The sequence below is a fragment of the Chiloscyllium plagiosum genome, unplaced genomic scaffold (assembly GCF_037043375.1).
Source record: "Chiloscyllium plagiosum isolate Xiang-an unplaced genomic scaffold, Cpla_swu_hap1 HiC_scaffold_37, whole genome shotgun sequence".
In the NCBI taxonomy this organism is placed as follows: domain Eukaryota; kingdom Metazoa; phylum Chordata; class Chondrichthyes; order Orectolobiformes; family Hemiscylliidae; genus Chiloscyllium; species Chiloscyllium plagiosum.
In genome coordinates this window covers 21,242,873-21,373,989 of record NW_028270175.1, presented here as the reverse complement: position 1 = coordinate 21,373,989, position 131,117 = coordinate 21,242,873, and the positions used below count along the sequence as shown (strand labels likewise).

Below are 131,117 nucleotides of genomic sequence, written 5' to 3'. Positions count from 1 at the left end.
CAAGATTGCATGTGCTATTTTTTACTACCTGCATATTTCAAAATGCATGTTACTGTGGATACCTCTCTTTGTAATTAGAAGAATGTTTGTTCAGAATGTACTGAACAGTAATCCAGTTCTTTAAAATCAATAAACTAATGGGAAGAGTTGTTACAGGAAATAAGTGTGACAAAATAGGAAAAACAATGATATGTCTAAGCTTCAAATATAAGTAAATAAAACTGGTTCAGTGCCCACAATTAATTGATAAATATGAAGGCTTTGTACACAAATGGTGATGCAGTTAGAAAGAGTTCAGATACATGTGTAGAAGGATATCCCTGGAGTTTTCCACTCTACCATGATACTTAATAGAGCAAAAGAAATATGTCTGTAGTAATTTAAAATAAGAGATGTGGCAAGGACAATATGATCAAATATTGTAGCAGGAAGTGAGGTTTTGGAAAAGAAATACTCACTGTACATGATATGTAAACCACACTTTAGGACTAAAAGAGTGCACAGAAAAATTAATAAAAGTGCTTTTACTTAAGTGCCTGATAGGCGAAACTGGACCTAGGACAGGGATATCCCACTGGAAGCCACTCTTGGCCCATGCTTCTGACCTCCTGCCTCTGCTTCCCCCAGATCCCATACACATGCAAGAGAACACCACTCTTACAAATTATTTACTTCATCTTATATACATCCTGATCTTGGAAATCCATGGGCGTCCTCCTTGCAGCAGCTATGGTTTCCTTTACAGCCCTACTGAGTGCAAAAACTGCTGGAGTCTGATTTGCTGGGCAAAACTTCTACCCCTGGTGTCTGAATTCAAGAAGAAGGCCTGCAATGACCTTGTCAATGCCTGATTAGTACATGGCTTTCCTGCAAGTTAGCACAGGATGAGATTCAATCCCCCCCCCAAAATGACTCTGCCCTATTTCCTCAATTTTGAACTTTCCACACGAGGCAAACAACCTCTCGGCTCCTACTTTGTCAAGTTACCTCACAATTGCAGGTGCTTCAGTGAGACTACCTCTCATTCTAAATTCCAGAAACTACAGGGGTAAGTAGTAAGGTGGTCAATGGTGTGACAAGAGGTGTGCATAATTTCCACTCGCAGGAAGGGGACTGGCCACCTAGGCTATTTCATTCACTTCAAATAAGGATAATTATTCTCTCTGAAAGGACTTTTCAGGAACTGTAGCTGCTGCTATCATATCAACACTGGGTTAGAGACAAAAAAAACTGCAGATGCTGGAATCCAAAGTAGACAGGCAGGAGGCTAGAAGAACACAGCAAGCCAGGCAGCATCAGGAGGTGGAGAAGTCGATGTTTTGGGTATAACCCTTCTTCAGGACTGGGACAAAGAAAGGTTACTCCCAAAACATCGACTTCTCCATCTCCTGATGCTGCCTAGCTTGCTGTGTACTTCCAGCCTTCTGCCTATCTACCCTATCAACACTGGCCAATGCACCCTGGAGTTGCTGCCATCTCCTTTCCACATGGATCCCTGGAACTGCTGCTGCCCTATACAAAATTGGTATATGTCTAAGAGTAGTCAAAGAGCAGCTCCATGATTGAGATTGCCTCTCTGCAGGTTCTCCTTCAGGTTGATGGGACAAGGGAGGTACTGTTTCTCAGAATGACAGCAGGGCATCTTTGTCTCATTCTGAGCATTTTTGACCTTTAAACAGGTCTATGCTTAGCATCAGCTACACCTGGACTCTATTCACTCCACTGTGGCCAATGTTATCTTCAAGCTTCTCTGTACAGAACTCATCTTTGAACAAAACTCCACATAGGGGAAAAGATAGCTCATGGTTGCTCCAAAGTTATCACCTTGGTGATACCTCCCTTGCTGCCTGCCATATTTTAAACAGCTATAAATCTAAAGGCTTGTGATTCTTGTTCACTTATTTGTAAATGCTTATTTGTAAAGGTACACTTAATTCTGGTGAGGTTGCCTCTTAATGAATATGCATGGCATGCAAATATATTGAAAAATGCTTCAGGAAACTCAATTTCTTGCTGCCAACTAATTGCATAATTTTATATTACCTTCAGGAAGGTGACTTTTGGCCCCCTGCACAATTAAAGTCCCACCCACCTTGTTTTCTATTTCCAAGAGCTCTAAGGATTCAGGAGTATATGTTCATTCCACCCAATTTCTCCTCATAGAATGACCAGCTTATAGCAAAAAACAATCTAGTGAATCTTCACAATAATGCCTGCAAGCCAAGTATATCCTTATGGAAGTATAATGTAGCAGATGCTGGAAATCTGAAATAAATAGTGTTAGGTGCATTTGTCAGAGGGAAATGGGTCTGATGGGTTACTCTTTGGAGGGTTGGTGTGGACTTGTTGGGCCGAAGGGCCTGTTTCCACACTGTAGGGAATCTAATCTGAAAAAAACAGAAATTGCTGGATAAATTCAGCAGGTCTGCTAGCATCTATGGAAAGGGAAAAACAGAGTTGATGTCTCAAGCCCAATATGGCTAGTTGTCAGAACCTTTCAGAACCCAGTTTTGAAGAAGTCAAATTGGACTCAAAACTTTAACTCTATTTCACTGTCTACAGATGCTACCAGATCTGCTCAGTTTCTGCAGCATTCTCAGTTTTTACTCCAAGTATATCGTCTTTAAGCAAAAAGACGAGGCTGATCTGACTAAAGATCTGTCTAATAGCAATAAAGGGTGGCTTTAAAACAGAAGTATGGGAACACAATTCTCTGGCACATTCTTGAACTAATGCTTTATTTGATCACAGTCAACTTGCCAAGAAAAGAGCACACTTTCTTCACGCAATATACATCATTCCTCCCTTTGAAATTTAGTAATCTTCCATCTGTCTTGATGAGTGGAAGATAAAAGGTTTCAGCAGCCTATTTCTTATACAAGTATCTAGATCCCTTTGCAGGTTTGTTTTGCATCTTTTTCAGTTTACTTTCCATGGGGTTGCAACGTTGAATGGTTGTGGTACAGAAGGAAGCCATTTGGCCCATTGAGTGTGTACCCTCTGATGGAGAATTCATTCCTGCCCTTTCCATGTCGCCCAGTATCAAATCAAATTATCATCTAACACCCTCTTGAATCCTCGTTTGAACGTGCCTTCAAGTAGTGCATTCTAGACCAGAACCACTTGCTGGGTGAAAATTTTCGTCTCACATCACATTTATTTCTTTTGCAAATCATTTTAAATCTATGCACTCTTGCATTTGATATTTTTATGAGTGGAAAGGTTTCTCATAGTCTACTCTGTCCAAACTACTCATCAAAAAATTCTTCTTTTAGCTTTTTCCTCTCCAAGGAAAATGGTCCCAACTTCTCTGATGTATCTTCATAACTGAGATTTCCCATCTCTGGAACAATTATTATAAACACCTTCAGCACTCTCTCCAATGCACTCACATCCTTCCTAAAGTGTGGCATCCAGAAATGTACATAATATTCCAGCTGAGGTCGAACTAGTATCTTATATAGATTCAGCAAAAACTACACTATTCTTGAACTCTATGCCCTTATTAATAAAGTCTTGAATATTGTATGCTTTATTAACCACACTCTCCACCTGTCCTGTCACCATTAATGACTTATGCAAATACACACCCAGGGCTGTCTGCTCCTGCACATTTTAGAGTACCAATATTTTATTTTGCCTCTCCAAGTTATTTTTAAAAAAGGTACCATCTCACACTTCTCTGCAATGAAATTCATCTGCTTATCCATCCACTACAACAATTTGTCATTGTCCTTTTGAAGTTCTACACTGTCCTCATAGCTTTCAAATTTTGTGAACTCTGCAAACTTTGAAACTATGCCCTGCACTCTAAGATGTAGAATCCTAAAACTGAACTCTGGGGTACATAAGAATATAGGAACGGGAGTAGTCCATTCAGCCTCTCAAGCCTGTTCTGTCATTATCGGTGACCTAACTCCATATACGTATTAGACTACAAACGTGCTGCCAGTCTGGAGAATATCCATTAACAATTACTCTGTTTCCTACCATTCAGCCAATGGCTGTATCCATGTTGCTCCTCTTGCTTTTATCCCATGAGTTCTACCTTTTCTCACAGTCTGTTGTTTAGTGCTGTATTAAATATAGTATCTTATGGAAATGAATTTATATTATAATCACCATCAATCCTCTGTAACCTCTATAAATAAATCCAGCAAGTCAGTTAAACAGAACTTCCCCTTAACAAATCCATGTTGGTCCCCCCCCACCATTTCTCCATATGACTATGAATCCTATCATGAATTATTCTTTCTTGATAATTTCTGACGTCTGAAGTTAAACTGATCTGACTATTATTGTTGGGCTTATCTTCACAACTTTTTTTTTGAACAAGGACATAATGTTTGCAATTCTCCAGTCCTCTGGTATCATCAAGTCCAGGGAAGACTAAAAGATTATGCCCAGTGTCTCTGCAATTTTTTTCCTTCAAATATTCTTTGCTGCATTTCATCTGCTCCTGGTTGATATCTTGTCAACTCCAAGTACGAGTGGCTTATCCATTATCAATTTTGAACCTTATAACTGACTAATTTTCTTCTCTGTATATCTAGATTAGAGGTAGCTAGATATATGAGTTATTGCGAGTAAGAAGGACAAAGGTCTGAGAGGAAGAAGATACAACTAGAACAGAAAACAGAAAAATAATACAAGTTCGACATAACTTAAAGGATTAAGTCTTGAAGTCATTAGATTACAATCTAACTTACCACAGTAAATATACTGTTTGGATTCAAAGAAAAACTGGACCATTTCTTGACTCAGCAGGCAGGATGGGGTAGGTGCAAGTGAGTATTGAGGTAGGAAGAAAATGAAGTAAGGATCAGACCAGGCTGTGTGAAGGCACCTGGATGGCTGTGTGCCCTGGGCAGTCTGACAGGTCTTTTCTCATTCAATTGACTTGTACAAAGAGTACTCCCTCCCAATGGGATCAAACAGTAGGAAAAATGGCTCCAGTTCAAAATGTTACGACATTTTCAAATATTTATTAACTAACATGGAAATGATTAAAGAATTTATTATGTACTAATATTTCTTACATTACATTAAAGTGTTTTAGTAAAGGGTATTTTATATTGGTCATGTCACCTTCACGCCCACTTTTTCTCTTGGAGTGTGAGTACCTAAAAGAAAATCATTGTAGATATGTGCATATTCTGGGGTAGATTCCTAAATGAAATATGCTGTCAACGTTGGCCCCAAAGCCCAACCAATCATTGGGAAGACTGAAACCATCAACGTAAACCCACCACATGCCCAGTGCCCATCCCTAGTTAATCTAACAGTCTGCACCGACCATTTGCAATGTCCTAATAAACTGAAAGCTGATTTTCTTACCTAACTGCTTTTCCATCATGGAAATGCTTGCTACCTACTTTGTAACTGCTGTCAGCCTTTATTGTAGTATTTAGCCCCACATCCTCTATACCTCTGAGTTAAAATTCTCTGGTCGAACTTCATTCAGACAGTGTGTGAAGTCACTGCAAAAGCAGCACAGTCTGAGCTGGTCGTGTTTCCACAGACCGCATCCTTGATGAAGGACTTCAATTTCAGGCTAACTGCCTTATTGGCAATAAACCTATACTGAGTCCTGAGGAACAAGTTTGGAATAGGCAACAGGGAAGAAGTTGGTTGTGTCCTGGAGTAGAGTCAAATGGTTGTCCTCCTGAGACACGACTTGAATGTTATTTCCAATGTATAGTGAACCTAGCAGACTTTGATTTTGTGAACTGGATTGATATTGTTAACTCATGAGACATATATTTCTTTTGGGAACAGAATGAAGAAAGTTTAATCCATTCATTCTGTGCCAAGTTTAAAAACATGAGGTAAATAGTTTAAAGGTCACCTTACACTGGTCCACCAACTATTTTCCCCATGTATCAATCTAACATATCTAACATGTCTAATATAGTTTTCCCATTCTTTGAGCATGTCAATAGACTGCTATGTCTTGACCATTTTGAAATGCTTCAGAAGAGCTTGCATATTTCTTTGTTTATCAATCTATTTCACACGCAGTTGATGGTATTCTTGTATTTCGGTGCAGGGCAAGGGCCATTGGATTATTGGATCTCTGATGAAATAAGTTTACATTTTTTTCATATCTTGGATTAGAAAACAGACAGAATGATGAGTCACATGCAATTAGTATTAAGGCAGACAGTGTACTGTTGAAAGGTCATTTACAATCACTTATTTATTTCGGATGGAGAAGAGCTATGTTTATTGCTGCTGTTAAAAGTTTGTGATGCAGTGATTTATTTTGGCATAAATTCCACCAGATCACATTGTATCTGAGCACAAAGAAAGAAATACCTTCAAACTGAAAGATCCGTGGGTATACCTACATCACATGGACTACAGTGGATCTAGAAGGTGGTCCACCACCATTTTCTCAAAGGCATTTAGAAAGGGCAATGATGTGTTTGAACATGTTCCAGAAGTATGATACTTTCACTATTGGCTTTGAGTATAGGAGCAGAGAGCTCATGTTAGTTATGCTAAAACACTAGATACCTGGAATAGTGAATACAGCTCTGGTTGCTGTAGTGGAGGAACAGCCAAGATGGGGTGTTTGGGAAAAACCTACTTCTGAGGTCAATAGATCGGGGCATAGGTTGAATTAATTGTTATATGAATTAGAGTCATAGAGGTGTAATGCATAGAAACAGACCCTTCATTCAACTTGTCCATGTCAACCAGACAGCCTAAATTAATCTAGTCCTATTTGCCAGCATTTGTCCCATATTCCTCTAAACCCTTCCTTTTCATGTACCCATCCAGGTGCCTTTTAAATACAATTGTACCAGCCTCCATCACCTCCTCTGGCAGCTCATTCCATACACGTGCCACTTTCTATGTGAAAAAGTTGGGAATTAAGAATTAATTCTTTCACCCACAGGGCAGTAGATGTCTGGGACTCCGCGCCTGTAAGAGTGGTAGAGGCTGGAAACCTTGTCAAGTATATAAAAACCACTGAGCATGCACATCATTAATCTATAGAGCTATGGACTGGGGGCTGGAAGGAGAGATAGATTGGAGAACCTTACTTTGATTGGCATGGGCACAGTGAGCCAAATAACCTAATTTTGTCCTGTAAATCTTACTCTTTCCGTAAAAGTTTCATTGGCACTGAGCCCTGCAGGCTATAACAAGAGGAAAAAAGACCTAGCACCACATTCACCAGCTTGAGTCCACCAATTTTTTGCGATTGATGTAAAACCATGGTAAGAGATGAAGGGAAATATTGTTAAAAATATACTGATGCCCCTTCACAATACAGATTAATAATGAATAATGTTTGACAACTATCTAACCATTTATCCCAGTGTACGAAAAATGATAGAAACTATAGGTAGGAATAACTGTGGTGTAATTAACAGGGATGAGACTTGTCTCTTGCACAGATCATACTGATCTGCACACTGTTAACAGTTCTCATAGCCTAATGACCTTGTACATTTTATAATTATTCTGCAATTCAATAGTGATCTCACACATTGATGTCATACACAATTGTGAGATGTCACATATGTTCTGTATAACTCATACAGCTTTCAGAGGTCTCTATTATTCCTCATTAGTGCTAACACCTTGGCCAAACCTCAGAACACTTTGAACAAACACACCACACCTGATGACTAGAATCCTTGGCACATGAACTGCAGGAAGAGTAATTCCATGTTGGTAATAGCACTGACATGAAAATACAGAGGAATTAGTGCTTATGGATGATGAATTAGTTGATTTGTACCACCGAAGCACACATCATCCTATAAATGGGATGAAATAGTGTAAATTGTCATGCATCTTTTCTCATCCTTTCATTGTAATTATAAAAGCCTCTTTGAAAACACACCCACATGCATTTCATGGTACTGGTACCATGGGGAGACAAGAAGACTCACCTTTTTTGTGTTATTTGTGCTGCAGCAGCACAACACATCTGAAGAGCGGGGAGACCTGCTGAGTGCCCCTTTGAAGTGGAACATGCTTGTTCAGTAATCCAGCCTGAAGGCATGTCTCTGGCAGGAGGGAGGCAGCTGCTGAGATGCGGGCTGTTTGAGAGAGCTGTGTTGATCTGGAAGTTATTACACTAACGACCCTACAAAAAAGCTACACATGTGTCAAATTCACCTTCCAAAGTCTTTCAAAGAATTTACACAGCAGTCTGAGTGTGAGAACCCTTCGGCACTATCCTAATAGAATGTACCCTCTTAATATATTCAAACCACGTAAAACCTTTGCACCTCAACTTAATTCTGAAAACAAAGATTAACTTATATACTGGTCACATTAGTAACATATATTTTGAAAAACTCGCTTTTTTAAATTCATTCCCAGGATATGAGAATTATTAGCAAGGGGAACTTTTATTATTCCTTTGATTGGACTTAGGCTTTTTTGAAATGGTACAGCAGTTTAATATAATTTAGTAGCTTATCTGGTCACTTCAGAGCTAACATGGTGTCGGACTAAACTTAGATTTCCTTGTCTAAAGGACATTAATAAACCTGTAAGGCTTTTTACAACTGTTAACACAAAATCAAAATATTTTGGGATGAGATGTGCTTCCAAATAAATGCGAATTCCCTAATTTATATTCCTCAGAATGGAATTGACATATTTCTAGAAAATGTCAATTAGCTTTTCAGTGAAAAATCTAATCAAAATATTCCTATCTTGTTCACAATTCATTAATTTTCGGATGACATAGCATCATTTGATCAGGGGTTTTCTTTATTTATTAGACCTGGTACCTGATATAAGTGTTTCTGGAAGCAATGTTATTTTAAGGCAAATGTGGAACTAAGTCCACAAATACATGCAACGTGATCTGAGTGGTTCTGATGATAACACTGTACCTTCCAGGACTGAGTCTATTTCAGTTGTTTCCTGCCACTACCTTGACTCATGATTCATGACTTATATAAAGGGGATTGGTATTAGACCTTTTATAAAAACAAACTTTTAATAAAACAAAATTTTTATTATTCAAGGTCCAGTTATCTCCCTTTTGATCACAATATGCATACTCAAGACATACATCAGATCCCGTAGGGACCAAGACAACAGCTCCTCCCAGTAGTTACCTTTGTCCCATTTCTTTCATGCAACTGGTCTTATAATGGATGAGCAGAATCTCCATCTGTTATATAATGAAGTAGGAAAACAATTTAGTTATCCAGACTTCCAACAGGTGCGTTCAGGACAGCATTCAAGTAATTTAGGCTCAGTGTCAATTCAACTAAATGCTTGACTAACCCATTTCCACTGAGCACCATATTATATGTGAAGACATCGATTCTCAGTGGAGTTCAGAGCCCTTCCAGTCCAGAAGGTACTGATTTCTCATGTTCAGCTTCTCATCTCGCCTGAACATTCTGAGTCACGCAGGGGTTCACATCTTCCCTTCCCTTCCCACTGAGGATGCTTACTCTCACTGGGGCTCAGCACCTCCTCCAGTCCTGAAGTTGCTGAATTTCACTCACGCAATTCTCATTATTAGGAATACGAATTAACGAGGTTAGAATGGAGACTTTTTTAAGTGAGGAAAGGTTGCATCTGAGAGATAACCTTGTAATGTTCTAATATATGGCAAAGAAATGGTAACATTAGGAATTCCATTTTGATAAACTGTGGGAGTGAAATTTGGTTATGAAAATTCATAATGGTAAAAGGAAATACGAAGAATAATAAATCTTCAAAGGGAAAATGAGAATAATTTAAGAAACTATCGAATACTGACATCTGCAAAAATATGATGAATTTGGATGTGAATATAGGAGGTATGGTTTGTAAATTTGCAGATGACACCAAAATTGGTGGTGTGGACAATGAAGAATATTACCTCACAGTACAATGCGACCTTGATCAGATGAGCAAATGGACCAAGGAGTGGCAGATGGCATGTTCTTTAGATAAATATAAGGTGCTGCATTTTATTCAGGCAAATCAGGGCAGGACTAGTACACTTAAAGGTCAGGTCCTGGGCAGTGTTGCTGAACAAAGACACGCTGGAGTACAGGCCCATATTTCCTTGAAGGCAGAGTTGCAGGTAGACAGGGTGGTGAAAGTGTTTGGTATGCTTGCCTTTATTGGTCGGTGCATTGAAACCAGCAGTTGAGAGATTTTTTTGTGGCTGTACAGGACATTGGTTAGGCCATTTTTAAAATATTGCATTCAATTCTGGTCACCCTGCTATAGGAAAGATGTTGTGAAACTTTAAAGGATTCAGAAAAGATTTACAAGGATGTTGCTGGGGTTGGAGGGTTTGAGCTATAGCGAGAGTCAGATTAGTGTGGGGCTATTTTCCCTGGAGTTTCAAGGCTAAGGTTCATATATACTTGAAAATTGAGTCACACGTAGACAGGGTAGTGAAGAAGTCATTTAGTACGCTTGCCTTTATTGGTCCCTGCATTGATTGTAGGAGTTGAGATGTCATATTGCGACTATATAGGATATTGTTGAGGCTACTTTTAAAATACTGCATTCAATTCTGGTGTCCTTGCTATAGCAAAGATGTTGTCAAACGTGAAAGGGTTCAGAAAAGATCTACAAGGATGTTGCCAGGGTTGGAGGTTTGAGCAATAGAGTGAGGCTGAATAGGCTGGGGTTTATAGCCTGGACCATTGGAAGTTGAGAGATGACCTTATAGAAGTTTATAAAATCATGAGGAGCATGGAAATGGTGAATAGCCAAGGTCTTTTTCTCAGGATAGGGCAGTCCAAAACTGAGTACATAGGTTTAAGGTGAGAGGTGAAAGATTTAAAAGGCATCTATTGGGCAACCTTTTCACGCAGAGGTGGTGTGAAATCGAATGAGCTGCCAGAAGAGGTGGTGGAGGCTGGTACAATGACAACATTTAATAGACATCTGTATGGGTGATTAAATAGGAAGAGTTTAGAGGGATATGGACCAAATGCTGGCAAATGGGACCAGATTAATTTAGATATCTTGTCAGCATGAATGAGTTGGACTGAAGGGTTTGTTTCCGTACATCTCTATAACTCTATGATAAACCACTGTTATAACACCAGGTCGTACATGAACAAAAGTGTGTAAATGAACAGAATACAATTTTATGAATTCAATCAGTTTCCCATTACGCCTGGTAACATAAATAAATAATTAAAAAGGCTCAAAGGCAGAAGACAGAGGGTGGTGGTAGAGGGTTGTTTTTCAAGACTGGAGGCCTGGACCAGTGGAGTGCCACAAGGATGGGCCCTCTACTTTTTGTCATTTACATAAATGATTTGGATGCGAGCATAAGAGGTACAGTTAGTAAGTTTGCAGATGACACCAAAATTGGAGGTGTAGTGAACAGCGAAGAGGGTTATCTCAGATTACAACAGGATCTGGACCAGATGGGCCAATGGGCTGAGAAGTGGCAGATGGAGTTTAATTCAGATAAATGCGAGGTGCTGCATTTTGGGAAAGCAAATCTTAGCAGGACTTATACACTTAATGGTAAGGTTCGAGGGAGTGTTGCTGAACAAAGAGACCTTGGGGTGCAGGTTCATAGCTCCTTGAAAGTGGAGTCGCAGGTAGATAGGATAGTGAAGAAGGTGTTGCTTTCCTTTATTGGTCAGAGTATTGAGTACAGGAGTTGGGAGGTCATGTTGCGGCTGTACAGGACATTGGTTAGGCCACTGTTGGAATATTGCGTGCAATTCTGGTCTCCTTCCTATCGGAAAGATGTTGTGAAACTTGAAACGGTTCAGAAAAGATTTACAAGGATGTTGCCAGGATTGGAGGATCTGAGCTACAGGGAGAGGCCGAACAGGCTGGGGCTGTTTTCCCCGGAGCGTCGGAGGCTGAGGGGTGACCTTATAGAGGTTTACAAAATTATGAGAGGCATGGATAGGATAAGTAGACAAAGTCTTTTCCCTGGGGTCGGGGAGTCCAGAACTAAAGGGCATAGGTTTAGGGTGAAAGGGGAAGGATATAAAAGAGACCTAAGCGGCAACTTTTTAACGCAGAGAGTGGTACGTGTATGGAATGAGCTTCCAGAGGATGTGGTGGAGGCTGGTACAATTGCAATATTTAAGAGGCATTTAGATGGGTATATGAATATGAAGGGTTTGGAGGGATATGGGCCGGGCGCTGGCAGGTGGGACTAGATTGGGTTGGGATATCTGGTCGGCATGGACGGGTTGGACCGAAGGGTCTGTTTCCATGCTGTACATCTCTATGACTCTAAATACTGTGTTACTCCTTATGGCATGAAGTAACTGTGAGGTTGAGAAAAAGATGGTGAGAAAATAAACCTAAGATGTTAGCAGCAGACATATATCAGCCTTGTTTCAGTGCGTCATGGGTTCAAGTTTGAAGCCAGAGATTTAACATATAATCCAGGCATTAATTTCGGTGCAGCACTATTGGATATGCTATCTTTTTGATGAGATATTAAACAAAGACCACAGGCTGAAAATTCATATATGGAAGGGGGAAACAAGCATTGGGTTTGTTTGTTGTTCTGAAATCTGTCTCTGGTAACTGGTTAAAGTCATAATTTTCACGTTGGTGAGCCCTTGATTAATATGGAGATAGGTTTCCTGTTCAATTAGTGCCAATGAGGGCAGATACAGTGGTGGATCAGATGAGGTGTAAGACTGATTTAGACACTTTACAACATGTTATATTGCTGGCAGTTCTGAGGGTGTGGGAGAGATTTGCAGCTTTTGGCAAAGCCTTCCCTTCTATTATAAAGATGGATAGGAGTCACAGAACTTAAGACGTGGTGCCTAGGATAGAGCTGTTCCTTGGTTCATTGATTTGAACCTGAATCTAATATTGGAAGGAAAAGGAGGGAGATTCTATATCCAAAGATGGGAGGAAAAGGTCACCGTTTAAATTCAAGTGATTTTAATTCAGATTGCTGTTGCCATCAGCGGCAGAAAGAAACCAAGATGAACCTGGATCTAATGCTGTAAAATTGTCTCATATTTTCAGGCAAGTGAAACTTCCAACAATCTGGAATAGTCTCAGAGCTTGCACACTCCAACAGACACAACACCAAAAGAGCCTCAGGCACAATCTGTTCATGAAAATCTGGAGGTATGTGTGCCTAGGACATTTATAAACTCTTTAGAATGGCTCCCAGTCAAAGAACTGCTGGGAAACTGTCACCTCTGAGGACATGTTGTTCTTAATGCAAGAGGCATCTAAGTTTGCTCTTTTCTATCATTTTGGAAGAAATGTACACATAGTATGAGGAAAAGTGATGTGTTCTACCAAATTAACCCAATGGTCCAGTTAGCAATGAAAATAGCCAAGAGAGTGAAAGAGGCATCAGGGAGTTTCTGCTGAACCTTGTGATTAGAGGGACAAGTCATTGTCAAGAGACTGCAGTTTATTCTGCCATGTCCAGTAGAATGTCATACACCAGACAGCATTAGATAATCCCAGTGCTACAGGAGGGTCCACTCAGCCTAACCAGAGTTTGATGAAGTGCCAGCATAACATTTCTGATTTTGTACTCAAAACCTCTATTTATGAAGTCAAAGATCTCAAATGGTTTGTTCCCTCAGTACATCATAAAACTTTCAAAGATGCATGTCCCTCTGTCCCTGTAGACTCTTTAGAACTCTGCGAACTAATTTATATTGCTTCTCCCTGTTCTGTCTGCCAAAATGCATCAACTCATATTTCTGTATTAAATTCCTTCTGCCACTTTGCCGATTCTGCTAGCCTATGTATATTGTGCTGCAATTGAGTGGATATCATTCTCACTGCCACATTTCCAAGTTTGGTATTGATAGCAAATTTTGAAATTTTACCCTATATTCCAATATAAGTCATCAAAACGTAGTGGTTGCAGCACTGAATCTTCCAATCTGATAAATAATCATGTACCAAAAAGTGCAGTTATTTGAATGAAAATCTTTTTTTTAACAAATCTGACAATGACTTCCTATTTTGCGTGCATCAATGTTGCAAATTAACCTTTTATGAAACACTTTGTCAAGCATTTTTAAAAATCCATATGGAGAATATCAATAGCTTAATTTGAACAGTTAAGTACAATCCTTTTTTCATAAATCTTATTAGTTTTATGAAATTAATTCAAACTTTCTCAAGTGGCTGTTGATCATTTTTCGAAGAATGTGGTGCTGAAAAAGCACAGCCAGTCAGGCAACATTCACGGAACAGGAGAATCGATGTTTTGGGTATAAGGCCTTCATCAAGATCTTTGTTGCCTGATCATTGTTTCTAAAACAAGGGCAGCACGGTGGCTCAGTTGTTAGCACTGCTGCCTCACAGCGCCAGGGACCCAGGTTTGATTCCAGCCTTGGGTGACTGTCTGTGTGGAGTTTGCACATTCTCCCTGTGTCTGTGTGGGTTTCCTCCTGGTGCTCCGGTTTCCTCCCACAGTCACAAAGATGTGCAGGTCAAATGAATTCGCCATTCTAAATTGCCCATAGTTGTTGTGGTTCTGTTCGCCGAGCTGGAAATTTTTGTTGCAAATGTTTCGTCCCCCACTATTGCCCATAGTGTTAGGTGCATTAGCCAGAGGGAAAGGGGTCTGGGTGGGTTGCTCTTCGGAGGGTCGGTATGGTCTTGTTGGGCCGAAGGACCTGTTTCCACACTATAGGGAATCTAATCTAAAAACTGATCAACCGCTGGTGTTAAGCTTACTGGTCTACAGCATCTAAGAATGTAATAATAAGTTTCCATATTTGCAAATCTCCAACCTTCTGGCACCTCCCTATGTTGTGGGAAGATTAGAAGTTTGAGGAAAGCCCTTACATTATCTCCACTCCACTTTCCTTAGCAACCTGGATACAAAATATCCAGACCATGCAACTAATTCGTTCTAAAAATAGCCAACATTTTTAGAGCAACAATCCTAAAAAAAATGTCATTCCATCCATTCCCTCAGCTATAACCTATAAGCACAGAGCATTCTGGTGCATACACGCTGTCAGCATTATATCTGGATCCACCCAATTCAGATAATATAATAAAACAGGAGCATATCCCAATGTAATCTACACGTTTTACCGTAAAACTTCTATTGTTCAATTAACCCATCTCTATTCGAGCTTTCTTTGGATGATCTCCCACCGTCGGAGTGACTATGGATACCATATCTGTGAACAAAAATTGCTGGAGGAATCCAAGAGGTCTAGCAGCGACCAAGGAGAGAAAACAAAGTTAACGTTATCCAGTTAACCACGTGGCCCTGGCGTTCTGAAGAAGGGTCAGTGTTAACTTTGCTTTCTCTGCACAGATGTTGCCAGATCTGCTGAGTTTCTCCAGCATTTTGTTTTTGTTTCAGATCTTTAGCATCCGCAGTCCAGTCGTCTGTTTTAATTTGAAACATACATGTGAACCTTTTTACTGACACACTATTTAAGTTTAACGATTGCAATGTTAGGTTGTTAGACTTCGGGTTCGAATCACTACTGGTATCTTAATTCCCATTAAACAGCTTTACTTTTACGTTTCTGGCTCTGTGCAGACAAATCAGCTATCGCGCATGCATCGTTCATTCAAGGTACTCGACCTTTTTCCTTAGTTTTGGGGGCGAAGCCATCGGCCTGTTGGAGAAAGTGGAACACGTTTTGTTATTAGATTTTAAACGAAACCAAGCATCTGATTTCTGAGACAAAGCGGCTGCAGCCAATTCTCAAGGCCACGGTTAAAGGGTGGGCGCGAACGAAACTCAACACAAACCGTCACCGCGCGCGTGGCCAAAGAGCGGCAAAAAAGACGAGTTATGATTGGAAGAGCTATAAACACGTGCGTCCAGGCGGGAAGGGCTGGCGCCTCCGGTGGACCCGTTGGGAGAAGCACGAGTGGAGAATGACCATTCCAGGACAAGTTGCTCTGTTTGACTCCACGACTTTGGGAGGGTTCACTTGTATACCAAACTGACCACCATAGCTGCGCATTGGGCCATGAGGTTCGGGCTGCCTAGAAACTTGGATTCTTGTTTTTGGCTCTACTTAAAAGATAACACGAAGGGTCGAAGTGTGTAATGGAGGCTGTGGCAAATGTAGGGATAGCCGCTCTGTGCAGTCTACAGCGTCAGAAAAGTGAGTTATTAGCAGTGTGAGCTATCATTTGCTGTACCGCTGGGACCTTCTTATTTTTTCAGTTTCCAGTTGAGTTTATGGGTCTGAAATAAAATAAATTAATGAGGAGTGGAGCAGCGGTTCAGTCTGGGAGCAATTATCTGCTATTAAATGAACGCAAAATGATTGCATTACCTTTTTAAGTATAATAGGGACTATTGTTTGTTTTAATTTTGAAAACCTTTGAATGAAACAGTTAGAAGGGATTTGCTGTCATAAAACGGATCCTGAAAATTAGAAAAGACATAAGTGTGCGCTTTCTAAGTGTGATCCAGATACAGCAGGGTACATCTTGGTTTGGTACGATAGCACAACTGCTGGTAGCGAGTGTCAGGATTAAAGTGGTGCTGGAAAATCACAGTAGATCAAACAGCACCCGAGGACCAGGAGAATCGACGTTTCGGGCAAAAAGCTTTTGCTTGCCTGAAAAGTCGATTTTCCTGCACATCGGATGTCGCCTCACCTGCTGTGCTTTTCCAGCACCACTCTAATCTAGACTCTGATCTCCTGCATCTGCAGTCCTCACTTCCGCAGTAGCGAGTGTCAGCCCATTTTACATTTCTTGTGATCCTGGAACTCGAAACGAAAAAAAATTAGAATTGGCAGAAAGGTAAAACATGCTACTGATGTGATTTCTGTCTTGTGCCCACATAGTGTGAAAAATGATCGTACAGCATATTCTCAGGACTGCAGTGGAGGTGTCAAACTGCGTTCATGTGCTCAAATGTTTTGATCGGGTCTTGAACCAATATGACAAAGTATACAAGGATCAATGCTTGATTCAAGGCTGCGATGGGAAACCTGTGGCCATTTTCTGAACTGTAGGACATTTAAGTGGGTGGATCAACTTGAGCTTTCATGGAGCAGAACTACAGGTTGTCTGAACATGTCAGTAACTTTCTCAAATATTGCTAAAGAATGTTCTCCCCTCTGGCGGTGTATCCTCTGTAAGAGCGCTGTAGTGATTGTAATAAGATTAACCAAGAGGACCTCATAGAATTTGAGTTTCCTAATTGGACCAGGTTATTAGCTGCAATCAGGGAGCCCTGGCTGGCAGATATAAACAGAAGTGTCATAGGTTCTGTTTACTCAGAGAGCTGGCTTTGACGAAGCTGCACCAGTGTCAAGTACTATGAATGTGTAAGTAAAGGGTGTGACGACGCTGTAGCTTTAAGACGTTATTTTGTCCTGGTTTCTTTTATAGAGAGAGATTGAACAAGTGGTTCAGAGCTGATTAGTTAATACCACTTGAGTAAACAGCTTGGGAAGCGTTGGGTTTTTTTTATTAACAGCCTGGATGGATGTGGCATGCTTTCGCAGATTAGGATTTCTGGGTTTTGGTTTTTCAATAGCATCAGAAGCTACTGGGGTCTCAACAGAGTTGAAAGCTTGAGTGACTGTCTCCTGGCTGCTACTCTCTTTCAATTTTCTCTTGATGTTTTTCCATCCTGGATGGGAGAACGACACGTGAGAATCTATGTCTGAATTTTCTGAAGGGCTATATTTATGGGATATTACAATATTGGAACAGTAATAGTTATTCTGTTAAGTTTTCTATTAGAGTTGTTATTCCAAATTCCTTTTTCTTTGGTTGTATTTTAACTACTGTATTTTGCTTAACGTCAAATAATTTGACCAGTTGCATTGCATCTGGAACAGGCACTTCATATTTGCCTTTAAAAATAAGAAAAAGTTAGGGTATAGGCTACCTTTTTAAAATATTTTGAGGGGGTCTGGTCTGGTGCATAACATGAGTGACTTGGTGATGGGACACCAGCCTTTGTGGAGTTATTTCAGTTGTAACGAGAGAAAAAAATATGCTCCTGAAAAAAATTTGCACGCTATAGTTATCTTTGATTTGGAGTATGCATTTCTGGCATCATGCCTTTATTTGGGAAGTGTGACTCTTTTGATCCCGCCATTACACACTGGGCCTGCTATGTGGAAAGAATGTTTTTTTTTCTGGGTAAATGACAATTGGGGCAGATGAAAAGCAATGAATAATTCTGCTAACTGCTGTGGACCCGCAGCTTTTTCCGGTTATTAGGAGCCTAACGTTTCCTGAGACACCAGATACTAAAACCTTCCATGAATTGATGGTTTCAGATAAGGAATATTGTGACCCCAAGCCTCTGCTAATTCTGAGACGATATCAGTTTTATATGGCAGTTCAAAAACCAGTGGAATCCATGTTGGGATTTTTGATGAGGTTAATACCGGCAGAGGCATTTGACTTTGGTTTTACACTTAATTAGATGCTGAGAGACCAGTTGGTATGTAGGAATGATGTAACCATGTAAAAGCACACAAACTAGCTGAATCCCGACTGGACTTCAAGCAAGCAGTACAACTGGCTTTGTCATTGGAAAATGTGGCAAGTGGAGCATTTGAAGTGCCAGTTGAAGTGGACACCCTTGCCAGGTCGACTGAGTTGGAAGACACCATTTGAGTGAAGGCAATTGCAAAGCCTTACTCAGGACATATCCTGAACAGAGGGACTCTAAGTCAGCCCACAGCAAAATCCCCCCAAAAAACCAAGCCTTGGCTAAATGGTTAACATTTTCTTCACTATCTGTCAAGCCATTGTAGTTGCTGCTGGTGGATGCACTGTAGTTGCATGGACTGGAGAAGCAAAAGAGGGCCACTGGGCCTGAATTGAATAAGACTGGTATCCAGGAGAGTGCACACCTTGGAAAGTCCACCTATACCTAGCTTAGCAACATCCAAATCAGAACCAATCAAAATAAACACCTTGTTAAATGATCATCCAGTTCTGATGGAGGTCAATACCGGCACAGTTGTATCAGTGATTGCAGAGCTGAAAATGTGTTGCTGGAAAAGCGCAGCAGGTCAGGCAGCATCCAGGGAACAGGAGAATCGATGTTTCAGGCACAAGCCCTTCTTCAGGAATGAGGAAAGTGTGTCCAGCAGGCTAAGATAAAAGGTAGGGAGGAGGGACTTGGGGGAGGGGCGTCGGAAATGCGATAGGTGGAAAGAGGTCAAGGTGAGGGTGAAAGGTCAGACTGGGGTGGGGGCGGAGAGGTCAGGAAGAAGATTGCAGGTTAGGAAGGCGGTGCTGAGTTCGATGGATTTGACTGAGACAAGGTGGGGGGAGGGGAAATGAGGAAACTGGTGAAATCCGAGTTCATCCCTTGTGGTTGGAGGGTTCCTAGGCGGAAGATGAGGCGCTCTTCCTCCAACCATCGTGTTGTGGTCTGGCGATGGAGGAGTCCAAAGACCTGCATATCCTTGGTGGAGTGGGAGGGGGAGTTGAAGTGTTGAGCCACAGGGTGGTTGGGTTACCACCCTGTGGCTCAACACTTCAACTCCCCCTAACACCCTCACCTTGACCTCTTTCCACCTATCGCATTTCCGACGCCCCTCCCCCAAGTCCCTCCTCCCTACCTTTTATCTTAGCCTGCTGGACAAACTTTCCTCATTCCTGAAGAAGGGCTTATGCCCGAAATGTCGATTCTCCTGTTCCCTGGATGCTGCCTGACCTGCTGCGCTTTTCCAGCAACACATTTTCAGCTCTGATCTCCAGCATCTGCAGACCTCACTTTCTCCTCAGTGATTGCAGAACCAGTCTTTAACAAAATTCGATATGGACTCTAAGAGAGTGACAAAACTGGTCCACAGGTTCAAGTTCTAAATTGTGACAAGGGAAATTTTGATGGAATTTGACAGGAGCTTGGAGGTGTTGATCAGAGTAGTTTGTTTGCAGGCAAAGGAACCTCTGGCAAATGACATAGCTAGAGCTCAAGGTCTATATGCTCTTGTGAGGGTGAAGGGCAAGTTTGGCAAGAATAGGAAACCCTGGATGACGAGATATTGAAGCTTTCACCAGAAAAAAAAGGAGGCAAGGCTCGGGTACAGGCAGCCGGGATCATGGGAATCCCTGGAGGTATACAGGGAATACAGGAGTTTACTGAAGAAGGTGAAAAGGGAGGCACTAGGTAGCTTTGGCTGAGAAGATTAGGGTGAATCTAAAGAGGTACTTTAAGTATATTAAAGGTCAAAGAATAACTAGAGAGAGAATAGGGCCCCTCAAGGACGAAAGTGGATGTGTATGTGTAGAACCACAGGAGATGGGTGACATTCTCAATATTTTTCCTCTGAGTTTATCATGGAGGAAGACGTGAAGACTTGGGGAATTTAGTGACAATATCGTGAGGACAGACAATTCACACTAGCAGAGGTGTTTGATGTACTAGAATGCATGAAGGTGGATAAGTCTTCTGAACCTGACCAGACATATCCAAGAACACAGCAAGAGGCTCGAGAAGAAATTACTGTGGCCCTGGCTGACATTTTTGCACCATCATTAGCCACAGGTGAGGTCCTGGAAGACAGGAGGGTAGTGAATGTTGTCCCGTTATTCAAGATAGGCTGCAACGAAAAGCCTGAGAACTATAGACCAGTAAGCTTAACATCTGTGGTGACTAAGTTACTTGAGAAGATTCTGAGGGATAAGATACACATGCATTTGGAAAGACAGGATTTGATTAGAAGTAGTCAGCATGGCTTTGAGAGTGGGAGATAATGCCTCATAAATTTGTTAGAGTTCTTTGATGAAGTGACCAGGAAGGTTGATGAGGGCAAGATGGCAGACATAGTCTAAATAGATTTCAATAAGGCCTTTGACAATGTTCCACATGGTAGGCTGCTCTGGAAGGTTAGATTGCATGGATTCCAGGGCGAGCTGGCAGTTTGGATACAAAATTGGCTTGATGGTAGGAAGCACACTAGCGGAAGAATGCTTGTTGGACTGGAGGCCACTGACCAGTGGAGAGCCTCAGTGGTCGGTGCTGGGCCCGTTGCTGTTTGTTATCTATATTAATGATTTGTGTAAGAATGTATAAAGCATAATTAGTAAGTTTGCTGATTACACTAAAATAGGCAGTATCGTGGAAAAAGTGAGGATGTTTACCAGAAATTGCAGCAGGACCTTGATCAGTTGGGGAAGTGGACGAGAAATGGCAAATGGAGTTTAATATGGGTGGATGTGAAGTCTGGCATTTTGGAAAGACAAATCCAGGTAGGAGTTTCATGGTGAATGGTAGGGCCTTAAGGAGTGTAGTGGAACAGAGGATTCTTGGAGTTCAGGTTCACAGTCACCTGGAAATGGAGTCATAGATAGACAGGGTAAACAAGTTCCAACAAGTTCACACTGACCCTCTGAAAAGTAACCCACCCAGACCCATTCCCCTACCCAATATTTACCTGACTAATGTGTTGTCCCGGTCGAAGAAAACTAATGTCATTTACAAAATACGTGCAAGGACTGTAACAAACACTACATTAGACAAACAGGCAGAAAACTAGCCACCAGGATACATGAACACCAACTAGCCACAAAACGATATGACGCTCTCTCACTAGTATCCTCACATACAGATGAGGAAGGACACCACTTTGACTGGGAAAACATCCATCCGAGGACAAGCCAAACAAAGACACACAAACAAAGAGAATTCCTAGAAGCATGTCATTCCAACTGGAACTCTATCAACAAACACATTGAGTTAGACCACAACTACCACCCCCGAGAAAAGGAACAGGAAGTGACTTCACCACAGAAAATACCATCACTACAGAAAATGACATCACCAACCCAAACATATAAATAGAAAGCTGGAATTTTCAGCATTGCTTCACCTGAGGCCCACTGAAGATGTTACCTAGCAGGGTAACGAAGTGTCTGGAAATGATCCTTGCAGCTCAGTGAGCAAGCCTACATCCAAAAACTCAACTTGAGCTACAAATCTTCTCAAAACTCACTAAGACCTAATTTCTCGCATAGAGGACTTGAACGCAAAGCTGGCGGGGTGTGGGGTCAGGGTCTGTCCTTCTGAAACCTGGGCATGAACTATGTATGCCTGTAGGTGATTAATTTTTTGTTGTCATGTATCGAGATACAGAGAAAAATATTGTTTTACTTGCTATTCAGGTAGATTGTACCATATAAAATGCATCAGGGTATCAGAACGGAATGTAGAACACAGTGTTACAGCCACAAATAAGATACAGAGGGAGATCAGAAATAACATTTGAGATGTCCATTCAAAAGTTTGATAACATCCATTCTTGAATCTGTTCGCATGTGCATTCAAACTTTTATATCTTTTGCCTGACAAAACAGGGTGGAAGAGAGTATAACTGGGGTGGGACGAGTCTTTGATTATGTTGGTTGCTTTCTCAAGGCAGCAGCAGGTATAGATGGAGTCAATGGACAGAAGGCTAGTTTGCATGATGAACTGGGCTATATTAATGACTTTCTGTAGTTTCTTGCAGTCTTGGGAAGAGCAGTTGCCAAACCACAGTGTGATGCATCCAGGTAGGATGCTTTCTATGGTGCATCTATAAAACTCCGTAAGAGTCCTTGTGGATATGCTGAATTTTCATAGCCTCTTGAGGTAAAATCTGTTGTGCTTTCTTGACTGTTGTGTTCTGGTTAGATGAGGATTCCCAAAAGTATGCTGCAGTTAATACCGTTACGAGACCATTTGGAGTATCATCCGCTTGTGCCATTTTTCAGTGAAAATGGAGAATATTTACAGGGGCTATCCCAGGTCGCCATTTATCTGGATGATATGTTTATAACAGGGAAAATCAATAAAGGCAACTTAGAAAACCTAGACATAGTCCTTAGCATTTCTCAAAGTTGGATGTACACCTGAGAAAGAAAAATGTGTGTTCTAGGCACCCACAAGTGACCTACTTATGCTAGAGAGTCGTCAAAACTCGAATACACCTGTTGGAAGATAAAGTGAGAATGATCAAAGGTGACCTGGCTTTCACATCTGCACTGGAGCTTGGGTCTATCCTTGAGTTTGTATTGGATCAGGCCAGACCTTCTTAAAACGTTTCAAGAAAGTAGCCTGGACCCTAACTTTTCTAGGAGAATGTGAGGACTGCAGATGCTGAGATCAGAGCTGAAATTGTGTTACTGGAAAAGCGCAGCAGGTCAGGCAGCATCCAAGGAGCAGGAGAATCGATGTTTCGGGCATGAGCCCTTCTTCAGGAAGAAGCCCTGAAGAAGGGCTTATGCCTGAAACGTCGATTCTCCTGCTCCTTGGATGCTGCCTGACCTGCTGCGCTTTTCCAGCAACACATTTTCAGCCCAAACTTTTCTAGTTGTTTTAAACAGGTATATGGTGGATATTCCAGACGTGATGCAGCTGGAACTTAGTTTTAACCAAAACAGAATTTATTTGCAAAATTACCAAATGAAACACTTACAAAAGAGAATAGAATATAGAATACCTTACCCTATCTGAAAACCAAACAGATTATCCCAACTTAATGATGCTGTTCCAAATTCTTGAATCAATCCCCATAAACACCCCTTGGCAAAAAAGGGTAAAATCAAACCCAGAGCCTTACAGGAGAGAGAGCGAGAGATGGCAGAGAGATTCAGCATGGAACACCTTTTTCCATGTAGCTGTTTTTTTGACCAGCAGCCTCAAAAGACTGACTGCCTGCTAAGACCAAATCAAACCAGAGAAAAGCTGAGCTGGGGGAACTGGCTTTTATTGTATAAGTGTTTTTTCAACATGAAAGCCTTTTGTCTGAGGCAGTATCTGTTAGCTATCATCAAATTTGCCCAAATTCCCATCCAAACCAGACACATTGGAATTTCTGCGTTTATGATCCCTCTGAAAAAAAAATCAAGGACAACACAACCTTGTTAAAGGAACAGTATTGTCACAGTTTGGTGAGTTATTTGGGAAAGTTCATACGTAACCTGGCCACCATCCTGCACCCTTACATTTCTTGAGAAAGGGTCAGCCTTAGAAATGGCCTTATAGCCAAGCTGTAGCCTTCAGGGAAGTGAAGAAGCAGTTATCGAGGTCCAAGGTGTCGGTGTTGGATCCAAAACGAGATCTGGTGCTGACATGCAGTGCCTCCTTGTCCGGTATTGGGGGCAGTGTTGGCTCACAGATTGCCTAATGAAGGGGAATGCTCAGTACTGTATATTTCCTGGACTTTGGCTGATGCAAACACGCCCAGATAGATAAGGAAGGTTTGGCAGTCTTCTTTGGTGTGAGGAAGTTCGGCCAATACCTTTATGGATGCAAATTTATAATATAAACAGATCACAAACCCCTGCTGGGCGATTCAAAAAGGACAAGGCTGTGCCTCCCATTGTTTCAGGTCAAATTCAGCAGTGGGCTATTATTCTATGTGCAAGCAATTACATTGATACACCATCTGAGAGGCCAAGTAGCAAATGTGGATGCTTTGAGCCACCTCCTCTTGGTAGATACATCACCAGTGGTGCCACCACTGAAAGAAACTTCTGGTTTTAAAGTTTCTGGGCACCCTTCTGGTCACCGCTGACAATATTAGACTGTTAATGTAAAAAGATCCGGCTCTGGCAAAACTAAAGCAGCTGGTGGTGACAGGGGAACCAATGGACCATCAAAACCAGAACTGAAACCTTTCTTGACCCAGCAAGACCATATCACTGGAAAGGGTGGCATTCTATTACGGGGAGCAGAAGTGATTGTCCCAAACAAAGGTCACTGCTAGATACTGGCTGAATTCTATCAGGGTCATCTAAGGGTGTCCAAAATGAAGATGGTGATGAGAAGTTATGTCTGGTGACCAGGATTGGATACAGATGAACCTGCATTGTTTGGGGCAGTGCCCAGAGTGCCAGTAAGGCCAAAAGTTATCACCATTAGTTCCCCACATTCATGGGAATGAGTGGATAAACTCTGGACTCAGTTACACATTGACTATGCAGGCTCTTTTATGTGGTCAATGTTCTTTGGTCATTGTGGTCGCCCTCTCAAAGTTATTGGATGTACATGGAGTTCATTCATCAAACACATGGATGACGATTGAAAAGGCTTCGAAAATCTTTTGGGTTCTCAGAAATGTTGGTCACAGACAACAGGACACCATTTACTAGCTGGAAGTTCAAGTATTTCCTGAAGTCGAATAGCATACAGCATATAAGGGCAGCTCCATACCATCCATTGCCCAATAGTCTGGCAGAAACAGTAGTCCAAACTTTAAAGGTAAGCTTCTCTCAATACCAAACTGACCTGATTCCTATTTGATTATTGGACACCCCTCATGCAACTACAAGGATAGCTCCAGCAGAGTTGCTAATGGGGATATTCCTGGAGCTGGGGACAGGGTGAAATGGCATCAGGAACACCAACGCTGGACACAAAACTCCTCAAAGTGTGAGAGACAGTTTACTTTAGGGGATGAAGTTAGTGTAGGAATCACAGAAATAGTCCTGAATGGGTAAGAGGCATGGTCGATGCGAGATCAGGTCCTGTGACGTACAGAGTTTGAGTAGATGAGTTAGTCCTGAACAAGCAAATGGACCATAAGCGAGTCATAAACTGGGCAGGAGCAAAACATCCATGGCCCCTTAGAACAGCTGGAAAGGCTAATGGAATCCATGTATTCTTCCCCTTCATCTAGCATCAAAAAAAACTTGAGTCTGAGATAGACATAGCCGATGTTGCAGCGTCAGCACCTTTACCACCTGAAGAAGAGGATAAATTTCTTGTGGGTACAAAAGGTGGCATCAGCCCAGTATATGTCGCCCAGATCCAAGGCTGAGTCAGAGGAACCAGCTCCATTACGAAAACTCCCCAGGCAAGGCTGTAAGAAAAAGAACAGATCCATATCCCCAAACTTGGGGGAAGGGATGTAGTGATTGTAATGGGATTAGCCAGGTGGACCTCAGACTAAGAATTCCCTGATAGGGGCAGTAAATTTAGTCCAATTAGAGAGTCCTGGCTGACAGATATAAACAGGAATGTCAGAGGTTCTCTTCACTCTGAGATCTGGCTCTGAGGAAGCCGGACCAATGTCAAGTTCTATGCACATGGTGACTTGGTGATGGGATACTGGCCTCTGCGGAGTTATTTCAAAGGTCATTTCATGAAGCAATCAGTGAAAAAGGATATTTAGCATGATAACATTGAGGAATTTAGAAGCTAATCTTCAATAGAAACTCATGGAAAAGCGCCCCAACTAGACAATCCTTATTTCCCACCATTAGCATTTATGCCCACCTTAACTAGAACAGCCATCAAAGAGGAAGATTAACTATACTACCTTTTATCTACAGACTGATGGCTGTGTCTGTAGATCATTTTTCTATCAACCTGACTGCAACTCTGATTTAGCAGTGGCTGCCAATGATGGAGGTGCTTTGCTCCCAGTGCTCTCCTGCATGTTTTCTTAATGTTTTTGTACCGTGCTTACGACAGTTCCTTAAATTTCCTCAATGCCTTTTTGTAATAGATACAAATTTAGTTTCCTATCAGGACAGAATCAGTCAAATTTGCACCTGAAAACATGAATGATTATGCAAGTAACTTTAGGTTTTTTTTGTTGTTGATATGTTTACTGAGCGTTCAGCAAGTTCACTGAAAGAATCTGAACGAACAAGAGCTAACACCTAGGAGCACACAGGCTTCAGAAACAGGTCTGAAGCCCACAGGGCTTCAGAAACTCCCTATTGGGTCAGATGGTTTTATGTTTGAAACAGATGTAGAGCCTCTTGCATGCCCTAATTAGCACCTGCTTCAGGATCCTTGTGGAAAACTGGATTGCCCAAAATGCAGCAGAATCATAATCATCATAAAATAAGCAAGAGCGGGCATGATAAATCAGTGTATATTAGATGCAGAGTGTGGCATATCAAATGTAGACAGAGGTAATAGTAAATAAATATATTAGAGAATAGATGTGGTTTGTTAGAGTGAGGATGTGATTTATCGAAGCATGGATAGATCAGTATATTCAATAGCTTTTGAGTTATCTGTGTATTAGAGGCAGGATGTGGCTTATCAGAATGTATTACAGACAGGATATTCCATCCAAGTATATTACAGAAAGGGGCTGTAGTTTTCCAAATGACTTGGTGCGATATGAAGTACTTCCCAGAGAAGCTTGAAATTTCTTTCTCTAAGATGCTACATATGTATAACCTGCTATGGTAAGGTTGGAAATAGTGTTAGACTCTTTTTCTCTGTTCGTGTCATATTAGCAGCTTTGTTCTGACATACTGGAATATCACAATGGGTTTGTTCTGGTGCATTGCAAATCCTGCTGACTCTAACAGTCAGCTGTGTTCCCTTGTGAGAGACATAAAAACAAATGGCTGCATTGTGAATTTTGGATCTCATTGTTCAGACCCATAGGGCAGAATCTTATAGGGGTCTGAGTAATATGACCTAAGGTGAGATATGTCGCAGAATCACAAAAAGTCTTACAAAACCAATCTCGATGTTGGGAGCATCACACTTTTTTTAAGCTTTTGCCGAGCAGTAAGGCAAGTTTCTCGCTAAGCAGTGATGACATGCCAATTTATGATTATAGCCTGTTAAAAACCTTATTAATGCCGCAACTCTTTTCATTAACATTCCGATTCCTATCTTCAAATCCGCTGAGCAAGGTAGACTGGGAAATATCGATGTGGAAAACAGAGCAGTGGTCTGGTGACTTCAGCTCGCTGCTGGCTGCACAGAGACTCCATGTTGCTTCGGACCAAGCAACATCTCGTAGCACAGTCGTGACACCGGATATCTAACACCCCTGCGACGGTGGACATTGGCATCTGACATTTTCCAACCCCTCGCGAACATTATGGTACCTGTCTGATCAATGTGCAGGTTGCTTAGTGTGATGGTGCTGTGGATTTAAGAGTTTTGGCCTGGTTTCTTTTAGAGAGATGCAGAGTAGTCTGTGAGAAGATAAACATGTAATGCGCACTAGTGTATTTTTGTGCAACATGATTTTCAAATCATTAAATTGAATGTTGATAACTATTTATGTTCTCTCTCTCTAACACACAGTATATATTTATTTATGTAATATTTACAAAAGTATATTTGAGCTATGTATGCCAATACCGACGGTGCCTTATGGCAGTCCTTGACATTGTCTTCCTGCTGTTGCCTCAGTTTCTGAAGTAGGTGTTGCAAACAATTGTGCTCTAAATCTATTTTAAAATTCCCGCAAATTCAATAATGGCCATAATTCTTTTTCTTTTTGTTGTTTATTATTTTACATAGAATCTGGCACTTGTTTGGCCATTTTTTGATTCATGCCAAGCATGAATTTCATCCCCTTGAAAATAATACCTCTTGTATAAGTCGACCCCCTAATTTCAGATTTAAAAAACGATCTTCAAAACTCAACCTATAAATAGTTACTGTATCTGTTATTCTGTTAAGTTTTCCAACAAAATTAAGCTATTCCAAGTTCTTTCTTTCATTGTATTTTAACTATAGTGTTTGAATAAATTGTGTTTTTCTTAACATCAATTAGTTTGACCTGTCAAGTTGCGTCTGGAACACAGCACCTGACATTTATCTTTAAAGTAAAAAACATTAGGGTCTAGGCTACCTTCTTAATATATTTTGAGTGGGTCTGGTCTGGTCCATACCATTTGAAAACATTGACCTGCATTGAAGGGAACACCAGCAAATAGCATTGAAAATTAGCTCTTACAGCATCTGGCTTGAACCAGGCTGCTTCTGGAATGGCCATGGTCAGGCGCCTATTTAGTCTGTTCTCGATCATGGGTCCATGACTCTACAATTGGGGAGTGTGTTGTGGTCAGTCTTGTGGCTCCATAGCAACTGGTCCAGGACAGTAGGTCTAACACAGTTCAGGATTTAACCTTTTGTGAGTTACAGTTTTGAATGCCTTGAATGCAACACATTTACTGGTTCCCCTCTATCCAATCCTATTGAGACTGAGAACATAGAACGTAGAACATAAAACAATACAGCGCAGAACTGGCCCTTTGGCCCTTGATGTTGCGCCAACCTGTGAACTATTTTCAGCTCGTCCCCTGACACTATCCCATCATCATCCATGTGCTTATCCAAGGATTGTTTGAATCTCCCTAATGTGGCTGAGTTAACTACATTAGCAGGTAGGGCATTTCATGCCCTTACCACTCTCTGAGTAAAGAACCTGCCTCTGACATCTTCTTAAATCTATCACCCCTCAATTTGTAGTTATGCCCCCTCGTACAAGCTAACGTTATCATCCTAGGAAAAAGACTTTCACTGTCTACCCTATCTAATCATCTGATCATCTTCTATGTCTCTGTCAAATCCCCTCTTAGGTCTGTTCTCACTGGAAAGAAGAAGGCTAAGTCTCTCAGCCTTTCCTCATAAGACCTTCCCTCCAGATCAGGCAACATCCTGGTAAATCTCCTCTGCACCTTTTCCAATGCTTCCACATCCTCCCAAAATATGGCGACCAGAAGTGTACACAATATTCCAAGTGCAGTCGAACTCGCGTTTTGTAGTTACAGCATGATATTGTGGTTCCGGAACTCAATCCCTCTACCAACGAAACCTAACACACCGTATACCTTCTTAACAGCACTATCAACCTGGGTGGCAACTTTCAGGGATCTATGTACATGGACTCCAAGATCCTTCTGCACATCCAAACTACCAAGAATCTTTCCATTGACCCAGTACTCTGCCTTCCTGTTATTCTTCCCAAAGTGCATCACCTCACATTTAGCTGCATTGAACTCCATTTGCCACCTCTCAGCCCAGTTCTGCAGTTTATCCAAGTCCCCCTGCAACCTGTAACATTCTTCCAAATTGTCCACTACTCCACTGACTTTAGTGTCATATGCAAATTTACTAATCCATCCACCTATGCCTGCGCCTAAGTCATTTATAAAATGACAAACAGCTGTGGTCCCAAAACAGATCTTTGAGGCTCACCACGAGTAACCGGACTCCAGGCTGAATATTTCCTATCAACCATCACTTGCTGCCTTTTTTCAGAAAGCCAGTTTTTAATCCAAACTGCTAAATCCCCCTCAATCCCATGCCTCTGCATTTTCTCCAACAGCCCACCATGTGGAACCTTATCAAATGCTTTACTGAAGTCCATGTATTCCATGTCAACTGCTCTACCTTCATCTACATGCTTGGTCACCTTCTCAAAAAGCTCAATGAGGTTTGTGAGACACGACCTGCCCTTGACGAAACCATGTTGACTATCTGAAATCAAATTGTTGCTTGCTAGATGATTTTAAATCTTATCTCTTATAATCCTTTCCAAAACTTTTCCTACAACAGAAGTAAGGATCACTAGTCTATAATTACCTGGGTCATCTCTACTGCCCTTCTTGAACAAGGGCATACCATTTGCAATCCTCCAGTCCTCTGGTACTAAACCTGTAGACAATAATGACGCAAATATCAAAGCCAAAGGCTCTGCTATCTCCTCCCTAGCTTCCCAGAGAATCCTTAGATAAATCCCATCCGGCCTAGAGGACTTGTCTACTTTCACTCCTAGAATTGATAACACCTGTTCGTAACTAACCTCGATCCTTTCTAGTCTAATATCTCGTATCTCATTCTTCTCTATAATATTCTCCTTTCCTTGAGTGAAAACTAATGACAAATGTTCCTTTAGCACCTCTCCGACCTCCACAGGATCCACACTCAACTTCCCACTTCTGTCTTTGACTGGCCCTATTCCTACCCTAGTCATCCTTTTATTCCTCACATACCTATAGAAAGCTTTAGGATTTTCCTTTATTCTATTTGCTGAAGACTGCTCGTGTCCTGTCTTTGCTCTTCTTAACTCTCTCTTTAAATCCTTCCTAGCTGATCTGTAACTCCAGCACCTCATCTGAACCATCTTGCCTCAGCAACACATAAGCCTCCTTCTGCTTAACAAGAGATGCAGTTTCTGTAGTAAACCATGGTTCCCTTATCTTATCACTTCCTCCCTGCCTGACAGGGACATACTATCAAGGACACATAATATCTGTTCCTTAAACCAGCTCCACATTTCCATTGCCTACATCCCCTACATTTTGCTACCATTTCTATGCATCCTAATTCTTGCCTAATTGCATTATAATTGCCCTTGCTCCATCGATAACTCTTGACCTGTGGCATGTACCTATATCTTTCCATCGCTAAACTAAACGTAACTGAATTATGGTCACTGCCTCCAAAGTGCTCACCTACAACTAAATCAAACACCTGACCTGGTTCATTACCAAGCACCAGATCCAGTGTGGCCTCCCTTCTTGTTGGCCCTTTGACATATTGTGTCAGGAAACCCTCCTGTACACATTGGACAAAAACTGATCCATCCGATGTACTAGAGTTATAGCATTTTCAGTCAATATTGGGGAAGTTAAAGTCCCCAATAATGACCACCCTGTTTCTTTCACTCCTACCCTGAATAATTTTGCCAATCCTCTCTTCCTGGAATGCTGCTGAGGCCTATAAAAAACTCCACGCAGTGTGACCTCTCCTCTCCTGTTTCTAACCTCAGCCCACACTACCTCAGTAGACGAGTCCTCGTCAAAAGTTCTTTCAGCTACCATTATACTATCCTTGACTAATAAGGCCACGCCTCCCCTTCTTTTACTGCCTTGCCTGTTCCTAATGAAAGATTTAAACCTGGAACTTGCAACATCCAATCCTCACCCTGCTCTATCCGAAATGACCACAACATTGAAGTCCCAGGTACCTATCTATGCTGCAAGCTCACCTTCTGTCGTTGAAGTAGACACACTCCAAACCAGCTTGCTGTCTGTCAGGACACTCCTGTGATTGTGAAATCCTGTCCCTGTCCTCCCTACTCTCATCCCCCTGTGCACTGCAACTACACCTTAGGTTCCCATGCCCCTGCTGAACAGGGTGGTCATTATTGGGGACTTTAACTTCCCCAATATTGACTGAAAATGCTATAACTCTAGTACATCGGATGGATCAGTTGCAGTTTCTTTGAAAATCTCTTAATAAATTAGTTAGACACAATTTCCCTTTCATGAAGCTATGTTTAGATTATTATTATCCAAATATTCTGCTCTACTTCTTTAATTATGATTCCAATTGCCTTCTCTCTATACCTTTTAAGTTACTTGTTGTTCATGCGACCATTTCAATGTTTTGCAACTCTCAGCCTTAGAGATTGTTATCAATATCAACCTTCCTAACAAAATTGTAGATGGATGTTGGTTAGATTCTGTGAGCAGGCGGAGGTTCTGCTGCACCATTTTCCCAAAGACCTTGGAACTCTTGGATCCTTTAAGCAAATGAGGTCTTACTGACAGTGGTCCTTTCATTACTTTCCTTCACTGATCCCTTCTCTTATATTTGCCTTGAGGTTGTGTTCCTACATTGTGACAATGTACTTGGGGTGGTGTTCTGGAAATCAAGATCCACTATTCCCTGACACGCCACAAATAAAACAATTTTATTAAATCACCAAACTGCCCATTTTACCTAACTGCCCAATTCGGGCGAAAAGAATATGGTCACTCGATTTTTCATTAGCAAGAAAATAACTTTATTATAATTAAACTGTTTCTAACTAATAACTCTATAACTTAAATCCTACTCTTTTTTTAAAGAAGAAATTCCCGTATGCTTACAAACACACAAAGAAACAAGGCAAGGAATATTATGGGAGGAGAAGGAAACAAAAGTCAGATGCACAGTTTTAGATCAGTTCAGATCGCAAACATTGATGAGGAAGTGTTTTCTTCCCGTTTCATTCAACTCATTTTGACTCGAGGACACAGCTATGTTAATTCTCAGTCTTTCATTCATTAGTCACCCTTCCTATGTCACTGAAGGTGATTTTTCCCTTTTTCCTTTCAGTAAAGGAATTTGCAGAGAGCAGTTCACAAGGCAAAGGTGTGTGATAACACCTAGGAAATTTCCTGTTACTTCTCGACACCGGAGGGGAATCTAGGAATAGATGAAGATATTTCCTCTTTGCAGGTTGGATGTTTTACTTCAGCTGTCTACATTTAGGCAGTAGCCACAGGAACGAATGAACTGTTACTGTGCTGATCCTTTCTGAGCTCATAACTGAATGACCAAACGTAGGACTAGTTTCTAGGCAAAATTGCCCTGAACGTGCACATGGAGCTGAGGTGTCTAGTATCTTCCCACACTGCTGGGATAAGGCAATATTGTAGATACAATTCACAATGAGTTCCAGTAACTCAGTTTTAGAACTGCAGCATCTTCTTTCAAAGCTTCCTCTGGTTTAAAGCTGTATCTATATCAGTTCAAAACTAAAAGTAAGCTTTACAATGCTCTTTCATAACTTGGCAATCTGCACTCCTTCCTCTAATTAAATCCTTTGAGTGTGAGGGCTCAGGCTCACAATACAAAAGGAATGTATGATTTAGGAAATAGGATTTCAGCCTGAATTATTCTGACGCTTGATACCGATCAAATGGTGCATGTTTAGGGGCAAAATGTTCCACATCTGAGTTCTCCAACTCATACACTTTCCTGTTACTTTTATATTGGTATTCACTTGCTAATGCTGGGTCAATATTCTGATGTTTATCCAGCATCAGCATGGTGACAACGGTACCATAAATATTGCCGGGCAAAAGAAGACTATCAATCGCCATCTTCTTTGGGTGACTTAGGGATAGGCAATAAATGTGAACTTTGCCAATCAATAGAATAAGTGAAAGAGATGCAGGAAATTCTACAAAATGACCTTTGAAATGTGAACTCTGCTAATTGGTGTTCTTCGAAATTTCATTTTCATTAAATAGATAAGCAAAGCTTAAAATTTAAAAAATGATGTTGAAGTGTGCTATTCCGATTTTCTAGAAGAACTGATTTGTGTTATAGTTTCTTGCCCATTTTCACAGCTGCTAATAATTAAAATTATAAATTCTTTCCATGATTTGGGATGCCATCTGGAATCTGTGGTAGCTTCTAGTCCCTTCACCTTTATTCATTTCTGCAAACGTTTCCAGTATAGGAGAAGGGATGATCATACAAACATTGATGTATTTACATTAAATTTGATTTTCCAACCCCTCCTCCAATCAACTCAATAGACAAAATAAATTTCTCTAACTGTGGAGGAGCAAATCAGTCTGAACATCATAATATTTAATGGTCTTCAGATGCCATATTCATCTTCAAGCAAAGGGTGATACCCAGCTTTGGCACAACAAAAAAATAGATTCAAAGATATGGTGAAAAAGTGGATGGGAGAGGTTGAAGGATACAATGAGAAGATGCGTGCCTGAGGTTAAAGGATAAGATGAGAAACTAGGTCAGTGATGTTGAAGAAATATGATGAACATATGGGGTTGGTGAGTGGGTGAAAGAGAAATACTTGCTGGATTCAGTGGCATTTCATTCTTCCCAAAAAATAGAAAATAATTTCTTCGGTACAATCACTCTACTGGTGTAATTGATTTACAAAGCTCCCTAAGAAAGTGTATAAAGGGTTGGTTTAGCCACAAATTCCATTCTTTTGGGGAATCTGCTTTTCCCCCACATTATGGCAGGGAATCAGGAGAGCCCTGCAGAAATTCCAAACATTTATATTTCATATATGATACACTGAAAAAAAAGGCAGTTTCGTTTAAACTCAAAAACTGGCAAAGAACCCATTTGGCTTTCAGCATGCATGTTGGAATTTGCATATTATACATACATCATGTAGACACTATTAAACTCCACCAGATGTTTTATCTGATGTGTATTGCATATCAGAGGGCACAGGTGCATATAGATTCAGTGAGGAGCATAAAAGTTTCAACAACTCCACCATCTGTTCATTGAAGTACAATGTTTACTAAATTGGAAATCAGCCCATACTTTATGATAGAAATTTTTTAAAAAAGAGCAGTCTGCTTTCACTGATGCCAACATGGCTGGTTTGGAATCATGGATAATTCCCAAAACGTTACAGCTAAACACCACCTTTGAAATAATACTTAACCCATGAAAAATAGTTTGAATAGTTTTCAGTGTTGTTGGCAGATTATACCTCAGGACTCACTAATTATATCTCCATTCCCTCACCAACAGTTTATGGCGGAGAATTTGACTTTGTGTAAAATGATTGATAATTATTCAGCAGCCTGTTGATGCTAAATTCAGTGGAAGCAAAAATTAGAGGAAATGTTAGACCGCTTCTTTGTTATCACTTGTTTTACACTATCGCACAAAGTCATAACCCAGCCTACCAAGATTTTTTGTAAGATGTTCCTGTAGTTTATTCTCCGCCCCTTGGCTGTTTGACTAGGACTTAATGGTGGAATTCTTGTCTCTGAGTCAAAGGTTTGTGAGTTCAATCCCCATTTATGAGGTCTGTGTATGTAGGAAGCAACTATAACTTCACTGCGTCCTCTTTAGGGTTATCAGGTTGGTTTTACAAGTTGGTGGAACTTAAGTTCCGTTGGCTGTAAATGATCCCATAGAACTATCAAAGAAGAAGAGTTCCCTTAGTGTCCCAGATAATATTTATATCTGAAGCAGCAGCTAAAACACAAGCATAGACCTTCCAATCTCCAAATAATTGGGGACTGGACATATCCTGATAGATGCAGGACCTCTTGGAGTTATAGTGCACTCGTTTAACCTTCCGATGGGCAATTAGCTGGCATCTGGAACCCTCTCAGTTCTAGTTATAGACTTCTGAGTGTTCTTATTTACCTTAATAGTTGACAAAGGAAGGCTAGGGGTTTAAAATATGCTTTAACTCTGGCTAATTATAAAACTGACCAATGCCACTCAGACTCACTGCTGGATACTCCCCCACCCCAGCCCTCAAAACACTCACACAGAGTAACTCTGACCATCCCTACCACCCACCTTACCTGCACAGACACCAACCACCCTGACATATCCTATCTCTCACCAACTGACCTAACTATCCACCCTCACCTATCTGCCATCCTAACCCCTTACATAACTATCTGACACCTACCTGTTCACACACTGGACATGAAATTCCTTACCCACCCTCCTGCCACCCTACTCCTCTGTCATCTGACACACTTCTCTCAGTAACTGTCAAAGTGGCTTTGGAACCTTTAAACATTTACTGGAATACAGGAGCCAATGCATTAACAAGGGGTCGTAGTTTATACGCAGATGAACTCTGATGCTACTTACATTTCCTTGCTCATTTGTTTCTGTTGTGATGCATCCTTCAGTGGTCCTGCCGAAAGAGCCTGGAAAGCTAAGTGGGAATCTTTTTGTCTGATCTGGTCAGAAATAGGAATTCTGACAGACTGGAATATTTGGGCCCACAATTGACCATTTATCTACTTGCTATGGCACCACTTCAAAAAGTACTTAGAAGAGTCAATGAGATACTTTGGGACCACCTGAGATCGTTGAAATGCACAGAATAAATGTAAGTGTTTGCTTTCTCCTGAAGGTGCTGAGTGTCTTTGCATATGGGTTTCACAGGTGCTCAATGTTATGATTGTAACTAGACCAGCCAACGGGACCTTATAGAACAGGAGTTCCTGATTGAGGCTATTAATCTGGTCTAATCAGGGAACCCTGGCTGGCATAAAAAGGTTGAATGTCAGGGATAACAACACTCTGCTGCCTGGCTCTGTATTAGACAGTACTATAGTTAAGGACTGTTCGTGTATAAATAGGGGTGAGAGTTAGTGACAGATTACTCGGCGCTGTAGAGTTATTTCAGTGGTGACAAAAGTAAAACACAATCCTGAAGGAAGTCACTCACAACAGTCATCTTTAAGTTGGGGTGAGCATTTTCTTACATCATGCCTTTGTTTTGGAAACTTGACTCCTATGACCCTGTCTTCGAGGACTGAGCCTAGTATGTGGAAAGAATTCATTATTTTTTTCCAGGCAAACAACATTGTGGCAGACAAAAAACAACAAGTAATTATTCTGACAAATTGTTGAGCTGGAGCTTTTCTTGTCATTAGGAGCCTAACTTTCCCTGAGGCACCAGATACTAAAACATTTCAAGAATTGATGTAGTCAAAAGAATATTATGACCCCAAGTCTCCTTTAATTCTGAGACACTATTGCTTTTACTCAGCAATTCGAGATACAGGGTACTCCATTTTGGAATTTTAGATTAGGGTAAGATGATTGGCAAGGTAAAAACAATGACTGCAGATGCTGGAAACCAGATTCTGGATCAGTGGTGCTGCAAGAGCACAGCAATTCAGGCAGCATCCGAGGACAGGCAAAATCGACGTTTCGGGCAAAAGCCCTTCATCAGGAATAAAGGCAGAGAGACTGAAGCGTGGAGAGATAAGCTAGAGGAGGGTGGGGGTGGGGATAGAGTAGCATAGAGTACAATAGGTCAGTGGGGAAGGAGATGAAGGTGATAGGTCAGGGAGGAGAGGGTGGAGTGGATAGGTGGAAAAGGAGCTAGGCAGGTCGGACAAGTCCGGACACGTCAGGGGATCGTGTTGCTGGAGGTTAGAAACTAGGATGAGGTGGGGGAAGGGGAAATGAGGAAACTGTTGAAATCCACATTGATGCCCTGGGGTTGAAGTGTTCCGAGGCGGAAGATGAGGCGTTCTTCCTCCATGCGTCTGGTGGTGAGGGAGCGGCGATGGAGGAGGCCCAGCACCTCCATGTCCTCCGCAGAGTGGGAGGGGGAGTTGAAATGTTGAGCCACAGGGCGATTTGGTTGATTGGTGCGGGTGTCCCGGAGATGTTCCCTAAAGCACTCTGCTAGGAGGCGCCCAGTCTCCCCAATGTAGAGGAAGTCACTGAGGGTGTGGCATCGGCGATGATGTGAGGGCCGGAAGTGCTCTTCCAGCACCACTGATCCAGAATCTGGTTTCCAGCATCTGCAGTCATTGTTTTTACCTAGTTGATTTTAACCCTACTGCGAATCCTCTTGCAAGGATGCCTGCCTTGAAGAAGTTTTCCTCCTCTCTCTACAAGAATCTCAGGGAGTCTCTCTCCCACTGCAACTCCCAGGTCATTTCCTCAGCCCTGAAGCTCTTCAACCATGTCCTGAAACAAACCCGCTATCACAGCCACATTTGCTTCCTCAGTGCCTGTCTCCGTAACCAACTCATCCCACACGGACTCCGGACCACCTTTAAACCAGCAGAGTTCGGACCCGAACAGGACAAACAGTACAGACTACAGATTCAAAAACACCAGCAACGGTTCTCCATCAAGATCTTCCGCTCCACGTTTGCAGCAATGCGCCGGTACCTAACCTCTCTACAGTCTGCCCTGCCTCAGCTGAGGGCCACACTCTCTCAGAATTGCAAAGGACCCACTCTGTACTATATCCTCAGGAGAATTCATACTCTCAACAAACAGTATTTCAATTCCATCTCAAACATCAAAAACTGTAAGTACAACAAACTTTTATCTACCCACCTCCATAACCAGCGCTCCTCAAACATTCCAGAAGATTCCCCTGGCCTCGGAAACACCATTAGCCATGCGGCTGATGCAGCTACCACCCCCATGCTGATTGATGATGTCACTTCTGCCCCATCATGGCCACTCCCACAGCCACTTCCGGCCCTCACATCATCGCCGATGCCACACCCTCAGTGACTTCCGCAACCCCTACTGCCGTGTCTGCCACCACTTCCGACCCCACCAGCGCCACTCACCTGCATTCTGCTGACACGCCCCCTACAGACCCCACTGTCACTATCCCCACCCCCCAGAACCCCGAGGGGAACACTACCCCTGCTCATGACTCTACCCCCATTCCCCCAACCATCACACCCACTCCAGGTACTGGCTCCGACCCCACTCCCAGCTCTACACCCACACCAGCTCCCAGCCCTGCCAAGTTTTCACCATCCCTCCAGACCTCCCCCTCACTGAGGACGAACGATCAGTCCTCAGCAAAGGACTCACCTTCGTCCCCCTCCGTCCACGCATCAATGAATTTAATACACGCCGTGACATCGAACAATTCTTCCGTCGCCTCCGCCTCCGAGCTTACTTTCACAATCAGGACTCCCGCCCACCTTCCGAGGACCCCTTCGCCCACCTCCAACACACTGCATCCACCTGGACACCCCGCGCTGGCCTATTACCTGCCCTCGACCTCTTCATTTCCAACTGCCGCCGGGACATTAACCGCCTCAACCTGTCGACCCCCCTCCCCCACTCCAACCTCTCATCCTCACAACGCGCAGCCCTCCAATCCCTCTGCTCCAATCCTGACCTCACCATCAAGCCAGCGGACAAAGGGGGCGCAGTGGTAGTCTGGCGCACTGACCTCTACATCGCTGAAGCCAAACACCAACTCGAGGACACCTCTTCCTACCGCCCCCTTGACCATGACCCCACCCCCCATCACCAAACCATCATCTCCCAGACCATACAGAACCTCATCACCTCAGGAGATCTCCCACCCACAGCTTCCAACCTCATAGTCCGGGAACCCCGCACTGCCCGGTTCTACCTCCTTCCCAAGATCCACAAGCCTGACCACCCTGGCCGACCCATTGTCTCAGCATGCTCCTGCCCCACTGAACTCATCTCTACCTACCTCGACACTGTCCTATCCCCCCTAGTCCAGGAACTCCCCACATACGTTCGAGACACCACCCACGCCCTCCACCTCCTCCAAGACTTCCGTTTCCCCGGCCCCCAACGCCTCATCTTCACCATGGATATCCAATCCCTCTACACCTCCATCCGCCATGACCAGGGCTTCCAAGCCCTCCGTTTTTTCCTCTCCAGACGTTCCCAACAGTACCCCTCCACTGACACTCTCATTCGTTTGGCCGAACTGGTCCTCACCCTTAACAATTTCTCCTTTGAATCCTCCCACTTCCTCCAGACAAAAGGGGTAGCCATGGGCACACGTATGGGCCCAAGCTATGCCTGTCTCTTTGTTGGCTACGTAGAGCAGTTGATCTTCCGTAATTATGCCGGCACCACTCCCCACCTCTTCCTCCGCTACATTGATGACTGCATTGGCGCCACCTCGTGCTCCCGCGAGGAGGTTGAGCAATTCATCAACTTCACCAACACATTCCACCCTGACCTTAAATTTACCTGGACCATCTCTGACACCTCCCTCCCCTTCCTGGACCTCTCCATCTCCATCAGTGACGACCGACTTGACACTGACATTTTCTACAAACCCACTGACTTCCACAGCTACCTGGATTACACCTCTTCCCACCCTACCTCTTGCAAAAATGCCATCCCGTATTCCCAATTCCTCCGCCTCCGCCGTATCTGCTCCCAGGAGGAGCAGTTCCACCATAGAACACACCAGATGGCCTCCTTCTTTAGAGACCGCAATTTCCCTTCCCACGTGGTTAAAGATGCCCTCCAACGCATCTCGTCCACATCCCGCACCTCCGCCCTCAGACCCAACCCCTCCAACCGCAACAAGGACAGAACGCCCCTGGTGCTCACCTTCCACCCTACCAACCTTCGTATAAACCAAATCATCCGCCGACATTTCCGCCACCTCCAAACAGACCCCACCACCAGGGATATATTTCCTTCCCCACCCCTCTCCGCCTTCCGCAAAGACCGTTCCCTCCGTGACTACCTGGTCAGGTCCACGCCCCCCTACGACCCACCCTCCCATCCTGGCACTTTCCCCTGCCACCGCAGGAACTGTAAAACCTGTGCCCACACCTCCTCCCTCACCTCCATCCAAGGCCCTAAAGGAGCCTTCCACATCCATCAAAGTTTTACCTGCACATCCACTAATATCATTTATTGTATCCGTTGCTCCCGATGCGGTCTTCTCGACATTGGGGAGACTGGGCGCCTCCTAGCAGAGCGCTTTAGGGAACATCTCCGGGACACCCGCACCAATCAACCAAATCACCCCGTGGCTCAACATTTCAACTCCCCATCCCACTCTGCGGAGGACATGGAGGTGCTGGGCCTCCTCCATCGCCGCTCCCTCACCACCAGACGCATGGAGGAAGAACGCCTCATCTTCCGCCTCGGAACACTTCAACCCCAGGGCATCAATGTGGATTTCAACAGTTTCCTCATTTCCCCTTCCCCCACCTCATCCTAGTTTCTAACCTCCAGCAACACGATCCCCTGACGTGTCCGGACTTGTCCGACCTGCCTAGCTTCTTTTCCACCTATCCACTCCACCCTCTCCTCCCTGACCTATCACCTTCATCTCCTTCCCCACTGACCTATTGTACTCTATGCTACTCTATCCCCACCCCCACCCTCCTCTAGCTTATCTCTCCACGCTTCAGTCTCTCTGCCTTTATTCCTGATGAAGGGCTTTTGCCCGAAACGTCGATTTTGCCTGTCCTCGGATGCTGCCTGAATTGCTGTGCTCTTCCAGCACCACTGATCCAGAATAAGATGATTGGCAGAAGACTGTGTACTTGATTTAATTGTTTAATGAGCTTCTGAGACCGTTTGCTATGCAGTATTATTGATGTAACTATACAAAAACGCCTGCTAGCAACTGGACATCAAACAGATGCTGACAACTGCCTTTATCATTGGAAAATGCGACAAATGGAACGTACAAGTTGCAAGGTATTCTGGTGGAAGTGGAGACACTCACCAGTCCGACTGAGCTTAGGGTATACTACTTGAGTGCAGGTAATTGCATGGCCTCTTTCAGGACATATCCTGATCAGAGTGATTCTGGATAGGTCCACAGCAAAACTCCAAAACAAAGCCAAGCCTCGAACAAATGGGTGAAATGGAGTAAGATAACTCATAGGCTGGTATCCAGGAGGGTTCATTTTTTTTCTCTCTCTCTCTTTTTTTTTCTTTTTTTTGCACCCATGGTGTGTATGTGAATCTCCTGTTTATTTATTTATTTTTTTGACTAAATCAAAAATCTCCTGTTTTTTTTTAATTTAACCCCCACACTACCACCTAAGTGCGGTAGTGCTTATTTTATCCCCAGCACCCATGGTGTGTGTGTGCAGGTGGGAGACACAGTGAGAGACACAAAGTGCACGAATCTTTATTCAATTTCCACCACCAGGAAGATAGGAAAACACCCGGGTCGCCAGTGACAAACACTACCCTTCACATCAAGGGGCAGTGCTGTGTGATCAAAACAGTGAAGGGGAGGGTAGGGACTAAATCCAGGAGGGTTCATAACCAGGAAAGTCCACCTACATCTGTTATTGCTTAGCAACACCAAATCAGAACTGATCACTGGTTATCCGGTTCTAATTGAGGTCAGTACTAGTGAGGTCATATCTGTGGTCGCGAAGCCAGCTTTTAATAAATTTCACTCTGGACTCCATTTACATTTGCAAGACCTCAGCTAAGCCAAGAATAGGGAAAACTAATAAGGAACTCTTACAGAACTTGAATATTATCCTAAGGCAGGTGTAGGCCTAAGAAGGGAAAAACGTGTGTTATAAGCCACCCAAGTGACCTGTTTGGGCTGCATATTGGATTACACCCATTGAAAGAAAAAGTGAGGGCAATCAAAAGGGCCCCAGGTCCTATGTCTGTTCTGGAGCTTAGGTAATTTTTTTGGTTGGTAAATTATGCAAAGTTCACCCACAACTAGATTTCTATCCTGGCACCTTTGCATAAACTCCTAAAAAAAGGGTCAGCCTTGGAAATGGTTTCATAGACAAGCCCTAGCTTTCAATGAAGTAAAGAAACAGCTGTCATCCTCTAAGGTATTGGCACGCTACCTGGTCTTGATTTACAATCTGGTATTGATGTGCGATGCCTCCATGTATGGCATCAGGGTGAAATTAGCTCAGAGATGACCCAATGGAGAGGAGTGCTCCATAGTTTTTTTCATCCAGGACTTTGGCTAATGAAGAACATAAGAACCCAGGTAGAAAATGAAGGATTAGCGGTCATATTTGAAGTAAGGAAGTTTCACCAGTATCTTTATGGATGAAAGTACGTGACAATTATGGACCACAAACCTCTGCTTGGTCTGTTTAAAGGGGACAAGGCAGTGCTGCCCATAGCTTCGGACCATATTCAGCTGTGGGGTCTATATTTTTCTCCTGGTTAGATTTTTTTTCTCCTGGTTAGATTTTTTCTCATCAAAGGGCAATGCTGCATGATCAAAAAGTGAAGGGGAGGGCAGGGATTAAACAAAATAGAGTTGGACTGGGAAATAAAGCACTCCACTCCCTGCGGTGCCCACCTCTCCCTGAACAGCTCAAGAGTGTTGGTAAGCAGTGGACTCTAATAATAAAGTGGTTATGATTATAAATTAGAACACTGTCCAGGAGGCTAACTAGTGAATGCAGTTACATTGAACTGTCTCATATTAGCTATGGTATCTCCAATGGAAGAGTCTATAACAAAATTTTCTGGACACATTCCCAGTTACAGCTAACAGTACCAGACTTTGGTCACAGAAAGATCTTGTCCTTTCCAACTGAAGCAATTGGGATTAGTTGGGGGGAGGCGTCCTGAGAGACCAGCTCACAGTATAGGACAGCGTACTGTCATGGGGAGTGAGAGTGATAATCCTGAGTCAAGATTGCTTTCAAATACTGGCGGACTTCAACTTCTTGGAGACCCAGATGATCCTGGTTATGTCTAGTAGCTCGGCTTAGACACAGATGTAGCCACATTGGTGAGGCATGTCCCAGAGTGTCAACAAGGACAAAAATGGCCATCAGCAGCTCCCTCACAACTATGGAATGGCCACATAAACCTTGGACACAGGGGCGTGTCAACTGTGCAGGCTCTTTCATGAGTTCAATGTTCTTAGTCATTGTAGATACCCACTCAAAGTGATCGGACATGCATAGGATCCATTAATCAAACATTAGGATGATGATACAAAAGTTGTGCATGTCTTTTGTACTACAGAATCACGAAATTGTTGGTCACAGATAATGGGCCATCAGTGAATTTGATTATTTCTTAATGGGATTTGATGTACAAGAACAGCTCCATATCAACCACCATCCAATGACCTGGCAGAAAGGGTGGTCCAAACTTTGAAGATTGGATCAAGGAAACAGCCTATAGACTAGATACTGGGCTGCCATGAATCTTGTTTGATTATACTACATTGATAGCACTGGCAGAGTTGCACCAGGTTAAGACAAATCTTCCTGGACCTGTGGGTTTGGGGGAAGGTGAGACAGAATCTGGACTCCAAGTGAGAGAGACAGTTCGATACAGGAGACAAGGTTTGTTGCTGAAACCACGGAAATGGCCCCACAAGATGAGGATGCATAAAGTTTGGGTAGGTGCCATGGTCCTGAATAAGCATGTGGACCATATGAAAGCTGCAAATTCACAAATGGTGCAGGAACAAAATGTGTCCTTCCCCTCGGAACCTTTGGAAATGCTGTCGGAACCCTTAGATTCATCCTCTGACAAATATTGTCAAGTCCTCTGACAACAGAAATGGACTTGACAGAAGTCCATTTCTGGGCGGCATGGTGGCATAGTGGTTAGCACTGCTGCCTCATAGCGCCAGAGATCCGGGTTCAATTCCCGCCTCAGGCGACTAACTGTGTGGAGTTTGCACGTTCTCCCCGTGTCTGCGTGGGTTTCCTCCGGGTGCTCCGGTTTCCTCCCACAGTCCAAAGATGTGTAGGTCAGGTGAATTGGCCATGCTAAATTGCCCGTAGTGTTAGGTAAGGGGTAAACGTAAGGGTATGGGTGGGTTGCGCTTCGGCGGGGCGGTGTGGACTTGTTGGGCCGAAGGGCCTGTTTCCACACTGTAATGTAATCTAATCTAATCTAATCTAATCTAATCCAAGTAGCTGCCTTTGCTGTCAGAAGATGAGAGAAAGTCTACCAAGGTACTCCTGGTGTAAAAGGCAAGCTCCCGTGTGTTACACAGTACTCATGTTGGATACCAAGTTGGAAGAACTTGACTGAATGCTACACCATCACAGGAGGCATTCAAAGAAGGAGTGGTCTTTGTCTGTTGACTCAGGGGACCAGGGATCTTGTGATTGTAATGAGATCAGCCAGCTGGACATCATAGAATGAGTTCACTAATTGGGACTGTTAGTCTGGTCCAATGAGGAAGCTCTGACTGACAAAAGGGTTGAGTGTTTTGGATACAGACATTTCTGGTGCTTGACTTTGTATGAAGCAGTACTATAGTCAGGGACTGTTCATGAACAAATAAAGAGCGACTTGGTGATGGGATACCAGCCTCTGTAGTTATTTCACTCAGTCACTGGGATGTGGATTACATGCACATTGATTCTGACTGGAATATAGATTTCGCAAGAAGCAATTCTTGTTATGACCAGTTCCATAGTCGCAGGCTCTGTAGTTAGTTCCGTGGCTGCTTGTCTCACTGTGGTCAGTTAGATAAGCATGGACTGTCACTGTTATCTGATCCACCTGGGCCAACTTTTGATATGGTAAATTCTACAGGCTTGCTCTAATTCTGCATAAACCCTGCTACAGAGGACCCAATTTTTTTTCTGTGTTATCTCCAGCAGGTTTAGAATTGACATTAGCAACATTCATTTCTCCAGGAAAAATTCATTTGTATAAGTATCCACAACAACTGCTATGGATTCATTCTAATTCAGGGAGCAGATGAGCATTTAGAAAGCTCATCAGATTTAAATGGATGGGAAAAATAAATGGCAAGGGAAGGAAATATGCCATCTTGCCTGGTCTAGCCTACATGATATTCCAGACCTCATAGCAATGTGGTTGATACATAACTGCCCTCTGAAATGGCATGGAAGCCATTCGAATTAGGGATGGGCAACAAATGCTGACTTTGCCATTAAATTGCACATCCCATGAAAGAATTACAAAAACTAGGCTAATATCTGCAATTGTGCTGCATACTGCCAAGAACTGCACTGAAATGTTGGTCCACTACAGGCAACCTTCTGACTTGGAAGTGACAGTGCTACAACTGAGACAACATGACAAACTACTTCTGTATTTATGGCCCTGAACTTTCAATTGGCACTAGAACATATCCATCCAATGATAAATCATAAAAAAATGTCCACTTACCTTTCCATGTGTTTTGTAGCCAGACTTCTTGTCTGATCGCTGTAGATTCCCAAATTGCAGCCTGCAGGTTAGGCCTCGATATAGTGCAAAGGAGGGATGAAACTACACCCTCCATAACACTAGAAGGTCTGGGAATGCTTCTTAAGGATAGCAGCAAGCAGAATAGAGATTTACACTGCAAGGTAATGTAAAACTTCTGTAGGGATTATATAGCCTTTTGTTCGCTCCTTTTAAGCATTTCAGGTTATTTTTATTAATTAATAAGTAATTATTTTATTTTTTAACAATGTAATTCATAGTAATTTTAAAAATGTAATTGTGATTAATAATTCTGAGCATAATTGTTTCTTATTTTGTTTTACATTCAATGTTATTTAAAGAGTGGGTTGGGAGGGTCTGACTTCATGAGATGGCAGGGGGTGGATGTATCAGGTCCAGGATTGAGCCAAACATATGTTTAGATTGGGGAAAAGGGGGGCATAGTCATGTCCAGTGAGAGGTGGTCATGTGTTTGGTAGGGAATGTGACAGTCTGTTGGGGGTTCAAGTTTATCATTACCCAGGAGTTAGAATACGTTTAAATTCTTCTAACTTTCCTGGGTGACTACGCAAGTTGGAACCATTCAAAGCCTCCAACTCTGAGTTGGGGTTGGTGATGCTTATTTTGAAAGTTGAACATGCTGGGTAATTGCCTATCAGAAGTTTCATCTTCCAGACAGTTTCTACAGAATCTGCCATGTTATGATTTCTGTATAGACCTGGAATTCAACTTCTGTCTACCTTGCAGCATGTATGAGATCAACCTAGTCCTTATTATTAGTAGCTTCCTCAAGCTTGCTCCTTTCTTTGTAAAGAAATTCAGATAGCTTATTGCTATTCACCCATTTTAATTTGGAGATTTTCTCACTTGCTAGCATTGATTTGAAAATTACAATGTTGATTCTCAGTCATTTTACAGTTGTGTAATGAATACTGGCCAACCCGACAATGCCCACGAGTGAATGAAAAAAGGATCCTTGCCTTGTTCCTTTTTGCAAAGGAGTAACATGGGTCTGCAAAGTTAGTTCATTCGATATAATGAACTGAACATCAGGACCATATTCTGAAATGGGTGAATACCTCAAAACTTTGGATTTTGATGCAGCCATCTCTGAAATTTTCTCCAAATCACTCCTTGGTTACCCTGGTTGTTCTGACCAATACCATGGAAATTAAAATATTCTTACCTGACAATGAAAGGGATAAAGGATCAGTTGGTTCGGTTCCCAAAAAACCTGGCCTTACTTTTGCCTCCTGTGTCCTGTTCATTCTTGTCTTAGATGCTATACCGATTGGCGCAATCATCAACAGATCTATTCTGAAGATGGTGACATCATCCACGTACAGGGAGACTGGTATAATCTCTTTTCAAATGTCTGCATTCTATCTGGTAGACTTGGCAAATGGCTCGATAAACCAGACGAACAGGATAGAAGAGAGGGCGCTCCTACCTGATTCCAGACTTGAATGGAAAGCTTTGATTCTCACCCACTGAATGAAACTATAGTGCTCATATTTGTGTAGAGCAGTTATATCTAATTACAGATTGCTTCTCCAACCCCCATTTGGAAAGCATATCTATCATGTAGGTAAACTATTCTGTCAACAGCCTTCTCCTGGTACAGGCTGATAAAGGAGTCCACTCCCCCTGCACATCAACAATCATTCTCAAGTATCTTGAGGCTTTCAGAGATTTGTCTGCTGGGTACAGGTCTGGTCAGGCTGAATCACCAAATCCAGGGCAGACATTTTTCTGATAACCGTGGACGGGATTTTGTGGTCCAAACTGAGTAGTGAGATATGTTACCGATTTTGTAATTTCCTTCCTCTTCCCCCTTCTGTTTTTCTTAATTCATTGGATGTGGGTGTTGCTGGTTACATCAGCCGATATTGTTCATCCCGAATTTCCCAGGAAGTGGTTGTGCCAACTACAATGCTGAAGGTCTGTTGCAAAGTCACTTGTAGGCCAAATGAGGTAAGGACAGCAGGCTTTCTTTCCTAAAGGACATTAACAAGTCAGGTGGGCTTTTAGTACAATCAAGAATGGTTAATTAACAAGGTTGACATCAGGCTAGCTTTTTATTGAATTCAAATTTCACCATCTACCAGATTCGGATTTGAACCCATATACCCTGAATATTAACCTCAGGCTCTGGGTTACTAGTCCAGTGACATCATTACCATACCACTGCCTCAGACTGAGTAGAAGAGTTCACAAAGTAACAGACAATCAAAATCATTCTCCCCTCTGTAATGGAGGCTGCGTTGAGTAGTTAATACAATATATAAAATTGAAAGTAGTAATTCCAAACTGCTGCACCATCTGAAAGGAATATTTGTGGCATTGCATGGTGAGGGGAGAAAAGTGATTGTAAGTGATGTTCCTTCTCCCATTGTAGGTAAGAACCTAAATCATCAAACAATTCAAGCCATCTTTTGTTTTGCCATCTTCTGATAGGCAACATGGTTTTGCGCAGGGGAGTTCGTGCTTTATATTTACATTTGTAATGGAGTGTGCCACTTGAAGGGAATAAGGCCTTGATGATGATTAATGAGTATGATTTTGTGGCAGAACAGTTCTTTTGAACACTGATAAGGAGGAGGAGAAATGTTTGATTATGGCAGCACACAGGAGGTGGTAGACATAGCAGAAATGATTGAAATATAGAAGGTGAGGAGAAGTGTTCCTTGGGGTGGGAGGGAAGATGAGTGCAGGAAATGGTTGGACATAGTTAAAGGCCCATGGTGAAGTGGAATCTTCAGCAGAGGAAAAAGGAGAACATATAAGAAGCATTACCGTGGAAGGTTGCAAAACAACAGGTGCAATGAAGAAAATTAAGCTGGGAGAATTTATAGGAGACAGATGACAAGCTTTGAAGAAGTACTTGAGGTACCTATGGGCGTCAGTGTGCTTATCGTGATTATTAGTTGATAGCCTAAGCCGGGAATAGTGACAGTCATAGAGTCGTAGAGATATACAGCATGGAAACAAAACCTTCGGTCCAACCCATCCATGCCGACCAGATATCCCAACCCAATCTAGTCCCACCTGTGGAAAAGAAGCAAAGAGTCAGAGATGGTTAGAGAAGGATGGAAATTAGTAGTAAAGGTAATGAGGTTTTCCAGTTCGTTGAAGGGCACAAAATGATACCAATATATTCTGGAAACAGTTAAATTCGGGGGTTGGAAATGTCTAAGTAGGACTGAAACCAGAAATGCACCACATATCCTACAAAAAAGCAAACAAAGCTAGGATCCATATCCGTACCAACAGCAACACATTTTATTTGGAGACCACATTTCTGACTCCTGCCAAGCTGTGCACCTTTTTGTATGCTCGGACAGAAAGCAGTGAGGTAAGATTATTAAGAATGGCTTATGTTCAAAGGATTGAAGAGCAGCACTTGTGTATGATGACTGAAAGGCATTGCTGAAAACGAAGGGACATAATCAAAGAGTGAGTGGGAGTGTAGGCTGCTCAGATGGTGGCACGAGGTGCCTGAAAAGAAAGGAATGATTGAAGCTACAAGGCATGTTCACCTGAGGTGTGCTGTGCAAGTCAGAGGTATTTGTTTTAGCACTTGACAGTGTTAATGCTGCTCACCAGGCTCTTCTATATTAGAAGGCCATACTGCTGCACCAACCTTAATATTGGTTCGGTTGAAGAAGCACCCTCTTGTTCCCATCATTAGGGTTCATTTAATTGCAATCCCACAGCTCCCTCAATTGTGCTCTGAAGTAACAGCACAGAGGTTGGTATCCTGTCACCAAGTTACACTTTATTTACTTGTACACAATACACTGGATGTAACCAACTAGCACGGAGTCAGTCCTTTGAACTGGGGAGATCTTAAATCTCCTGGTTTTAAAAAAATATAATATAAAGAGGCATATTCCTGTCACCAAGTCACCCTTTATTTACTTGGGCACTACATTACTTCCCCCCCCCCCCAAAAGGTTCAGCAATGTAAGCCTGGTCTTTCTCATGTAGCTTTTCTTGCTACATTTTCACCCCAGATTCGGTTCCTTTGACTCGGACTCTGACATGGTTGTAGCCCATCTCTTGCGCCTGGTGTATCTCGGGAGAGTTTCCTCCTCTTTTTCTAATAGTAATGGTATTGAGGCTGCATCCATCTTGAACTCTGAGGTTTCCTTCACACTACAGTTTCTTTTGAGTGTTCTGAGGAGCCAGGTATGTTTTGCTCCTGCCCTGTTTGAGAGGTAACAGCTTTCAGGTGATCCATGTGTTTGTTCAGGACTGTTTCACTTACTCGTACTTTTTAAGTCATGGGACCTGACCTCTCATCAGCCTTGCGTCGTATCCATACAGGGACATTTCCATAGTTTTGGCACCAAATTTTGTCCCCTGAATGTAATTGTCCACCTCGCTTAGAGGGGGCATGTGGCTGGCATTGGTGTTCCTGCTGCCATTTCACCCTCCCCTGTCCCCAGGTCTGGAAGTATCAGATTTAACCTGGAGGTTTCTCCCCATCACCAACTCTGCTGGAGCTATCCCTGTTATGCGTCCTACAATCGAACAGAAACTGGAACAGTTTGGTATCAAATGATGCTGTATGTTGCTTCTTAAAGCCTGCTTTCAACTTTTGGATGGCTCTTTCCGTTAGACCACTGGACAATGGATGGTATGGAGCTGTCCTTATGTGCCAAATGCCGTTTAACTTTCGGAAATATTTGAATTCCCTGCTGGTAAATGCTAACCAATTGTCCGTGACAAATAGTTCCAGGAGACCATGCATTGCGAGTAATGCCTGTAGCTTCTCAGTCATCATCTCTGAATTTGCTGAATGAACATTATGTGCATCCAACTGCTTTGAATGGATGTCCACAATGACCAGGAACATTGAGCCCATGAAAGCACCAGCATAGTCGACATGCAACCAAGTCCAGTGTTTACCCGACCATCCCCATGAATGTGGGGGTGCTGCTGGTGGTAATTTGACCTTATTTGCACTCTGGGCACTGCTCCACCAACACAGCAATGTCAACATCGATCCCTGGCCACCAAACAGTTTCTTGTTAGGATCTTTATCTTGGAAACCGCTTGATGACCCTAGTGGAGTTCAGCCAATATTTGGCAGTGAACTGTACACTAGACAATCACTCTTGCTCCTCATAGGAATATGCAATCCTTTGTACTCTGATCTTGCTGGGTCCCAAAAGGTTTCAATCCTAGTTGTGTTAGCCCTTTTGTTTCCCCCATTTCCACCAGCTATTTCTGTTTTGCCAGGACGGGATCTTTTTGTGTCCGCAGTCAGATATTGTCAGCGGTGCCTGGAAGGGTGTCCAGGATGTTTAAACGGCTCTTGCAGGAGAGGCATCACCGGTGGAATATCTGCCAGTGGGAGATGGCTCAAGATATCTGCATTAGCCACTTGGCTTCCTTGACAGTGTTCTAACTCATACTCTTACGGGCTGAGAATAAGGGCGCAATGCTGAATTCTACTGGAAGCTATATTTGGCACTACCTTGTTTTCCTTAAATAGCCCTAGCAGGGCTTATGATATGTTACTATGGCATATTTCCATACATAAAGGTACTGGTGGAACCTCCTTGCACCAAAGATGACTGCCAAACCTTCCTTCCATATCTGGGCATATTTCCATTCGGCATCAGCCATAGTCCAGGAGGCATACACGATCAAGCATTCCTCTCCTTTGGGCCACTGGTGAGCCTAGACTACCCTAATACCATATGAAGAAGCATTGCATATCAGCTTCAGATCGTAGTGGGCCAGTACCTTCGGTGACAATATCTGCTTTTTCACTACACTGAAGACTATGTCTTGGCTCCACAACTGTTTCCAAGGCTGACCCTTTTTCAATAGCAGGTGTAAAAGTGCCAAGATGGAGGCCAGGTTACGGATGAATTTTCCATGATAATTCACTAACCCAAGGAAAGACCTAAGCTGTAGTATAGACGTGGGAGCCGGGGCTCCTCTGATCACCCTCATTTTATCTTGTAACAGGTGTAACCCAGTTTTGTAACCCAAGTAGGTCACTTGGGGTGCCTGGAAAACACAATTTTCCCTTCTAAGACATGCACCCACCTGGGAGAAATGTTGAAGCACTGTGTCAGAGTTCACCAAGTGCTCTTTATTGCTCTTCCCTGTTATTAGTATGTCTTTCAGATAAATGGTAATCTGGAGTAGCCCTTGTAAAGGTCTGTTGGAAAAGAGCACAGGCTGATGATACCCCAAATAGCATTCTTGTATATTGATATAAACCCATATTGGTACTAATTGTAGTGTACTTCTGGGATTCCTGATCCAGTTGCAGGTAGGCACGGCTCATGTCCAGCTTCGTAAGGGACAGTAACCCCCCCTCCCCCCACTCCCACCAGCACCACCACCACAAATTTTCTGCATAATTCCTGTATTCGAAGGAATGGGCATTTATCCAGCTGTGAGAAGTGGTTTATCATTTGCTTAAAATCCTCACAAAGACAAACTGAGCCATTAGGCTTCACAATTGGTACAACTGATGCTGCCCAGTATGCAAACTGCACTGGTTTGAGGATTCTTTCGCTCTCCAGCCTCCTGATTTCCATCTCTATTTTTGTCCGCAAGGCAAATGGCTCCATGTGGGTCTTGCAAAATCTTGAAATTGCTTCCTGTCAACATGTAAAGTGGCTTTGGCCCCTTTGATAGTGCCAAGTCCTTCCTGAAACGCTCCTGGATATTTCACTGAGGAAGCCAGTTTGTAGCTGAAAAATATTGACCCAATCTGGGTGAATCTCTCAAGCAATTCTACCCTTATAGGCTCAGGCCTGAACCTTTTGCTACCATTAGTGGTAACTGCACAAACTGCTTCTCAGGAAACTGGAACTAAAGTCATACCCTTAATCTGCTATGGTTCCCCAGTATATGTTCTCAGTCTGGCTGAGGTCTTGCATGAACTTAAGGGTTGGACACCCGAGCAAGTCTTGTTAAAGACAAATTCTGCAACTATAGATACAGGTGCGCTGATATTGAACTCCAGTGGAACAGGATGACCATTTAACCAAACATGAATTTTAATTGGTTCCAATTTGGGTGTCACTAAGCACTTTAATTGTTCCACCCAACATGTAGGGGACTTTCCAGGCTGTGCACTCTCCTAGATACTGGCCTATGAGTTGTCTTACTCATGTCAGGCCAAATAGGACTCCTTTGTTGTCTTAGGTCTGCATACCGGCAGCAACTACAATGGTTTGCTGACCCTGATCCTGAAGAATGTTTTAGCCACTTGGCGGAGGCTTGGCTTTGTAGTGGGGTTCTGCTGTAGGCTGGCCTGGGGTCCCTCTGCTCAAGGTATGCCCTGTGAGAGGCTCTGCGATTGCCTAAACTCAAGTGGTGTTCCTCAACCTTAATCAGAAGATGAGGGAGTCCACTTCCATTGGCATGTTTGTAGCTCCCATTTTCGACTTGCCACATTTTCTAATGACAAAGCCAGTTGTAGTCCCTGTTTGAAGTCTGGTTGGGCTTCAGCTGGTAGGAGCTTCTGCATCGTTACATCATTAATCCCACATACCAAACAGTTCCACAGGGTATCATTCTGAGTTAACCCAAAATAACATACCTCTGCCAAACATCTCAATGTCGTCAAAAATCCCAATACAGATTCACCTGATTCTGTAACAGCAAATAAAACCTATAACTTCTCAGAATTAGAGGTTTGCGGTCATAATATTCCTTAACAAGCGCCATCAACTCTTGGAAGATTTTAGTGTCAGGTGCCTCTGGGAAAGTTAAGCCCCTTATAAGTGATAATGCTGCAGATCTGCAAGCACTCAGAAGGATTACTCATTGCTTTTCATCTGTCCCAATGTCATTTGCCCAGAAAAAATATCACATTCTTTCCACATATTGGACCCAGTCTTCACAGCAGGATCAATGACTTCAGCTTTCCAAATAAGGACATAATGCCAAAAATGCTTTCCCCAATTCCATGAATACTGTTGCAAGCAAATGTTCTTCAGGCGCGAATTGTTTCCTTCTGAAGCCACAGCAATAACTGCACAGAGGCTGGTTTATATAGAACATAGAACAATAAGTGCAGAACCAGCCCTTCGTCCCTCAATGTTGCATTGACCTGTGAACTAACCTAAACACATAGCCCTATACTATCCCATCATCTTCCATGTGCTGATACAAAGATTGTTTAAATTTCACTAATGTGGCTGAGTTAACTACGTTGGTAGGCAGGCCATTCCAAACCCTATCCTATCACCAAGTCACTCTTTATTTACTTATGCACAGTGCAGTGGCTGTGGGTAGCCAGTTTGATCTGTCCTCTGAGCTGAGGAGATTCTAAATTTCCTGGTTATATAATTTTTCTTTTTCATGTGTAGGTGTAAGACAAAGTGAATACACCAGGTGTAGGTAATTTCATTAACATGCCACCACCAGGAAGAAAACATCAGTATGGCCAAGAAACCAGTGACAAGTAGAGCCCAATTGAGCAATGCCTGCATGAAAGAACAAGTGAAGGGAGGATAGGGACTAAATCATAATAGAATTGGAAGGGGAAATAAAGCACTCCATGCCCTGCCATACCCAACTATCCATAAATATCTCCCGGTTCTATATAATTCTTTCTTTTTTCCAAGGCACACTGGCTGTGGCCAGCCAGCTCAAGAGCCAGTTCCCCACAAATGAGTAAAACCAAGACCAAAAACGAAAACCCACAGTAACACTGATTGTTGCTAGCCAGTTCAGAGTCAGTCCCCTGAATTGAAGAGATTCTAAATCTCCTGGTTACATACTTTTTAAAACATTGCCCATACTACTGCCAAATAGCAGTAGTGTTCATTCCTCCCCAGCACCCATGTCACCAGGAAGAAAAGTCATCTGAGTGGCCAGTGACAAGCAGTGCCCTTCCCTTCAAGGGTAATGCCTACGTGAACGAAAAAGTGAAGGGGAGGGTGGGATTAAATCAAAATAGAGTTGGTGGGGGAAATAAAGCACACCATGCCCTGCAGTGCCCACCACTCCCTAAAGATCTCATAAACCCCCACACGACGGCCAAACAGCAGTAGCTCTTATTCCTCCCCAGCACCCATGTCGTGCGTATGTAGGTGTAAGACACAGTGAAGTAACAAAGTGCAGAAAACTTTGTTGACATTCCACCACCAAGTAGAAAATCACCCGAGTGGCCATTACAAGCAGTGCCCTTCTCATCAGAGGGCAATGCCTAAGTGATCGAAAAAGTGAAGTTGGGGGGTTGGGGGTGTAAGGGTTAAATCAAAATGGAAGGGGGAAAATAAAACACTTCTCCCTAAAGATCTCTTGGGTTTTTTTTTGTTGCACAATACACTGGCTGTGGCAAGTCAATTCGGAGTCAGTCCCCTCAACTGAAGAGATTCTGAATCCCCTGTATTTTTTAAATAAACCTCCATACCACTGCCAAACAATGGTAGAACATAGAATGTTACAGCGAAGTACAGACCCTTCAGCCTTCAATGTTGCGCTACCTGTGAAACCAATCTGAAGCCCATTTAACCTACACTATTCCATGATCATCCATATATTTATTTAATGATCATTGAAATGTCCTTAAAGTTGGTGAGTTTACTACTGTTGCAGGCAGGGCACTTCACGCCCATTCTACTCTGTAAAAAACCTATGACTGTCATCTGTCCTATATCTATCATCCATCAATTTAAATCTATGCACTCTTGTGCTAGCCATCAACATGCAAGAAAAATGGCTCTCACTGTCCACACTATCGAATCCTCTGATTATCTTGTATGTCTCTATTAAATCAGTTCTTAACCTTCTCTCTAATGAAAACAGCCTCAAGTCCCTCAACCTTTCCTCATAAGACCTTCCCTCCAAAGCAGGCAACATCCTAGTAACTTTGCACCCTTTCCAATGCTTCCATTTCCTCCCTAAAATGCAGCAACCAGAACAATATGCAATACTCTAAGTGTGGCCACACCAGAGTTCTGTACAGCTGCAACATGATTTCATGGCTCTGAAACTCAATCCCTCTACCAATAAAAGCTAACACACCGTATGCCTTCTTAACAACCCTACCAAGCTGGATGGCAACTTTTAGGGATCTATGCGCATGGGCAGTGAGATTTCTCTGCTCATCCACACTACCAAGAATCTTACCATTAGCCCAGTACTCTGTAGTCCTGTTACTCCTTCTAAAGTGAATCACCTCACACTTTTCGACATTAAACTCCATTTGCTACCTCTCAGCCCAGCTCTGCAGCTTATCTATGTCCCTTTGTAACCTGCAACATCTTTCTGCACTGTCCACAACTCCACTGACTTTAGTGTTTTCTGCAAATTTACTAATCCATCCTTCTATGCCCTCATCCAGGTCATTTATAAAAATGACAAACAGCAGTGCCCCCAAAGCAGATCCTTGCAGGATACCACTGGTAACAACTCCAGGATGAACATTTCCTATCAACCTCTGTCTTCTTTCAGCTGTCCAATTTCTGATCCAAACTGTAAATCACCTTCAATCCCGTGCCTCCGTGTTTTCTGCAATAGCCTACCGTGGGGAACCTTATCAAATGCTTTACTGAAATTCATATACAACACATCAACCGCTTTACCCTCATCCACCTGTTCAAATAACTCAATAAAGTTACCTACCCTTCATAAAATCATGTTGATTCTCCCTAATTAACTTACTTTCCAGATGACTATAAATCCTATCTCTTGTAATCCTTTCCAAGACTTTACCCGAAGTAAGTCTCACTGGTCTATAATTACTACTCCCCTTCTTGAACAAAAGGACAATACTAGCTATCCTCCAGTCTTCTGGCACTATTCCTGTAGACAAAGATGACATAAAGATCAAAGCCAAAGTCTCTGCAATCTCCTCTATAGCTTCCCAGAGAGTTCTAGGGTAAATCCCACCTGGTCCAGGAGGCATATCTATTTTCACACTTCCCAGAATTGCTAACACGTCCTCCTTCTGAGCCTCAGCACCATCTTGTCTAATAGCCTAAATCTTAGTATTCTTCTCAACAAATTGTCTTTTTACTTTGTGAAGACTGATGAAAATTATTCATTTAGCACCTCCCCTATCTCTTCGGATGCCACACACAACTTCCCACGACTGTCTTTGACAGGCCCTACCCTTACCCTAGTCATTCTTTTATTCCTGACAAACCTATAGAAAGCCTTACGATTTTCCTTGATCCTAATTGCCAAAGAATTCTCATGTCCTCTCCTGCCTCTTCTGAGCTCTCTCTTTACGTCTTTCCTGGCTAACTTATAACTCTCAAGCACCCTAAATGAGCCTTCTCATCATCCTTGCATAAGCCTCCTCCTTCTACTTGACAAGAGATTCAACTTCGTTAGTAAACCACGGTTCCCTCGCTCAACCACTTCCTCCTTGCCTGATAGGTACATACTTATCAAGGACATGCAGTAGTTGTTCCTTGAACAAGCTCCACATTTCAATTATGCCCATTCCCTGCAGTTTCCTTCCCCATCCCATGCATCTTAAATCTTGCCTAATCGCATCATAATTGCAATATATACCTATCCCTTTCCATCACGAAAGTAAACGTAACCGAATTGTGGTCACTATCACCAAAGTGCTCACCTATCTCCAAATCTAACACCTGGCCTGGTTCATTACCCAGTACCAAATCCACCACTAGGAAGAAAAGAAACACCTGAGTGGCCAGTGACAAGCAGTGTCCTTCTCATCAGAGGCCAAAGCCTAGGTGATTGATAAAGTGCAGGGAACGGATAGGGATTAAATCAAAGTAGAATTGGAGGGGGAAATAAAAGACTTCACCTCCCCCCGCCACCTCTGGTTCCCACCTCTCTGTAAAGATCCTGGTTATGTTGGTCAGGCAGGGCTTTTCATGATTAGTGCAGGTTAACAACCCCAATCAAGGATCTCGTAGTCAACAAAAAGAATTCTGGGTAATCCAAGATAGAGGATGGGAAAAATGTCTGACTGTAACAGCTGCTCCTGTTTTGAGGTATTTTACGTGTTGGAGGTGATTTCCTCAAATTCCAGGAGCAGTAATTACTGGTTTATATGCTGTTCCATTGTTTTGGAACTTTGGAAGAAATAAAACAACAGCAGTTTTAAAAGGGAGAAGAACAGACAAAGGAAGCACATAGTGAGGTCAGTGCAGGAGAGAGAGAGAAAGAAACCCACATTGCTAACTGACAGAGCAGTGAACCTGCACAGTTACTGCCTTTGCTGTTTGAACTCATGTATCGTTGGACATTGGAAAATGAAACAAACAGTGAAATTCGCAACTGATCTTGGAGGAACCTGTTTGGGAAAGGTCACAGCATAGAAGCAGATAAGTGGATTTGATCGCGGCCTTAAAATAAGCCTGCAGTAGTGAGTAGAGTGGGTTCTTTCTTGTTTATATGTTGCATTGAGCTATGTCTCTTGATTAAACTTAAAATAGAAGCCATAAGTATTAATTTAACCTGGAGCAGTGTTTCGTAGAGGAATAAGTGGGTCTGTAGATTTTTTGGGTCTGTAGATTGAAAGAAGCATCAATGGCCTTTATAGAGTGATACGCTCTTCTTGTCGGATGTGGGAGTTTTGGGAGAGTTTAGAATTACTGAGGATTATATCTGCAATAAATGCCATTGGTTGCGAATCCTATCAGATTTAATGGATCGGTTGGAGAGGCAATTAGAGGCAGTGAGGAATTTACAAGAACAAGGGGATGTGATGGATCGCAGTTAAAGGAAGGGGGGGAAGTCTCAGATACAGTCGCATAGATGGTTTGACTCCAGGAAATATCAGAGAGGTAGGCAGGTAGTGCAGGAGTGTTCTGTGGCTATCCCCATTTCAAACAAGTATGCTGTTTTGGAAAATGAATGGGGTGACGCACATTCAGGGGTATGTAGCATGAATAGCCAAGTTTCTGGTATTGAGACTGGCTCTAATGTAATGAGAGGTATGTCGGGTTCCAAGCGATCGATTGTGTTAGGGGAACCTCTAATCTGAGGTACAGACAGACGTTTCTGTGGCCAGCAGTGAAAAATCAGAATGGTGTGTTGCTTCCCTGGTACCAGGATCAAGGATGTCTCAGAGAGGGTGCAGAACCTTCTCAAGGGGAAGAGGGACCAGCAGGAGATCATTGTACACATTGGAACCAACAAGATAGGAAGGGAAAATGTTGAGATTTTGAAGGGAGATTAAGATTACAGAGAGTTAGGTGGGAATTTAAAAAGGAGGTCCTCAGTAGTAATATCTGGATTATTCCATCTGCTATGAGCTAGTGAGGGCAGAAGTAGGATAGAGCACATGAATGCATGGCCGAGGAGCTGGTGTATGGGAGAAGGATTCACACTTTTGGACCATTGGAAGCTGTTTTTGGGTAGAAGTGACCTGTACAAGAAGGACGGATTGCACCTAAATTGGAAGGGGACTAATATACTGGCAGGGAGATTTGCTAAAGTTACTTGGGAGATTTAAGCTTGGGGGGGTGGGGAGTGGTTGGTGGGACCCTGGGAGATAGGAAAGATTTCAATCTGAGACTGGTACAGTTGAGAACAAAGGTGAGTCAAACAGTCAGGACAGGCAGGGACAAAGCAGAGAACAAGTTAGGACTGCATTTATTTCAATGCAAGAGGCCTAACAGGGAAGGCAGATGAACTCAGGGCATGGTTAGGAACATGGGACTGGAATGTCATAGCAATTACAGAGACGTGGCTTAGGGATGGACAGGACTGGCAGTTTAATGTTGCAGGATACAAATGCCACAGGAAGGACTGAAAGGGAGGCAAGAGAGGAGGGGGAGTGGTGTTTTTGATAAGGGATATCATTACAGCTGTATTAGCGAGGATATTCCGGGAAATACAACTTGTCCTAAGATGGATGTGTTGTCCTAGTCGGAAATGACTACCAGACTACTCAGACCCTTTGGCATCATGGTAGCCCACAAACCCACCAACACACTAAAACAGCAGCTAATGAACTTGAAAGACCCTATACAGACACCAAGCAAAACTAATGTCATTTACAAAATACCGTGCAAGAACTGTAACAAACACTACATTGGACAAACAGGCAGAAAACTAGCCACCAGGATACATGAACACCAACTAGCCACAAAACGACATGACCCTCTCTCACAAGTATCCTTACATAGAAATAATGAAGGACACCACTTCGACTGGGACAACACATCAATCTTCGGACAAGCCAAACAGAGAATTCCTAGAAGCATAGCATTCCAACTGGAACTCGATCAACAAACACATCAAGTTAGACCCCATCTACCACCATCTGAAAAAGAACAGGAAATGACATCACCAGCCCAAAGAAACCCAAACATATATTCAGAAAGCAGGAATCTTGTACAGTGCTTCGCCTGAGGCCCACTGAAGATGTTACCTAGTAGGGTGACGAAACATCTGGAAATGAACCTTCCAGCTCAGCGAGCAAACCTACATCCAGATACTAAACGATTATTTTGCACCAATATTTACTGTGTAAAAGAATATGGAAGATATACAATTTAGGGAAATGGATGGTGATATCTTGAGAAATGTCCAGAGGAGGAGGTGGTGGATGTCTTGTAACGTATAAAAGTGGATAAATCCCCAGGACCTGATCAGGTGTACTCTAGAACTCTGTGGGAAGCTAGGGAAGTGATTGCTGGGCCACTTACTGAGATATTTGGATCATCGATAGTCACAGATGAGGTGCTGGAAGACTGGAGGTTGGCTAATGTGGTGCCACTGTTTAAGAAAGGTTGTAAGGACAAGCCAGGAAACTATAGACCAGTGAACCTGACATCAGTGGTGGGCAAGTTGATGGAAGAACTCCTGAGGGACAGGATGTACATGTATTTGGAAAGGCGAGGACTGATTAGGGATAGTCAACATGGCTTTATGTGTGGGAAATCATGTCTCACAAACTTGATAGAGTTTTTTGAGGAAGTAGAAAAGAGGATTGATGAGGACAGAGCAGTAGATGTGATCTATATGGACTTCAGTAAGGAGTTCGACAAGGTTCCCCATGGGAGACTGGTGAGCAAGGTTAGATCTCACAGGATATAGGGAGAATTAGCCATTTGGATACAGAATTGGCTCAAAGGTAGAAGACAGAGAGTGGTGGTGGAGGGTTGTTTTTCAGACTGGAGGCTTGTGACCAGTGATGTGCCACAAGGATCGGTGCAGGGTCCACCACTTTTCACCACTTATGTAAATGATTTGGATGTGAGCATAAGAGGTATAGTTAGTAAGTTTGCAGATGACACCAACATTGGAGGTGTAGAGGACAGCGAAGAAGATCACCTTAGATTACAATGGTATTTTGATCAGATTGGCCAATGGGCTGAGAAGTGACAGATGGAGTTTAATCTAGATAAATGTGAAGTGCTGCATTTTGGGAAAGCAAATCTTAGCAGGCCTTATACACTTATTGGTAAGGTCCTAGGGAGTGTTGCTGAACAAAGAGACCTTGGAGTGCAGGTCCATAGCTCCTTGAAAATGTAGTCGAGGGTAGATAGGATAGTGAAGAAGGCATTTGGTATGCTTTCCTTTATTGGTCAGAGTATTGAGTACAGGAGTTGGGAGGTCATGTTGGGGCTGTACAGGACATTGGTTGGGCCACTGTTGGAATATTGCATGCAATTCTGGTCTCCTTCCTATCGGAAAGATGTTGTGAAACTTGAAAGGGTTTAGAAAAGATTTAGAAGGATGTTGCCAGGGTTGGAGGATTTGAGCTCTAGGGAAAGGTTAAATAGGCTAGGACTGTTTTCCCTGGCATGCCAGAGACTGAGGGGTGATCTTATAGAGGTTTATAAAATCATGAGGGGCATGGACAGGATAAATAGACAAAGTCTTTTCCCTGGGGTGGGGGAGTCCAGAACTAGAGGGCATAGGTTTAGGGTGAGAGGGGAAAGATATAAAAGAGACCCAAGGGGCAACGTTTTCACTCAGAGGATGGTATGTATATGGAATGAGCTGCCTGGGGAAGTGGTGGAGGCTAGTACAATTGCAGCATTTAAGAGGCATTCGGATGGGTATATGAATAAGAAGGGTTTGGAGGGATATGGGCCGAGTGCTGGCAGGTGGGACTAGATTGGGTTGGAATATCTGGTTGGCATGGACGAGTTGCACCGAAGGGTCTCTTTCCGTGTTGTACATCTCTATGACTATTTATGATTCTATGATCCAACTGATTCCAATCACTACATGCTCCAAGAACGAGTGAGAACTATGAGCACAGCCTCCTCTGTTGTCCTCTATCCCTGTAGGTGCCACTGCCTGAAAAGTCCCAGGACATGGTATGCTTCTCTGACACAGTGGTTCCTTGAGTAATTTTAAAAAATAAATCAACCTGTTCAGACAATTTACAACATACCTCTCGAGCAGGTGATACTTGAACCTGGGCCTGGCTCAGAGGTAGAGACATTACCACTGCACCACAAAAGCCCATCCCCTTTAATAACCTTTGCTCTAACTGAATCATTCGCCTTGCCATCTCTAATCAGTCAAGGATTCTGGAGACAAGCCTTTAATTGTTTTGCTGTGGTAAGAGCAACAAGGTGTACAATGTTAATTAATGTGAAGTCATCTGTTTTGGTAGGAATAACAGTAAAAAGGACTATTCCTTGAATGGTAAAAAAAAATTGCAGCCTGCTGCTGTGCCGAGGACCTGGGTGTCCTTGTGCATGAATCACAGGAAGTTGGTTTGTAGGTGCAACTGGTAATTAAGAAGGCAAATGGAATTTTGTCCTTCATTGCTAAAGGGATTGAGTTTAAAAGCAGGAATTTTATGTTGCAGCTGTATGGGGTGCTCATGAGGCCATACCTGGAGTAGTGCATACAGTTATGGTCTCCTTACTTGAAAAAAAATGTACTGGCACTGGAGGGGGTGCAGAGGAGGTTCACTAGGTTGATTTCGGAGTTGAGGGGGTTGGCTTATGAGGAGAGACTGAGTAGACTGAGATTGTACTCATTGAAATTTAGAAGAATGAGGGAGGATCTTATAAAAATATATAAAATTATGAAGGGAATAGATAAGACAGAACTAAAGAAGATGTTTCCACTGGTGGGTGAAACTAGGATCAGAGGGCATAACCTCAAAATTAGGGGGAGTGTATTTAGGACGAAATTGAGAAGGAAGTTCTTCACCCGAAGGGTTGTGAATCTATGGAATTCCCTGCCCAGTGAAGTAGTTAAGGCTTCCTCAGTAAAAGATTTAAAGCTAAGATAAAAAAAATTGAACAGTGAAGGAATTAAGTGTTATGGTAAATGGGCAGGTAAGTAGAACTGAGGCTACAAAAAGATCAGCCATGATCTTATTGAATGGCAGAGCAGGCTCAAAGGGCCAGATGTCCTACTCCTGCTCTTAGTTCTTATGTTCTAAGAAGGCCTACTATTACAGCAATAGGATTTGCAAAAGTAAATGGTGCTGATGTCTGAATAAACTGGAGATTTAGTTGTGCATACAAATTGTATCGTTACTGAACTTGGTTTTACAATTTGCAGTTGGTGCACAACTGAGCACAACCTTGCCATTTTGAACCTAACTGGATGATTACCATCCTTCAAAAAAATGGAACTTGCCATGTTTATCCTGGTATGGCAATATGTGACTACAGTGGCACACTAATAGTTGATTCTTAATGTTTTCATTGTAATTAATCATTGACAGTGTACAGTGGCATATAATCCCAAGATCAAATAATTTTTATAACTGAATAGTCTGCAAACACTCATTGCCTGGATCCGCTTATGAAGAGGGCAGTTGGGAAAGTCCATGGGAATTAGTTATTGTTCACAGGACTTAGGAACAGTCTGCATCAAAATGAGATGAAAATGAATATTGCACCTAAACAAAAACTCAATTCTCGAAGAAATAAAAATAAACAAGTTATATAAACATCAAAGACAGTTGACCCGATTTAAAACACACAGGAAAACAAAATTTCAACCTACTTCCTGACATTACAGAGACTTGATTTCAGAGATATTTCACTTATCTCAACACTTTAGGGATTGCTTTACTGGTTCTTTCCAAGCTCTTTCCTGTGGACTGGAGACAGATCTATGAGTTCGTTCTAAATCTGCTGATTTGAACTTTCCTCAAATCAGAGAATTTAACTTTTTTTCGTTCTAAAAACCTGCATTTTTCTAACCAGACCCTCTTGGTTTAGAAGTTTCATAAACTAAAACTTCTGCTGAGATAACTGGTTCCAGAACTGCCCTGACTACTCCTGGGAGAAATTCTTCTGAGCATGTTTACTTGTTGTATACCCAACAATATAAACATCTTTCCATTAACACTATTGGCTTTGCAACTCACCTCTCTGATAAAAATTGGATTAGGTCACTGTTCTGGAACGACACTGACTTAAATTAAAGAAAATCCTTCACCAAAGTAAACAACAATCATACACAACTTTTTTTTTGAAATCCAAGCTCAAAAATGTTTTTTATATAAGGTTTATATATAAACCTTTCACATAGAATCAATGTATACTTTTTAAGAAAATTTTGCAATTCAAATTATACCAGCAAACAGAGGGTTAAAAGATTTCTGCTATGATGTTTCTACTAGGAAAGTTCAGATTAAAGGGAAGGAAAATCAAAATAAGTCAGAAAAATCCAAAGTGGCAAAGTGTTATGGCCCAGAGCCAAATGAGGCTGGGACAACTCAAAGCTGCTCGAACTCCAAGCAAATTAATAACACACAGAGAAAGAAGAAAACATAGCTTAGGATCTGGAGTCGTGCAGAGGAGTGTGATTAGCGGGAGAGTCACATTTTCTCTGCCAAAGTTAGGAACAGCTTGGGTTTGGAATCATTTGCAGGCAAAAAGGACGCATTTACTTGTGAGGCTGGTCTCACCAAGAAAAAGAATATTTACCGACAAGGAGAGGACAACACCCACTCACACCACCCCAATTAAAGAAAAACTCCAAACTTATAAACAGGTCCGTTGAAGTAAAAGGGCTACGAGCTTCAGTAGCAGAGAGCTGTGATGATGTCATAATTTATTTTTGATTTGAAACAACAGAGAAAAGTTTACTGAAGACAAGAAAAAGAAAATGGGACGGCTGGCTAAACTCCTGGTATTGCATCTCCTGATTTTAAAAGGTAAGACGTTTTACGTATACTGTTTTTCAAAAGAATCAAGTCATTTAGATAAGGACTCAGAAGTATAAAATGTATTATAGTATCCTGATTTTTAAGTTCTTCTGTCTCAACTCGCTAACTAGACAAAGGCATTTGCAATTCTAAAGTTTATTGGTTAGTGTTCTGAGTTTAACAGTATGTATAAACAAAGTGTTCGTGGAAGCTTATTGGCTTGTGATCATTCTTACTGCATTAATCAAAAGTTAGATGGACATAGGCAGTGACTTTAATGTTTGTCCCAAAAATAAAGCAGCAGATTTTTGCGAATGTCTTTCTTGTCACTGATAAAGATACTGTGTAATTTCTCTTGGACATTTAGAATTCTCTGCATGAACAAGCTTTGTCTTTTATTCAGTCTGTGCTGTGTCTGCATTGGGAGTATTCAATATGGCAGACTAGAGGGAGTTTTACTTCATATCTAACCTGTGCTGGAGCTGCCCTGACAGTGTTTGATGTTTGAATGTTTACTTGTTGTGGAAGGTACAAACATCCATCACCTCGATGACCACAAAATTCAGCTCTTGGCAGTAAAAAATAAGTATCATGACAGTGAGATTCACTGTTAAAGAGATCTGGCCAATGGGATAGTTCCACCATTTTATCTAAAACCAGATTAGATAACACAGAACAAAATGTGGGCTTGTTGAGTTACATTTAGATATTGACTAGATATCTTTCTGGCATTCCAACTCCTAACTTCTGTCATTCTATAATTGACCTCAGTGCCTTGGATTAGAAAGAAAATAAATGAAGGACTATTGCATTTCATGACATAAAAAATCAAACATAGAATTGAGTTTTCTGTGATTCCCCATGCACAAATGTGCTTCGATTACTCGTTGTTGAGGCTAGCACTTGAAGGATGGTTAATCAAGCTAAGTACTGACTGTGGGTGGGAAAGACTAAAACTTTGATTTTAACTGGAGTCTAATGTGGGCAGTTTTCTGCTGATCTTGATAAATGCAGGCTCAGAAGATTTTATCCTCATGGACGTCATTCGTCTCCCATCCAAACTGGTGGAAGCAGCTCCTGTCCAGGCAGCAATGGATGTCAGGTGGCTGAAGGAATAGTTCTCAACACTCAGTTAAATGGATAAGAGGGACTCATAATCAGGGAAAGGGTGAACCCAGGACATGGGAGGAGCACTTCTTGTTCTTCCTGACTTCACAAGGAAGCCATATATGAAACAAAACCTGCCTTTGTCGGCCCCTTCCAGCTCCTTCATGCTGCTTATCAAAGGGTTGTAATAGTCAGGCTCTGAGAACGCCATATTTAAAGAGGCATCCTGAAGGTCTTTTTCATTTGTACAGAATACCTGCTAAAGTTAGAAACTGCAGGAAAAAGTGGGTTTGGGGCAGACAATTCTTCAGATGATTTAAACTGCCCACCCAGTTTCTGCCAGAGAGGAATGGTTAAATTCATCCCACAATAAATTAGGATGCACTTGTGGAAACTTGTACTTTGTTTGCAAATACAAAGAGGTGAGAGGAACTGATGCACCATGAAATGTCCTGATCAGCAACTTCTGTAAATTATACATTCCAGGATGTACTGTGATAGTTCTGGCACTTTGTGCACTGAAACCCACAGAAGTAGACAAAATTCGGTGATTCCTTAATATAAACCTTCCAGATCCACCACATTTTATTATGTTTGTTGTCTTAAAAAAAACTGATGTGTTACACTAATTGTTCCTGGAACACTGAGAACTTCACTATCATGATTTTGTTGCTACAAGAATGTATTTTGCAGAAAGAGAATTGGACGAGTTGTATTTTTATAAGTCCACATTAGGATTAGAGACATTAAGGGGAGAGTGGGCTTAGAATCAGAGCGAATGAGGAAAATTACAATAGATTCAGGGAAAGCGGAAAATGGTATTAGAATACGACATTGGAAAAACAATGGGGTTAATCATCGAGGATCTCCCATCAGATTCCCTGCTGCTGATGACTATCTGGAGATCCCGACTTGAAACTGTCTGGATGTGAAGTGAAAAAGATTAGGCAACGTTGTGATGGTCACTCAAGTTGAGTACTGAACTAGCACTTGTAATATTTTTATTGTGCACATAAACATGCTTGAATGTTTGTGTGTTGAACTGTATTTAGTACATTCTTTCTGTGAATTATCCCAGATGTAGCAGAGCCTAGGATTTGTGCTACCCTGTATGCAACACCTTACAGCCTGCCTTTTTGTTTTGTTTGGGATGGTTTGGTTATGTTGGTTGTTTTGTTTTAAGAACATTTTGAAAGATACTTGAATTCTATGTTTTTTCATGTTTTTGAATATTCCTTGCTCCTATGTTTGACTTATAAAACAATCTTTTTTCTGTTATTTCACTTATTCTGTTGCATCACTTGCTCCAGATTTACTCCAATCCTTTCACTATTATGGTGCCCTGATTAGTTACTCACTTCCTGGCAGGTGTTCCCCAGATGATATATTAAATGTTTTTTTTAACTGTTTTTCTCTTCTCTCTATTCAAGAGCAAGCCCATGTGACCCTGAGGTTCCTGACTCTGCACAGCTCCGAATTCCTGACAAATTCAAAACAGCTGTTGTTAACCTCTGCTGCAGTTCTCCTCCCCTTACTGCTGCTCTGTCTGCCAAAAGGTCATAAAAACATTTTGTCCCATTCTAGGAACGTAGGAATGGAATAGATAGCTCCGATAGTTCCACCACTTAATTAAATCAGGTTTGATCTTTGTCTCGACTCCATTGACCTGTCTTTTATGCATGGTGTGATGTTAGTTGCAATCTTTCTGGAGAAAACCAATTAAGAAGGTGCCTACTAGACCCCTATCCATTTAAGGAAATGGACCAGCGAACCAGAAGAACCAGCAGCAAAAGGCAGTTGGCCCACCATGAGATGCTTTCTTATGTGGGCACTGTTGATGTTGGGATGAGAGCACAAGGGTGCCTAAAGATAACACAGATCACCATGGCACAGTTAACACTTCTGCCTCACAATACCAGGGAACGGGTTCAGTTCCAGTCTGAGCAACTGTCTTTGTGGAGTTTGCACATTCTCCCCGTGTCTGCGTGTGTCTCCTCCAGGTTCTCCGGTTTGCTCCCACAGTCCAAAGATATGCTGATTAGGTGAATTAGACATGCTAAATTGCCATGTAGTGTCCAGGGATGTGCAGGCTATGTGGTTTAACTATGGTAAAATTTAGGGTTACGAGGATAGGGTGGAATGCTGTTTGGAGGATTGGTGCAGACAGCATTGGCTGAATGGCTTCTATCTGCGGCTGTATGGATTTTATGACTCACTAATTATAGCTTTATGGCCACAGATGCCATGCTATTGATGTGGAGGGTTAACCCCCTCTCCATCGCAAGTTGGTCAGTGGTCTCAACTGTGGTTCTCTGGCAGCCATGGAACAGGAAATATGTGGAAAATTTAAAGGATGCTTCCCATGCTCTCCTGACCTGCTGTCAGGTGCCCATCTTCAACTAACAGCTGGACTTCAGCCTCAGAGGGAGCTGATCCACCATTGTGGCTTTGACAATGTGACCCCAGATGGGGACTTAATAAGACCTCATTCGTATCCTGCTGCTACTGGATTAAGTAATCAGTAGTGGACAGAAATGGCTTCAAGAAAATGCACTTAGGTGGAATTGCATTGAAGAGTCACCCCAGTTTGTGTTTTTTAAACTTTCCTCTTAGTCACTTCCAAATCCATCCACACAGAAGTTGGAAATGCAGCCTGGTATGCTGGGAAGCACTGTGGCCAAATTTCACCTTGTCCTTGTGCAACATTAAACACTGTGAAGAGCAAGTATCAATGAATAGTAATTCAGGAGAAGGAATATCAGCTGTCTTTCCTTGCTCTAATTCAAGGTTATGGCATTCATTAGTGGCAATTCAGTTACTTTCTTGAGCTAAATCAACTTGGATCTGAGAATAAATCCGGGGAGTGGTCTAGCCCATTTGGTTCAGCAGAATAGCAAGAACATCCTTCAGCATTGAAGACTTTAGAAGTCTTTGGGCACATGTTGTCACGTATCGTGTTTAAAATCATCTAGAGTAAAACCACTGATCCAGATTTATGTCCACAGTCTAAACCACACAAGGAATGAAAAATGAATAAAGGTTAGCAGAAAAAAGACAGAGGGGCAGAATATTTCCAAGCTATGAACAATATGGGCTATGGCAAGATAAATGGGAGAATTGTGTGAGATAGCTGTCTCAATGTCAAGGCCATCTTGCCATAACTTCTCATTTTGCTTAAGTGGCTTGGCAACAAAACAGCTGTTGTGAAAGCTTAACATGGAAACCTTGGTGCAGTCTACTCTCTGCTTGCTTTAAAAGAACTCAAAGTTGGACGCTGGGCACCACCATCTCTGACATGCTTTGTGGGTACCAGCCATATACGTTTCATGCTCATTGACACTGGCATCCAATATGTGCCAGCCTATGAACCCTCAAGGCATATCTCTGGTCCACTTCCAGGATGTCTCTGCACTTCAGTGCTTCACATTGGGCTTTACCAGTAACTATCATTGCAATGCTGCAGCAAAAGCAGTTTGTGTTCAGGAACACACACCCAGCTCATGAACTCACTGTCATAAAGCTCATTTAGTATGAGTCAATCTCTATGCTTGCAGCATCCGTTCCTTGCCTTACCTTGACTTCTTCCATTTTGCCTCCTTAATCAGAGGTACCTGGCTCATATTATTACTGTCTTGAATGCCATTTAGCACAGCCACAAAGCCAGGATGCATGCCACGGTTGTCATCAGGCCTCAATCCAGTCAAACGGATCGCCTTCACTCAGAGAATCTAGCGTAGTAAATCAAGTGCAGTTTCCAATACCAGTCCAAGCTGAGTGGACGGCACAGCTTTATTGTTATTCAGGTGGAAAGATTTCCTGAATGAATGAGTTGGCAGCTCAAAGGTCATGCATGGCTGTTGATAGTGAAGGTTTGGGTGAGTAAGAGTGAGTAGGGAAGATTTTATATGCATTAGTGAAAGTAGTAGATCATGAGCTTAGTGGGAAGTCAGTGTTGTAGGAGAGAGAGAGAGAGTGTGAATGTAATGTATCAAAGAGACATGATGTTACTCATGCTGATAGATGGCGGATGGATATTGAACTACTTCTTACAGTGCTAGACATTCCTCTAGAAGGCTGAGACTGTTCCAAACCGTATGTTAGCCTCAGACCAGGCTGGTGTGTTTTGTTTTTGTAGTTGCCACTGCTGGTCCTGGGAAAAAAGCAAGTCCCACATTTGCATCATCCTGAGTGGCAGGAGGTCCAAGACCATATCCACAAAACAGGATGATGTTTTACCCTGTCTGCCATGTCTGGGGTATATGTCAACAATAATGAAGGCAGCTCTGGACTGACAATGCTTGTCCATTTACACATTGTAACCTTTTTTAGACAGCATGGGCATAAGGGATACTAGTGAATTCCAGGATTTCTAGTGAGTGGCCAATTGCTCCAGGAATGGCATGTGGTAAAAATGTGGACATAGGAATTGATTTTCACCATGAGACTCAAAAGACAAAGTGGTGAGGTTGGTAATATATAGTGAGAAACTTTACTCCACCTTGCAGTGAGAATCATCCACCAAATTCACCATAACACACACTTAGCCAAAAAATGGCAAGAATTCTGTGCCTCTCGAGCTAGGATGTCCAAAAGTGCTTTATAGCCAATGGAATACTTTAAGTGTAATAAAGGAAAAGCAGCACATCTTTTGCATACCCTAAGGTCCATTAAATGGCAATATGATTAGTAACCAAACAATCTGCATTTAATGACATTGGTTGAAGGCTAAAATATTGCCAGAACACCGGGGAGAATCTATCTGCTCTTCACAAAATAGTGCTATGGCATATTATGGATTTGCTTAATATACCAAACTGGGCCTCAGTTTAGCGTCTTATCTAATTCCAAGAATTGTCCTGCAATGGGAAAATCCAATACTCTCTTAATGTGCCTGTTTTGGCTCATGGATGAAGAATGGCAATTTACTTCTGTACTAAAATATTATGAGATTGTATAAATCTGAATCCCAGTGAGAATCAGCATGTTTAAGAGGAGAAAACTGAACTTGAATGAACTGTGCCTTTAGGAGAAGAGGGAGCCTTGATACACGGCTTCCATTCTGAATCTCTTCAAAACTCGTAATTTATTCGATTACAAAATTACTGATTTTGAAATGATTCTTAGAACTGAATGTGGCCATTAAAAATATAGCTGTTATACCTGAGAGCTATGATCATTTTGTGGAATTGATGACTTGAAGGAAAATGCTGTACCACTAATACAACATCTGTGCTCATCTGGTGAAGGTAAAGAACTATTCAAAAACTGTATGAACATTCACTGATGGACAGTAGGTTCTCTGCAGTTGATATTTTAGCCAGTTACTTTTGAAGTGATGATCTAATTTTTGCCTTGACAGACAATTTTGGTAAAGCTGGACATTTCATAATTTTGAAGAAACCTTAAATGGCTGACCTCAGAATACCTGGGGCCATTTGGTGTCAGACATAATGTTATGCTTCTAACCAATTGAGTCAGTCTAGTTCACATATAATAATGTACCTCCGTACAACTGGGGAAGGTCCAGATTAGAAACTATATTATACCTGCAATAAATGGAAACAGTTGGAATCAACCACAGATGTAAGCATACCAAATTAAGAGTAGAGAAGCCAGGTAGTAATAGCATACCAAGTAATATAGAAAAGGACTCAAATGCTGTTTCTATCCCATTACTTTTTGTGTAACTCTGAGCCATACACATTAGTTTGTTATGCAATGTGGACATACTGCATTGTCAAAATGGAATTTGAAGGATAGGTGACTTCACTTCTGGTGTCTACATGGACAGGGTTGAACTACTTGTCTGGTTATGCCTCTGGAAAGACATTAACATGTAAAAGGGCCTTTGGATAATCTTCCATTGAATATATGTCAGGATTTAACAGATCACTTATGGAATTAACAGTATTGCCTGGATGTATACAGAAACACAAATATGATAGTTGCCCTAAGACTTGGTATCTGCAAACATGAAATCCAGTAAACCAGTATGAAGGAACCGGTTTATCATAAAAAGATGTGAATAACCATTGCTTGTTTAGAGTAAGATGCCTTCCTTCAGAGGGCGTTGATCTTGACTGCCTTTTCTGCACTGATCTTCTAATAAGAAGTGCTATTGTCTCAAGTTAGTTTATATCACATGACCACAAAATCAATACTGTGATTATCCACACAAACAATTTGATGGCATAAAATTACCATCACACAAAGGGTCTGAGGTCCATGAACAACAGCAACTTCCTGAGCAACCATGCAGCTTAGAGGAGATGTTCCTCTTCTGGTAACTTTCCCTTTAAGGTTTCCACCTTGCTGCACTTCTCACACTTTTCATTTAATATCATTGTTGTCCTCCCATTCATATGTCATTCAATTTTTCACTCAAGTTTTTACTCTCTTCTATGCTAGACAACCGTTTATCCTTGGTGATTTGAACCTCCACCTCTATCTCAACAATTCTTGTTCTTCTTATCTCAGAGTTTACCGGCTTATTTAACTAATTCTGTCTCTTAATGTAGTCATAGACCAATGAAGCATGGAATAGACTCTTCGGTCCAACTGGTCCACGCTGACCATATTCTCAAATTAAACTAGTCCCATTTCCCTGAATTTGGCCCATGTCCCTCCAAACTTACCTATTCATGTACTTATTCAAATGTCTATTAAATGTTGTAACTGTACCTGAATCCACTACTTCCTCGACAGTTCATTCAACACATTAATCACTCTGTGTAAAAAAGTTGCCCTTCATGTCCTTTTTAAAACTTTCTCATCTTACCTAAAATATGACCCCTAGTTTTGAATTCCCGCACCCAAGGGAAAAGACCCATTATCTGTGTCCTCATGATTTTATAAACTTTTATATGGTCACCCCCCCCAGCCTCCTATATTCCAATGAAAAAAGTCCCATTTTCAGTCCCAGTGAAATGCCATTCTTACTACCTGCCACACAAGTTCACCTCCACTATCCTGACAGTGGTCTACATCCCACCCCGTGCGGAAGTGAAGACTACTTGTTGAAGCATACAAGACTACAAACAGTCTTGCGACGGAATGTCCCGAACCATTGTTCATTGTAATCAGTGACTTCAACCAGGCCAACCTCAAGAACATACTACCAAAATTCCACCAACAGGTTTCCTGTTCCAACAAAGGTCCGAACATCCTTGACCATTGCTATATAACCATAAGAAATGGCTACTGCTGCTACCCACATCCGCATTTTGGAAAATCAGACCGCAACACTCTACTCCTCCTCACAAGCAGAAATTGAAGTGTGAGAATGCGGTACAGATAGTAGTGCATGTTGGTCTGAGTCATGGGACTGCTTAGAATCAGTGAACTGGTCCATATTCCAGAACTCAGTGGCCAACCTAAATCAGCCACTACCATTACGGACTTCATTAGTAAATATATAGATGACTGCATGCTGAAGAAGTCAATCCGAATGTTCCCCAATCAGAAAGGATGGATGAACCATTGGATCCACTTCTTACTGAAGTTCAGGTCTGAGGCGTTCAAGTTGGGCGAGCCTGACCTATATGGGAAATTGAGGTACTACATTCACAAGGTCAAGAAGCAATACCAAACTAAACTTGAGATTCAGGCTAACCACATGGACACCTGCCATTTGTGGCAAGGCTTAAATGGCATAAAGGCCTCCAAAAGGAAGTTCAACAGAATCGCAGGAAACAGTACATCTCTACGTGTTGAGCTTATTGTTTGCATTAAGTAGAAGGGCAGTGAATGATATCACATATCCCATCAGCCTCGGATGCACCTGTACCCGCAGTCATTGCTGCAGACATTAGATTTATCTTCTTAAGAGTGAACCCACAGGAAAAAACCCACTACAGTCAAAATAAAACACAACAATGCCTCTACTTCCTCAGGAGGCTAAGGAAATTTGGCATATCCGTAAAGGCACTCACAAATTTTTATAGAAGCATCACAGAAAGCATCCAATCTCAATGAATGGACAGTATGGTTTGGTTACTGCTCTTCCCAAGACCAAAAGAAACTACAGAAAGTTGTGAACAAAGACCAGTCCATTACGCAAACCAGCCTCCCATCCATTGATTTTATCTATACGTCCTGTTGCTCAGGAAAGCAGCCAAAATAATCAAAGACCCTTCCCACTCCAGTTATACTCTCTTCCAGCTTCTTTTGTCAGGCAGAAAATATAAATGTTTCTACACAGGTACGAACAGATTCAAGGATAGCTTCTTCCCTGCTGTTAACAGCCATTTTAATGGATGTCTTTAGCGTTAATGTTGATCTTTCTCTGCACCCTTTTCGACAGCTGTAACATTGTATCTTTCCTGTAAAGCATGTACGGCAACATGTCGGTATATGTGACAATAATAAATCAAATCAAATCAAATCTGCTTCTTTCGGAGTCCATTCCTGGAAAATCTTTTTCCAAGTCACTAACCCCCAGACTCTCAAACTCTTAGCAAATAGCCTTTTTACCTTTAATCCATTATGATACTCAACAGATATTGATTCTTTAATGAATCTTTCCATTACCTTTGATGCCTTTATCTCATTAGAATTATGTCTCCTTCTTAGACCACCAATGTAGATCTCATATCAGCTTCTGTAAACTCAGGGTACATTAGCTTGAATGTATTTAACAATCAACTAGATTTACCATTCATTGCCAGATCAAACAAGACCAACTGGGGCATTATTGTATATATATACTCTCCATCGTTAAAACTGTGCATCATTTAAGAGTGCAAGAAGCCTAGCAGTGCCAGGGTCCCAGGTTTGATTCCAGCCTTGGGCGACTGTCTGTGTCGAGTTTGCACATTCTCCCCGTGTCTGCATGGGTTTCCTCTGGGTACTCTGGTATCCCCCCATAGTCCAAAGATGTGCGGGTCAGGTGAATTGGCCATGCTAAATTGCCCATAGTGTTAGGTGCATTACTCAGAGAGAAATGGGTCTGGGTGGGTTACCCTTCAGAGGGTCGGTGTGGACTGGTTAGGCCGAAGGGTCTGTTTCCACACTGTAGGAAATCTAATCTAATCTAATAACACATTCTTCCTTTTGTCCACCACTATTATCACCTTAAAACAACCCCGCTGCCTCCTCCATCTTACAATAGCAATTAGATTGTGGACTTTTTTATAAAGAGCATGATTATCCAATCAGTTGCCAATACTGCTCCCCTCCATTCCCTTAGAAGGCCGATTCCTGTTCTTTTCCTTAATCTGAATTTACAACTTTTCCCTAGCTTCTCTACCATCTTCTCTAATCCTCTGTGAGTTCACCTTGTTGATGAGACATCATTTGTAAATTCTAGACTGTATTCCTACTAAATTACTGATCACTGAACTTCCTTTCCTGACTTCTTTGTGAGCTTAATGGTTGCCCTCCTAAGGTTATAGCCTCTGCTGCTTGAAATCTGTTGACATTAGACATCTCAAAAACAAATCCTTGATCCTTTTCTTCTTGCAATCACAAACCCATCTTGTGTGTGTCTTTCTTTTCTGAAGTTTTTGAACACAACCTTTTTGGAATTCTTTGTTTGAATCTACTTTTATTAAAGTCAGCTTTTATTAAAAGACAGCTTAATTGACTATGACAAGGGTAAACGATCCCACCTCATCTGCAACCTTTGACATGGTTCAGTAACAAACTTTTACTCCAAAGCCTCTACTGTTGTCCTGCTGGTTGGAACTACACTTGACCAGTTTCATTTCTATCTTCCTGTCAAAGCCAGATAATCATATGCAATTGATTCTTTTTTCATTCCTGTAGTATTGCCTCTAGGATTCCTTGAGGCTATTATTCATAGTCTCTCCTTTTTCTCATTTGCGTACTGCTCCTTAGTACCCACATCCAGAATCATGGTGACAGTTTTCATATACATATATTGCTGGTAACTAGCTCTGCTTTACTTTTATTTGTCTTGATCCCACCATTGTCTCTGAACTATCTACTTGTCTGACATCAGGTACAGATGAGCAGGAATTTTCTTCAATTTTATAGTAAAAGAATGGAACCTATGGTTTTTAGATCCTATCACAAACTATGTTTCTTTGCCTCTGACCCTGTTTCTCTCAAAATCAAATTTGAGGTTGAACCAAACCTTGGTGATTATATTTGACCATAAGATAAGCTTCCCACCAGACATCTACATCATCACTAAAGACAGCATATCTCCATCTCTGTAAGATCTGATAACATTGACCTTGCCTCAGTTTATGAAACCAACGACTGTGCCTTTATTTACTCTAGATTTGTCTGATTGAATGCACTTCTGGTCAGAATCCCATCTTCTATCCTTCACATTCAAAGCTTTGGTACTGAACTCTGCTACCTAATTCACACTAAGTCTCAGAACATTTCCTTGTGCTTGTTAATCTATTTTAGTTTTATTCATTCATGGAATAAGGGTGTCGCCAGCTGGGCCATCATTTATTACCCATCTCTAATTGCCCAGAAGATGGCTAAGAGTCAATCACATTGCTGTGAGTCTGGAGTCACATGTAGGCCAGACCAAGTAAGGATGGCAATTTCTTTCCCTGCAGGACATTAGTGAATTGAATACGAAAACAGATGTTGCTGGAAAAGCTCATCAGATCTGGTTGCATCTGTGAAGCGAAATCAAAGTTAATGTTTTGGGTCTAGTGACCCTTCCTCTGAGAAATGCTATCTTTGATTTCTCTTCACAAATGCTGTCAGACCTGCTGAGCTTTTCCAGCTACTTCTGTTTTTGATTTACCACATCTGTAGTTTTTTCTGTTTTTATTTCATGAACTAGATGGGTTTTTCCCAATAATCATTAAACTCTTAATTCTGGATTCTTATTGGATTCAAAGTCTACCATCTGCCATGGCAGGATTTGAACCCAGGTCCCTGCAACATTAGCTGAGTTTCTGGATTAAATAATCTACTTACTACTAGGCCACATGTTGATTCATGTTTAAACGGCATCATGATTTTAAAATTCCTATCCTTGTTTTCAAATCACCTTGGCTTAGTAATCTTCAACAGCCTAAAACTATGTTCCCCCACCTTGGATCTGTGCTCTGCAAACTCCAGCTTTTTGACCATTCCTAATTTTAACCACTGGACGTTTGGTAGCCATGCCTTCAGCTACATGGATTCTAAACCTCAGGAATTTCCTCCCGATATCTCGCTGCCTTTTTTTCTCTCTTCTGTCCTTTTAGTCACTTCTTAAAATCGATTTCTCTGACTAAACTCTTAGTTATCTAGCTTAATATTTGTTTAATTGGCTTCATATCAAATTTGATAACAGGCCCGTGAAGCATTTGAGATTGTTAATATCATTAAAGGTGCAATATTATTGCAAGTCATTGTGAGGAAGAGGAATTCACAATTGGAATATATGTGCTGGTGTTGAGGATAAGTTATTATTCTGTTGTTTGATGGGTGTACAGGAAATGGTTTTATTTAGGAGGATATATTGTTATATATGCACTGGATGTGAGGAAGTGGATGTAGTTTTCAATTAATGATCTAATCGCTTCTCTGCTAGTCCTTTGGTAAAGCATTTTATGCGGTAACACACACACAAGTGAAGTGAGCTTGTCAATTTCAAATTAGCTGGCAGACTATAACATGGGGCCATATTTAATATCCTGACACCAGTCAAACACAAGTTAGGAAGGCAAAAATTGAGGTTGGGGAGGGGTGAAATCCTTTATATTTAAATTTCTTGTTCAATATTTGTCAGCCACCATTTTAACCTGTGCAGGAGTCATGATGATTGTAACCCGATGTTCTCGCAATATGACATTCGGTTCAAAATTTTTAATCATGCACTTTTAAATGCATGATCAATTTTGAATTTTCCTGGGATTGATAGTTTCAATAGTTGGCCTTCTGAAGTCAGTGCAAAACATAGCATGTTAATCCATTTGTGAACCTTGTGGAAAACCTATCATGGAGTCAGGAAACTTTTGACAGGTAAGGTTAAAAGACCTTGACAGTGTAAAATGACATAGCTAATCATAGAATATTTAATTATGTTCATGTGCTTAAAAGGTAAGTAACCATTAAAGTGAGCAGTATTGTGTGAGTGTTCAGATGCATTGCAGTACTTCCTCCTGTGGATAAAGTTCTCTGTTACATCCAACAGTGTTACGAATCAGATATTAATGTGTTGTATGAATGCTGTGCTTCATTTTCTGCTTTGATTTTCAAGTCCAGACATATGTTGAGCCTTTGAAATGACTGTACAGATACCTAATTTCTTTGATTGTAAGCCTAAAATCTATTTGTGAACTTCAAAGGCACTAATGTATTAAGTGCTAGAAATCTGAGTATAGTCATGCAGTGGAATCCTATTCTATATCCTGTACTAAAACCCATTTGAGAGTCGTGCTTTTTAAAAAAAGTTTGAATAGGTGTCAGCTTGACAATTTTCGGAGCTCCTAAGAAAAGCAATGTTTTCCAAGTCTAGTTTGAGTAGATGGATGAAATGCTCATGCATATAAAAATAAAAGTAAAAACAAGGAATGCCAAGTTTTTATTATTGGACTCATGAGTTAAGTCCAGATTGGATGCTCAGTACATGGGTATACAGGAGGCAAGGGGATATGGAGCGAAATTGGAATAGATGGGTAGTGAGGACTAGGGATCCACTGATCTTCTGCAGTCTGAGCTGGTATCCCAGACAATGAAAGCAGGTGTTCTATCCTGCTGGGTTTGGGCATCCATTCCCGCCTTGGGCTTGCTTCTGAAGATGGTAATCTTCACTCTAGCCTGCCATGACTCCCTGGGCTGAAAATTGCATGTGTGCACAAGTTCCTTCAGAACTTGGAAATTAAGTGATGGAAACTGGCCTGTCATATGCTTACTGAATCAGTGATGAATATTTGGCCCATGGTTTCAAAATGTAACACAACTGTTAATTGGTGAATAATTTATTTTCAATATAAAGATTGATTGAAAAAAACAGGGTGAGCAGCAGCAATATTAACGATGTCATAGATTATTCAGAGATAATGTCCTCCCATCTCCTTCAATGTTGTCAAGGAGTCCATCAAGCACGCTACTACCAATTTCTTCTAACAGTTATATTTTGAGACTGTCATTTTTACCTTACTGATTATGACACCTATGATACAAAGGAGCACTTGTATACTTGAATATTGATAACACTTGGTCTGGTTGTCCTCCCCAGTAATGGCTCACCCCCTTTTCTCTACTGGCAAAACACTGGGTCTATTGTACCTTGATTTTCACATCTGGGTCACACCTGCCATTTTTACAGGGTCACAATCTTCACACCTCTCCCACAGTCCAACGCTTATTGTTATTTTAAGTTAAGTAAAACTCATCATACATTGCCAATCATGCCCTCAATATATTTCCATCAGTAACACTTCTTCTCGTGCAATTCTGTTTGGAATGTGCAACAAAGTCAATTAATATTACAATACAACTTCATCTGTATTCACAAATGCATGGATGTTACGTAAGACAAGAACCAGGTGTTCTCCAGAACATTCTTCAGCCAGAGAGTGGTGAATCTATGGAATTCATTGTCCCAGAAGGCGGTGGAGGCCAGGTCATTGAGAATATTTAAGACTGAAATAGAGGGGTTCTTGAGTATCAAGGGTTATGGGGAGAGAACAGGTTGAGAAACTTATCAGACATGATTGAATGGTGGAGCAGACTCGATGGACTGAATGGCCTAATTTCTGCTCCTATGTCTTAAAGTTTTATTCTACATTTCAGCAATTTTTTTTATCATATATGTTCATGGCAATTGTTTTTTCTTCTTCAAGCTCAAGCACATTCAATGGTGGGAGAAAGTAGTGTCTTTCTTTTGTACAGATTCTGGCCTATCCTTCAGTGTATAAGATTTGGTTTATAATTGACTGCCATTTAAAATACTAATCTTATGCAACTTCTAACAAGCTAATACATCATTTCTCAACTTAAAACTCTGTTGTTTTGTAAGTGGTCTGTAGATTTGGTGAAAATATTAAACTAAATGACAATTATGTCAGTTTAGCTGTCGGGCAATTAAGACAAACTATCGTGTTAAGATATTATAGAACATAGAACATAGAAAAATACTGCGCAGTACAGGCCCTTTGGCCCTCGATGTTGCGCCGATCCAAGCCCACCTAACCTACACTAGCTCACTATCCTCCATATGCCTATCCAATGCCCGTTTAAATACCCATAAAGAGGGAGAGTCCACCACTGCTACTGGCAGGGCATTCCATGAACTCACGACTCGCTGAGTAAAGAATCTACCCCTAACATCTGTCCATTACCTACCACCCCTTAATTTAAAGCTATGCCCCCTCATAATAGCTGACTCCATACGTGAAAAAAGGTTCTCATGGTCAACCCTATCTAAACCCCTAATCATCTTGTACACCTCTATCAAGTCACCCCTAAACCTTCTTTTCTCCAATGAAAACAGCCCCAAGTGCCTCAGCCTTTCCTCATACGATCTTCCTACCATACCAGGCAACATCCTGGTAAACCTCCTCTGCACCCATTCCAGTGCCTCCACATCCTTCCTATAGTATGGCGACCAAAACTGCACACAATACTCCAGATGCGGCCGCACCAGAGTCTTATACAACTGCAACATGACCTCAGGGCTCCGGAACTCAATTCCTCTACCAATAAAAGCCAGTACGCCATATGCCTTCTTCACCGCACTATTTACCTGGGTGGCAACTTTCAGAGATCTGTGTACATGGACACCAAGATCCCTCTGCTCATCCACACTACCAAGTATCCGACCATTAGCCCAGTACCCCGTCTTTTTGTTACTCTTACCAAAGTTAATCACCACACACTTACCTACATTGAACTCCATTTGCCACCTTACTGCCCAGCTCTGCAACTTATCTATATCCCGCTGTAACCTGACACATCCTTCCTCACTGTCAACAACTCCACCGACTTACGTATCATCCGCAAACTTGCTCACCCAACCTTCTAGCCCCTCCTCCAGGTCATTTATAAAAATGACAAACAGCAATGGTCCCAAAACAGATCCTTGCGGAACACCACTAGTAACTGCACTCCACGATGAACCTTTACCATCAACTACTACCCTCTGTCTTCTTCCAGCCAGCCAATTCCTAATCCAAACCTCCAACTCACTCTCAATGCCATACCTCCGTATGTTTTGCAGTAGCCTACCATGGGGAACCTTATCAAACGCCTTACTAAAATCCATATACACCACATCTACTGCTTTACCCTCGTCTACCTCCTTAGTCACCTTCTCAAAGAATTCAATAAGGTTTGTGAGGCACGACCTGCTCTTCACAAAACCATGCTGACTATCCTTGATCACATTATTCCTATCCAGATGTTCATAAATCCTATCCCTTACAATTCTCTCTAAGACTTTGCCCACAACAGAAGTGAGACTCACCGGCCTATAGTTACTAGGGTTATCCCTACTCCCCTTCTTGAACAAGGGAACCACATTAGCTATCCTCCAGTCTACTGGCACTATTCCTGTAGACAACGAGGACATAAAAATCAAGGCCAATGGCTCTACAATCTCTTCCCTTGCTTCCCAGAGAATCCTAGGATAAATGCCATCAGGCCCTGGGGACTTATCTATTTTCACCCTTTCCAGAATTTCCAACACCTCTTCCCTACATACCTCAAAGCCGTCCATTCTAATTAATTGTGACTCAATATTCACATCTAAATTATATATTCATTATACTTACATAAAATGAACGCTCAGTTCTAAAACTGTGTATGAATTTTTAAAACCCTTTTAATCTTTCTCATTCCTTCCTTTATAGTGAAATTTGCCGCTACCTACACTAATGGTAAGCAATTTCTTATTACTTTAGTATTTATATATAAAGTATTTAAGGAATGAATGTTTTTAGTTCTCTGGCAATATATTGAATATTTCTGTAGATGATACCTTGATAAAGACAATTGCTTTGGAAAGCTAGTTTCATTGTCAAAGTGCGAGCATTACACAGCAGTGGTGCCAGCAGCTGAAAGGGAACCACAAATGAGTATTTCACATGCGATCCTTTGCCTATGCACTGAAGTCAATGTAGAGCTTCTCGCCTGGTCTACGTATGACTGCAAGTTCTAATTTCCTTGTTTCTCAACTCAGCCATTTAGGACAAACATAGAAATTGCTGGCAAACCTCAGCAGTATCGGTAGGGAGAAAGCAGAGTTAACATTTCAAGTCCAGTGTCTTTTCATCAGAACTCAGCCATTTAGGACCTTGCTTCCCAAACATTTTCCTTATGATCCTATAATGAGCTTGAATAGCAAGACCTTTGAGTGTTGATTGGGGATGTGGGGGTGCATAGTGAGAGAAAAGACCAAATGGAGAGGACGCACAGCTGCTGTTCATTGATTGGAATTTAGGAGCAGCCATTACTGCTTTAGAGCTGCAGACAATAACTTTTAGCTCACAGCCCCATTTCAGGAAGCTTTGCATAGGCTAAAAATTTGTCCTTGGCAGTATTGGATTTCTTGCCTGCTGGTTAATTTGGTTGCAAGCAGATGTTTGATTCATTTTGTCCCAACACCCAATACAAATTTCTGCATGAATCTCTATATGCATGTTAATAGTGAAGTAATCAACAAAATATTACTTCTCTTTCTAGTTCCTGCAAATGCAATGAACCCGGATAGCGTTGTGGTGGCGTACCAAAACATATCTGCTCCCACTGGGTCAGAAGTGATATTGCAATGCTACAGTCAACGAATAGTTTGGACCCAGGATCGTTTGAATGACCGACAACGTGTGGCTCATTGGGACTGGTTCTCAATCAATGGTGAATACAAAGTCGACCGTGTACTTGATATGTTCTCAGCAGGGGACCAGCGGCTCTATAACAGCTACAACCAAGGGAGAGTACTGATGTCAACTTCTGCGTTCTCCACTGGAAACTTCTCTTTAGTGATAAAGGGTAAAAGCAAACTGCCTTCCCATTTTTATTTTCGGCACTTTTATTTATTGTAATTGGCACAGCCAGTATAATAAGATGGGGCTGCAGTGATATATTCCATAGATTAAAGATGAGTACTGTGATGCTGCTTGTAGAATGTACTGGTATAAGTAGCACAGCTAAAGAATTAGTTGAGTAGAGTTATACAGCCTGTAAAATGTAATGTCTAATGGCATAGCCTGTAAAATAGATTGCAGTAAAGAGATCATTTTCATCTGATCTGGGGAGATACAATAACACTGCCTATTGAATAAGTTGGGTATAGAACATGCCTGTAGAATATGCTGAGGTACAATTGCACCACTTCTAGAATAAAGTGGGGTAAAGAAGTACTGTCTATGGAACAAGGTGGCCCTCAACTGAAACATCAAAGATGTTTAAAAAATGAAGAGAAGTAGAAGATTTGTGACTAAAATTGGTGTAGTTTCTTATCAGAATAATGTTTCAATTAAGGCTAGACATAGGATATAATTTTCAAATCAGTTTATCTACAGTAGAAAAAAAAGCCAGGGCACATCATCAAAGGGCAAGGATAAAAGATAAGAAAAAAGCAAATGTTTCAAGCCAACATGGATTTATTATCTAAACAGGGATTCAGCGAAGACTGAAACCATCTAATATTTATTGGAATCTCTAAGAATGCCACACAATGGGTAGATGGGTATGAAATATTAGGACTTTCAATAGGACCGTGATAAGGCACTTTCAAAGAGACTTGTGGCTATGGGAAATATTCTTGTAAAAAAGGAGCATATAAATTAGATAATAAATTATAAGAAGTATGAGCAGTGATCCACAGTAGTAGATTTAAATTGACATTTGACATGAGACTTTGGCTCACATTTATCACCGATGTTGCAAGTGGAATGTCATGGTTTGCAAATGATACCAAGTACATGGCCAGATAGCAGGGAACTAGAAGATGAATTAAAGTCAGTGTTATCAGTGAGACCTAGCAAAGGACAGATAAATCATAAATGTCCACTAGAATAAATACAGAATATGTTTATAAATTGATACTGTTCAAGAATTCTTTTGAAATTTACATTTGTCAAGCTGATAATCACCTGCTCATTTGAGATTTCACCATTTCCTATCAACATCACAGATTTCACTGATTAGATATGGAAAGGGTTAAGATTTTGAGTAAAACTCCTGACACTGTCCAAATATTTGTCTCTAGCAATTTATATCACACCAGTGTAAATTCTTCCATTTCCTGTTCAACCAGCTTCATTACAACTCTAAATAAAATGTTTAACTTACTGCCAAATAACCCTGGTTGGTTTGTGCTTTATTCACATGCACCAAAATCTGAATGGTCAGAGACCCCAAGTTCTTTTCACTGAAGATATTTAAAGCTAGTAGTTCGGTACTGGCTTGGGCCCCTCCCCCCAAAAATAAACAGCCCTACTCCATTCTGATTTGCTCTTCCTGGTTTTGCATGGCCAACTCTAAGAAATGTATTCTGCATTGCTCTTTGTTTTTGGTACTCAATCAAATTGTTTTTCTATTGGTGCACATCTGGTGCAGCACTGATGCAGCCATTTATCATTAGATAACACATCAAACATTATGAAGTTGAACTGCCACTTGCTAAAACCACACATAATTCCAGAATTATCCTGGAAACCAAAAAATTAACCAAGACTTCTTGTCTCCAGTACCAAACCTTCTTTAACCCTTATCTTCTGGCCCCTTCCTTCACCTTTGACAAGTGCATGGAGCTGAAAGACTTCTGTGTCACTGCAAATCAGGTAATCTATTCCGTTGTCTGTCTGCAATCTGCCTTTCCTTTGTCCACAATGCCAAATTTCTGCTCAGTTTTCATTTGTTACGAATTTCACATCTGTCTCTTGCTCCTCACCTCTCCCATCATGAACTGTGATAATTAATCATGTTCACTTCCTCCTGTCAACCCTATTCTAACTTAATTATGATCATAGGAAGGATATTATTAAACTAGAGAAGATTTAGAAGACATTTACCAGGATGTTGCCAGGTAAGGAAGTTTTGAGTTCTAAAGAAAGGATGGATCGGCTGGGACTTTTCCCACTGGAGCGTATGAGGTTGAGAGGTGACCTTGTAGAGTGGTATGTAGATGAAGAAGAGGAGATGCCATAAGTAGTGATACACATATGGCAGGGGAGAGAGAGGAAACAGTGGGATCAAGCAATGGCTAATTCACTTAGCTGGGTTATAAAACAAAAGGCATTAGAACAGGATGCTATGATTAGTCATATCAAAAGGAGTATAGATTGGGTTGATGATAGGTGTCTTTTAGGTGAAAGTGAGGACTGCAGATGCTGGAGATTAGAGTCAAGATTAGAGTGGTACAGGAAATGCACAGCAGGTCAGGCAACATCCGAGGAGCAGGAAAATTGCCCTTCATCAGCAGTGAGAGGTGTCTTTACCGTAGGATGAGGGATTTCAAGACTTGGGGGCATATTTTTAAGGTGGGAGGAGAGAGATTTAAAAAAAACATGATGGGCAATTTTTTTCCACAAAGGGTGGTTCGTGTTTGGAATGAAACTCCGGAGGAAGTGTTGGATGCAGGCACAGTTACAATGTTTAAAAGACACTTAGATAAGTACATGAGTAGCAAACATTTGGAGGGATATGGGCCAGAGGCAGACAGGTGGGACTAGTTTAGTTTGGGATTATATTTGGCATGGACTGGTTGAATGAAGGGTCTGTTTCCATACTGTATAACTATGACTTGTTTTTTCTGGTTCAATTCTAGTTGACATAGTAAACAGTTCCCTCATGTAAACAATGTTACTCTTCATTTCCAAATGACTATTACCTTCCCCCCCACCCCCTCACAAGACCCATCCTGAACTCATCTGATCTTGCAGTTTATCATTTTTAATCAAATTCCAATATCTTTTTTAAGTCTTTGAGCATCTTGCTTTCTGCCAAGTGCATGCCTTCCTTCCTGCAACTCTATGTTTGAATCTCATCAGTTCGGTTTCTGACCCTGACCGGCACTGAAAAAGTCCCAGTCAGAGTTACAAATAAGATCCTTTCTGACTCTGACCACAGTGCTCTATCCTTTCTCATCCTCCTCAACTAACCATAGCATCCTGTTCTAATGCCTTTTGTTCTGCTACCTAGCTGAGTGGATTAGCCACTACTGTTTCCTCTCTCTCCTCTGTCACACCTGCACCATTACTCCCAGCATCTCAAAAAAACCCATCCTAAGTCCTTTCCTGTTCTTCATCTACATGTCGATCCTTGGTATTCTTATAAGCAGGACCCTGACAAGGTTTCCTGATTTGTTATGGTTCTAGCTGGGTACTCCAAATGGTTAAAGCTCCCTTCGGTTATTCACCTGCCTTCTTGGTTGGTTGCAACAAGGTTAATTTAATAACGATCCCTTTCCTTGTGTATATCTTTTTTCTCAGAGCCAAATGAACTTGCCTTTTACAAAGAGCCAATTAACTAGGCTTTCTTGAATGAACAGAAAGAGTTGGTTTATTAATTACTGAATGTGAGAAGAAGATGTAATGTTATACTCTTACCAAAGGTACACAAACAGGGGTCTCACCAAGACCCACAGCCTCACTTTCCAGTACACCAACACACAGGGCTAGCAAAGAAACTGCAATGAAAACTAAAATATCTGGTGGAAGATTCAACCCACTCCATCCAGGAATTCCTTAGCATCTTCAAAGATACCAAGATGGAGAACGATGAGGTCATGGTTTCCTTCAACATAACGGCCCTATTCACATCAATAAACATCATCTAGCCAAAGAACCGCTGGCCTCACTGCTAGACAAACCAGAGATACATACACCACTAGAACCAACTCCATCAGTAAGGAAAACATCCTCAAACTACTGGACCTGTGTGTCACAACCCACTTCACCTTCAACAACAAGATGCACAAACAAATCAATGGGATGCCAATGGGATCACCAATATCAGGACTTATAGCAGAAGCAGTTATGCAGAGGTTAGAACAAGCAGCCTTTCCCACGATCTAGCTTTATCTTTAAGTCCACTATGTGGATGACACCTTTATCAATCCGAAACACGACAAACTATATGAAAGCCACAAACATAAAAAAAAATCCTCTTCTCCAGTATAAAATTCACCAAAGTGGAAGAGAACAATAGCCGACTCACTTCTTGGATGTCATGGTAGAACAAAAAGCCAATGGAGAACTGCAGACCAGCACTTACAGGAAAGTCACACGCACTGACCAGATACTCAACTACAGAAGCAACCATTCCAACACCCACAAACGGAGCTGCATCATGACACTATTAAAACGAACCACAACACACTGCAGTACCCTGGAACTACAAGAAGCCGTGTAGAAACACGGAATTCAGGAACAACAGTTCTCCGATAAGCAGTTTGCCAATTCCTGCACAATGGATCTAACTAGGAAGGCACAACACACCCAGAGACTGTAATCACCCTACCATACATCAAAGACATTTCAGAGATGACCACTAGACTACTCTGGCTCCTTGGCATTTTGGTAACCACAAACCTTCTACCACACTAAAACAACTACTGATTAAGACCTCAACTGTTATTCAGTTCTAAATAATCAACACTGTATTCGGAGTTTGTTTCCTCACAGCTTTCAATTAGTCAAACCACACTTTATGCTAGTATATAAACCTGAATCTATGAGCTCTTCTTTTGCATATTAACCTGCTTTGGCATCTAATGGAATCTTTTGAAAATCTAAGTTTAGATTTGCTGGCTATCTCTTATCTACTGGACAGACTAGGTGCTCAAAAAAATCCCACTGTCTGATCATCTGATGATTTTTCTAAATGCATTGTTGGTATTTTCTTAAACAGGTCCAAAATATTCCAAATGTTTGATGTCAGGCTATATAATCTGTAGTTTTATGTTTTCTTCCTCCCTCCCCTCTTGAATAGCAGTATTCCACTTGCCAACTCCAATTTGCTGGGACAGTTCTAAAATTGAGGGAATTTTGGAAAACTACAACCTGAGCATCCAAGATCTCTGCAGCTACCTCTTTCAGATCTAGGTGGATAGATATTGGTAGATATAGGCCATCAGGTCCTGGGGATTTGTCAACTTTTAATCTCCTGAGTTTCTCCAATGCTTTTCCTCTTCTGACATTAACTCAAGTTCCTCATTCATTAGACCCTTAAACTCTACTTCTGGTATATGATTTATCTGCTGTGGAGACAAACACAAAATACTTGCTTAACATCTTTGCCATTCCCTCATCTCCCATGATGATTTCTTATATATCTACCTCTTAAAAGAACAGTGTTTACTTTAGCTACACACTTGTAAAAGCTCCTCGAATCTGTTTTTATATTCCGGGTTAGTTTAATTTCCAGTTTTATCCTTTCCCTTTGCATTACCTTTGATTACCCTTTGTTGATTTTTAAAATCTCCCAATCCTTGGGCTGTATCTGGGCTGGTACTCCAATGCAGTACTGAGGGAATGCTGCCCTGTTGCATGCCATTTAGTCAAGGCCCTGTCTGCCCTCTTAGGTGTTTGTAAAATATGTCATGATACTATTTTGAAGAACAAGAGAGTTACTCCTGGTGGGCTGACCAATATTTATCCCTCAATCAGCCGCATTGAAACAAATTATCTGATTATTATGACACTGATTGAGGGAGTTTTCTATGTGAAAGTTGGCTGCTAGCCAATGTATTTCATTGACCATAAAATGCTTTGGAATGTCCTGCAGTTGTGAAAAACACTCGGTAAATACAAGTCGATTTTTCTTTTCATGAGTCCAGAGATGTGCAGGTTAGGTGGATTGGCCATGCTAAAATTGCCCTGTAATGTCCAGAGATGTGCAGGCTAGTTGGATTAGCAAATACATGCAAGATTACAGGGATAGGTTGAGAGTGGGTAGGTAGAATGCTCTACGGAGGATTGTTGCAGACTTGATGGGCTGAATGGCCTTTCTCTGCGCTGCAGGGATTCTATGATTCTTATTTCTATTATTTGCATATTATAAGCCTCTTTTTATCTAATATTATCCTTAATTTCCCCAGTAAACCACAGATGATTATTTTTCACTGAGTTTTTGCTTTTTCATGAAATATAGTTTTGTTGAACACTCTGAATCTTCTATTTAGATGTTTCCCACTTTAGTGTACACCATACTTTTTAGTCTATTTGTCCAACAAACCTCAGCCATTTCTCCCCTCATGGAAATTAAAAGAAACAGATATTTAAACTTCATAAAAACCAAAAGAACTTCATACTTGGCGATGGTGCATTATATTCAATCAGGAAGCAAAAATTTTTAGACTCCTGATCAAAAGCTCATGAGTGCTGTGAAATTCATATTATATCATGAGCAGTGTATAAAGTAATTGGTTTGGTTTGGAAATTTTATTGGGGAGTAAGTCTTCTCATTGTTGAGACAAGCTGATCATTAGTTCTCTACTGTGAAAGTGATAATAGAAGTAGCTAATACTTTATGTGTGATGCTTTCAAGTCTTTAAGCTATATTTTAATAATCCACTGCCTCAAATAATTTTAATCACTTTCCATCTTTTACAGATGTTAGAATAAATGATAGAGGGATTTACTCCTGCAATCTTCACCACCATTATTGTCACCTTTACGAAACAGTCAAAATACAACTTAATATCACCAGATCAGGTAAGAGAAAAGTGGGAATGGCGTAGGGTGGAAAGATGGGCACAGATTGAAGGAAACATTTAGTCTATTTTTATTGAGGTGACTTGAGGCTGTTTCTGTACAAACAAAGAAAATGAAGTTATTAAATTTATGAAGGGCAGAATGGTTTGAAGCAGAATGTTAAGTGGGCATCTCGAGATAGGCCAGCATGATTGCCCATCCTGAACTGCCCCTGAAGAAGGCAGAGGCAAGCTGCTTTCTTGGACCACTGCAATCTTAGGGGTGTAGAGATACCCAGGGAGGTAGGGAGGGTGTAGGGAGGTTCAGTATTTTGTCCCTGCAGCAAACAAGGAATGGCAATGATCTTCTTCCAAGGGAAGATGTTGTGTGACTTGGTGAGGATTTTGCAAGTAGTGATGTTCTCATGTATTTGCTGCCCTTGTCCTTCTAGACGAAAGAAGTCATGGGTTTGGAAGTTACTGTCAGAAGAGATTGCTTTCACTGACGTACTATTCTAGAATAAGAGATATAAACATAAGATTAAACAGAAGCAATTCAAAACAGAAAGTTCAAGAAACCTTATATATCTGAGATTGTGGAAAGTGCTATTTTGAAGATGATTTAACAGAGAGAACATGGGTAGAATTTTGCGGTTCACCAGTGGCAAGTATGCAGGTCAGTGGGTATGGGTAGGTTGCGCTTCGGCGGGTCAGTGTGGACTTGTTGGGCCGAAGGGCCTGTTTCCACACTGTAATGTAATGTAATGTAATGTAATCTAATCTAATCTGGGTGGCCCTTCCTATGACCCCTCCCCTGTCAACAATTTTATGTGGCCTGGGCAAGGCCCAAGGCAGTTTGCCAGACCTTGTATCAATTAAAGTCCGGCCAAAAAAGTGACGCCTCCTGTCTAACATCAGCTTGGAAGCTGATAAGAGATGTTCAATCTCACTCTGTTTGGGCTTCAAGCAGGAAACAAGGAGGCTGGATGTCCTTGCCTTGTTAGTTAAGAATGAGATTAAATCTAGCACTGAATGACATAGGGTCAGATGATGTGGAGTCTGTGTGGGTGGAGTTGAGGAACCACAAAGGCAAAAAAACCATAATGGGAGTTATGTACAGACCTCCCAGCAGTGGTCAGGACCAGGGACGGAAAATGTACCAGGAAATAGGGTATGTCAGAAAGGCAAGGTCACGGTGATCATGGGGTCTTCAATATGCAGGTGGACTTGGTGAATAATGCTGCCGGTGGATCCAAAGAAAGGGAATTCACAGAATGCTTACAGGATGGCTTTTTGGAACAGCTTGTGATGGAGCCCACAAGGGAGCAGAGTATTCTGGACTTAGTTCTATGTAATGAGCCAGACTTATAAAAGATCTTAAAGTAAGGGCTCACTTAGGAGGCAGCAATCATAATATGGTATAGTTCAGTCTGCAGTTTGAAAGAGAGAAGGCAAAATTGGATGCAATGGTGTCACAGTTAAATAAAGGTAATTATAGGGGCATGGGAGAGGAACTGACGAAAATTGACTGGAAGCAGAGCCTAGTGGGGAAAACAGTAGAGCAGCAATGGCAGGAGTTTCTGGGTGTAATTGTGAACACAATACAGAGATTCATCCCAAAGAAAAGAAAGATTATCCAGGGAGGGGTTAGACATCCATGGGTGACAAAGGAAGTCAGGAAATGTATCAAAGAAAAAGAGAGAGCCTATAAAGTGGCCAAGAACACTGGGAAATCAGAAGATTGGGAAGACTACAAAAACAAACAGAGGAGTACAAAGAGAGAAATAAGGAAGGAGAGGATCAAATATGAAGGTAAGCTAGACAGTAATATTAGAAATGATAGTAAACTTTTCTTTCAATACATTTGAAACAAATGAGAGGCAAAAGTCGAAATTGGGTCGCTCCAAATTGCTGCTGGAAGGCTGGTGCTGGGAGATAAGGAAATAGCTGAAGATCTTAATAAGTCCTTTGTGTCACTCTTCACAGTGGAAGGCATGAGTAATATCCTAACAATTAAGGAGAGTCAGGGGCAGAGTTGATATGGTAGCCATTACAAAAGAGAAAGTGCTAGAAAAGCTAAAAGGTCTAAAAATTGATAAATCTCCTGGCCAAAAGGCCCTTGATAAGGTGCCTCACGGGAGGCTGCCTAAGGTGATTGTCCATGGTGTTCGAGGCATGGATTAGAGATTGGCTGTTTGACAGAAGGCAGAGAGTTTGATGAAAGGTTCTTTTTCGGAATGGCAGCTGATGACAAGTGATCAGTGTTGGGGCCACAGCTGTTCACCTTGTATATTAATGGTCTGGATGAAGGAACTGGGGCCATTCTGGTGAAATTCATCGATGATACGAAGTTAGGTGGACAGACAGGTAGTACTGAGGAAGTGGGGAGGCTGCAGAAAGATTTGGGCAGTTTAGGAGAGTGGTCCAGGAAATGGCTGTTGAAATTCAACATGAGCAAGTGCAAGGTCTTGCACTTTGGAAAAAAAGAATACAGGCATGGACTATTTTTTAAACGGTGAGAAAATTCATAAAGCCAAAGTACAAAGGGATCTGGGAGTGCTATGCCAGGATTCTCTAAAGGTTGACTTGCAGGTTGAGACCGTGATTAAAAAAGCAAATGTAATGTTGTCATTTACCTCAAGAGGGTTGGAATATAAAAGCAGCAACATACTTCTGAGACTTTATAAAGCTCTGATTAGTCCCCATTTAGAATACTGTGTCCAATTTTGGGCTCCACACCTCAGGAACGACATACTGGCACCAGAGTGTGTCCAGCGGAGATTCACACAGATGATCCCTGGAATGGTAGGCCTAACATATGATGAACAGCTGAGGATCCTGGGATTGTATTCATTAGAGTTTAGAAGGTTGAGGGGAGATCTGATAGAAACTTACAAGATAATGCATGGCTTAGAAAGGGTGGATGATAGGAATTTGTTTCCGTTAGGTGGGGAGACTACGACCCGTGGGCACAGCCTTAAAATTAGAGGGGATCGATTTAGAATGGAAATGAGGAAACATTACTTCAGCCAGAGAGTGGTGGGCCTGTGAAATTCATTGCCACGGAGCACATTGGAGGCTGGGACGTTGGGTGTCTTCAAGGCAGAGATTGATAAGTTCTTGATCTCGCAAGGAATTAAGGGCTACGGAGAGAGTGCGGGTAAGTGGGTTTGAAACGCCCATCAGCCATGGTTAAATGGTTGAGTGGACTCGATGGGCCGAATTCCTACGTCTTGTGGTCTTATGAAGGGTCCCATGCCACACTGGCTGTCCTCCTCAAAAGTCCCCTTTTCTCCCCCAAGGTTTGATTTCATGAGTGTGCCCTACACCAAGCCCTCTTCATCGAGACCCCTCCCCTCCCAGCCATGAAACTCCCACACTTTATCTGATCTTGGATTCTGTGACTTGGAATCCAGTCACTGCTTCTAACCCATGATTTGGCCATTGCTGCAAGTGCCCCTGCTGGGTCTAAAGAGTAGCCAGCCAGTCAAAAAGGTCAGCATCCTACTTGGACAGAAATTTCACCTCAGAGGAGCAGAGATTCCATCTCCGGCTAAGTTGACATTCTTTGGAATGTGAAGTGGCATTGAGACTGCTATGTTTAGCAAAGGCAGATGGTGGGCAGGAAACTTCGCCATTCAAAATATGCTGTCCATGTCAACATTTAAGAATAGGTAGTGATAGGTAGTTGGAGGAAACACGAATTAAGGCGTGTGGAACTCGGGCTTGCATATGGAATAACGATACTGCTTGCTTGCTGCATAAACACCAGCACAGGCTAGTTGGGCTGAATTTTTTTTTTCATGTTATAATTTCAGTGTAATCCTTTGACTGTTTTGTCGACACATCTCTCTCGTCTGTCCTGGTACAACTGAAAATCCAAGTTTTTTATAGCACAATTAAGATTAGCAATATTCTAACCTGCAAAAATCACCTCATTTGAATAATTGGAAAACAATGCTCCATCTTGAGCACTGATCTGAATTCTTTCAACATAACATTAATGAAGAGATCTGTGTGATGGTGACAAAGAGATGAGTTTACAAAAGACATAAACTCTTTTGCACCTAAGTACACAAGAGATATGTGGAAATTATTGTCACTTCAGAGATGTATTGTGTTATTTCCAGAGAATGAACAATCCTTTCAAACTTTAATTTTGGCTGGATTATATGTGTGAGCTAGGACTCTGGAGCACATTCTCTTCTGAAAGTTGATGCCCATTGCATCTCATCTCAGGATTTTTAGATGGGTTTAAAAGGTGGGACATTGCAACACATTCTCCATCTCCTGAATTACTTGTCCTGAACAATCAAGTCATCACATCTCTGGTTCTTGATAGTATCGATTATAAATTTCAGCCACAGTGATGCTTCCAATTAAAACTGAGCTTATTAACTTCATATCACCAAAAATAAATGCAATCACAGGAATGAAAAATAAGAAAAGGTGGGTAGGGCTCAACAATTCTATTCAATTTTTATATCCCCCACTCTCCATTATTTCTCAAACCAGCTAAATATCCAAATCGATCCAGGGGAGTGCATTGAGGAAAATGTATTTATTTAAGCTTTGTGTTGTACAGATTATAAAGATTAAGGGATTTGAAGTGAGTTAACTATATTCACAAGTTGCAGAGTTCTGATGCCAGCAAGCATTGTTCTGTGTCACTGCTTTCATTCTTCGCAAGTATCCCCAAATTTAGAACCTGCCAGACTCAGTCACAAAGTATGGACCTGTGGATATGATTGATCACACCATGTGAATGGTAGATCTTTGTTGGGTGAAATACTCCAACTGAATCACAAGTTTATTGATGACATGATATCAATCTATTAGAATACTGCAAAAACTTTATACTGATCACTGTGAAGTATTATGCATATAAACATTTTGCCAATAAACAACATCTTCTGGTTACTCACTCAATAAACAATACATAGTGCATTCCAGAGAGATTACAGTAAATGCAGTGAACGGAAAAAAGTTTCCCACAAATATGTCCTACCAGAAATGGTTCTATTATTACTTTTGTTGAAACAGTAAATGCTCTTCACTGCTTTTCTTGGGTGTTCCACTTACGATGGGCTTTAAGTGATTTTTGCCTTTTAACCTACCCTATTTTCTGGAAAGGACTACAGCCAGTCTTGGGGTTGGAAATTGAATGCTTTTGTGGGTTTAGATTTTCAGTGTTGTTTTGAATTATAACAGGATTGAACAGTAGGGATAAATTAACTTAAAGTTTTATTGAACATTTACTTGGTACAAGCAAGTTATCATATCTGTATTCTTAAAAGTAGTGTGCCCATCAGGGACTAAAGCTGCTCACAACAACTTTAATTCTCGGTATTGAACAGCAAAAGGGTGGCACAGTGGTTCAGTGGTTAGCACTGCTGCCTCACAACACCAGGGACCCAGATTTGATTCCTGCCTCAGGCAACTGTCAATATGGAGTTTACACATTCTCCACGTGTCTGCGTGAGTTTCCTCCTGGTACTCTGGTTTCCTCCCAGTCCAGAGATGTGCAGAATAGGTGAATTGGCCATGCTAAATTGCCCATAGTGTTCAGGGATGTATAGGGTAGCTGCATTAGTCATGGGAAATGTAGGGTTATATGGTAGGGAAATGTGTCTGGGTGGCATACTGTTTGGAGGGTTGGTGTGGACTTGCTGGGCCAAAGGGCATGTTTCCACACTGTCGGGATTCTATGGTAAAAGGTACTTGACCACCAACCCCCCCCACCCCCCCATATTTATGCCCTTAGTTACAGGATATTATGTATTTCTGGCAACTTTTCTCTCAACTGAACTTAAACCAACTCTGTTCACGTCTGAAGAGCATCACACAATGCGTTTTGGTACAAAGCTGCAAGCTGCTGTTGTGTTCCTCTTCTCTCAAAATGATCTAGTCTCGGTGCATTTCCATGATACAACCATTCTAAGCTTGACACTGCCAACCTATATTAATCTTCATCTTCTAGGCAATTAGCAAGCTTAATCACATAATCTCATTCCATGATGCATGTTAGGAACACATATTTATGGGTTTTGAGAATTGGATCATTTCTGGGTTGCAGAGGATTTAACATGTGACTTTTTGGGTGTAAAAATTGAAAGGTCAAAAGAACTGGGGATTGCCTGCTGTTTACAAAAAGCCAAAAATCTTTGAAAGAAAATTTTTAAAATGAAAGGTAAAAGATTGATTTACTGCTTATGATTGCTGGACAAACCTTCTGAGATTTGAAAGGTGGCTGGGCTTAGTGGTGATGGCTCTCTCTGAGTAACAGTATAAACTTTAAAGAAATCCAGTTGAAGAAATATCTCAGTGAACCATTTCCTGACAATCTGAGACGTCCAAAAATCAATATCTGTGATGTCCTTACAAACCTTGAAAGCTGAACTATTAATTTAAGTTGTAAGACTTGTGTCTAACTAACCTGCTATCTATTGGGGAAAATAGAAACTGGTGAGAAAGTCTTTTTTGTCCTAGGAAGCAGTAATAAAGAGAAACAAATTAATTATTTTTGTGATCATTAACATTTATACTTTTGGTCCAGCTCATGGAGATGTGTGGTCTGATTTTCAGCACACTCATCCTGTCAGACATAAAACTTGTGGCAAGTTGTCAACCTATAATATTTTCCCCACGTTTTCTTACATGCTCTCAATGAAAGCAAACTGTTGACAGCCCTGTATATGAATGGATCCAAACAGTGATGCAAAGGGGGTATGATTTAAGATTTGTGTTTTTTGTCAGGCAAGATATTGAACACTATCAAAGAAGGCAAATCAATTACATTTGCAACTACTGGCTGATGTAGCCCCATCCCAGTAGCTGAGTTCAGAAGGAAAAATAAAAGATTGGAAGAAGTCACCTTTGACCACGACTGATCATAGGGAAGTATATATTGTGTTATGGATAAGGCCAGACCACTCAAAACATTCCTAAGCAGGCAACCCAGATCATAACTTTGCAATTTGTTTCAGTAAGTGTACAGTAAAATTACCCGGAGTAAGTTAGCTAGGTTGACCACCAGATTTTAAAACAGACAAAAAATTATTCACAAAATTACAGAATGAAACACAAAGAACAGAATATAGAATAACCACAGAACTTAGTCTATCCAAACTAGACTTAATTAAGCTGCTCCAAAAATACACAACAGTCCCAATAACCAAACCCCCTTAAACACAGGGTAAAAATGAAACAAAGGCTTCCAGGTCGAACTTAGAAGGGCACAAGGAGAGACAGTTCATCAGCCTGTTTCATACACAGCGCCTGCCGCACTGACTCTAACTTAACTTCAGTTTTCAGGACTGACCACTCCCATTTCATTATACAGGTCGCATCTAAAACATGACCACTTTGGCCTGAAGTCTCATCTGTTTACATATAAACAAAAGCCTCTCAAAATCCTTTCTCATCTCTGTACCAAACTAGTCACCTCAGAGCCGGGAGCTGGTTTACGACCCCTCAAAAAAAACCAAGGACATATTATCCTTGCGAAAAGGACCAACTTTGTGACAATTGGAAACATTATCAATAAGGCAAAAATAAAATTGGAGAAAAATAAAGCATAATTCCTCCATCTGGAATGATTTTGAAAGAATCAGCTGGGAGGGACTTCTCTCGAGGGATACTGCAAATGGAAATTCTGCCTTCGAAGATGGTGCTATGGTTGTGTGAGGAAATCCCTATCGAAGCGAAAGGCACCTATTTGAGTGTTGAAAAGGAGGCTGTATTGAGAGAATGTGACTCTCTTACTTTCAAATTTGTGTTGATTCACTTTTCGAGTTTGCCTGATTGCTAAAATTATGCTATTGGGAATTAAATGACGCTATTAGTTTTTGACATCTCCCTCCAACCTCTGGAATACAAGGTACAAATTTGATTGTTTCCTTGCCTAAGGTGTCAAGTAAAATTAACTGCAAGGTCCATCTCTGCTCACAGCATCAAATACCTTGGTGAGGTCTACAGAAGTGAAGTATAAGGATTTAGTTTGCTCATCACGCTTATTGTATTTGTCCAAGTACAAATATCATGTCTCTATTTTGTGAATGCTGTGAATACTGTGTGATGTATATTCACATTAGGACTAAGTGAATTTTGGCTCAGCCTTATAGTAATGGTATGCATTAAACAAAAGTATTTCTCTTCGATACAACGATGAGTTTCACAGGCAGTAATTCTCCTACCTGGTCATGCTTATGTGTTTAATTCATTATCCTTCTTAAAATACAGAACTAGCTATAATTTCCAGAAGAAATTTGATATTCATTCAACAACAGCATTATGAGCATTGCCATTTAGACAATTAGACTATAAATAGATAAACTATTTGTTAAATGCTTGCTATTTGCCTCAAATGTTCCTCTTCTAAGCAATGCTGAGTAGAGACTTACTGAACCTGGTTTGACCCCAATATCAAATGCAGGCATTCCCACAGATTTATTGCACACATGCAAACCCAAGTTACTGTTTAACCTTCCTGAAACAAGTATTCCAGAGTTTTAATCTTTGCCTGACCTATTTTACCATCTTTAATTATCTAGTTATAAATATGTTAAAAGACTACCTGCATGAATTTCCATTACATTTTCCATTATGGATTTTTTTCTGTCTACATTCATATAAACTGCTTATGTAAATATTTCATTCATGCTCCCATCTGCTAGTGGAGGCGTAAACAGTGCCCCCATTGGAAATGAGGTGTAATTAGAGTGTAATAACTTTACAAGGCAGTTTCCATTTAAAAAGGGCAGCATAGAAATTTAAATAGCAAATTATAAAACTAAGGTTTCATTGTGTCACTTTAAAGTTAAGACTGAATTATGTGTCCATATCTTGATACTTTGCATTCCAGAGCTCTAACTGCACTCAGCCAAAACTATTCACTGTGCAATACCACAGTTTGAATGGTATTTATTACTTACATAACTTCTAACTGAGTTTGCTTTCTGTTTGTAGCAAAAAAGGTGAGGAAGCTGTGGGATGGAGAGAAGACTGTGATTGTGGCCTTAGTTGGTTCAACTGTAGTCCTGTCTTGTGAAAATCACAACCACATTTGGACGGAAAGACATAGCGAAGAGGAGCAACAGGTGGTCCATTGGGATAGATCACCTCCTGGTGTTTGGCATGACCAGGCTGACCGTCTGATTGACCTCTATGCTTCTGGGGAACAGCGATCTTATGGTCCTCAGTTTATCAGGAAACGGATGAATATATCAGACACCGCATTTGCTGATGGTGACTTTTCACTGACAATCTCTAACCTTAGCTTGGGCGATGAAGGAATCTATTCATGTGATTTGCACCACCATTATTGTGGAATTCATGAGAGACGCATCTTCAATCTCTTCATTACAGATCCAGTCAAAGTGAACTTTACACAAAAAACATGTAAGTCATTTTTCATATTATTATTCATGAATAGTTGTGCATGTTAAATTTATAGTAACCCATCTGATACTTTAGGTATTACATCCTGCACCAAAATATACAACAAAATAATCTAATTTCTTGATTTTTAGTTACATTTTTTTCCCTTTGGACCTCTCTTAGAAGTCATGAAACCAGTGTTTCATTCTCTCATGCACATTAGTCTACTCAGAAAGAGTCAGCATGTTAAGGAGGTATCATTGTTGAGCTAATCCTATTCTGATCCAATATGTCTATTTTTTTCTTAGGTTATAGAATAATGATTAGGAGCAGAAACCTTGGGCAACTTTCCACTAGCTTTGGGAAGTTGATACTTTAACACCCCTGCTGTCATAAGTGAGTTCAACAAACTCGAGATGAGCTTTGATTTGAATTACAGTTCAGTGCCTATGACAAACCAGAATATAGAGGAACCTTCCTACAGGTTCTGCCTTACTGCGCAGTGACAGAGGTCTGCAGCACCCTGTGACCATTCATTTGTTATGTGAGGACACCATTTTCAGTTAATTATGAAGATAGTTTGATGTGATTGCATTGTTGGCGAGAAACATATCATTTATCAGACAATGACACCTTATTGGTGCTGTTCTGCTGGCATAACCTAATTTATAATCTGATCTACTGAATGAAGAATGCACGAGAAGCAATGACAAAAAGTTAGAAAATTTGATTAAAGTCTCATTGGTCTTTGTATTTTTTACTTCCTGTGCCTACTTCTCTCCCTCAGCTTTTCTATCTCGACTTCATTTCCTTAATACTGACTATCTTTGTACCTATCTCTCACCAATCAACTCTAGCTATTTCTTTACAAACAAGTGACAAAAAAAATGGAGAATTATGATTTATCTGTTGGCTTGTGGTTAGCTAACTGTGATTAATAAGGAGATTCAGTTGAACCAGTTGTGATTGAATGATAAAATGGTTATGGCACAGAAGAAAGCCATTCAAACATAAGCTTGTTCCAGCTCTGTGCAGAGCAGTTTAGCTAGTGCCACTACACTCTTTACTTATAATGTCACCCTTCAGGTACTTAACCACATCCATTTGGAAAGTGCAATTGAATCTGCTTCCACCACTGTTGCAGACAGTGCATTCCATTCACTGCATACAAATAAAATTTGGTAGTGAGCCAGCTGTGATTAATGCACGGGATTATTTGCATTTGTTGTTGTTTTAAAAGTTTATCCTTAAACTATGCGTTTGTTTTCTTCATTCATGAAATGAGGGCATCATTAGTTAGGCCATCATTTATTATCAATTCCCCATTGCCCAGAGGGCAGTTAAGGGTTAACCACATTGCTGTGGGTCTGGAATCACATGTAGGCCAGACCAGGTAAGGATGGCAACTTCCATCTCTAAAGGACATTAATGTACCAGATTTTGTTTTTTCCGATAACCAACAATGTGACCAGTAGATTGTTATTGAATTCAAACACCACCATGGTTGGATTTAAATTACATTAGATTGCATACAGTGTGGAATTAGGCCCTTCGGCCCAACAAGTCCACACTGACCCTCCGAAGAGTAACCCACCCAGACCCATTTCCCTCTGACTAATGCACCTAACACTATGGGCAATTTAGCGTGGCCAATTCACCTGACATGCACATCTTTGGACTGTGAGAGGAAACCCATGCAGACACTGGGAGAATGTGCAAACTCCACACAGACAGTCGCCCGAGGATGGAATCTAACCTGGGACCCTGGTGCTATGAAGCAACATTGCTAACCACTGAGCCACCGTGCTGCCCCACGCCCTCCTAGGTCCCCAGAACATTAGCTGGGTCTCTGGATTTATAGTCTAGTGACAATACCACTAGGTCATTCTCTCTCCAAAGAAAAGTTTGCATTCGGAAAAATAAATCTCATTCTTCATATGAGATAAACCTAAGGGGGCAGAATGATGTACTCCAGTCATTGTTTCAGACTCAAGAAAAGTACAATGCTCCACTCAGACTCTTTGTATAAAGAAGAGATTTACGACATTTACTGTATCAGAGACATCTGATCTTCAAAATAAATTGTGAAAATAAGCATATCTTACCAGCGAGGTGAAAGTGAGGACTGCAGATGCTGGAGATTAGAGTCGAGAGTGCGGTGCTGGAAAAGCACAGCAGGTCAGGCAGCATCTCAGGAGCAGGAAAATCGATGTTTTGGGCAAAAAGACTTTACTAGCTGTCGAGCAACAGGTGGGGAGGTGGGCACGTTACATTAGAGAGAAATTGGGGGATGGCATGCCTTTAGTTTTCTTGCCACCATAGCTTTTACGATGGCTAGGAAGGTAGAAGACAATCCCCATGTCCTTAAGTCAATTGGGTCAATTAAATAGCCAGTTGAGCCTCATCCTGTCTTTGCTGACATCCTGATGGTGTGTGGGCCACTTTTCAGACCCTGGGAAGAAGCAACGTGAATGCTGGTGGCCTTCCTATGGGCTTGAGATTGAGGCCTTATAATTGAGTCAGAAGGAGTGCTCCCTTGTTGGCAGTGGCTTTTGCTGCACTTGTCTCCTGCCATACTGCGGCTGTAGTCTGCCTGACTGGCCCCAGTGACTCCAGATATCACTTGCCAGTTTTGAGTGCACCTGATCCTATGGTGTCTCTCTGTTGGGTGCAGTCTATTCATAGTAGTGTTTCTGACCAAATAATCCTCTGACCAGCTGTTGGGTGGGGCAGGTGATCATTCTTTGAAAGGACAAGAGTCCTGATGGCTACTATTTTGACAACGAACAAGAATGTAAAAATTCCAGTCAAGATACTTGATACAGGCCTCAGAGAAAATCAGTAAAAAGTAAAAATTCCAGTCAAGATACTTGATACAGGCCTCAGAGAAAATCAGAAATGATTAGTCCTGAACCTTGACTGTACCCTTGTCCCAGGTGTGAAGTCAGCACACAACATTCATTCACATATATAGCCATTGTTTCTGCTTGTTTTGAATTATAGAATGGTTACAATGTACATGGAGACTATTCAGCCCATTATGTCCATCCAGGCTGTCTATTCCAAGGAAATTTTTCTCTTAAGATTATGATCCAATTCTTGCTTGAGAGCCATGTTCGAACCTCCCTTTGTCTCACTTACAGGCTGTGCATGTCAAATCCTAATCACTCACTGCATAAAAAATGTTTTTCTACACATCAGTATTTAAACAGCTCATATTTTGCATTCCTGTATGGTTAAGGTCACTTTAAACTCTACTAACGGCACTGATGCACATACTTTGAGTTCATGGCTAGAAGTGCACAATAGAATTTTCATTGCTGTCAGACACTTAGAAGTGGCACATACTCAGGTGTAAAGTCTTTCTCCATTATACAAATGACACTTTGATAAAACTCAAATAGGTGGTAAGCAGTATCTAGTATCACTAAAGGATTTAATAATTGAGAACTCTTTTCGCATTAGACATTTTAAAATAGAGCAGGAAGCATCATTTCTATTTTAAAATAGCAGGACATGTTTTAACAAAGTTAGGCCTCAGTGTGTATGCCAAAAGTCAGAGTGCAGACCAACAAGATTGTTATTCAGGACAGTTTGACAGCTAGGGGGTGGATTTAGACCCATTTTAAAATCTGAACTACATCATCGCAGTCAAGGTTTGTGAAGAAAGCTGGAAGCCAGAGACTTGTTCAAAATTAAACATTTGGCCTCTTCTGAATAAATCCGGTGAAGTAGCTCATGGTTTCTTTTGGACAAGCATTGGTCCTCCAGTTAGGTCCTATGTATGTGGCCTGCGAAGTATAGTGGAACCAAAGTTCCCCTTTTCTCTGCATTAGAGTAAGTTGAAAAGAAAAAGGCTTCTGTTGTACTTTATTAATCTCTTTGAGAGCTGGAAAAGCTGACTTTACAGCCACTTTCAGAACTGAATCCTCAAACAGGCTTTTCATTTGCAGATCCAGATAGCCCAGTGTCTGCTTCTGGCTGCCAATATGATGTTGGATGTATTTCAAGCATTCTTGATGGAGCTCCACAAAATTGAATGCTTTTGTCCCATTTATCAAGAAGGGTGAAACAAACCCAATTGCATCCCTAGAGAATCTTCAGAAATTAGAGTTAGAGCTTTGTGTTCAGTGAGTGCTGCAGAATGATAAGGGGTCTTGAATGCAGAAAAGATTGTGTTGCGTATGAAATATTTTCCTGTGTACCAAAGCTGAGGCAGGAAAGAAAAATATAGGGAAGAGAAACACCAAAAATCAAATGAGTTTAATTATCAGACCCCCAACACTTCGAACATATTAGGTAGACCAATAAATTTGGAATTAGTACTGTTATGGACCAGGCCAGACTCCTCATAACCTTTCAAACAGGTAGCCTAGACCCTAACTTGGCTAGTTCTTTTAAGAAACCAAACCAGAGGAAAGCTGAGCTGAGAGAACTGGCCACTCTCCTTTCATTATACAAGTTTGTTTTTAACATGAAAGCCTTTTGCCTGAGACAGTATCTGTTATCTGTAACCAAATCGGCCCTAAAATTCATCCAAACTCAGACTTTTGGAACCTGTGTTTTTACGACCTCCTAAAGAAAAAAACAAGGACAATCTAACCCTTTTAAAGGAGCAGCTTCATCACACCACCGCCCTTTAAAAAAACCCATCAATATCCAAAGATGGCTTCATTTTAAAACCCCTTTAAAAATTGATTAGTAGTTTAAAACACACATATACATTACACTGACTATAAACACGTAAACATGCACAACTACGTTCTGCCTCAGTCTGTTGCATTCCTGTCACTGAACTCCTGTGTTTCTCATTCGAGTCTAAACAGTCTTGCATTTTTATCTTTAGATTTCTCCACAAACTTCAATGGGTTATGATCAGTGTACATGATTGTCTCAGATACATTACTGGTAACATAAACATGTTGTAATGCCAATATCAAGCTCAATTTATCTCAATTTTTGATAACTTCCTCATTGTCCCATTTAATTTGAGGAATGTCCAAGTCAGAATCATCTGAACTTGGTTCTTCCCTCTGTATTGTAATCAGTAACACATTCTTCTCTTGCCTGTGGTTTTCCAATTACCTGACATGGTATGACACGTCTGGCAAATTTCAACTACATCCTTGTGCAGTCCAAGCCAGTAAAAATGTTTGTGTATTTTAGCTCGTGTTTTCCTCATTTCAAAATGATCCCTAAGTGTTAGCTCATGCGCTACTTGCAACACCTTCCTATACCACACTGGCAATACAATTTGATGAACTTCTGCCCATTTCTCATCTGCCTGAATATGTGACGATCTTCATTTCTTCATTAAGACATCATTTTTAAGCTAATAACATTCAGGGATACATTCGGATTCCTTTTCTGTGTTTGCCTTTTGATACAATTGCTTCAGGTTTTCATCTTTCTGCTGTAACTCAGTTAATCTATCTGAGCTAAAGATGTCTGCATTGTCATCTATCTGCTCCTGCTTTATCTCAACCATCTGATCAAACAGGGTCTCTGCTAATTCCACTTCAACTTTCTTATCTGTACTCTTTGATCTCCCCTGTTTCAGCTGGTGACTTTGTGACCTCATTACCACACTGTCAGAAAAAATTCCAGGATATGTGTCCTGCAATAGTTCAGTTGCCTGAGTTTCCACTGGCGTTTCAACCACAGTAGGCAACCCTCCTACCGGTATATCACCTATATTATTAGCAAGGACAAATTGAATCCTTGCAGCTCAGAGTTTGTCCAGTACTCCTGACACGAATTCTCCACTCTTCTCTGGACATTCTAACCTCACCACATAATTGAGCGCTTTTTGTCTCACTGTGAATTCCTGTCACTAGTACCTATTCTGGCAATAGTCCTTTAAGTACATATCTCCTCATCTTTCAGTATCACAGACTGAAAGGATCCTGTGGCTCTTAATATTGTAACCTCTTTACCTGCTGTTCCTAGCCTATGCAAATAAACTTTACTTTTTGCAAGTAAATGGTTTAAGAATATCTGGCACTTCCTCCTTAACCAACCTCCGACCAGCTTGTACATTCTGATGCAGCTCTCTCACTTCCACTGTGCTTTCTGTTACCACTCCAACAAAATTCACTGGCTTATCATGTTTTCCTATATCTGGTTTCCCAGTACTTCTCCTAACCTACCAATACTGTGATTTCATGTGGCTTACTTTATTGCAGTGAAAACACCAGATCTTTTTAACTTCTCTTTCTTTTCAAGGCTTCCCTTTTTATCCTGTGGTAAGTTATCCTTATGATCTTCACCGAGTTCTACCTTTCACTTTCCACGTGAGGATTTCTCATTTCCCCAATTTCCATCCCTCATTGACTGAAATTGATTCTGGAAGCCAAACTTTGATTTTATGAACAAACCTATTTCAGCCAATCTTGCCATTTTAACTATCTGCTCTTCTATATGAGTTCTCACTACTTCAGGAAGTGAATTTTTGAACTCTTCCAAAATAATTGTCTCTCTAAGAATGTTGTAGGTTTGCTGTATTTTTAATGCTCTGATTCATCAATCAAAATTACTTCGTTTCTTCCTTTCAACCTCAATGTAGGTTTGACCGGAATCCCTCCTTAGATTCCTGAAAGATTGTCTGTAGGCTTCTGGCACAAGCTCATCTGTAATTAAAATGGCTTTCTTCACCTCCTGATATGCTCCAGACACCTCCCTCTGATAGTGATGTGAATACCTCACTAGCTCTACCAACAAGTTTTGTTTGAATCAACAAAACCCACATGGTCACTGGCCACCACATTTGTTTAGTCACTTTTTCAAATGAGATGAAAAAGGCTTCCACATGCTTCTCATCAAATTTAGGCGATGCTTGAATATATTTAAACAGGCCTTTGGTTACCATGGGTTTGCTCATCCTCACTCTCTTCCTCACTAAGCTTACCTTCAGCCTTCATCTCCATTCTTTTAGCTGACTTTCCTGTCTAAGTGCCAATTTCTGAAATTCAAACACTCTTTTTCTCTCACTTCTGCTGTAAAGTGAGTAGTCCAGGAGAGAATCAGCTGGTCAAACCACTTAGTTTTAAACAAAACAGAATTTATTTATAAGATTACTGAATGAAACACAAAGAACAGAAAACAGAATACTGAATAACATTTCCCATTCGAAAAACCTAACAGATGATCCCATTAATGATGCTGCTCCAAAATACTTGCAACTATCCCCATAAACATCCCATCGGCACAAAGGCTAAAATCAAACACAAGTTCTTAAAGGATAGAAGTCGCAGAGAGAGAACCAGCCTGAGCTTGCTTCTGAATTCGAGCAGCGTTTCCACACAATTACTGCTAAAAGAAACCAAACCAGAGGAAAGCTGAGCTGAGAGAACTAGCCACTCTCCTTTCATTATACAAGTTTGTTTTTAACTTGAAAGCCTTGTGCCTGAGACAGATCTGTTAGCTGTAAACAAATTGGCCATAAAACCCATCCAAACTCAGACTTTTCGGAATCTGTATTTTTACAATCTCCTAAAGAAAAACAAGGACAACCTAATCTTTATATAGGAGCAACTTCATCACAGTATATTGCAAAGTAATTAACAGTGAAGTTTTGGTAAACTGCACATGCTTCAACACATGTCTGAAGTCTCCAGATGAAGGAAATCAGTTATTTCAATTTCTTTCAGAACACAACCATTAGAAAAAGTAGGGAAGCAGCAGTTAAATCCAAAGTAAGCAACAGTTTAATGTTACGAGTGTTGGATGTGTCCATCTGTTTGACAATTCTGTTCTGAGGATCCCAAAACAAGTTTCCATCTTAAAAAAACCTTTAAAAAATTTCATGTGAGAGAGAATGATTAAGATTTTAATTCAATGCAAGAAAACAAAACATGAGTATTAAAGCTGTCATGTATGAAAGAGACTGCTTCTATTCGAAAATGTAGATAAATTTTTCCCAGCGAATATCAAATGGTACAGTCTTGGCAGGGTTCAGCACTGTGCCAGCAACAAGCGACTTAAATCTTATTATCTTTTTGTCTTTGAGCTTTTTATTTTGTCCTGTCCTCATTATACTCTTCTAATACCCACATCTTATGACGTTGTTATTTCTTTAAAAGGTGTCTTACATCCCCAACTGTTTTATGAAAGTTCACTTCTAAGAATTTCCAGAAGTTTCTGAGACATGAACCGCATCCTGTTAATTGATTCGATGCATATGGGAACCATGTGGAACTGGCTGCATTCCAGTAGCTCAGTGTTCTTCAATTCTCTGAAAAAAACCAAGCAGTAAAATATTTTTAAACAGAGCATAAAATGATTTGAGCACATTAATTTCTAAAATGCAAATGTGATGTGATGCAAAGCTGAATGTTTACTTTTAAATCTAAAAGATATGTCAAAATATAAGTGACCAGAACTCTATACAGCTGCTAACAGAAACACCAGTCTGTCTTCAACCATGTTGATCTTGGTTTAAATCCACGAATGAAGGATTGGGTTCTTGTTCCAGAGGCACAAGAAAAGAAAACAAGGGTTTGATATTAAACAGTTACTGTATTCAGGAAATTTCCTTGAACTGGAGTGAAAGACTGTGATTAGCATTGATAAGGTAGTGCTGGATTCTGGGAATGCTTACAGCTGAACATTCCAGACAGCTAGGGTGTTATGGAAACTAGTTGAGAAATCTAATATGTTTGGAAATTTGATAGTTGATAGTTTGACTATAGGTCTGTTGCATGCACTGTTGATTCCAAAATGTTCAGTTAGTGCACAAATAGAAAATTAGCTGTGTTCATAGTCACATTGAAAATTTGAAGATGATGCTTTCACTTGATGTCATTGTTGTGTGACAAAGAACTGACTTGCAACAAAATTGAACTATAAATCAGTCATAACCCAGTTAAACGGTGGAAAAAAATGAAAGGAAATAAATAACCTATTCCTGTTTTTATATCCATGGTAGTTGCAGTTAGTTCAAGTTGCAATGGGCCAGTGTTCAAAATGATTAACAGTGGTTTGTATTTTAGCTTTAAAAGATGTGTTGTCTTGAGTTCGGTGAAGTATTCCAGATCTCTTCCTGATACAGGTGCTTGGAGATATGCTTGGGCTTGTTGGGCTGAATGGCCTGTTTCCATAGAGAATCTAATCTAATTGAAAAACTCTATGGACTAGACAATTCCAGACATTTATTACTCTGCATGAGTAAATTTCTTGCATCTCAGTGTTCAAGGAAGGTTCCTTAATCTTTCACAATGTCTCTGATGTTGAGATTCCCCCAATTACATCTTCTCAACATTTACCCTAGCAAGCCCCCTCGGAATCTTGCATGTTTCATTAAGATCACCCCTCATTTTTCTAAATTTAATGATAAAGGCCTAATCTGTTCAGCCATTCTTAAGTTAACTCCTTTATCCCAGGACTCAGCCTATTGATCTGTTTTGAACTAATTCAAATTGCAGGACATCTTTCCTCAAATAATGGACCAAAATTATACATAGTATGTAGGTATGTAAGGCTAAAACTCCATTTGGCTCCTTAATTACCTGCTGTACCTGGATGCTACCATTTTGTTACATAAGAGTGCCTAGATCCTTCTGCACATTTTATTGGAGTTTTCCTCTGAAGTAGCTCCACAGAGGCCAGCATCCCATCACCAAGTCACCCTATACTAAAATTATACATAGTATGTAGTAACCTCTGCATCATCCTATACAGGTTTAACAAGACTTCCCTATGTTTAAACTTCAATCCTTTGCAATATCTGGGAAGGTGGGGACATGGTGATGATGCAACTGGAGTTGTAATCCAGAACTTTAAGTTAATGTTCTAAGGATAATGGGTTTGAAAAACACTATGACAGATGATTAAATTTGAATTCAATTAGAATTTGGAATGAAAACCTAGTGTAATGGTGGCTATGGAACCAGTGTTGATTATATAAAATTCCATCTGATCCACTTAATGTCCTCAAGGAAATACTTTAGGAAGTACTCAGATTCCCTACTGATAAATTATGGCCCAATATCTGTGATCAACACTTCCAGGAGTTAATGTATTGCAAAAGATGTCTGCAGTTTTTCTATTGTCAGCCCTGGTCAATGTCATTCTTACCTGGATTTGGCCTACATGTAACTCCAGACTCTCAGCAATGTATTTGACTCTTAGTTGCTCTCGGACAACTAGGGATGGACAATATATGTTGGCATAACTATCAATGCCCAACTTCCATGAACAAATGAAAAAGGCTAAAACTCCATTTGGCTCCTTAATTACCTGCTGTACCTGGATGCTACCATTTTGTTACATAAGAGTGCCTAGATCCTTCTGCACATTTTATTGGAGTTTTCCTCTGAAGTAGCTCCACAGAGGCCAGCATCCCATCACCAAGTCACCCTTCATATACATGTGGAAAGTCCTTGACACTGATCCAGCTCCCTCAGAGCCAGATTTGAGTGAACAGAACCTCTGACAATTATGTTATATTTGTTAATCAGGGTTCCCTGAGTAGACCATGTTAACATCCCCAGTCAGGGAATTCATATTCTATGGGGACCACCTGGCTGACTTCGTTACAGTCATTACATCCCTCCCCATCTGAGTCCGAGGACATAGACCAGTTGTTTTCCTGTAGTTCCTCCTGGGGCAGTTTAGCACCAGGTCAGTTTCTTCCAACTCTGCCTCTGGTACAGATGGTGTGTAATGCACAGCAGCTCACCTCTTGTGTCCAGACCATTTCAGAAGAAATTAATTCTCATTTTCAAGAGGCAAAGGCGTCAAGGCGGCAGCATCTGTCATCTCCATCTCAGATTCTGAGGTGTCTTTAACGCTTGATGAAGAGGGAGAATGTGCAGTTTCTTGAATAGTCATAAAGGCTTTCGAGGAGCTGGGCATGTTCTGCATCTGCACTGTTTGTGAGTTGGCAGATTTCATCTGGTCCATGTGTTGTTCAGGGCTATCGCTTAACTGAACTTTATATGTCAGTGGACCTGACCTTGCATCAACCCGTGCAGGGCCATTCCATGAATCCTACTCCAAACTTTGTCCTCTGAAGTAAACTGTCTCTCTGGCTAAGTGCAGTTTTTTGCCTCTGATGCTGTTTCACTCTTCCTCCTGATCTGGAAAGATCAGATTTAACCTGGTGTGGAATCTTCTTCCCATTAGCTGGATCTATCCTTGTAGTCCCTTGAGGGTGGTCCTAATCAAATAGGAACCAGGACAGTTTGTATCTAATGAAGCTGTAGGCTGTTTCTTTAAGCCTGCCTTCAAAGTTTGGACTGCTTTTTCAAACCATTGGATGATGGATGGAATGGAGCTGTCCTTATATGACAAATACCATTTTACTTTAGGAAATACTCAGATTTCCTATTGGTAAATTATGGCCCAATATCTGTGATCAACATTTCCAGGAGTTCATGTATTGCAAAAGATGTCTGCAGTTTTTCTATTGTCAGCCCTGTGTTTCATGAATGAATTCTATGCACATCCAGCCAATTGAGTGGGCACTCACAATGACTAAGAACATTGAGCCTATGAAAGGACCTGCATAGTTGATGTGGAACTGAGTCCAGGGTTTACCTGGCCATTCCTACAAATGTGAGGGAGCTACTGGCGGTAATTTCTGCCTTTGTTGGCACTCTGGGCACTGCTTCCACCAATACAGCTATGTTGACATGCAATCTTGGCCACCAGACATAGCTTGTCGCCAGCATCGTCATTTTGGAAACTTCTGGATGACCCTGGTGGAATTCAGCCAGTATCTGGCAGCATCCTTTACTCGGGAGAATCACTCTTGCTCCCCATTATATTATGCCATCCTCTGCTATCATCTGGTCGCACTGGATCCAGAAAGGTTTCAATCCTGGTTGTGATGGCCCTTTTGTTTTTCCCATCACCACCAGCAGTTTTTGCTAGGACTGGATCTTTCTGCATCCAAAATCTGATATTGTCAGCTGTGACAGGAAGTCACATTATGGACCCTTTCAGTGGTGATACCACAGGTAGTGTATCTGCCGGGGGGAGGTAGCTCACTGCGTCCACATTTGCTACTTGGCCTCCTGGTAATTATACTCATTTGGTATCAGAGCCCACTGCTGAATTTGGCCTGAAGCTATGGGTGACCTTGTCCTCTTTAAGTAGACCAACCAGGGTCTATCTACATTTGTAAAGCTATTAGTGAAACTTCTTAACTCCAAATATGACCACCAATATATACAATATTGGTAAGTAAGGTCATTTCGCAGCCTCCAACGCTCCAGGGAAAATATGGGTTGAAAAGTGTGGTGCTGGAAAAGCGCAGCAGGCTAGGCAGCATCCGAGGAGGAGGAGAATCGACGTTTCGAGCATAAGCCCTTCTTCAGGAATGAGATGTGGCTGTGGTAGTGAGTCTGTTTCAAGACGTGGCTGAAGAGCTTCAGGGCAGAGGAGATGACCTGGGGGGTGCAGTGAGAGAGGGACTCACTGAAATCCTTGTGGAGGGAGGAGGAGAGCTTCTTCAAGGTAGGCATCCTTGCAAGAGGATTCGCAGTAGGTTAAGATCAACTAGGAGAAAGTGAGGACTGCAGATGCTGGAGACCAGAGTTGAAAAGTGTGGTGCTGGAAAAGCGCAGCAGGCCAGGCAGCATCCAAGGAACAGGAGAATCGACATTTCGGGCATAAGCCCTTCTTCAGGACTCTTATGCCCAAAATGTCGATTCTCTTGCTCCTCGGATGCTGCCTGGCCTGCTGTGCTTTTCCAGCACCCCACTCTTCAACTCTGGTCTCCAGCATCTGCAGTCCTCACTTTCTCCAGGGAAAATATCCCCAGTCTATCCAGCCTCTCCCTCTAGCTCAAACCCTCCAGTCTTGACAGCATCCTTGCAAATCTTTCTGAACCCTTCCAAATTTTACAACATCCTTCCTGAAGCAGGGAGACCAGAATTGCACGCTGTATCCCAAAATTGGCCTCACCAATGTCGGTAAGCTGCAACATGATCTCCCAACTCCTGTACTCAGTGCACTGACAAATAAAGGCAAGCATACCAAATGCCTTCTTCACTATCCTGTCTACCTGTGACTTTATTTTCAAAGAACTATGAACTAGTTAGAACTTCACTCAGGTAGTCATTTTCTAATCAAGAAATGTTGAGCCAATCTATGTGAATCTTTCTCAACCAATTTTGCCTCATCAAGCTTGGACCAGAGCTTCTTACAGCTATCATTGGTAATGGAACCAGCTGCTTCTCATAAGAGACTGGAACCAAAGTTGTACCCATAATCTTTAAAGCTTCCCCTGTATAAGTTCTCAGTTTAGCCAAGGTCTTATGCAAACTTAAGGTTTGGAGTCCAGAGCAATCCGTGATCACTGAAATGACTGTGCTAGTATTAACTGCTCTTAGAACCGAGTGACCATTTAATTTTGATTTTATTTTGATTGGTTCTGATTTGGATTTTTTTAAGCAATTTAATATTCCAAAGTAGAAGTCGTTGGACTTGCCAAGATGTGGCCTATAAGTTCAATTGCTCAATTTACATCTAGTGAGACTCTTGCTCTCTCAAGTCTGCATACCAGCAGTAATTACAATGGTTTGCCGGCCCGGATCCTGCAGAAAATGTTAAACATTTGGCCATGGCTTGGCTTTGTTTTGGGCTTTTGCTGTGGACATAGAGTCCTTTTATTCAGGGTATGTCCTGAGTGAGGTTATAAAATTGCCTTCACTCAGGTGGTGTTCCCTAAACTCAGTCAAACTGGCGAAGGTGCCCACTTGCATCGGAACACTGTAACTCATATGTTTCACTTGCCACAATGATAAAGCCAGTTGTACTGCCTGTTTGAAGTCCATTTGAGCTTTAGCTTGTAGGTACATTTGCATCATTATATCATTAATCCCACATACCAAGCAGTCTCTCAGCATCTCATTAAGGGTTAAACCAAAATTACGTGCCTCTACCAATCGTCTTAATCTAGTCCAAAATCCCGTTACAGATTTTCCTGGTTCTCAAATTGCTGGGTAAAACAGAGAGCGTCTCAGAATTAGGAGAGGTTTGGTGTCATACTATTCCTTAACCAGATCTGTGAACTCTTGAAAGGTTTAGTATCTAGTGCCTCAGGGAACGTTAGGCCTCTAATAAATGAAAAAGCTCTAGGTCCACAAGCTGTCAGGAGAATTACTCATTGCTTTTCATCTGTCTGGAAAAAATATTGCATTCTTTCCACATGCTAGGCCCCATCTTTGATGGCAGGATTTAATGAGTCAAGCTTCCCAAATGACAGCATGATGCCAGAAATGTTTACCCCAATTGCGAGCAGATTTCTTTTAGAGAATGCTTTTTTGTTGTTGCCATCAAGTAACTTCATAGAGACCAGTATCCTGTCACCTGGTCACCCTTTATTTACACATGGAGAGTCCTTGACACTGATCTCACTCCCTCAGAACCAGTTGTCAGAGTGAACAGAATCTCTGACACTCTTGTTTATATCTGTCAGCCAGAGCTCCTTGATTGGGGCTGGTACAATCAGGGAACTCATATTCTATTACCTCTATGAGGTCACCTGGCCGACATCATTACAATCACTACAGTCTCCAATTAACTAATAGTCTACCTGTTGATTCTTCCTACCAACAAGCATGACCCCACACTATTCTGCATTAAACTCCACCTGTCCAGTTTTTGGCCATAACCTTTCCACTCGCTCATGCGGATTCCTTATGTCATTATCACAACATGCCCTTCACCTATTTTTGCACCACCAGCAAATTTGGATACATCACATCTGTTACCTCCAACAAGTAAATAATATTTGATACATAATTGAAACCCAGGGACTTGTAGCGCTCCATTAATTATTTACAATCTGAAAAGTTCCCATTAATCCCAACTCTTTGACTTCAGTGTAATAACCAGTCCTCAATCTATGTCAATGTATTACCTCCAATTTCATGAGCTCCTGATTTGTGCAGTGAACTTTTAATGTGGCACCTTATGAATGCATTTTGGAAATCCAGATACATGACATCTACCGGTTCCCCTTTATCAGCTTTGCTTATTATGCCCTCAAAGAACTCTTACAAATGTGTTACACATGATATCCCTTCATTTAAACCATGCATTGGGCTTGATTTTGTTAAGCTTTTCTAAATTCCCTACTATTTCTTCCTTACTACGGAACTTTAGTACTTTCCCAACAGCAGATGTTAGACTGTATTTTCCTGCCTTCTGTGTCCCTCCTATCTTGAATGGGAGCTGACCTGCTGAAACACTCTCATAATCCTGCCAGTTCTGGATTTTCAACCAATGCCTCCATTATCTCTGCAGCCACGATCACGATCACGATTCAAGCCTAACTTTCGAGATTTGAACATATATTCTAGGCTAACAGTTCAGTGCATCGTTGAAGACCCCATCTGTTGTCCTATATGACATAACAGATAATATGGTACCGTTGGAGGAAGATCAGAGAAATTTTTTCCAAGTTATCCATGGTCAATATTTAGCACTCAATCAAAGTAGGTCATCTTGTCAATATCAACTTCTTGTTTGCGGGATCTTGGTATTTGAAAATTGGCTGCCTTGCTTCCTAGATTACATCAGTGATTATACTTCCTAAGTACTTCAGTGGCTGCACAGTGCTTTAGGACATTCTGAAGTTGTGCAAGTGTTATTGTAAGTTCTTTCTTTATGTCAACTTACAAACTTATACAGTTGTTTAAAGTAGAGACTTTAATGGTGAAGCCAAGACATGGAGCTGTATTTCACAGCCAAGTTCCAGAGTGAATGGTGATGCTAACAAGAACATCAGGAAATCAACAGTTAGTGGATTCCAAATTATGTATGAGTGACTTTATTTTTGAAGACTGTTTATTTTTTTCTTTGTCTTTAGCAGCTACGTCAGTTGAAGTCCCAAAAGTCGTCAATGTTTTTATTCCAGAGCATTCTTCACATTTCCTTCATCAGTTTGGATACATCCTGGCAATGCTACTGCTTTTGGCTATTCTGATAACCATCATTGCCCTGATTACCCATCGACAAAGAAAAAGAGGTGATGTCTAAAGTTTCTTAATTTTTTTTGTGGTTTTATATTTACCTGCCTTTTACACTCCCCCCGCCCAGAGTCTTCTAGCACACATGATATACAGGTAACAGAGTAGGGAGTTGGAGAAAGACTTGCAATATTGCTGGCTACGAACTAGTCAGTTGCTTGGAGATATGTGGGCAAGATTTGTACAGCTATCTCTTGCCTCTGTTCCTGTGGGGGAGCTGCTATCCTGTGCTTTCCAATTTGCTCATAGGCTGAAGTGTTTGTACTTGTGCATGTGCATTGTTTACTGACATTGCACAGATCCATTTGGTGAAGGATAGAACTGGATTCAATGTTTGTATTGTTTTTGTTTATTTACAGACGAATACAACTCAAGCATAGACATCTTAACCCAACAATGTCAGTTTCTGTTGACATATCTTTTAATAAATCATCAGTTAATGTCCACCACCTACATAACATGTAACACAATTAATATACAACTAACATCTGTATCTTGAAACATAGAATAACAGGGCACAAACTTAAGATTAGAACTAGGACATTCAAAAGTGAAATCAGAAAACACTTCTTCATACAAAGGATCATATAAATCTGCTCTTTAAATGATTGGACATGCTAGGAAACAATTGGGATTTTATAGACTTTCAAGATTGATTTATTTTTGTTAGGTAAGGATTTGGAGTTGAGGTACTGTAATAATATAGAAAATAGGGGTAGGCAGAGGCCATTTGGTTCATTAAGCTTGCTCGACCATTCAACATGATCATGGCTGATTCTCTACATCAACACCATATTCCCACTCTTTCCCATATCCCTTGATAACTTTTGCTTCTAGAGATCTAATGGTTTCTTAAATCTAAATTCTTAAATATCTTTCTTGGCCCCCACAGTGATCGGTGGTAGAGAATTTCCCAAGCTCACCATCTTCTGAATGAAGAAATTTCTCCTCATCTCAGTCCAAAATGGCCTACTGCATATCTTGAGACTATATCTCTTGTTTTGGACCCCCTGCCATCCATGGTATCATCCCTAAATTCAGTCTGCCAACTTCTGTTTGAATTTCATGTGTTTCAATGAGATCCCCTCTCATTCTTTTGTACTCTAGTGATACAGGGTATAGTTGAGCTACTGTCTTCTCATATGACAAATCTGCCATGCCAGGAATTACTTCAGTGAACCCACTGTATGGTTGGTATATCTTTTCTTAAGGTAAAACCAGTCATGATCTAATTGAATGGTGGAGCAGGCTTGACGTGGAACTGACAAAAATCTTCCTGTTTTTATATTCCTAGATTCAGAACCCAGTAAGCAGAGAGCATCTAAGGGATGCATGCGTCCTCTTTAGCTCACTATTGAAATTTCCTTTTTACAGGTCTCCATTACAATGTGAAGACATCTCAACCGTAAGTGTTGACTTATTATTCAACTTCCTCTTACTGCTATCAAGAACAAACTCCTTGAATAACTTGTGATCAGACTGTATACTTACAATATAATCTGAGCAACTAACCAGAGAAACCTTGAATTAAGGTCAAAGACCTCTGGTTAAAGGCCTTCAGCCCTGTAATGCAAGGATCTTGACCATGTGGCCAGCAGTTCTTAAAACTCCTCTTTGCATCCTGGATAGGACAGCCTGTTCTGAGAGAAAACCAAAAGCTGATGCTGCAGACATCTTAACCTGAACAAAACATGCTCTTTGGCAGAAGACTCAAACACTCTGGCTACAGTCGCAATACCCACATGAAAAACCTGTGCAGTGGATTTTATTTACGTGCATTTGCAGATGTGGGTGTTACTAGCACCATTCTTAGGTCCGCTGAATAAAGGTCACTTGCCTAAATAACATTTCATAACACTGTAGCTAACTCTGGGAAGTGCACACATCTGCTCCTATGTCAATTTGAATTTATTTCCTACTCTGGACTTGCAGGCATCAACTTGATATATAGTCATCTGCTCTCTGTCTCTCTCAGGATCAAAGTCTACTGCTTTCAGGCTCCCATTTATTTATGTCTCTGTCCCAGCTTTTGATCACCTTGCTCCTCTTTCTCAGGTTCCAATTCTCATTTCTCAGACTTCCAAACTCCAGATTCTCAATTTCAGGTTGCTAATCTTCCTGCTCTTATCTCTTGGGTTCGCAGTCTTTCATGCCCTTGCTAAGGCTGCAGTATCCTATTCTTCTGTCTGAAATCATTTTAAAAATTAGTCAGTGAGATGTGGGCATTGCTGGATTGTCCAGAATTTATTGCCCTTTCCTAGTTGCCCTTGAGAAGGTCATAGTGAACTGCCTTCTTGAATCACTAAAGTATATGCGCTGATGTTAGACCCACAATCCCATTAAGGATTGTGTTCCAGGAGTTTGATCCAGTGATATGTGATGGTGATCTGTTTCCAAGTCAGGATGGTGAATGACTTGGAGAGAACTTACAGGTGGTGGTGGTCCCATGTATCTGCTGCCCTTGTCCTTCTATATAAAAGTGGATTTGGAAGGTGCTGTCTAAAGATCCTTCTGAATTTCTTAAGTTAATCTTGAAGATAATGGAAGTGGAAGATTTGCCAGGCCATGAGGTTACAGATTGTGTTGGGAGTACAATTCTGCTGCTGATGGCCAATGGAGGTACATGGGTACACAGTTTTGAGTTGATTTTGATTTGATTTATTATTGTCAAATCTATGGAGATACAGTGAAAAATATTGTTTACTGTGTTACCTAGGTAAATCATATCTTACATAAGTATGTCAGGGTAATAGAAAAGAATGCGGAATATAGTTGCTAAATCTTTTCAAAGTCAATCCCATTTAGCATTGTGATAATGCTACATAATACAATCTAATGTATTCTGAACATGATAGACTTTGTCTCCATAAGGACTGTGCAGTGGTTAGTCTTATCAATATTGTCATGGGTAGATGCATTTGCAGCAGTCAGATCAGCAAAGATGATATGAAGTGTGTTTGCTCCATTTGTTGGTTCCTTCACCACCTGCCTTAGATCCAGTCCAACACCAATGTCCTTTAAGACCAGCTCGATCAATAGTGGTGGTTCTGAGCCATCTTGATGGACATTTAAATCCTCACCTAGAGTATATTCTGTTCCTTTGTCCCCTGTATGCTTCTTCCAGAAGTCATTTGACATTGGGGCATGGTTTGGTGGTGTACTGTATGAGGAGGTTTCCTTATCAATGTTTGACCTAATATCACAAGATTTCATGAGATCCAGAGGCCACCTCCCTCCTGACTGAATATCACTGTGCCACACCTCTGCCACCTGCTGGTAGGACAGGCCATACTCAGGGATGATGATGGTGGTATCTCGGATTTTGTCTGTAAGGTATGATTTCATGAGGATGACTTATATGAGGCTTTTTTTGACTAGTCTGTAAGCAAGGTTTTCCAGTTTTGGCAGTAGCTCCCAGATAAAAAGAACTTAAAAGGATCGATGGGGCTGTGGTTGACGCTGTCACTTCTGGTGCCTAGGTTGATGTCAGGAGTCATGTGTAGGCCAGACCAATAAGGACAACAGTTTCCTCCCCTTAATTAGTGAACAAGATCGGTTTATCTGACAAGCAACAGTAGTTTATAGTCATCATTAGACTTCTTATTTCCAGATTTTTGAAAAAAATTGAATTCAGATTCCACTATCTGTCATGTTGGGATTCACATCCAGGTCCCCAGAACATTACTTGGATCTCTGGATTACTCCTCAAGCGATAGTACCACTTTGTCTTTGCTTCTCCCACTGATCTCCTGTATCCCTTTCTCATGCTGCTGCTCAACTGCTCTGTATCTTAGGCTCCCTGTCTTCTGCTCCCTTATGTCAAGCTTATGCTTTTCCCTCTCAAGCTCCCTAACCATGTTCTCCCTCTCTCAGACTCCCACAATTGTGCACCCCTTTTTAATACTGCTTGTCTCCTGCATTCCTCTTTGAAGTTTGTGATCTCCTGATCCTTTTTGCTTTTGATGCTTTGCTTTCTTCCTGTGTGCATTAGTCCTTGTTAAAGTCAGCTGTTTGGGAGCCTGGTTTACAGAAAGACCAGCTTAAAGAAACAACAAATTGTCCTGATTTTTGTGGTAGTTAGGTATTATATTTCTGTTTCCTAATATGCAGAAATATGGGTGGTAATTTTGTTTGAATTTTAGGCAGAGGTCTACACTGGAACAACTAACTTTTCTGCAATTTAGAGAGAAATAAATATAAATAAGGATTGTTCTTGGAGCTTCACTAACTGCTAAGGTCATTTTGTCTCTTAAACCAACAGAAGAACAGATGTTACTCTCAACGATTTTGTGATTGACACAACCGACCTGAGACTGAATAAAAATGACAGAATGAAACCAGGTATGTGTGACATTGCTAAAATGTTCTAGCTAAAAGGTACACTTAAATTTTGCTTTCTTTTTTCACCCATGCCTGGTTCTAATCTCCTAATGAGAATAAAGTGATCCCAGACAGGAATAGACCAGCTACTCCATCATGCCTGTTCTACACAATAATGATGTCTTAATCATCATGATTCACAATAATTCCTCACCCATAACAGCCCTATGATTTCTTCAGAGACAGAGAAACAAAAATACAACCTAAGGCCAATTTGATGGTGTTGTGAAGATGGAATGAAGAGGGTGGAATCAGGAAAATTCATCTCTAACCTCCTATAGTGTGGAGAGGGTTTATACTGATTATTATTTATATTGATTCGTAATCCACTTGCTCTTCAAATGCTGTGTTCTCTGCCCTAGCAAACAAAAACTGGTCTAGCTCTCACTTTGAAGACACAAATGAATCAGTACTCACGTTCCCCTTGAATTAATTGACAGCATTTTACTTGCCTTCATTATCACTTGCTGCATCTGCATGTATACTTTGTACCAAGATACCCAGATCTCTCTATACCACAAAATTCTACAGTATCTCTCCATTTAAATGGACTGGTTCACATTTCCCATATTAGATTTCAAGGTTTATTTTCTTACAATTCCTGTTCTAAACCTTTGAAATATGCTGAAGAACAGTTTCATTGGATATAAGTACTTCATTTAAATTGTCATTCTTCTGGTATGAACTGAAATGTATCAGTTGGAGACTGTATTACAAGCACCTATGACTTACTGGTGTATTGGGAGAAAATGGAACAGTGTGTTTAATTATTTGTTGTTCCAGTAAATATCCAATACAGACGCAATAGTTCGAATAGCCACTCATTCTGTCAATTTATCTAATTTGCTGTCAGTTGGATGCACGAGTCACAATAACCTAACTCAACTCCTAAGTACGCTCTTACTTTCAAACTGCAGATGGTGATCAGGAACTGAAGCTAATTCCCCCTTAAGCTCCATATGACTTAAATAATATACCCTAAACCCAGCCCAACCCAGCTCAGGCTGAAATCATATAAAGGTACAGATCAGGGATTATACATTGGATCTTCAATGGGTCAGTGCTACAACAGGTGGTGCATTAACAGACTGAGTCATCAAGGGAAGTGGACACACTGACACCTAAAGTAAAATTACTGTTTTAATCTCTGGACCAGTGATCATTTAAATATATTGATGACAATCCCAGTATTCAGAACTCTGTTGATTAACCTGTTTGTTCAACAGGACAGTCAAGAATTAGATGATCTGATTATACTGGTAGGAGCACATCCTATGTTATATCACTGAAGATCTGTGTGTCATTTCCTAAACAGGAAACTATATCATTTCCTGCAGTAGTCACAACTTTAGAGGCATGAGATGGGCAAGGCGTCCAATAACGGGATGGCAGGTGTTTGGGGGCGTGGGGGGGGGGTAGTTGAGGGCATGTGGAAGGGTAAATGCGGCTGACTTGAACATTTATGCTTGTTGCAGTATGATAATAATGCAGTTTTTATTTCTAGCAGACTACAAGAACAACATACTAAAGGAAAAGGCTGCAATGTCCCAACAGAAAGTGGAACTGCTCAGGGATATCCCCCCAAAGAACTTAGATAGAGGTACACTGGGGCTTTTCATACTTTTTAGAAATATTCTCATTATTCTTATCTTTTCGTTTTTCTCAGTCCTATTGTTACTTAGCAGTAATCAACCGTGTGTTCAGTGGTGAGATGTGAATATGAAACTCATTGAGATGAAAGGCCTAATTCTGTACCTATATCTTATGTGAGCAAATTTTTGAAACTTCCACCATGGCAAAGGACCCCATCCCATTCTCACCCTGATGTAATTTGTGGCAGGGAATATGGTCCTGCTGCCAATTGTTGCCTTTAAGTAGACAATTATTGTTTACTAGAGAGCTTTATAGCACCTCCACTTTTGCCATTTGCCTTGCAGCATTAGTGTGGGGGGGGGGGGGGGGGGGAGGGTTCATTATGTAAGGAACATGACAAGCAAATCTATAAAAGGTTGCTTGTGGGCTTCCAAACAGTGCATAATTAATTGTCAGGAAGGAGGGACATGCTGAGGGCAAAACCTCTGGTAAATACCAGCTGCAGCAGAAAGTGGCTCTTAAGTGGCCATCAGATGCCTGATGCCAACCCATGCTAGTAAAATACTAACAGAAATGCATGCTAGTAAAATACTAACAGAAATGCTAAGACAAAAAGTATGTCACTCCCCTATTCCAACACCTGTCGTAATGATGAACTTGTGTTCTGTGTCTGTGATTCCCCCACACCTAGGTTGGGAATCTGTGGGCTTGATTTTATGGAATACACTGTATTCTGGTATAATGCGACAGTTGCATTCCTCTGCAACCTCATACTATAGAACATTGTGCTATGGAAAGTTCAGTAGAAAGTTTGCATTATCCAAACAGTGTCCATAATTTGTCAGTCGCGTTATAGTTAATTTGTATTGACAAAGCAGTTATACCAGAACGACTTCTATATCAATCCCCACTCTCAACCCTGAATTTTGGCTCATCAACAACTACATTTGACAATAAGTGACTAGAGACCAAGGTACTCAAAGTCAACTCAGTGCCACAGCATAAAGAGGAATGGCTGCTACCAAATGTTTCTCTAATAATTAATCATTACAGTTAGCAAATGCTGTTTGTACCAATTTAAATAAGGCTCATTATTAACTACTTTGATTTATTTCCTTAGATTTTGAGAAGCAATATTGGAAATAAGGAGAATGTTGCTGCTGGCTGGATCCAGAAGCTGATCAGTGAAGGGTCTATATGAGAAAATCAGTTGCCTTTTATTAATATCTTTCAATAATACAGCGCTTAATAAACGTATACATATCAGTGGTATTGTCACAAACATATCTCAGATTGATGCAGCAAATTTTGCAGAACTACAACCTCAGACTGCCTTATTGGGAACCTTCATTTATCTGACATGTCTGTCATTCCTTGATGAGGGGACAGGCACCAGTAGCAATATGCATAAGCATCATTAGTCAGAGCGGATCAGTGAATTTCATGGCTGGCTGTAGATGATCACATGATGTTAGCTGCAGAGTGGGTGGAGATTCTAGGAATGCAAGAATGCAAGGGTAAATGCCACTCCTTTAAAAGTAATTGGCTATGGTGTTACTCAAAGGAATGACCATCAAAATTCAATGAAACATAACTTGTAAAACAAGGCTCCACAAAAACTTCCAGTTACTTTCCAGCCAAGACCAACAGGAAAACTGAGCAATTTGACAGCTTGAAACTAACATCATTGTGGATCACCTGTCTGCAACTGCAATTCATCAGCTTTGCTTACCATCTCCAATTTCACAATGTCTCTCCTTCCAGCTCCAATCTGAGTTGTCTCCTTTCCTTCAATATGTCTATCTTCAGTTCCTCAGTTTCTGTCCTTCCACCTCCAGTTCACCACTGTTATTCCTCCAATTCCTGTATGTCGTCCCATCTAAACTCTAGACTCACAGTTTATCTATCCCTCCATCTCCAACCCCTTAGCCCATATCCCTCAATCTGCAATCCTCAGTTTTTTTTGTCTTGCTGTCCCTATTTCCACAAATACAACTTCCTGTGTCTCTAATCCTTCGATCCTCTAGCTATCCTATGTAGCACTTTATATCTTCAGTCCTATATGGTTAATCTTCCAGTTTGTCTATCATTGTGTTCCTTCTGCTATTCCCAACTCCTCTTGACCAACAGTTTATCTTTATAAAGGTGAATTGTGTCTTAGGAATTAGAATTCAATGAACAAGTCTAGGAAGTGAAGATTTCCATGGATATTCTGTGAATAATTTATAATACATGCTGCATGAAACAACTACTTCCCCAAAGTAATTCAAAACTGCAACAATTTTGATAATCAACGCACAGAGAACAGCAATTATTCTAAACAGTGATGTTATACAAGCTTTTCAAGTATGTGACAATTGTTCAATCTATTTGTCTTTTTTAATAAAACGCTGCAATTTCACAAGTCATATCCCATCTCTCTGGCACCTACTCAGTCCATAGAGTTACTGAGACAGTATCCAGGTGTTTTTGCCTGCACTACATTTTCTCACTTGATTTTCTTTGCACATGATTGTGTCATCATATAGATCACTTATGCTGGCCTGTGATCAGTAGGATTTAGCCTTGAATAACTTTCACTGACCTAGCTTCATTAGAGTTCAGCACTGATGCCAGGGATAAGCCTGAGATAACTGCTGCTGGCCTGGGAATAACATGACAGGTCAGTAACCAGCAGCAAGCCCTATACCTATACATAATGTGTGGCTTCAACTGCGACATAAATAATAATGGTGATAATGTGGCAGACTGGATGGGTTTTCCCAATCCAAGTATAACCACAAAATCAATTCCAATTTTATTGCAAAAATATTAATCAGCTGGCCTTTTATTTAGTTGAACTCTCTAGTCAGGCCAGCATCAAGAATAAGACAAGTTAGAGAGAGGTTCTGTAAAATGAAAAATAATTTAGTTGACACCAAGTTGGCCATTTTTTTATAGACTGAGGATTGTAGAAGGAAGCAGGAAAGATGAAGAAAGAATTTCACAGTTTGAGGGCTAAGGGAATAATGAGTTTGAGTAGGAAATAGAATGATAGAATTTGATTTTAACATAGTGTGAGCTATAGGAGGGAAATAGGAAGTGTAACTAGCTCTCCATCGATCCATGTTTTGTCCATCACTGTTTAAACTATTTGTTCTATCTAATGATATTTAGTACTAGAATTATCCCAAATGCACACAATCAGGAAATCAACAAAATTTCAGTGTTGCTACTGGTGCCATCCCCTCCCTGACTATATTGACTGCAGGTATTTTTGCAGGCTAGGTACATGTGAAAGTGTTGACCAAGGAGATCTATAGTGAGTTGGCAGCACAAAGGCCTCTGATACTTGAACCAAACAAAGTCCACTCATTTTGTTGTGGAAGTTCTATTTGTGCTAACTTGCTGGATAATCTAATTCCATTATGATATTATCTTCAGTCTCTGACCTGCAGGTGCACCCAGCAAGTTTCATAATTTTAATAAAAAATATTGTTATCATTGTGTAAACTTTAGTTATTGGAAATAATGTTAAAGCTTAATTTGTCAGAGTATAATAAACTTTCTTCTCTGAGCCAAGAAGGATAGACTTGCAAACCACAATCTTCAGTAACAACATATCCCTTTCAAATCTGCATGTGTTTGTCATTATGTTGAAATACCAATTCAAAATCAGACAAAAAGACAGAATTTAGGAAGAATGAAGAGTGGAAGTGGAGCAGGTAAAAGCAAAATTCCAGAATGCAAGCTGAGGTTATAGTGCAAGGATAAGCACAAGTTTAAAACATGTAATTTAAGTATGATAGGGAGTAAATATTTGGCTTTGAATCGAATCAAGTCAGTGCAGCTGCTGGAATTGGACTGTTTTTAGGAGGATAAGACTACCATAATACGGGAGTGGCCATAATACAGAAAGTATAGGCTTTGGGATTAACCCAATGCAGGAGTTGGGGAAGTGAGTTGGGATTGAGATTAGCCTTTGCAATGTTAGGATTGATCCACTGCAAGAATCATTATTGACTCAAGGGTAAAAGTAGAACAGGGGTTGAGGCAAAAGCAAGAATTTGTATTTGCATAGCATCTTTCAACTTAGGAAGACATTGAAATGCTTAACAGGACTGATGTAAAATAAAATTTCTGACCAAGGCACACAAGGAGATATTAAGGTGACCAAAAGCTTGGTGGTTACCCAAAGGTAGATTTTGAACAGTACGTTAAATGAAGGACAGAGAAGCTTCAGGATGGCACTGACAGGCTTAGGACCTAGGAAACTAGGCCAGTGGTGGAATGATTAAAATCCTGATTGCACAATGGCCAGAATTGGAGGAATACAGATCTGAAGTCTGTAGGGCTGGAGGTGGTTACAGAAAGGGCATTACTATGGAAAAACTTGAAAATAAGTATACAAATTTTAAAATTGAGGTATTGCTGCAATAAGGTAAGAATTTGGATACAGCAGAACATTTTTGGATGAACTGAATTTGAAAAGGGAATACAGTGGGTAAATGGCCAGGAGTGCATTAGGATAGTTGAATCTGGAAGTCACTAAGGTATGCTTGAGGTTACATCAGTAGACCGGCTGGATCAGAGGTGTAGACAGGTGCTGTTACAGTGGTTAGTGAAAGCAGTGCAGAAATCATTAGAGCAATGCACAGTTTGGGGTTGAGTGAGCATGGGACCGATGTTTATATTGGCATATATCAAATGAAAGTTGAACCTTCATTTACCAATGTGAAAATTCACTGAAAACATTAAAACATAATGACATCTTCATGTTGCAAATATGGGAATGAACAGAAAAGTGAACTTTTATTTCTAAAATTACAGTTCTAGTGTCCAGTTTATCAGTTTACAAAATTCTGAATGTATTGCTCAAACATGGCCTGGGAGGGGGGGAGCAAAAAACTCATAAAATCTTCAAGCATGAGACAGGTCATTTTCTGAACATTCTAACCACCCCAGTAGTGTAGGGGAGACAGGTGTTAAAACATCAGATTGGAAAACTAACCATTTCCTTTTAAATTGCATATATTGGGACACGGACAACGCTTTCAGATGTGGCAAATGGCACTGTAATAGTTACCCAAAGTCATGGTCTGATAACTTTGATAGCACCTACACTTTTCATTATTAGCAAAGAGGAAGCATAATCTGTGGGATTCTGCTAGTTGATTCAAGTGGAGTTGTGGACATTCCAAAGTAACCAACCCTTTTAGCATTCCTTGTGTAATAGCCTGGACCCTCAAAGGTGCTTTCTCCCTCCTTAAACCCCACTTGGAAGCCACAAACCCGCATCACACCTCATCTTGATAAACAGCTTGTCCACTGCCCTCTTAACCACCAACCTCTCCCTCACTTAATATTTGGGTCAAAATTCTACACAGTAAAAAGTAGAATTATTAAAAGTGTAATGCACATATGAGACCTGCAGAGAGGAGGGGAACAGACTAAGGTTGATGTAATGATTTCCCACAAAGGCTTAAAAACTCAAAAGTGTTTTTTTTAAAGCAGCGAAAGACGGATAAGTCAGAATAATGCAGTTTGCAGTAGTCCTGTGTTCCTAGTCTTTAGAAGATTGAGTCTGTTGCTTGGTTGTTGACCCTTTTCTATTACTTAATTCAAAATTACATTAATTTTTGGCACATCAGGAAATTATTTTATAAATATATATATAGGTGTCTGACATGTGTTGCTGTTTCTGTTTTCAATACTTTACCTCTTTTGCATTAAAGCATTAGATCTGCTTTGTTGTCTAACCAGTGCAGCGATCAGTGTGACACAAGCTATGGTGTGTAAACACACATCACTGCAATAGGACTTGCATTCTTATGTAACAGTCCCATGCAAATGATTCCCTTTAAGACTGTGTAGTATGAATTTAAAAATGTTGATGATTAGTGCCTGCTCACTAGCCAATCAAATCACATTATTATTCTTACATGCTTATCTTAAGTGTATTATAGGGTATACAGTCTCTGTGTATACTAGCTTGATACAGTTCTACAGTACTCTGTTAAATGAGCAAATGTTCATGAATTCAAATAAAGACAACATGCCTCGCTTTGTCTCATTTATTAAGTATTTGTTTCCATGGCAGTCATGTCTTCTGCATAGCAGAAATATATGTTTTTCACTCAAAATTAATTCAGAAATCACAACATAGGTACAAGAGGCATTTCAGTCCCTTGTGTCTGTGTAATGGTATATTTCATTCAGAGAGTCTGGGTTGCTATGACAGTTTTTTTTTACAAGAATATTGTAGTTTGGAGCACTGTATCGTGATGGTAGAGGTTCCTCAGTTCTTTCGATCATGTAGTTGATCAGAAATTGCTCCTGCTTTTGGCATGTGTTGGAAGCATTTAAGACAATAAGACTTATGAGGGACAGAATGTACTTGTATTTGGAAAAGCAAGGACTGATTAGGGATATTCAACATGGCTTTGTGCATGGGAAATCATGCCTCACATACTTGATTGAGCGTTTTGAAGAGAAACAAAACGCGATCTATATGGACTTCAGTAAGGCGTTCAACAAAGTTCCCAATGGGAGACAGGTTAGCAAGGTTAGATCTCATGGAATACAGGGAGAACTAGCCATTTGGATACAGAACCAGCTCAAAGGTAGAAGACAGAGGGGCATGGTGGAGGGTTGCTTTTCAGACTGGAGCCCTGTGACCAGTGGAGTGCCACAAGGATTGGTGCTGGGTCCACTATTTTTCATCATTTACATAAATGATTTGGATGTGAGCATAAGAGGTATAGTTAGTAAGAGTGCAGATTACACCAAAATTGGTGGTGTAGTGGACAGTGAAGAAGGTTACCTAAGATTACTATGGGATATTGATCAAATGGGCTGAGAAGTGGCAGATGGAGTTTAATTTAGATAAATGTGAGGTGCTGCATTTTGGGAAAGCAAATTTTAGCAGGACTTATAAATTTAATGGTAAGGTCCTAGGGAGTGTTGCTGAACGGAGAGATCTTGGAGTGCAGGTTCATAGCTCCTTGAAAGTGGAGTCACAGGTAGATAGGATGTGAAGAAAGCATTTGGTATGCTTTCCTTTATTGGTCAGAGTATTGAGTACAGGAGTTGGGAGGTCATATTGCAGCTGTACAGGACATTGGTGCGGCCACTTTGTGGGTGGCACAGTGGTGCCTCACAGCGCCAGAGACCCGGGTTCAATTCCCACCTCAGGCGACTGACTGTGTGGAGTTTGCACATTCTCCCCGTGTCTGCGTGGGTTTTCTTCAGGTGCTCCGGCTTCCTCCCACAGTCCAAAGATGTGCAGGTCAGGTGAATTGGCCATGCTAAATTGCCCGTAGTGTTAGGTTAGGGGTATGGGTGGGTTGCACTTCGGCGGGTCAGTGTGGACTTGTTGGGCCAAAGGACCTGTTTCCACACTGTAAGTAATCTAATCTAATATTTAGTGCAATTCTGGTCTCCTTCCTATTGGAAAGATGTGAAACTTGAAAGGGTTCAGAAAAGATTTACAAGGAAGTTGCCAGGGTTGGATGATTTCAGCTATAGTGGAGAGGGTGAATAGGCTGGGACTGTTTTCCTTGGAGCGTCGAATGCTGAGGAGTTACCTTATAGAAGTTTATAAAATCATGAGCATGGATAGGATAAATAGACAAAGTCTTTTCCCTGGGGTGGGGAGTCCAGAATTAGAGGACATAGGTCTAGGGTGAGAGGGGCAAGATATAAAAGAGACCTAATGGGTAACTTTTTCATGCAGAGGGTGGACATGTATGGAATGAGCTGCCAGAGGAAGTGGTGGAGGCTAGTACAATTACAACATTTAAAAGTCATCTGAATGGGTATATGAATAGGAAGGGTTTGGAGGGACATGGGCTGGGTGCTGGCAGGTGGGACTAGTTTGGGTTGGGATATCAGGTCGGCATGGACGGGTTGGACTGCAGGGTCTTTCTATGATGTACATCTCTATGACATTAGAGCAGAAGGAGGCCATTCATTCCACTGAGTCGGCTCTGACATTCAATGAGATCGTGGTAATGGTAGGTGTCGGCCATTCATTCCACTGAGTCGGCTCTGACATTCAATGAGATCGTGGTAATGGTAGGTGTCTTTTCCCTTGGATGGGGATTTCAAGACCGGGGGCATGTTTTTAAGATGCGATGAGAGGGGTTTAGAAAAGACATGAAGGGCAAATTCTTTTACAGAGTGGTTTGCATGTGGAATAAACTTGGGGAAGTGGTGAATGCAGGCATAGTTACAACGTTTAAAAGACAGTTACATAAGTACATGAATAGGAAAGATTTGGAGTGAAATGGGCCAGGTGCAGGCAGGTGGGACTAGTTTAGTTTGGGATACTGGTTGGACCAAAGGGTCTGTTTCCATGCTGACATCCCAAACTCCACGTTCTTGCCCTATCCAGATATTCTTTGGTCTGCTTACCAATTAGAAGTGTCTTATCTCTGCCTTGAATATACAGTCATGATTTGCAGATACAGAGGATTTACTGTATATTCAAAGTTAAAAATCAGACAACACCAGGTTATAGTCCAACAGGTTTAATTGGAAGCACACTAGCTTTCGGAGCGACGCTCCTTCATCAGGTGATTGTCTGATGAATCACCTGATGAAGGAGCGTCGTGCGAAAGCTCGTGTGCTTCCAGTTAAACCTGTTGGACTATAACCTGGTGTTGTGTGATTTTTAACTTTGAATATACAGTAAATTCTCTGTATCTGCAAAATCATGAATCCCGATTCTCCTATCAATGATTTTCAAACTTATTTTTAAATGAGCACTATACACATGAATTTTATCATTTGCAGGGGTTCTCAGGAACGTAACTGTCATGGATATGGATACATGACTTAATAACCCAGCCTTAACAACCCTCTGTGGTAAAGAATTCCACAGATTCACAAATCTCAGAGAGAAAATTTCTCCTCATCACCTTAAATGGGTGACCCTGAGGTTATGTCCTCCTATCTGCTTGGTCACATTGTGCATTTCTAAATGCTGTGCTAGCACATCCTTTATAGACTGTAACATTTTCCCAATAAGTGATGTTAAGCTAACTGGCTTATAGTTTTTGTTTTTCAATCCTCTGGAACTTCTGCAGAATCTAAGGATTCAAGGAAAATTACATCAGTCATCCACTTTCTCTGTACCTTCTTCCTCTAATATTGTAAGGTGGACGGATCCCAGTAAATCTGAGAGACTTATTGGTCTTTAGCTCCATTAGTTTCCCGAGCACTTTTTTGCATCGTTATACAGCACAGAAATATACCCTTCAGCCCAACTAATCTGTACTGACTAGGCATCTCAATCAGACCTAGTTCCATTTGCCAACATTTGGCCCTGTAAGCCCTTCTTATTTATATACCCATCCACTTGCCTTTCAAATGTTGTAATTGTTCCTGCCTACACTAGCATACATGCATCAACCTCTGCACGAAAAAGCTATCTCTCAGGTCCTTTTAAAATCTTTCCCCTCTTACCTTACACCTATGCCCTCTAGTTTTGGACTCCCCGACCCTGGGAAAGAGACCTTGGGTATTCACCCTATCCACTGCCCCTCGTAATTTTATAAACCTCTATAAGGTCACCCTTCAGTCCTGGCGATTGTAAGAACTGCAGATGTGGAGATCAGACTGGATAAAGAGTGGAGCTAGAAAAAGCACAGCAGGTCAAGCAACATCAGAGGAGGAGATGAGTCAACATTTAAAGTTGGAACCTTTTATTATGACTGGAGAAGGGGGCTGTGAAATAAATGGAGAGGGGTGGGGCTGGCAATAGTTGGATGCAAGTAGGAGGTCCAGTCCTGCCAACATGCTTGTAAATCTTTGCTGCATCCTTTCAAGTCAAACAACATCTTAACTATTGTAGGGAGATCAGAATTGACACAGTATTCCATAAGTAGCCTCACCATTATCCTGTAAAGCTGACACAGGATATTCCAACTCCTATATTCAATGCACTGACCAATGAAGGCAAGTGTGCCAAATACCTTCTTTATCACCCTATCTATCTGTAACTCCACTTTGAAGGAACTATGCACCCGCACCCCAAGGCCCTATCATTAACTGTATAAGTCCTGCCCTGGTTTGCCCAACCAAATGCAACACCTCACATTTGTTCTAGTGAAAGTTATTATACTTTATTTCTCCTCCTTTTGCCTCTTGAATATTTGGTAATTTTGGGATGCTATTTGTGTCTTCTACTGTGAAGACTGATGCAAAATATTCATTTAACTCTTCTGCTGTTTCATGGGTCACCATTATTATTTCCCGTAGCCTCGT

The 131,117-nt window shown here is 41.2% G+C and overlaps 1 protein-coding gene across 4 annotated transcripts; it reads left to right on the top strand.

The window, feature by feature from the left end:
* Positions 1-64,460: 64,460 nt before the first annotated feature.
* Positions 64,461-126,912, top strand: LOC122540343 (matrix remodeling-associated protein 8-like). Of its 4 annotated transcripts, XM_043675918.2 has the most exons (11): positions 64,464-64,717; positions 64,801-64,880; positions 81,752-81,778; positions 82,584-82,889; positions 89,459-89,560; positions 98,506-98,937; positions 114,737-114,895; positions 116,271-116,301; positions 119,158-119,237; positions 120,781-120,876; positions 121,990-126,912. In XM_043675918.2, exons 2-11 carry the CDS (start codon positions 64,832-64,834, stop codon positions 122,013-122,015), a joined length of 1,308 nt encoding a protein of 435 aa, XP_043531853.1. In that variant the 5' UTR covers positions 64,464-64,717; positions 64,801-64,831; the 3' UTR covers positions 122,016-126,912. The 4 variants fall into 4 exon arrangements, with proteins under 4 accessions (XP_043531855.1, XP_043531856.1, XP_043531853.1 ...); XM_043675920.2 differs by having other exon boundaries at positions 64,461-64,880; positions 114,740-114,895; XM_043675921.2 differs by having other exon boundaries at positions 64,463-64,880; positions 120,784-120,876.
* The last annotated feature ends 4,205 nt before the right edge of the window (positions 126,913-131,117 follow it).

Bases quoted from the DNA above. Each gene is read 5' to 3' on its own strand.
- LOC122540343 (XM_043675918.2), top strand. From the start codon at position 64,832: ATGGGACGGCTGGCTAAACTCCTGGTATTGCATCTCCTGATTTTAAAA. The intron at 64,881-81,751 runs GTAAGACGTTTT...CTTCCTTTATAG, and splicing joins GCATCTCCTGATTTTAAAAG to TGAAATTTGCCGCTACCTAC. The intron at 116,302-119,157 runs GTAAGTGTTGAC...TTAAACCAACAG, and splicing joins AATGTGAAGACATCTCAACC to AAGAACAGATGTTACTCTCA.